The sequence below is a fragment of the Sebastes umbrosus genome, chromosome 3 (assembly GCF_015220745.1).
Source record: "Sebastes umbrosus isolate fSebUmb1 chromosome 3, fSebUmb1.pri, whole genome shotgun sequence".
Classification (NCBI taxonomy): Eukaryota; Metazoa; Chordata; class Actinopteri; order Perciformes; family Sebastidae; genus Sebastes; species Sebastes umbrosus.
The window spans coordinates 15,240,704-15,350,673 of NC_051271.1; the positions used below are offsets into that span (position 1 = coordinate 15,240,704).

At 38.1% G+C, this 109,970-nt stretch overlaps 7 protein-coding genes and 1 long non-coding RNA gene across 18 annotated transcripts; 4 read left to right on the plus strand and 4 right to left on the minus strand.

Annotated features, from left to right (window-relative positions):
* Positions 1-562: 562 nt before the first annotated feature.
* Positions 563-28,656, plus strand: acsl1a (acyl-CoA synthetase long chain family member 1a). 3 transcript variants are annotated; one of them, XM_037765429.1, is made up of 21 exons: positions 563-716; positions 14,261-14,473; positions 16,640-16,754; positions 16,839-16,903; positions 17,018-17,119; positions 18,428-18,527; positions 18,653-18,828; positions 19,073-19,105; positions 19,294-19,345; positions 19,435-19,508; positions 20,945-21,022; positions 22,250-22,384; positions 22,644-22,778; positions 23,371-23,466; positions 23,563-23,635; positions 23,738-23,826; positions 24,310-24,426; positions 25,737-25,880; positions 25,997-26,098; positions 26,178-26,249; positions 27,373-28,656. In XM_037765429.1, exons 2-21 carry the CDS (start codon positions 14,279-14,281, stop codon positions 27,511-27,513), a joined length of 2,094 nt encoding a protein of 697 aa, XP_037621357.1. In that variant the 5' UTR covers positions 563-716; positions 14,261-14,278; the 3' UTR covers positions 27,514-28,656. The 3 variants fall into 3 exon arrangements, with proteins under 3 accessions (XP_037621357.1, XP_037621358.1, XP_037621356.1); XM_037765430.1 differs by lacking the exons at positions 563-716; positions 20,945-21,022 and adding exons at positions 10,851-11,000; positions 20,805-20,882; XM_037765428.1 differs by lacking the exon at positions 563-716 and adding an exon at positions 10,851-11,000.
* A 2,642-nt stretch (positions 28,657-31,298) lies between these two features.
* On the minus strand, positions 31,299-40,020 carry primpol (primase and polymerase (DNA-directed)). Of its 2 annotated transcripts, none has more exons than XM_037765449.1 (14): positions 39,897-40,020; positions 36,832-37,128; positions 36,623-36,717; positions 36,398-36,536; positions 34,522-34,669; positions 34,335-34,431; positions 34,104-34,243; positions 33,736-33,898; positions 33,555-33,652; positions 33,323-33,409; positions 32,094-32,202; positions 31,935-32,011; positions 31,748-31,794; positions 31,299-31,629 (listed from the first exon to the last, which is right to left on the minus strand). In XM_037765449.1, exons 2-14 carry the CDS (start codon positions 37,003-37,005, stop codon positions 31,396-31,398), a joined length of 1,608 nt encoding a protein of 535 aa, XP_037621377.1. In that variant the 5' UTR covers positions 37,006-37,128; positions 39,897-40,020; the 3' UTR covers positions 31,299-31,395. The 2 variants fall into 2 exon arrangements, with proteins under 2 accessions (XP_037621377.1, XP_037621376.1); XM_037765448.1 differs by having other exon boundaries at positions 34,104-34,246.
* Positions 40,021-41,486: 1,466 nt separating this feature from the next.
* On the plus strand, positions 41,487-44,777 carry si:ch211-145b13.6 (ecto-ADP-ribosyltransferase 5). 5 transcript variants are annotated; one of them, XM_037765470.1, is made up of 5 exons: positions 41,487-41,629; positions 42,256-42,386; positions 42,604-42,692; positions 42,804-43,519; positions 44,328-44,777. In XM_037765470.1, the coding sequence occupies exons 3-5, from the start codon at positions 42,642-42,644 to the stop codon at positions 44,401-44,403; spliced, it is 843 nt and encodes a 280-aa protein (XP_037621398.1). In that variant the 5' UTR covers positions 41,487-41,629; positions 42,256-42,386; positions 42,604-42,641; the 3' UTR covers positions 44,404-44,777. The 5 variants fall into 5 exon arrangements, with proteins under 5 accessions (XP_037621398.1, XP_037621396.1, XP_037621399.1 ...); XM_037765468.1 differs by having other exon boundaries at positions 42,607-42,692; XM_037765471.1 differs by lacking the exon at positions 42,256-42,386 and having other exon boundaries at positions 41,611-41,629; positions 42,607-42,692.
* Positions 44,778-46,647: 1,870 nt separating this feature from the next.
* On the minus strand, positions 46,648-55,289 carry tacr3l (tachykinin receptor 3-like). Its single transcript, XM_037765459.1, has 5 exons — positions 54,730-55,289; positions 50,753-50,941; positions 50,385-50,535; positions 47,117-47,313; positions 46,648-47,016 (listed from the first exon to the last, which is right to left on the minus strand). Exons 1-5 carry the CDS (start codon positions 55,095-55,097, stop codon positions 46,794-46,796), a joined length of 1,128 nt encoding a protein of 375 aa, XP_037621387.1. The 5' UTR covers positions 55,098-55,289; the 3' UTR covers positions 46,648-46,793.
* A 6,491-nt stretch (positions 55,290-61,780) lies between these two features.
* On the plus strand, positions 61,781-75,379 carry LOC119486013 (N-acyl-aromatic-L-amino acid amidohydrolase (carboxylate-forming) B-like). Of its 3 annotated transcripts, none has more exons than XM_037765903.1 (7): positions 61,781-61,846; positions 69,811-70,037; positions 70,148-70,340; positions 72,157-72,250; positions 72,339-72,446; positions 73,007-73,119; positions 74,808-75,379. In XM_037765903.1, the coding sequence occupies exons 2-7, from the start codon at positions 69,811-69,813 to the stop codon at positions 75,000-75,002; spliced, it is 930 nt and encodes a 309-aa protein (XP_037621831.1). In that variant the 5' UTR covers positions 61,781-61,846; the 3' UTR covers positions 75,003-75,379. The 3 variants fall into 3 exon arrangements, with proteins under 3 accessions (XP_037621831.1, XP_037621828.1, XP_037621830.1); XM_037765900.1 differs by having other exon boundaries at positions 61,803-61,841; XM_037765902.1 differs by lacking the exon at positions 61,781-61,846 and adding an exon at positions 64,089-64,290.
* A 611-nt stretch (positions 75,380-75,990) lies between these two features.
* cldnd1b (claudin domain containing 1b) lies at positions 75,991-84,196 on the minus strand. 2 transcript variants are annotated; one of them, XM_037764618.1, is made up of 6 exons: positions 84,062-84,195; positions 83,056-83,083; positions 82,397-82,685; positions 80,859-80,966; positions 79,616-79,753; positions 75,991-77,474 (listed from the first exon to the last, which is right to left on the minus strand). In XM_037764618.1, exons 3-6 carry the CDS (start codon positions 82,680-82,682, stop codon positions 77,254-77,256), a joined length of 753 nt encoding a protein of 250 aa, XP_037620546.1. In that variant the 5' UTR covers positions 82,683-82,685; positions 83,056-83,083; positions 84,062-84,195; the 3' UTR covers positions 75,991-77,253. The 2 variants fall into 2 exon arrangements, with proteins under 2 accessions (XP_037620546.1, XP_037620547.1); XM_037764619.1 differs by having other exon boundaries at positions 82,397-83,083; positions 84,062-84,196.
* Positions 84,197-85,039: 843 nt separating this feature from the next.
* Positions 85,040-96,268, minus strand: glb1 (galactosidase, beta 1). Its single transcript, XM_037764616.1, is given in 17 exon segments — positions 85,040-85,827; positions 85,830-86,022; positions 87,900-88,133; positions 88,380-88,511; positions 89,003-89,116; positions 89,243-89,332; positions 89,969-90,043; positions 90,219-90,331; positions 90,473-90,513; positions 90,897-91,018; positions 91,107-91,165; positions 91,943-92,123; positions 92,242-92,336; positions 92,430-92,490; positions 92,988-93,138; positions 94,482-94,651; positions 96,010-96,268. Coding segments are annotated over 17 exon segments (1,938 nt in total). The 5' UTR covers positions 96,070-96,268; the 3' UTR covers positions 85,040-85,780.
* Positions 96,269-97,727: 1,459 nt separating this feature from the next.
* LOC119485227 lies at positions 97,728-100,627 on the plus strand. The gene is made up of 2 exons (XR_005206228.1): positions 97,728-97,802; positions 100,153-100,627. It is a non-coding gene; the product is annotated as an uncharacterized LOC119485227 (long non-coding RNA).
* Positions 100,628-109,970: the final 9,343 nt, after the last annotated feature.

Consider the following 109,970-nt stretch of genomic DNA (forward strand, 5'->3'; position numbering starts at 1 on the left):
TATATATATGTATGTATGTGTATATATACATATATATATATATAAAAAATGTATATGTGTGTGTACAGTATACACATATATATATATCTGTGTGTGTGTATATATATACATGTGTGTGTGTGTGTGTATACATATGTGTATATGTGTGTATATGTGTGTGTATGGCTATATGTGTATATATACTGTATGTGAAGGTGTATATGTGTATGTATGTATATATTTATATGTAATGGACTTACATTTATATAGTGCTTTTCTAGTTTTCTGACCACTCAAAGCGCTTTATACGTGATTATATGTGCTTATATATATATACACACACACATATATGTATATATATACACATATATATATATATATATACATATGTATGCATATATATACACACAGAGGAGTACAGTAATGTAGTATGTATATGTTTATGCATGAGAAGACGTGTACTTCATTGTAGCACTGGAGTACATGTACTTGTAACTTTCTACCTAAAGTAACTTCTCCACTGCTCTAATTACAGGATGACAGTTTTTTTTTTGTCACACCCTACTGACCAATCACAGCGCGCCTCTCAAACTTTGGGCAGCTCAACATGAGAGGCGGCTCCTGATTGGCTGAGAGCTCACCAGCTGAGCGGACCGTTGCCGCTGCTGTTGCTTCCTCAAGAATCAGGATCATCAAGTCTCCGGATCTGCTGCTGCTGCTGCTGCTGCTTCACACAGGTCGGTGCTAACACATTTCACACCTTTCTGCGTCAAATATCCACCCCTTACATTAGCGGCCCACCAGCTCATTATGACCTTCATGTTACTGACAGAGGTTTGTGTTGAAAACGTGATGCTCTCAGGAGCTATCTTCGCTTATTGTTGCTCTAAAATAGACACACAGTCGAGCCACGTTGTGTATCTCTTCTCCTCCATCGTGTCTCTTCATTTCCGTTTATCTCATGACACATGGACAGCATGTTCACTCAGCATGATGTCTGTAATCAGAATAACGTGTTCATCTCTCATATCTGTCTATTATCTCTGAGAAAACTCCACGTCTGAAGCTAATCCTCTGCAATAACAACAGATAATACAGATATATATATATATATATATAGCTTTTCTGATCACACATTGGGTATGAACATTTTATTTTTTGCTTAATCTCTGTGTCACCTACTTTGTGTGTAATTCCCCTGCACACTGATGCCATTGTTAGTTAATAACATAAGATTACAAGGAGAGTAAAGGAGGAACAATGTCACCATTATCATCTGTGTGTGACCTGCTAACCTCAAACACTAGTCCTCATTAGCACACTGAGCAGAGGAGGAGACTGTGGGTGGTTTTTCCAGGTTTTTAGACACACCCAGGCATCTGACATCAGATTATTATTGACAAACTTGTTTGAGTTGTAAAATGAGTCACACAGTGAACATGCAGTTGGGATTAGGCAATGTTGCATTATCATTATGAAGTGTTGTTGTTTAGGGTTCGGCAATATTTTTTAATATTATATTGATATTGTGATATGAGACTATATATATTGTCTTAGAGTTTGGATATGTTAATATTGTCTTTTCCTGGTTTTAAAGCCTGCCTCGCAGTAAAGTGATTTTTAGGGCTGTTCAGTATTTAATCACAAATTAATCATAACATTTTTTTTGTTTGTTCAAAATGTACCTTAAAAAAGTGAGATTTGTCAAGTATTTAATATTCTTATCAACATGGGCGTGGGCAAATATGTTTGCTTGATGCAAATGTATGTATATATTTATTATTTGAAATGAATTGACAACACAAAACAATGACAAATATTATCCAGAAACCCTCACAGGTACTGCATTTAGCATAAATACATATGCTCAAATCAAAAACATTAGTTTGGAGTGTTATTTAACCTCCTTCGCAACAAGCTAGTATGACATGGTTGTTACCAATGGTTTCTTTAGGTTTTTCTAGTTTCATATTATATCAGTATCTTCCCTCTATCTTTAAAACTGAGCCGGCTACAACGATCAATTTCGTTAATGCGTTATAGAAATTAGTGGCGTTATCACGTTAACTTTGACAGCCCTAATTTAAACATAAAGCTCAAAGAAAACGTTTCTTTTCTCATTCAAGGACTTCATTTTCTTGTAGACATTACTACTAGTATTTTCTGCTCTGAATGATTCACATGATTCAATTATCTTTATACATAACACATATCTAATGAAGTTTATAGACCACTGTTAACCCTTAAAGGCTTCCTCACTGTAAAGTGACAGTGTCATTTTTAGGGCTGTTCAATATTTAATCACAAATTAATCACACATTTTTTGTTTGTTCAAAATGTACCTTTTAAAGGGAGATTTGTCAAGTATTTAATACTCGTATAAACATGGGAGTGGGCAAATATGTTTGCTTGATGCACATGTATGTATGTATGTATATATTTATTATTGTAAATCAATTAACTACACAAAACAATGACAAATACTATCCAGAAACCCTCACAGGTACTGCATTTAGCATAAACAAATATGCTCAATCATAACATATTCCATATACCAAGTACTTCCTTTATTATTATACTGTATATTATTTGTAAATACACTATTACTTTTATTTTATTATTATTGTTTGCTACTTAACTTACTGTTTTCTTAATGGAGCTTCCCAGCAAAAAGTGTTTCACACGATTGTACTTGTATAACCGGTGTGACAATAAACGTCTTGAATCTTGAACATGGCACACTCAAGCCCAACAGGCAACAACGGCTGTCAGTGTGCTGACTTGACTATGACTTGCCCCAAAGTGCATGTGATCATCATAAAGTGGGCATGTCTGTAAAGGGGAGACTCGTGGGTACCCATAGAACCCATTTTCATTCACATATCTTGAGGTCAGAGGTCAAGGGACCCCTTTTGAAAATGGCCTCGCCAGTTTTTCCTTGCTTAACTTTAGCGTAAGTTATTTTTTAACCTCCTTCGTGACAAGCTAGTATGACATGGTTGGTACTAATTGATTCCTTAGGTGTTTTAGTTTCATATGATCTAGAATAGTGGCTGGGCCCAGCGGCAGGCTATCGGATTTCTAAGAGGTTAATTAAATTAAATTCTCACACTGGAAGTGACAGATGCAGGTCAGACACGTGTTGCATTGTTTACAGGTTTTGGGAGACCTAACCTGCTGTAAATTGAAGTGTAGGATGTTGAAGCAGATCACAACTGAACAGTTACATCAGGAGGCGTTTTTATGGCAAACATCCTCTAACAGGAATCTGTGGTATGTGGCTGGAGGTGGTGTTATGCTCTTTTTCTGTGCCGTCACATGAGCAGTTACACTACAGACATGGGGTGATCGTAAAGTGACCGTGCAGTCTCCAGCATGTGTTTTTTTGCCCTTGAGCACAGGAGAAGCTTTCATTACAGCAAACAGAGAGGGACACTATGTGTTTTTTGTGGTTCAGGAGCGGATCTGCCGCACTGTCGTCACTCTGCGTTGGTCATTTGAGAATACCAGTATCAGTCTGTTTTGGGGTCGATAGACCATGCATACCTCTAGGTTGACTGATGTTTAGACAACAGTCATTAGCGGCTTGAGGCGTGACGTGAGACCTTCTCTAAAGCAGGGCAGGATTTATAAATGTCACCTCAACTGACTTCATCTGACGTCACTAACTGACAAGAGTGAATTCAAATACGATCATGTGAGAGCAGCAAAGTTGAGGATCTGGTTTAACGAACCAACCGCAAATTATCATGCGTCTTCATGGAGCGTTAGGAGAAGAGAGAATTACTGTGAATGATGTTTCTCTCAGAGGATTTTTCAATGGAACTAATCGGAAAATATCAGTCAGTTAAAAGAAATCATCCCATTCTGGGAAAATAAGATGCAGTCATTCACCCCAGAGGATGATGACGGAAAGCTGGCTTCATATCTCGAACCATTTTGAGCTCATTCAGTCGACAGTGTAGTCCTGCTTTATACTGCTTTAATTGAGCGTAATGTCTGTTCAAGTGCTGATAGTTCACTATAATAACAGCGGGGTCTGCAACTAACCATTATTTTCATTGTCGATTAATCTGTTGATTATTTTCTTGATTAGTCTATTAGTTGTGTGGTCTATAAAATGTCAGAAAATGGTGAAAAATGTTGATTAGTGCGTCATCAAATGTCTTGTTTTGTCCACAACTCAAAGATATTCAGTTTACTGTCATAGAGGAGTAAAGAAACCAGAAACTATTCACATTTAAGAAGCTGGAATCAGAGAGTTTAGACTTTTTTTTCGTTAAAAATACTCAAACCGAATAATTGATAATCAAAATAGTTGGCGTTTCATTTAATAGTTGATAATTAATTGATTAATCATTGAAGCTCTAGACCAAAAGTACCTTCTTTTCATCTAGCATGGCTACTGAAAAACTATTAATCGATTAACAATCAGCAGAATAACAATCTTTTATTTATTATTATTCAAGCAAACATTCCCTCCATTGTGAGGATTTGCTGCTGCTTTTCTTTGTATTTGTTGATAGTAAACTGAATATTTGGAGTTTTGGACGGTTGGTCAGACAAATAAGACGTCATACTTGTTTTAAGCTACTGTGATTCTGACAGTTTATAGACAAAATGACTAAACAATTAATAAAGAAAGCAATCATCAGATTTATCTGTGATGAAAATTATCGTTCCAGTTTAGTTGACATTAGCAGAGGAACTTAAATAAAAGTGAAAAAACTAGCAGTAGGCATTAGTGTGCTCCTTTTTTATTTAAAGTCACTAAAATTGTCATAAGTGGAAGAGCAAATGACTTAACGGGATTTATGCTCGCCGTAGTGTCCCCGGCGCGAGGATGTGCGAGCCAAAAATGGCATCATCAAGTATTGTGCGTAAAGCGTGATGGCTCCGCAAGCTGTCGCAAGGCTTGGTCGTGCACCTCTGAATTTTTGCAACTAGGCGCCCGCTGTGTGCGCGGCGCTTTTCAGACAGGACTGTCACAGTAAGATAAAACAAATCACTTAAATTAAGAAGTAAAATAATGAATTAGAAAGACGGACAATTCGTTTTGAAATGCTTTAAAAGCAGGAGATCTCTATGTTATCAGCTGAATCGAGTTGTTTACAGGATATTAAACCATTCAACGTTTGTGTCATAATAATACCTATATTATAATGGTATAATGTATAAAATGGGATAAATTATGTCCATTAATATGAAATATGAGTTTATAGTTATTAAAAATTTGTTTATGACGTTTTGCAGGTCACACTCATTGACTTCTTGCTTCTTCACAAAATATTTTGTTCGTATGCCCTCTGGTGTTTCGGAGAATCCTGCAAAGAACAACGCGTTGAGCATAAACGCCTTTGAGTGCTCGTAGCTCGCGCACCATCTGTGGAGGCCCGTGCCGTGTTGGTTTTTGACCACTAGCAGCAGCGCTATGGAGCCGTGTTTTGACGAGTAGGTCACTGCTTGTTTGTTCATGCGCATGACAAAGTGATGCATATTCCTGCTGATGGTTTCACGCTGTTGTGCTGATTGACAGTTGGTGGTGGTGACGCGTAAAGAAGTGTAGCAATGTAAATCACGACGGCAGTTCAAAAGAAGACTGCTAGCTAGTAAACATGGATGTAAACGGTGCACAAGTTCTTAAAAATCAGCTTTGCAGATGTTTTATCAGGAAGGAAATGCATCCGACGCTTGCCAACATTGAATCTAAACATAACTTTGGTTTCTAAACAAAAAAATTCCAGCCTTTCAGTTTGATTACTTCCCTAGATTTTACTGAGGCTCGTGCACAATCATTTAAAAACAGCACGTTTTCGTTGACCTTCATACAGTGTAGAGGTCATGTGGCGTGATACAGCATTGGTAGCTGCCGACGGGTGTGTGACCTTTGTTCCACTTCACAAATCCCATCCTCCACCCTCCCTCTCCCCTACATTTCTCCACTGTGAGACCATGTGACTGGCGGTGTGCGATTTCACCAGGGAGGTCGGGACCTGCAGTCTTGAGCGTGGTTGTCTTGTGCAAGGTCAGCCTTTTGTCTTTGTGTCCTAAAACCGGGGTCGAACGTGATTGGGGGGAGGATGGACATGAGTCAGGCAGAGGGGTGAAGCAGATGAAAGATGTCACACCGACTGAAGCCACATGAGCTTCAACAACCATCCATCAGACATGCAGGGACACACATGTGCACTGAGAGGGTACAGGTTGTCTATTCCTGTTCACGCTTTATCAGCTTTCATTTAGAGTGTCACTCATCCACCATACTATTCAAGAAAAAGTGGTTGCCAGGCGCATTTTCCTGCTATGTCCTTGTAAACCTGTGTAAGTGGTTTTACACAGGAATGTATTGACTCATACTTCCCTCAGGAAATGCTTATGGAGCCCCTAAAGTCCCGAAAGGTGATATTTGTTTTATATCTTGTGCGCACAAGATAGAAACATATCACTCCGTATATGCTGTTCTTTTTGTAAAACGGTTGAATTATCGATGAGGTATTGGCAGCTGGACTGAGGCAGATCCAACAACAGGAGATCCAACAAATCAATAACGTGTGAAATTCAACATTTTTTTTATTTTTAGAACAGAATCAATGGTGAAACGCTGTATGTGCTCGTTGCCTGAACACATTTGGTTTAAGGTTTAAAAAATGGTCTTGTCCTTCCTTTTTTTTATAGAGCTACGTATATTAGGCAGAACATCTGTAACTGACAATCATTCACCTACTAGATGTGGAGGAGCCATTGTTTTACAGATGACCATGGCATCAGGGCTGCAACTAATGATTATTTTCGTCATCTATTAATCTGCTACAGCGGAGTATTGTCACCGTAATAAAAAAGTACTCAAGTTTCTCATTAATGAAATCCTTTAGTTATTCTGTGTACAAGACACTTGTCTTGCTATAGCAACATTTCTCTCTCTCTCTGTCTAGTCTGTGCCTAAATTGAAGACACCGTAGTTTACATCTGCGAGAAAAACTCACATTTACTGATTAATTCAGGGCTGTCAATCCATTAAAATATTTAATCTAGATTAATCGCATGATTGTCCACGATTAATCACACTTGATCGCACATTTTTTCATCTGTTCAAAATGTACCTTCTAGGTTTCTCAAGTATTTAATAATTTTATCAACATGGGAGTGGGTAAATATACTTGCTTAAAGCAAATGTATGTATTTATTATTGGAAATCAATTAATAACCCAAAACAATGACAAATATCACCTATCAGCTGTGCGCTCGAGATCAGACTGGAGACGTAACCACTTAAAACATGGATGATACTTGCAATCTTCCTACATTTGTAGCCTACTTTCCAAACAGAAAACACATTTTGTGTAAGGGATAATGTACAGCGAGCCGGTCATTGTTGTGAAAGAATCCCCGACAGGGCGATGCTGCACCCCGATGGTGGTCTCTCATCGCCCTGAAGGGGATTCTTTCACAACAATGACCCGCTAGCTGTACATTATCCCGCTTATTACACAGCTACTTACTTAAGAAATCAATATTTTGACACAAAAACGGTCCGCCAGATTCCGACATCAGAGCTGCGCCCATAGCAACGGTCTGTTATACAGAAATCACAGTCCGCAGAACGCCGTGATTGACCAATCAAAATCGAGTATTCAACTCAGCCGTGTAATAAATTGTGATATTTACTGGAAATAGAAAACTTTCAGCTCCCTCCAGCCAGCTGTCACCTCATTTTGGTTTTTGTAATGACATGAGGAGGAATCGTATAGATAACTCCTCATTTCAACTTCACCAATCAGCCATTCCTCGTCTGTTGCGGCGCTTTCAATGCGAGCGACAAATGTTCACCTCCAAATGGTGCTGCGCAGCGTTGCGCTGATCATGGCCAGTTAGGACATTCCAATAGAAAACAATGCAATCAATGTGACTTTGTCTCTGACGCTAATAGGCTATGGTTCATATTAGACGCCACAGGGTAGTCACAGGGTAGCCTACTGTAGGTAGATCAACTTGCTGTTGGGTTTTGCAGTTTGAAAGAGATATGAAAATGCACCTGCTGGTGCCTTATTATTAATATCCGTCTAAACAAAGCCTCTGTTGTACATATTACATTCCCTCTAGATTGTTTTTGGTGAACCCCCAACCTTAAAGTTCAAACTGCGCCTATGCACTTGATGACTACTTGCATGACATTGTGCTAAATAAAACTTTGGCTATAGCTTAATGTCCTAGGCAGAAGGTCGGTCATGTAGAATACATAGCCTTGGAAGTAACTAGTTTATAATGGAGGTTGTAAGATAGGTAGCCAGACATGCTAATATCATACATTTCTTACATTTGTGTTCTTGTTTTTGGAAGGTCTTAAAAAGGCACCGCCCTCCAAACTCTTTTTAAGTGACAAGTATCTCTCTTGCTAAAACCCCATGTATCGATTAATCCACTAATTATTTCAGCCGTTCATGACATACATACATTTGTGCAGATTCATGTAACAGCTGAGAGAAAGGTGCTTCTGAGGTTCGGAAGTGACCGTCTCGTCAAGATGGGATTACGTAAAGTTTGTTTAAAGGCTCTATGTGTTAATCCTCCAGTGGTGAGGTTGTAATAATGAGCTTAAATCGCTCAACACCCAAGCCGACTAGTCTGTGTCTGCGTCTGTGTCGCAAAAAGGAACTTAAACATTTTTGAGGAACTGACCAACCACATGTTTTTTCTTGTAACTTCCTGGCTGTGGTTTCAAGACTTCAGCTGTAGTCGGCTCTCAAGCTGCACTCTTGATGTTCTGTTATGTGTCAAATGAACCAGCTGCCCTCTCCCCCTCTTTTTTCCAGTGTCTTGTGTGTGCTGGGGTGTGGGGTGACTGGCGAGCTGGCTCTGCCATTGGCTTGTCATCTTCCCAGTCCAAGTATGGAGAGTGGTGGTGGTGGCGGAGGGTGGTGGTGGTTGTGGGGGAGTTGTTGCATTTCCTTTTGCCTTCAACAAACTCTCTGTCAAGCATGAGCATGAGCCTGCTGTTGGTCATCTGACAGAATGACACACACATGAGGGTCATAAACCTTACTTTAATTATTGCTTAATTTGTTTACTACTTTTTATTAATTATTTAGTCTGTCAATGTAAATAAAATACAACTACTAATAAAATCAGAACAAATCAAGAGGCCAAGTCATGTGTTAAAATTGCAAATGTTTTAGTGCTAAAATGATCAATTAATTAATTGTTTGAGTAATTTTCAAGCTAAAAAAAAGTGAGAAAATAAAAATGCTTCAGATTCAGGTCGGGTTCTAGCTTCTCAAATGGCAGGATTTCTCTTATAACAATAAACTGAACACCTTTGTGTTTTAAACTTACTGTATGTTCAGACAAAAGGAGACATTTAAAGTCACCACCTTGGCCTCTGCGAAGTTGTGATTGGCATTTTTTTCAGACGTTTTTTTATTCCGTCGACCGAACGATATATTAAACGAAAATGTTTAATAGAAAATTAAGATAATCGTTATGGTTGCAGCTTTCACATTTTGTTCATATCAAACACAGAAACACAAACAAATTCTGATAAATCTGCGAGTAACCAATTTATAATTTGACAAATCCATTATAAGCAATGTATTTTTTAAATTAATAATCTATATCTGTTGATTCAGTCGGGATGGGCAATATGACGATTTAGCATCAATGTGATGAAATATTGTGATTTGTCACGAAATGAATTTGCTGAATGAATCAAAAACTGACATTATTCTTTGTTATTGTAGCCATAAAATTGTCTATATTGATATCATGACGTAAAATGACACCAGCTGCAACGTTTAATCAATTAGTTGTCAACTATTAAATTAATCGCCAACTATTTTGATAATACATCGGTTTGAGTCATTTTTAAGAAAAAACAGTCAAAATTCTCTGATTCCAGCTTCTTAAATGTGAATATTTTCTGGTTTCTTTACACCTCTATGAGAGTAAACTGAATATTTTTGAGTTGTGGACAAAACAAGACATTCAAGGATGTCATCTTGGGCTTTGGGGAAACACTGATTGACATTTTTCACCATTTTCTGACATTTTCTGAACTAAACATCGAATCGATTAATCGAGAAAATAATCAACAGATTAATCGTCAAAGAAAATAATCGTTAGTTGTGGCACTAATACCATGATTTTATCCATACCCCCCTACCACTGTGTTTCAGCACTGTAATACACGTTTCTGTTACACTCCACTAACATTAATTTTGCTTGTTCCAGTCAGCTGATTACAGTTTTGTTTTAGCAAACAACTTAAACAGGAAATGTATAAATCCATTGTTTTCATTTGACTCAGTTGAAAACGCAAGTAAATATGGTGTAGATCGTCTCAACTGTAGTTAATGAACTGAAAAATTATAAGTTATTATTCATCTTAGATTCCAAGGAATCTGCACATATGCTCATGTCCGTGTCTATGTCGGTTTAGTGCTCACATACTCTGGGATATCAGTGTACAAATAGGGGGATTGTCAACATTTCCATTCTGTAGAATACAAAGACCTTCTTGTAATTGGAGTGTAATTCTTTGTTCGACTAGTTTCACCAGTTTGGACGCTCGGCAACTCAAGAATTGCACACAGTATGCCCAGATAATGTATGATAAGATATTGGTCATTCAGTCTCGAACAAACATGACTGAAAAGTCACTCAGATTGGCAATCAGTTCATTTTGAATTCTGAACTTTAAACTAGTTTTACACACCTGATAACCTCTTAATCCACTTTTATATTTGTTGTGTTTTCACAAGGACACAAAGCTCAAACTTGTGTGGGTATAAATCAACCTGTTCCTTAGCTATCGCTCCAGTGAGTGGGTAGTTTTGCATCACGCGTCTGTGTTTCTGTTTGAGAGGGGCGTGTCTCTGCTATTCATAGTTGTGAGAACCTCAGAGGTCTATTAGAGGTCAGTGAATCCTTCTAATAGCAACTGCTGCAGCAAAGGCCCTGTCAGATAGCTATACCGCTCCGCCTTCGGACACAGTCTGTACCTTTCTTCATATACACACTGTGGGACTGTGAGTAGACACATTTATTTTATCTTCAATTGGCAACAATCAATGGTGATGTTTTTGAAACTCCATTTAGCTGCATCTAAGCTGCTGACATAGAAGTGGTGTCATCTTGACACCACTTCTCTTACAGGTGTTCCTGCTATGAAAGACATCTTGTCTTTCATAGCAGGAACACCTGTAAGACATAGTGTAGTGGAGCATTTGTGAGGTTTAATGTGTGTTTTTGATTATTGTGTTTATTTTATAGAAGTAAACAGCTTTTATGAATCTTGCCTGTTCTTTTTGTTTTGGTATTGAATATATAAATTAAGTAGATTATCATTAATCTCTTTCAGCACATTCAACAATTTACTACATTTAAATTGTCATTAAAGGTCAATTAAAGAAAAGTAGCTTGTCCATACTTTGCCCCAGTTGGCACTGGTCCCAGTTGTCATGGGCTCTGTGGTAATTATAGAAGTAGGTGAGAAGTCGATTGTTACCTACTGTACTGTATGTGGTGTGTGTTTAGTTGTTAGTGTACCTGAAGGGCTGTTACCGTTTAATCTAGAGGTCAAAGGAGTTGAACATAATGTACATAAAGCCACCAGTCCAGTCTGATAACAAATTTAAAAAGCGTTATTAATGTATTTTCATATTCAGATGTATTAATTGAAAACTACCTGCTGGTTAGATATAGGCCTATTAGCCGGTGCGTTTAAATTGGTCGTCTAATCTACATTTTAAAGTAATTTGACTGCTCTATTTAAATTTGAGTGCAACAGAGCCATACATCCAGGGCTTTTAAATTTGTAGTAAATTTGTAAATAGTGAGTTCATTTCTTGAACAGACCAGACAAGAAAGTTTCACTTCCCCTCAGACATACTGGAAGTAGAGTAGAGCTCAGTGTACAGCGTCTGTGGTCGTGTCCTTATACCTCCATGGAGGCTTGTGATGTGAACATGTGTGCAGAGTCATATTTCCTTCCTGTGTCTTTGTTTCCAAAGCTGTTGAAATGGGATCTTCTTTTTTGTATGCATTGTTTGCGGAGGTGTAGAACAAGAACAATGGCGAACGTACAAGTAGTTTCAGCAGCGTATTTCTTTTGGAGGTTTGTCTTTGAAAATAGTCTACGTCTTTTAGTTTTATAGATTTAAACTGGGGCTGTCAATCGATTTCAAAATATTTAATCGCCATTAATCACAAGATTGTCAAGTATCTATTCCGCTTATCAACATGGAAGTGGGCAAATATGCTTGCTTTATACAAATGTATGTATATATTTATTATTGGAAATCAATTAACAACACAAAACAATGACAAATATTGTCCAGAAACCCTCACAGGTACTGCATTTAGCATAAAAAATATGCTCAAATCATAATTATCAGTTTGGAGTCTGTACGACATGGTTGATACCAATGGATTCCTTAGGTTTCCTAGTTTCATATTATATCAGTATCTTCACTCATAGCTTTAAAACTGAGCCTGCTACAATGATCAATTTCGTTAATGCGTTAAAGAAATGGGTTCTCTGGGTACCCACGAGTCTCCTCTTTACAGACATGCCCTCTTTATAATAATCACATGCAGTTTGGGACAAAAAACGTGCTGTTTTATGCATGCAGTATAAATGTGTTATTTTCACCTATTCCCTAAACAGTCTTGAATTACATAAATTGTGTATCACTGTAAAGCTGAGACTCTTGTGGATCCAATGAGCCCAACTGTATTCATGTGTGATGATGTTAGTCCCTATAGTAGCCATTTCATTGTAGTAAAACCATTTTTTTTAAACTTGACGTCACTGTATAAAATGACCTGTGGTGACCTCTAGGATAATCACAGCCTCATGAAACTTTACAGCCACAAACAAATTAAAATCAACTCAAAGTGTTATAAGAGGAGATTTATGACCTGTTTATATTGAAGGACATAGTGTTAAGATCGTTAAAGCTAAGGTCTCTGCAGTTGGGAAGGCCTACTGAAATGAAACTGTTAGATCTGAAGATTTGAGACATTAAACACTTGATATAACTAAAATTTGACAAATAATCAGTAACACTGACATAGTGGATCATCACTGGGTTTAATGCTGCTGCTGCTGCATCGTATGATTCACTGTACATCTATCCTTGAAGCTTTGTTTTGGTTTCATACTGTACTATCTACAGTGACAGGAAGTCAAAAATAAGAAATACTACAAAACAATGTGACTTCAGATCACTTTTTGTGTCTCTAATTGAGGACATTTTCTATAGCTGGGACAGCTGTTGATTTGAAATATGTTTGACACCTGGGTGATAACAATTCAGAAATATGTGGCATCCTGGTGGCCTAATGGTGGAGACACACCATATAGCTTCAACGTCCTCTGTCTGATTCCAGCCAGGGATCCTTATTAAATGTAAGGTCTGAAACTAATTATTTTGCATTTTCATTATTTTCATAATCATTTAAGCAACAGATTATTTTCTCAACTAATGTATTAATCTATATAACATCAGAAAAAAAATCAAAAATAATAATAATAAAAAAAGAAATTAAGTAAAAATACCATCACAATTTCCTAGATCCCAGTGAAATTACATTTTTTAATTCTTTTGTCTGAGCAGCAGTCCAAAACATAAATTCAATTTAAATCACATTTGGTCACATTTTAGAACCTTAAACAGGAGTATGTTTGGATTTTTTAGTCAGAAAAGGACGATCAATAATCGATTATCAAAATAGTTAATATCTGTCAATCGATTAATCGTCTAATAGTTGCAGCTCTAATGCATTTCATTCTCCTGTCTGTACCTGTTTCCTGTCTGTACGTTTGCTTTCAAACTATCCATAAAAAAAAAAAAGTTGAAATCAACTTACATAATGTGTGTTCAGAACAGCATGTCTTTGTGAACACGTTGACACAGATGGTAGTAAATTACCAGTAACTCTGAATGAGAGCAGTATTCTTCTTCAGTGTGAGCGGGTTCTCATGTTGCTGTGTAATGGTCTAAAACAAGAGACCCATTGATAAAAAGATCAAATACTTCCTCCTGCTGGATCACCGCATCCTGAAGGAACTGCATTGTTGACATTTTCCTTCTGAAAAAAGAAATATTTTAAACAGTTTTCTAAACACTTACAGTAAAAGAAAGAAGTCTGTGATTACACTCATAGTTTATGTAATTTTACGTTAAAATAAAACAGATATTTTCTCTCTGGAACAGACACGTACATGCAGAAGAAGTGCAGACTAAAAGTTTCCTAATGTGATAATGTTCCTGTCTCCCTGCAGGGTCAGTGCACAACAGTTATGCAGGCTCAGGAAGTCCTGAGACATCTGCGGATTCCCGATCTGGAGGATGTTCGGCAGTACGTGCGCGGCTTACCCACCAACGCACTCATGGGCATGGGTGCCTTCGCCGCCATCACCACCTACTGGTTTGCCACCCGGCCGAAAGCCCTCAAACCCCCCTGTGACCTCGGCATGCAGTCCGTGGAAATGCCAGTAGGTTGATCTCTTCTCTCTTCTGCTGGTTATATCAAATATCCTAAACAAATCCATGCGATGTGGATCCAGCAACACACAATGGTAACCTGTAGCTGTCCATCCACTGTGTTGTAATCCTGTGTGTTAGAGGAATAACTGAAGCATGACCTAACTACTGGAAGTGAAGTACTCAGCAGACCTCATTCAGCAGGAATGTGAGGATGTGGGATCCTTCCCAGACACTTTAATCACAGCTGAAGTTCTTTAAATTACAAGCTTTGACATCCTCCCTCCTCGTCACACTTAGAGTGCTAAAAAGTTAATCTCAGACTAGTTAAAGTTTATTTATGTTTTTTTTTTTTTTTTATTATTCCAGAACCTCTTTCTAACACGGCACCCTTTATTAATAACTTATTAACATTAAAAGAACAGTTAATGGCTTATTAGAAAGTGAGTGAGGATTTATGACTGGTTCATGAAAATTTATTAATTTGAAGAGGAGTTAAGTGGATTTTTCACAACTTAGCAACCCAGTGGTTATTCTTACAGTACGAATGGCTGATAATTGATCTAGTAAAGTATTAGTAAGTAATGTGTTAACTATTAATAAAGCCATTAGTTGCAGATTAGAAACCTCTCACAAAACGGCTGTTTTGCAGGGCGGCTGTGGCTCAGAGGGTAGAGCGGGTTGTCCACCAATCGGAATGTCGGTGGTTCGATCACCGGCTGCTCCGGGTCACATGTCGATGCAAGACACTTAACCAAATTGCTCCCGAAGGCATAGCCATCGGTGTGTAAATGAGTATTTAAATTAGATCCTGATGGGCAAAGTTGGCCTTAGCAGCCTCTGCCATCAGTGTATGAATGTGTGTGTGAATGGGTGAATGCTGACATGTAGTGTAAAGCGCTTTGGGTCAGAAGACAAGAAAAGCGCTATATAAATGCAAGTCCATTCACCATTTAACATTTAAAACAAAGGATGCCTTATTTGAAAGTCGTACCTTATTCCCAACGTCTGTTGGGCTTTTTGATTAGCGCTTTTGGCCACGCCGAGCGTGCTGATTTGTGTTTCCATCACCAGTTTTAACGCACCGAGTTGTGCTGCACCCGAGATGGACCATCTCCAGAGTTGGGCCTAAGTGCGCCCAACCTGCCTCCAAGCGTGCCGCGGTGACGTCTTGCCGGCCGCATTCAAACCCATGACGACCCCCCTTGTCCCTCTCAAACAAGAGTGTGTTGCGAGACTCAGCTCACGTCTGTGCAGGAGACCGCAGAGAAAGAAAGAAAAATCTCTGTGGTTTGAAGTTTAGTCTCTCTCCTGTACTTTCAGATATCTACTTTATTCTACTGTTTCGCTTTCAGCTGTAGAGGACCGTGTTAAGTTACTGCTGGTGAAAATTCAACCTTTCCTGATTTAGTTGCTTCATAGTAAAAACTTTTTTATTGTGATGAATTTATAGGAAATTAAATATGTTTATCAACAAAGTAACGGAGCTTTGTTAGCGCGATTCTTCAATTTATTTATTTTTCAGTTTATCCACCGTTTTACAGCCGCTCCTTTGACCAGTAGTTACAGTCATGGTTACACACACCTTCAAGCGAGTAGCCCTGTTGTAATGGAGATACAAATCTCCGCCATGCTAGGCTTAGGCGAGTCAAAACAAGCCAATCCAGCACATGTGCATGGAAGAAGGCCATTGGAGTGTAGTGGTATCTGTTTGTTTAAGTCATGATTAAGTCAGTAGACCTAAAACTTCCACATGTACTCCGCAAAGGCTGAAATTGCCACATTATTTTTTTAAAAACAACATAGGAAGGCCGAAATAAAGAACCACGATTTTGGGAACTAGTTGAGTCTTGAATAAAGATAAACAAAATTTCTAACATAGATCTCTATCCGCTGAAGTATACATGGCTTGCTTCCTTTGTCCCACTGTTTTCTGTCATTGCACTTTTCAGCTCAAACTACAACTGCTGCATCCCATCCTCTACAGGATCCATGTTTATATCACAGAGAACCAGGTTCTCCTGAGTGCAGCTGTACCACAAAATAAATTCATGCTCTCCATCTTCTCACTGGTGCTCATGTCTAGAGAGATGTTGTAATGTGTCCTGAGGTAGAGGTGTCGAAGGTTCGGTCACTGCTGCTGGTTCTAACTTTGTGATTTTTTTTTTTTCTCGTAGGGTGGAGAACGTTCAAGGAGGTCGGTACTGAACGACAGCGACGAGCACATGACGCACTACTACAGCGATGCACGCACAATGTATGAGGTGTTCCTACGAGGTCTCCGAGTATCAAGTGAGTTAATCTCTTATATCAGTTACATGTGATGTGATTCTTCCAGCGAATGTTGATAGAAGTGAGCTTTATTTTCTATCGCAGATGGTGGACCTTGTCTAGGATCGAGGAAACCAAACCAGCCGTACGAGTGGCAGTCTTATAAGGAGGTGAGACTTAGACCACAGACATGGAAATCTAACATTCATCTTGTCCACAATACACAACGAGCCGAGTCTCAATGCTTTAAAAAAATCTGACTTTTGTTCTTGTTTTTTTCACAGGTGGTAGACCGAGCGGAGCACATCGGCTCTGCTCTCCTTCACAGAGGACACTCTCATACAGGAGACAAGTATATCGGCATCTTTTCCCAGAACAGGCCAGAGGTACATCAAATAGCATCATCCATGTGCTAATGTTGCGTAGTTCTGACTCAGATTATCCCACAATGCAATGTAAAACGTGTGTGTACAATCAGTAGTCACCAACCAAGAGCTCATTGCCATGATGCATTGCAAAGACAGAAAAAAGGTTAATATAGTGGTGCAGGAATGAGTCGTAAAACACGGAAATGAGTTAGCATTTTAGCACTTTCGGTTCCCTTGTCTGGAAGTCAATGGGCTTTTAGTTAGATGCCTAAAATAAGGTCTGTGGTTAACACAAGCTGAAGAGATTTTAACGTTTTGTTCTACGATATAAAACGTGTCTGTAAATATCATACTAGTGAATTTTGAAACTTCTACGCGTCTTAAAAAAGACAGTCTCTAACAAGTGGCTAACTGAGACTACTAAACGTCATCACGCAGAACACTAGTCTGCCTTTAGCTTCGTGGAGTCGTGTGACCGTGGTGTAATTCGTTTATAGACTAATGTTAGCTTTTTACATCTGGCGATTGCATTCACGCTTCGAAAATCAATTGTGAAGATTTATCTTGCTGAACCAAACGTGTAAGTATCATAAACGTTTGTTTGCCACAGAGTTTATTTTCTGCAATAATCCAAATGCCAATGGAAAAATCCCATTGGCTTTTTGTTGAGGGAACCACGACGATGCTAACTTCCTGGTTTGCCCTTAAAGCTTACTGAAAGAGGCTGGGACACGGGTCTTGAGCTATAGGGTATGACGCAGTGTAACTGGAGCTGCGGTCGTGCGTTTCTATTGGCTCAATTTCGGCGAGTGCAGACCAGATTTTTACTGCGCATGTGTTGTATCCTTAATGATATGACGTGTGACATCTCCTCTTATCACCCTCCTTGGTTGGCCTACAAAAATACGTCATCTCTGCTTCACTCTATTAAAATGACTGCTGAATGAGAGCGATGACCTAAATAGTGTCCAAATTTGTTTTATTGGTTTTGCCATTTGACGCACCACATATAGCTCGGTTACACACCTCTGAAGTGCTGCCCACATCTCAGATTTTTTTTCAGTGAGTCAAACAGATTATCAAATGAATTCAGTCTGATGGCCCAACATACAGAATGCTCGTTTACATGCGCACTAGTATCCTGGTTATGATCAGGATTTTGGAGTATCCTGGTGATGTTTTGCGCGTGTAAACTGCATATCCTGGTTTCAGGAGTATCAGCATTTCTTTTTTATTTTGGTAGAAAACAGATCAAAATTACCAATGAAAAAATGAATTGAATGAAGACAATCACTTCATTACACCTGTGTTTTTTTTGTCTCTCAGTGGACCATTTCAGAGCTGGCCTGTTACACATACTCCATGGTGGCAGTTCCATTGTACGACACACTCGGCACCGAGGCCATCGGCTACATTCTCGACAAAGGTACACTAAAGTTCACCTTCAAGCACTAACCACACGCCACCTGCAGAGCTTTCGCATCACTCAAGATCAAGGACACTGATACTGACACAAACTAAGTGGTTGATTTGGTGCCGTCTGTTTTTCAGCTGGCATCTCATCAGTGATCTGCGACGTACCCGAAAAAGCCAGAATCATTCTGGACTGTGTCAGCGGGCAAGGGCGAACGGTGAAGACGATTGTGATCATGGAAGCGTTTGACAGCGAGCTGGTGACACGTGGAGAGGAGTGTGGAATTGAGATTCTGAGTTTGAAGGAGTTTGAGGTGAGAATAACAAACTAATCTTCTTTCTGTACATTATTACAACATGTATAGACTGAGCATCAACCGTCAGCAGATGTTCAGGCGAATTAGCTGAGCCTCCTGTGGTTGCTGTTAGAGTCTAACTCATCCAGTCGTGTTCTGGTTTGAACTAAATGGAAATTAGGCCCTGAGGCGCTGCATGATTCTTATCAGCACTTCCTGCAGACACGCTATATCTCACTGTACGTTTTGTATTCTCTTCCAGGCCTTGGGTAAAGCCAACCTCCAGAAAGCAGTGGTGAGTGACCTGTTGACGCTCTTACTTCTACTACAATCAGAATCATCTTTTGAGCTTAGATAATTCACTTGTAATCAGCAGGAAGATGAGGTTTTGCACTGTACTAAAATACATAATTTTGCACATTTATAATGCAATAGCAATTCAAGCTTTATATGCATTAGTGTAGATCTGTGATCTGATTACAGCCCCCTAACCCAGAGGACCTCGCACTTATCTGCTTTACATCTGGAACCACAGGTAATTACACAACTTGTTTACAACGCTGACCTGATGGAAATGTTCATTTTGTTCTTCACGTTTAATCACGATCATCATTTTCCTTACAGGAAACCCAAAAGGTGCAATGCTTACTCATGGAAATGTAATCTCCAACACTGCAGCTTTCATTAGAATGACGGAGGTAAACAAACACGCCAGCTAGACTTGGAAGATATCACATTTAAGTATTGAATCTGAAGATGAATGGCATTGTTTTTAAGCTGAATGCTTCTGTTTTTCTGCTTTTCTTAACTCAGAAATATTTCCTTTTTTATTCATTTATGCAAGGTGTAATTTCCACTGGTGTTCCCCTCACTTTTTAAAATCATTGTTTTCATTCTTAACCTGAGAGTAAGACTGCAGATACTACTCAGAGCTGGAAAAAGTTCTTCTACCTCATCTGCATGTATACAAATCCTTTAATATATGGTTTTGCTTACAGTCAAAGGAACAGTGTGTAACATTTCGGGGGATCTATATGCAGAAATGGCATATAATATTCATAACTATGTTTTCATTAGTGTATAATCACCTGAAACTAAGAATCATTGTGCTTTTGTTAGCTTAGAATGAGCCCTTCATATCTACATAGGGAGCGGGTCCTCTTCACGGAGTTCGCCATGTTGCTCAAACCAAACACTAGCTCTAGGGAGAGCCTTTCATGCTTTCAGCTGATTAAAATATTTAATCATGATTAATCGCAAATTAATCACACATTTTCGTATATTTTCAAAATGTACCTTAAAGGGAGATTTGTCAAGTATTTAATACTCTTATCAACAACGGAGTGGACAAATATGCTTGCTTTATGCAAATGTATGTATATATTTATTATTTGAAATCAATTAACAACACAAAACAATAACAAATATTGTCCAGAAACCCTCACAGGTACTGCATTTAGCATGAAAAATATGCTCAAATCATTACATGACAAACTGCAGCCCAACAGGCAACACTAGCTGTCAGTGTGTCAGTGTGCTGACTTGACTGTGACTTGCCCCAAACTGCATGTGATCATCATTAAGTGGGCATGTCTGTAAAGGGGAGACTCGTGGGTACCCATAGAACCCATTTTCATTCACATATCTTGAGGTCAGAGGTCAAAGGGACCTCTTTGAAAATAGCTATGAGCTAAATAGCTATTTCCTTGCCAAGACATGTTTAGGAATGCAGGAAACGGCATCCTCCCCCTTCTTTTACACCATTTGTCTGAATTGTTTCACACCAACTTCTGAAACCAAACCTACATGCTTGCATTCATGAGATACAGATCACATAAAATAGAAACGTTGAGCTGTTCAATGGACCTTGCTTGAAATCGAAAATCCCCGTCTGACTCAGGTTGACCCTCTTTGACCCCTTTATATTTCCCCGTCTGTCTCGCCTCTGTTCCTCCCTCGTCCTCCTCCTCCTCCCCCCGTATGTTGTCGTCCAGGCCACACTGACACCCACCAATAAAGATGTGCACATCTCCTTCCTCCCTTTGGCCCACATGTTTGAGAGGGTGGTGGAGGTACAGTACGCCATGCTTGACCTGCACACATGCATGTGTTTTGCTTTGTGTGTTCTCCACAGGTACACTGCATGCTGACCTTACATGACATTCATGTATCCTATCTCCCCCTAGCTCACATGTTTGAGAGGGTTGTACAGGTATGTGTTGGACTTGTTTACTTTCATACAATGACATTTTAAGTTGGGTTTAAAGAGTAAGAGTCAGAATTATTAGGAATTATTGAAATGATAGTTTTGTCTAGTTTTAAAAAAAAATCTGTGTAGTAATGTGTTTTCAATTTGTATTAGTCATAAATAAAAAATAAAGGTGAATTAATTAATCTAGTTTTATATGATATCAATACCTTCACTCTAGCTCTAAAACTGAACCTGCTACAGCCTCTGAAAGGGATCGCGGGTCTTGGGGGGGTTAATGGCAATATTTAGCCTAAGTGGCATGATGTCCTTCCAACTTAACTTCTTCATCTTTAGGTATCTTTTGGAGTGCTGACCGAAATGTGTCTGTAACACCGAGTATCTAAATCTCTACTGAAAGTTGGCATGACATGATTGGCCAGATTCGTAATATTGTTTATTTATTCTTTGAGTAGATATTTCCAAATTGAAGTCATAACTTTGTTGCTGATGCTTTTGAGAAATTTGGCTTATTTATGTTCAATTAAAAGTGAGGTTTTATAGAAAACACATTTATTATCCTCAAAGTAAGGCATCAAATAACCTGCAGCTTTAAAAGAAAGTGAGAAACTGTGTGGTGACTACCTTAGCTGTTTTGATGAATTTGTGATCCATAAATGTCCAAGCATCCTTGACCTTCAAGGTAACTCCGTAGCACGACTGCTAACACCTCTGAATTTGGATAATACTGCAGTGGGTTTAAATAACAGATACTGGATATGTGAGCAGCGTGTTCCTGCATTAGAGGAAGCTGCAGAATCAGGACCGCAGTCCAATTACCGCATGTCTAGGTTCCTAGTTTTTCACAAAGCCTACTATCTTCAGTGTAAATGCTTGTCATTGTTTGACCATTTTAATTAAGTTTAAATAATTGTGACAATTAAGTTGTGCTCACTGCCTGTTTACCCCCATGATAAATGTTATCAACCAGTCAAATGTCAATAACTAGCCAAACCATAATCTTTTCTTTCTTAAACCTAAGGATTTAGTTTTGGCGGCACGTAATTTAACACTGCGGTCACTAACTACGGTCCTAGAAATGCGGCCCTGAAACTGAAGCCTCTTCTATTGCAGGAACATGACGTTGGGATATGAAGTGAAATGTTCAGAACAACACTGCCCTCTTGTGGTTAAATTGTCACACTGATTTAACATGCAACGAGTAGGAATAACCAGCTCCCTTTTCATCAGGGTGTCATTCTCATCCATGGGGCTCGAATCGGCTATTTCCAAGGGGACATTCGACTATTGATGGATGATTTGAAAACGCTGCAGCCGACAGTCTTCCCTGTGGTCCCACGTCTCCTCAACCGCATGTTTGATAAGGTCAGAGTTTATCTAATGACACTCATGTTAAAGTTTACAAAACTCATAGTTAAGAGAAGAGCCAGCTGATTCACTATTTTCATACATTTTTTCAGAAAAAATTCCCTCTGTGACTTTAATGTATTTTGTGTTTTATTTTTTTACTCAATTAAGTTACTTACTAATTTCCACAAGTCCCATTTCTCTGGTCTGCTGCCTTGTTTAATGTTTGATATTAAATGTGGTGACTTAAACTAAAGCTGGTCTCAATTCTCCACAGGTATTTAGTCAAGCCAACACGCCGCTGAAGAGATGGGTGCTCGATTTTGCTTTCAGTAGGAAGGAGGCAGAGCTTAAAAGTGGTGTGGTCAGAAAGGACAGCCTGTGGGACAAACTCATCTTCAAGAAAGTGCAGGTAAACATGGTATCTTGTGTTTTTGTTCCAACTTGGGCTTACTTCTTCCACTTGCTTTAAAAAAATATGCCTGATATTACTTAGATATTACACATACTTAGCTTAGCTTTGCCCAAAACTGCATGTGATTACCATAAAGTGGGCATGTCTGTAAAGGGGAGACTCGTGGGTACCCATAGAACCCATTTTCATTCACATAACTTGAGGTCAGAGGTCAAAGGACCCCTTTGAATATGGCCATGTCAATTTTTCTTGCCAAAATTTTGCATAAGTTTGGAGCGTTATTTCACGTCCTTCACGTCAAGCTGCTGCTAGAGTGATTGCGTTAATGCGTTACAAAAATTAGTGGTGTTAAAACGATTTTGCGTTAACTTTGACAGCCATGATACCTATATTTATTCATTTTATAATAGATATTCTTTTAAATTGTTAAAGGCCATATTTTTATTTATTTATTTTATTATTAAAGGTCATATAAAAACCGATCACATGACAAGTTCCTTACTCTACTCTTACTCTAATAATTAAATCCCCAGTGGGTTTTATGATGTATAATAAACAATGTTCTTCCTGTTTGTTTCACACTTTGCAGGCGAGTCTGGGCGGACGTGTCAGACTCATCATTACAGGAGCAGCACCGGTGTCCCCAACCATTCTGACGTTTCTACGAGCTGCACTGGGCTGTCAGGTGAGCCACATCCACTCGCCCATCTCATTGATTGGCAGTTCTTTATCGATAACTTTTTTTATGAATGTCTCTAAAAACATGCTCCGTACTCAACAGTTTTATGAAGGCTACGGCCAGACTGAATGTACAGCTGGGTGCTCCATGTCGATGCCCGGGGACTGGACAGCAGGTAAAAACTCTTCGATTCTCATGTATTACAGCCTATGAGGGGAATTTACACACTTCTTTATTTAAACCATGAAACTGAACTGTGACTATTTTGTGTCTGCAGGTCATGTCGGGCCTCCTCTGCCCTGCAACTCTATCAAGCTGGTGGATGTGGCAGAAATGAACTACCTGGCAGCCAATGGAGAGGGAGAGGTGAGGAGTCCTTTTTTTTTAGTAATCAAATACATGCAGTCGGTCAGAAAATGTATTTATTTCTAAAAGAGAAATGGGAAAATTTGTATGATAAATATTTTATTACAGTGTAGTGAGAGTTAGAAAACATACTTGACTGCTGATGGGAATGTCATTGGTTTCTGACCAAACTTCTGCAAGACTAGAGTATTGGACACATACAATTTGAAACTGATGATGGCACCACATGAACAGTCAGCGAATCACCAAAGTGACTACAATTCATCCTGAGGGAGACATGAATGTCCCTCAATGACTTTCATGCCAGTCCATCTAGTAGTTGTTGAGATATTTCAGTCTGGACTAAATCGTCGGAGCGACAGACATTTCCATCCCTAAAGTCGTGCCACTGGTATGGATAAAGATTTGGTATCATCTGCATGTGCGCCGCCAGTTTCAAGATTTGTGGAAATGTGATTTTCATGTTGTCATCTCTCCCTTTAGGTGTGTGTCAAAGGACCAAATGTATTCCAGGGATACCTGAAAGATCCTGAGAGAACTGCGGAGGCAATCGACCAGGATGGATGGCTGCACACAGGAGACATTGGCAAATGGCTTCCTGTGAGTAAAACTATTTATCTTTGATTATAATAACCGGTGAATATGTAGTTAATTAAAGATTATTAATTGTTATTTTACTGTTAACAAACAATGCAATAATTAATAATGATATAATTTGTTATTTTAGAGCAAGGTGTAGAGAGAGAGAGAGAGAGAGAGAGAGAGAGAGAGAGTGGGAGATGTAGAGGAAGAGAGATGTAGAGAGCAGGACAGAAGGGGAGGTAGAGACAAAACAAATTATTTCTGTATTGTTTTCTACCATTTCCATGTTCTTTTTTTAAATATCTATATACTGGAATTTGCTTAATGAATTGTATATATATATATGTTTTTGTTTTTATTTTGTTCTTTTTTTTCTCATTATTGAATTGAAGCTTTGGCAATATTCTTCACCTAACAGTCATGCCAATAAAGCATATTGAATTAGAAAAATTGAATTGAGAGGGAGCAAATTGTCGAGAGAGTGAGAGCTATAGACAGAGAGATGTAGAGAACTGTTGACAGAAAGAGAGAGCAAGTGGGAGGGGTAGAGAGGGAGCTAGAGAGAGCGAGATAGATGGAGAGGAAGAGAGAGACAGATATATGTTTTTGTTTTGTTCTTTTTTTTCTTATTGAATTGACGCTTTGGCAATATTGTTCACCTGAGTCATGCCAATAAAGCATATTGAATTGAAAAATTGATAGATGGGGAGGTCGAGAGAGGGAGGGGTAGAGGTAGAGAGATGGAGAGGTAGAGCGAGGGAGATGTAGAGAGAGAGAGAGCGTGAGCAAGCTGGAGATGGAGAGAGAGAGAGAGAGAGAGCTAGATGGTGCGGGAGATGTAGAAGCTGTAGACAGAGAGAGAACGATACAGATGGAGAGGTAGAGGTGTAGAGCGTGGGAGATGCAGAGAGAGAGGGAGAGCGAGCAAGATAGAGAGAGCTGTAGAGCGAGAGATGTGGTGAGAGCGAGAGCAAGCAGGAGCTTTAGAGAGGGAGGGGTCGAGAGAGAGAGAGAGAGTTTTACAAATAGCATAGCTTACTCACATCATTGTCTTTGTTGCCGTCTCAATGGGAACAATGGTGCTGCCTCCACCAGTCTCATATCGGGGTCTACACTGATCCAGTTGCACAGTGTCGCACAACGGCCGGCTTCATTGCTGAAGTCCGACAACATAGCAAAAAAAATAATTCAATTCATGCACGAGTTGATTAAAGTTGAATTTTAAATTAAAAACATGATATTTTACTAAATCTACTCGCGGATCACTTTGAGATGCATCAATAAATCGATTTTAAATTTCAAGTTGTATCTCTCCTGGTTTGTTGCAGAACGGCACTCTGAAGATCACTGACAGAAAGAAGCACATCTTCAAGCTGGCACAAGGAGAATACATCGCCCCCGAGAAAATAGAAACTGTGTATAGTCTCAGTGATCCAGTGGCCCAGATATTTGTTCACGGCGAAAGCTTACAGGTAAGTAATTACTGTGAAACTGATGTAGCTCTAAATGTCAGATATTCTCACCATAATGCAGTTTGCGCCAGTTTGTGTGGCGCTGATCTTCTTGTTGTCCGTGATGTGGTTTTCAGGCATGTCTGGTGGGGATAGTGGTACCTGATCCAGACTTCTTACCTATTTGGCTCAAGAAAAAAGGGATTGAAGGCTCCTACTCTGAACTGTGCAGTAACCAGGTAAGAGTTATTACCATCAGCAGCTCAAACACACAGCCACGCGTGCTATGCATGCTAATGTTTTTCTGACTGTCTTTAGGATGTGAAGAATGCCATTCTGGAGGACCTCCTGAGGTTGGGCAAAGAGGCAGGACTCAAGTCTTTTGAACAGGTGATTGTTGCCATGTTTGAATATTGTTATACATGTGTTTTTGTTACTGCCGTTATTGAGGATGGTGGATGATATTGTGATGAGTACAGTAAGAAGGATTTTTAAAATGCATGGACCTGTACAGAATGAGTGATCAGTTGGATGGGCATGGATCAGGCTCCAGTGTTTCCCATTAATTATGTCCACCACAGTTTCATAATGAACCAACAATTGCACTTCTCAACGGATGGGATTCAACTCGGCATGTGAGGCATGGCCGCTTGGTGTGGGAGGATCCCCTCGTGGGTCCTCGGACTTGGTGCTCGCTGCACTCTCACTCCTGTTCTCAGTCCGCATCGGTTGACAGTCGTGCAGGAGAAAAAGGTGCAGCGAGCACTAAGTACATGGCCGCTTCGAGGGGTGCTGTAAAGCTCACAGCCGGAGCCGCAAGCCACTATCATCCCGGGCCTTTCCAAGCCGACCTAGAGCCAGTCGCGGGCCAGCCAGCGCCGATTAGAGGACCTACGAGGGGATTTCCCACACCGAATGGCCGTCGCCCCACCCATTGAGAAGTGTACAAATATTTTCAGTTTATTAGGAAACTGTGGCGGGCGTAATTAATGGGGCCTGATCCAGCTGATCACTCATTCTTCCTTCTGTACAGGTCCATGCATTTTAAAATCCTTCTTACTGTATCACAATATCATCCACGGTGCACAATAACAGCAGAATCGCCTGCTTCTACACATTTCCCATCATAGAGAAAACAAACCACTGCTCCTTTGTTTTTCCCGAATCGGTGATTCCATATAATTATTTCTCATCTTCAAATTAGAGCTGATATGATTAGCTGATTAATTGAGCAAAAGAATAAATTGAATATATTTTGATAATCGATTAAAGGCATTTTTCAAGCAGAAATGACAGTTACATCTTATCAAATGTAAGAATGTGCTGCTTTTCTTTGAAACAAGCAATTTGAAGACATCACCTTGTGCTTTAAGAAAGAAAGAAAAAATACTTTGGCTGCTTGATAAACCAAATAATTAATCAGGAAAAAAAATCAGCGGATTAATTGATGTTAAAAATAATTGTAAATTGCACCACTACTTCAAATATGTATTTTCACTTTTTGTCTCTGCAGGTGAGAGATATTGGGTTGCATCCTGAGATGTTTTCTATCCAGAACGGCCTGCTGACACCCACTCTGAAGGCCAAGAGGGCTGAGCTTCGGAGCCGCTTCAGAGAGCACATTGATGAACTCTATGCCAAAATTAAGATGTAAACTGGGGTCGAGGAAAAGAGAGGTAACTCTCATTTAGAGCACACAGTCAGACCCGAATTAAGTGAGAGGGATTTTCCTCAATTAGTCTGTTAGTGACGATCTGAGAATGAAACTCAGTTTGATGTATGTATTGTCTCCGCTTCATCTAGTAACTGTACCACCAAATTTTCCCTGCTATCACTGGCTAATTAGGTCAAAATATGTTACTGGTAAAATGTATCTAGGAGTAACGGTTAAAAAACACAAAGGGGGAATCTGACTTGATCATGCCTTATACTGCCATTAAGTCTGACTGCTTCACAGTCAGAAAGGTTAAAAACATTTCTGACTGTTTTTTATTCTTGGGAGCCGCCGAAAAAAATCTTATGAACATGCTTTTACAACAGTGACTAATATTGACTATTTATATCCTAGACTATTTAATGTTTTGGTCTATCTATTTAAGTTGGTATTTAATGTAATCATTAAATCTGTAAATAGTGTATCTGCTGAAAAGTATATTTGTATGCAGAGTATTGTACCTGATACTCTGTAGTTGTAATTTCCTGCATTCCCATTTTTCTCATTGCTTAAGAACAGATGAACCGGTTTTAGTGCACAATTTAGTTAATGGCCTTTTGGGAATCACATTGCGACACTTTTTTTTTTGCCTTTGTTGGTTGTTTTCATTTTCTTGTTACACTGCATGGGAAATGTTGAATGTTATTATACTCTACATGCAGTGCCTCTTTTTTGATTTTCACATTTCAGTGCCACAGAAACAGGATAAAGCTGCATACCGTCATTTGTATAATGCACTTAAGTTGGGGTAAATATTTAAAACACTGGCATTACGGTTAATTTAAAGTAGCACGTTTTCAAAATTTATTCCATTTCCTTGTTAACATTTCCTTTTAACGAAACGAAGCAGCATCTCAGTTGTTTGATAAAAGATTTAGTTGTGAATTCAGATTTTTTGACTGAATTATGATCATTACACATCTAATCACGTTGAGGCCTCCTTGACATTTCAAGCCATATAGTTATTTTGTTTTTTTAACGACTTATGATTTGAAAAGGGCAAAGGTGCAGTTGTGCTGAAGTTGTAAGTACAGTATATTTATTTCTTAACTGTACCAAATAAATACTTTATTCCAAAACTGATGTTGAGTGTCGTCTTTTATACTTTGATGGATCCCTGAAAAGGCATGCCTGATTTCTAAGTATTTTAGCTAGAAACCTATTATTGTTTTGTTGTGATTGTCAATAACATAGATTAAGCCATGTATCTAGAAGTACCCCTGTTTTCGTTTATAACACGCTCCAATATAGTCATTAGCAGCTATAAGGATATTTAAATTTGTATTATTGTGCAACAGTCATGACTTCTACTTTTTGGCATTCATTATCCATTTACACATCAGCCTCCACTTATGGATGTACAGTAGGAGTTAGGGTTGATGACAAATCCATTAGCATCTGCTTACAACTACATTATAATGTTATAAACCATTACTTTTTCCTACATGCTACACTCTTTAACTTTTTTGACATAGTATACTGCAACTTTTTTCCTTTTTCACATACTATTGTTTTTTTAAACGTATAAAACTTCTTTTCGACATGCCATACCATGACTTTTATTTTTAACACTTACTATATGACTTTTTTCGACACAATGTACTATGACTTTTATTTTGAATACTTACTATATTACGACTTTTTATTTTTTTGACATACTATACTATGACTTTTTATCGACATAATACTATGACTTATTTTAACACTTGGTATATTATGACTTTTTCGACATATGACTTATTTTTCCAACATTCTATATGACTTTTTTTCAACATACTGAACTACGACTTTTTTTGATGTACTATACTATGACTTTTTTTCGACATACTATATTATGACTTTTTTTTAAATTTTCAACATACTATACTATGACTTTTTTTTTCGACATATTATAGTATAACTTTACGATGAGTTTTTAAATGAATTTCTTTTGGCATACTATACTATGACTTATTTCCATAAAAATTTTCGACATACTATACTATCACTTTTTTTCGACAAACTACTATGATTTTTTTTAATGAAATTTTTCGTCATACTTTACTATGATATTTTTCATCAAAATCTTTAGTTATACTTTACTATGACTTTTTTCATGAAATTCTTCGAAATTCCACGCTGACTTTTTTTAATGAAATTTTTCGACATACCATACTATCTTTTTTTTAAATGAAATTTTTCAACATACTATACTATCACTTTTTTCATGAAATTTTTCGACATACTATCATATCACTTTTTTTCATAAAGTTTTTTGACATACCATACTATGACCTATTTTCATAAAATGTTTTGACATACTATACTATCACTTTTTCATGAAATTTTTCGACAAACTATACTGACTTTTTTAATGAAATTGTTCGTCATACTTTATTATATTTTTCATCAAAATATTTGACATACTATACTATGACTTTTTTCATGAAATTTTGACATTCCATACAATGACTTTTTTTCATGAAATTTTTCGACATACTGTACTATGACTTTTTTTCATAACGTTTTTTGACATACTTTACTATGAGTTTTTAAATGAATTTCTTTCGGCATACTATACTATGACTTTTCATACAAATTTTTGACATACTATACTATAATTTTTTTTCATGAAATTCTTTTGACATACTATATTATGACTTATTTTCATAAAATTTTTCGACATACTATACCATCACTTTTTTTCGACAAACTATACTATGATTTTTTTAATGAAATCTTTCGTCTTACTTTACTATGATATTTTTCATCAACATTTTTAGATATGGCATTGTATAGTATATTAAAAAAATAAAAGTCATAGTATAGTATGTCAAATAAAAGTCATATTATAGTTTGTCGAATTTTTTTTTTTTTTAAAGTCATAGTACAGTATGTCAAAAAAGAAAATATACTATGACTTTTTTAATTTAAGTCGAAAAAAAGTCATAGTATAGTATGTTAAACAGCAAAAAAGTAAAAAAGATTTTAAGTACAAGTACTTTTGATATACTATACTATGACTTTTTTAAAACATACTATAATTTTCACTTTTTTAAATCACTTTATCATCACTGCTCCTAATTGGGATTAAATGGGTTAAATGCAGAGGTCAAATTTCATGTATCTGTATAACAAATCTAAAGAAGTTTAAGTTCCCTCCTTCCTCGTGTTTCACATTGTGTGTAGAATATGTCAAATATGTGTAACATGCCAACAGCACCATCCAGGAAAACTTGTAAAGACAATCCAAGCAGCCCATCCTCCCACTGGGGACCATTTATAAATATGCAAAGAGACTTTATATGAAAGCCAAAATGCTGTGATTTTGAACATGTTTTTGTAATTGATGATATATTTTTTGAAATGGACTGATGCTTTTGTGATTGTTCAAATGTTTTATTGCAGGTTATACTGCTTCTAAATGCTACATAAAAGGACATGAAGTAAAAGGTTGCCGGTATCTTTGATGCTATACAGTAGGGCAATGTATCGATATTATATCGATATCGTGATATGAGACTTGATATCGTCTTAGATTTTGGATATCTTAATATCATAATGTAGCACAAGTGTTGTCTTTTCCTGGTTTTAAAGGCTGCATTACAGTAAAGTGATGCAATTTTCTGAACTTACCAGACTGTATAGCTCTTCTATGATTTGCCTTTACAAACGAGTATTTATCAAAAATATCATTGTCTAAATATTTTGTGAAACCACAAATAGTCAAACCAACAATATCGATATTGAGGTATTTCGTAAAAAAATATTGTGATATTTTATTTTCTCCATATTGCCCAGCCCTACTATACAGCCAGTGCAAAATAACATAAAACTCACCATCTACTGGGTGTCAAAATCTGCCATACATTTTAGCAGAGCGTCATCAGAGACATCCCCGCTGTTTTGTTCAAAGTCGTTGAGGCTCTCTAAATAGTCCTGGTCGTCCTGTCCGTCTCCCCACAGGTCAGCTGATTCCTCCTCTGGACACACTCCGCTCTGTGGGGTCTGGTTTGACGCCTGGCTGGGTTCAATGTTGCCAGCATCGTCCATTAAATAAGCCTGGTCTTCCTCATCCTGTAAGTGGACAGAAGACATGATTGTACACTTCGTCTTTGAGCTTTAAAAGACGACAAAATTATTTCCAATTTTAGCTTAGTCGGTCAGGATGCTAGTTAAAGTAAAGCAAACTAACCAGTGCCATGATGTAGCTGACGCAGATCTCCTGGGGCAGTGGGTAACCTGTAACATTAGACGTGTTTATCTCAGACAGGTTGTGTTACCACCATCGTGCACTTCATCCCCCCACAGACAGATCATGTGACCTTGAGTTGTTTTAAATACAAAAAGTCAGCATGGCAGCTCTTAGGGTCATAACTTACTTGAGGACCTGAAGTTCTTGCATTCAGGATCATGACACTTCTGGTACCACACTTCGTCTTTGAGGTCCACAATAATCCTGCAGAGGAGGATGAGACCAAATCAGAAGGGGAGTATAGGGCACACCTAAAGACTGTTAACGAAACATGAAACATACATACATGATGTTGTTGCTTTTATGAAACCTTTCCACGTTTTCACACCAGCGGTACTTTGCGATGTCGTAGACAAGCAGTTGTTCAGCAGCAAAGTAGTTCCATCGTCTGATGCCTGTTGAAGTAAACATAACACACACAGTCCTGACATTAATGATATAAACTGGTTTCTGAAACGTCTGTTGTGAAAAAATAAGAATAAAAATTCATGTCAAAATTTACCACAGTGTCTTAACAAACATTACTGACAAGCTACGGCTGTCAGGGAATATGACCTGAAAAAGCTGGCTTGTGTCTTCACATGACTTGATGACGAAATGTCGTCTAGGGCTGCACAATTAATCAATTTTATCGAAATCGCAATATGGCCTACCTCAATTTTCGAATCGCAGGAGGCGAGATATTTGTTAAAGGCAAAATATGTGTCAAAATACCATTTTAAATTAAATATTGTGGTGTTGCAGAGATGTCCTGTCCTACACGTCATATTCTACAGACTTAAGAAAACATCTTTGTTTGTTGCAGAAACCTGCAAAAATCAAACTACAATCATTTTAATATGTTTTTCAATGAAAATGAGAATAATGATTTAAAAAGGATCACTCCCTGTAATATCTTAAAACATATCGCAGTTGCAATATCAGTCAAAATAATCGCAATTACTGTAGATATTTTGTCAAAATCGTTCAGCCCTAATGTCGTCACAGCTAACCAGAATAGAGATGATATCTAATATCACATCCTGATATCAGTGTTGTATGGATATATTTACCAGCTCTACAAACACACCGTATACAGTATTTTAAGCACTTGTATGATGCTACAAAGCAGCACACATATTTTGTCTGGGGCTGAAACCAATAATCAGTTAGTTAATAAATGAATAATTAATCTGCAACTATTTTGATAATTTAACAAACATTAATTTGTTCCAGTTAATCAAATATGAGGGTTTTCTGCTGTTCTGTTTTATGTCATTGTGAATCTTTGGACTGCTGGTCAAACGAAACAAGACGTCATAAACTTGGGCTTTAGGAAATTGTGACATGAGCCCAAGTTTCACTGTTTCCTGTCAATTTATAGACCAAGCAATTCATCGATTAATCAATAAAATAATCAGCAAATTAATCGATAATGGAAATGATCATTAGTTGCAGCCCTAGGTCCCAAACAAGACGGTTTGAAAGTGGCACATCTTTTGCAAAAGCATATCTTTCGTCAGCCCGAACACTTACTTCCATGTACGCCGTCCTTTCTAACCACAGTTAATATGAAGTTGTCCACTTCTTGATGAGGGGATGACAGGCAGCCAGAAAGTGAGCCTGCCAGTAATGAATGGGGAAAAAGTTAAAACTATTTATGTTGACAAACATCAGGGTAAAATATTGATACACTGAATGATTATATAATACACTATGTGTGTATGTACAATATAGAGAGAAGCCTACATTGTCAGTTCAGTGTTACCTGGATATGTGGCGGATCCCTGCTGGCAATGAGGCTGCGAGGTTTTGGACTCCTTTGTTTCTGGGACGTCAGATGTAAGAATTCTCTGACCTGTGAAACTAATGATACACAGAAATGAGCTCTAATACTGTGGCTTTATGAAGGTAATATTTTCAGCACACAGAGTTAAAAGGTGTTGTACCTCATATTACAGACTAAGGAAGCCAAGAACACACTTTCCTCCACAGAAATCCCCTTCTCAGGTTTGCCAATAAACTCGTTGTCGTCTGCCACCGTGAATGCAGCGTTCTTTCCCACTTTTGATGACTTGTAGAGACGGAAATTTCTGTTTTTGGTATAAACACCTGTTTTTTTGTAAATTAATACAAATATTGATAAAATATATTTTGTTAATTCTAACCATAATTGCTGTATATTTGTATACTGGCAATGTTTACACAGAATTATGCTTAAAGGGGGTGCAGAATATATCAAGAGAATCATTTAATCCAAGTAAGTGTCTGATATAAAGGTGAAAAAGGACAAATAAAAGCTTGTAGTTTCTCTTACCAAGATCAACAAAGAGACTGTTTTGCTCATTCTTGTTTTTCACCTGGAGGAAGCTGAGGTCTCTCTCTTCCGGCTTGCGCCTCTTGGCTTGTGGACTCTCAGCTGTCTCTTCTGCCTTTGCTGGCGTCCCTTCAGAGACGCTGCTGTCAGTACATCATTGAGACAAATTACACAAAGTGATAATAGCAAAGACATTTTAATATTTATTTTTCACAAGTCTGAAAAACAAACCGTGTTTCACTGTTTTCTGCCACTGACTTCATCCCAACATTCAGGCAACTTTTGGCTGTGCTCAGGACTGGGTGAAGTATAGCATGAATAAACCTGCCTAAGAAACAAACAGAATAAATGAACTGAAGTAACATCGGAAAAAAAATAAATAATACATTTTGTTGCCTCCATGCAGCATTGAACATACCCACATGTATGTTGTCTTTGAAAGCTGCATTTTGGAGATTGAAGATGAGATGTCGACTGAACTTCTCTTCTGTGCTGGAGTCAAGATTCAGGACATTTTTTGTGGAGCATTCAATCCCATAAACTTCCATTAGCTTGTCACAAACATACTGTCAACACACAAAACACAGACAGGTAAATATACCGTATATCATACATCGTTATGGCAAGAAAGTAACAAGATAAACTACGACAGATCTAATAATCTAATCCAGTCTAACCATATGTTTCTCCCATGTGACAGAGTCGCCAGTCTCCAGAAGCAACTTAAACTACTATTCCCTCATAAACATATATTAGGGGTGGGCATTTATGTCAATATATATTGTCAAAACAATATAAAAATGTCTTTCGTATATATTTTTCTATATTGTTTCTATCACAATATAGGTTTGGCCTATATTTATCGATTTATTCTCTATACTTTCATTTAAAATAAATGTTAATTTTGCACTTAAGTTATTAATAAAATTAGTAAATACTCTTCATTTGTCAAGTATTTAATTCACAAAGGAGTATACAAAAATAGGCTTTACCATGAGGTTATTTTATATAGACTATTTATTGAATTACTAGAAAACATGCTATATCGTGATATATATATATCATTATCGAGATATGAAATGACCTATATCCTAATAGGAGATTTTGGCCATATCGCCCAGCCACAATATATATCCTCACATAGTGGAAGAAAACTCCGGTCCCAACCATTAAAACGTGGCTGGAACACCTAATCAATACCCTATATTTAGAGAAGATTCAATATGCCTTAAAACAACAAGCTGTCTCAGTTGATAGATTTGGGCACATAATTGCAGCAGTATCTTGAAACTTGAAATTAGAAGAATATGAGTGAAAGATAAACAGAAAAGGGGTGGACTTTTTTTGTTATCCCTGCTCCTATATTTTTACTTACTGAATGAATGTCAGATGAATACTTAAACACATTATTTGGTTTTATAATTGTTAAACTGAACAACATATGAATCATTGTTATCTGTATGTGAAAAAAGCTGCTCGATAAAAACAAAAAAAATATGTTTAAAGGGACTGTTTGTAAGAATCAGAAATGCTTGTTAACAGCGACACCTGTGGCTGTTGAGTCAACGAAAGTCAGCATCGCGCTCGTGCTTGTGCTCGCTCTACATAGACATGAACGAGCATCGCTCAAAACAGTGAGCTAAAACCACAATATCACTCTATATTTCACCTGCTTGGCAGTAATGTTAGCTGACCAGACGAAGGTCTCTCCATGAATCAATGCTTTTCCTGCCTCAGCCTCCCGACCGCGGCCGAGGGAACAGGGGAGACACCGGAGTTTTGGTCGGAGATGTAGCGTTTCTCGTTGCGGCGCCCCGTCACTTCACAAGACATGGGAAACCTCTGTTGGTCTGGAGGAGCTGCAGCATTTATTTCTGCACAAACGTCCCCTGTACATTCACTAGATATTCTCAGAGCTACTACCTCTCCTGCAGTGTGTAGTGTGCGCGCATGCACGTAAGAGTGGAGCAAAATAGCGAGAACGCGCGGTGTGTTAGTGAAGGCAAGCAGGCAGAGGAGCAGGGTACAGCAGAGACTCCGGCCCTGGAGACCAAAGCTACGGTCTCCTCCGCGTCCTCTGACCGCGGACGACACTGTTTAACAGACGGGCTTCACTAGATATAACTTTGCGGTTTTGGTGCTTCCGTGTAGTTTGTGTTGGAGTCTTGTCTGGACAGCGTAGCCAAGCGCGAGCGCGCATGGGACACCGACCCGCAATGATTTATACGTGTAAGAAGTTACAAACAGTCCCTTTAATAAGAACGTAGTGAGATATATTGTCAATGAAGATGCACCTGGATAAGTGATGCCACCATAGTTTTCCCATCAGCTCCTTTGTTTGAGGGCTTGTGGAACTCCAAGTCAAAGTAAAGCTTACAAACAGCGCCCTCTGGTATCACCTCATAGCAGTGCATCAAGGACTGTGTGTAAGTCCTGAAAAAGAAATCAAGAGACAAATCACCATTGATGCATCATCATCGCAACACAAAAGAAGATGCACCTTATTTTGCAATGTTTACCTGTAGTAATGCCACAGCTCACTGTAACTGGTAACCAGGAAGATCCTTTGACCCAGGGATGTCTTTTCTTTCTCAAGTGCAAAAACATGTACAGGCTAGGGAATACAAGGCACAAATGTCAGCTTTTTCCCCTTTACACACAGGACGTAACATCTAAGGTGCAGACTGATGAGATAGTCCCAGCCATCACAAAATGTTTGCGTTACTACCTCTTTGCAGCTCTGAGCGAAGCTGATAGCCATACACTGACGAGGGAAGAGCTTCCAGACGGAGGAAGGCTGGCACGGCCACAGTCGAGGTTTGTAGTGTGCGGCCAGAGGATTCAGCTGGAACGACTGAGCAAGCTGCTCAACCTTCTTCAGTCGGTCTCCCCACTTCCTCATCTTCAAGAGCTTCTCAAACACGTATGTGTGACCCCTTTTTTTCACCCACAGGGCAACTTGTTCATCATATATCCACCTCCAAAGTGAGGTTAGAGGTCAGCTACAGTGCAGCACCACCCAGAGCTGGTAGAAATACAGTATAAGTATCAATACCACAGTGTAATACATACTAAGTCCTGCAAGTAAAAGTACAGAAATATGAGCAGAGCACCCTGTACCAAAATTAAAAGCAGACATTAGAAAGTCCCCTGTCTACGGAGCCCCCCAAGGAGAACAAATCGTTCCCTCGAGTTAGGTATCACGTTCCCTCGAGTTAGGTATCACGTTCCCTCGAGTTAGGTATCACGTTCCCTCGAGTTAGGTATCACGTTCCCTCGAGTTAGGTATCACGTTCCCTCGAGTTAGGTATCACGTTCCCTCGAGTTAGGTATCACATTCCCTCGAGTTAGGTATCACATTCCCTCGAGTTAGGTATCACATTCCCTCGAGTTAGGTATCACATTCCCTCGAGTTAGGTATCACATTCCCTCGAGTTACTTCATAGAGCACTTCTTCCAATCATTCCTGACTGTCCACACATTGCTGATGTACGAAGCCCCCCTAGATGATGTACTTTGGTAAAGTTGGAAAGATATTGACAGATATCGTTGTTAAAACACAAACAACGGCTCTTTCTAACTGTAGTAAGGTAGACAACGAGCTACAACCTCATTTTAATCAACACATAACACATAACACATAACACATAACGTTGGTCTCTCTATGCGCAGCCAGCGGTGGGACGAGTGGTCAGGGACCGTCTACAAAATGCAATGCGGAAAAGAGAAAAATATTCAATAACTTCAGTGACTTGTAAAAATAAATATTTAAATTTCTTTGCTATTATCACTTTGTGTAATTTGTCTCAATGATGTACTGACAGCAGCGTCTCTGAGGGGAGGCGCAAGCCGGAAGAGAGAGACCTCAGCTTCCTCCAGGTGAAAAACAAGGATGGCCAAGACTGTCTCTTTGTTGATCTTGGTAAGAGAAAACACAAGCTTTTATTTGTCCTTTTTTTAACCCTTATATCAGACACTTACTTGGATTAAATGATTCTCTTGATATATTCTGCATCCCTTTTAAGCAATGCCAGTATACAAATATGCAGTAATTATGGTTAGAATTAACAAAATATATTTATCAATATTGTTTTTAATTTAGAAAAAAACTGTTGTTTACACCAAGAACAGAAATATCCGCCTCTACAAGTCATCAAAAGTGACACATCAATGATCTCCTCATAGTTGTACTACAACACTTAGTTTGGAAAAATATTCTTTTGCATAATTTGGTGAATTTTTAATGGGAAAAATATTCAATAACTTCACTTTTAGAAAGTGTAGTGCCATCAAAATGTCTTAATTAGTTTAATAAGTATAATCAGGAAGAGACCATTGATGTGAGAAGTGATTTTGGTGGTACTACACTGCATAATACTGAAGTTATTGAATATGTATCCCATTAAAAAATTCAAAAAAATTATGTAAAATCATATTTTTTCCAAACTAAATGTTGTATTACAACCATGAGGAGATCATTGATGTGTGGAGTAATTTTGATGGTACTACACTGTATAATACTGAAGTTATTGAATATTTTTCCCAAATTATGCAAACTTCTGCATTTTAAAGTCATTTGACTGCTCTATTAAAATGTTAGTGCAACAGAGCCATACATCCAGGGCTTTTAAATTTGAGCTTTCAGCCCAGTGAGTTAATTTGTTGATCAGACCAGACAAGAAAGTCTCACTTCCCCTCAGACATACTGGAAGTAGAGTAGAGCTCAGTGTACAGCGTCTGTGGTTGTGTCCTCATACCTCCATGGAGACTTGTGATCTGAAAATATGTGCTGAGTCACATTTCCTTCCTGTGTCTTTGTTTCCAAAGCTGTTGAAATGGGATCTTCCTTTTGTATGCATCGTTTTTGGAGGTGTAGAACAAGAACAATGGCGAACGTACAAGTAATTTCAGCAGCGTATTTCTGTTAGAGCTTTGTCTTTGAAGTTTGGAAAAATATGCTTTTGCATAATTTTAGTGAATTTTTAATGGGGAAAATATTCAATAACTTCAGTATTATACAGTGTAGTACCATCAAAATCACTTCTCACATCAATGGTCTCTTCCTGATTATACTTGTTAAACTAATTAAGATATTTTGATCGCACTACACTTTCTCAAAGTGAAGTTATTGAATATTTTTTCCATTAAAAATTCACCAAAATTATGCAAAAGTATATTTTTCCAAACTAAATGTTGTAGTACAACTATGAGGAGATCATTGATGCGTGAAGTCATTTTGATGGCACTGCACTGTATAATACTGAAGTTATTGAATATTTTCACATTAAAAATTCACTTAAATTATGCAAAAGCATATTTTTCCAAACTAAGTGTTGTAGTACAACTATGAGGAGAGATCATTGATGTTTGGAGTAATTTTGATGGCACTACACTGTACATTACTGAAGTCATTGTATATTTTTCTTTTCGGTGTTGCACTTTGTAGACGGTCCCTGACCACTGTTTGTGTTTTAACATCGTTTCTATTATGAGTTATTAATCCAGCAAGTTTGAATCTGTCAATATCTTTCCAACTTTACCGAAGTGCTTGAGTAATGAGCTAAATTAACGATTATATTGCGTTTCCAAGTAAATCACATGAATACTTCTTCTGCCACTGTAGATTGAAGACTAGCGTTAACCTGATGAACGTAATGACGTAATGACGTAAGTAACGTAACGTTGACTTTAACTAGGATTAACTTTAACGTTATATCTTTAGTGTCTTTAGGAGTAAACTGGCCATAACTCACTATCAGTTAAAGTTAAACACAGTCGAGTAGGTTACTTTACCGTGTACTGTTTAATGTCCAGGTACTGCAGTCCCGTCACTTTCTAACTCGGTGAAACTGTGGATGTAAACACACAAGGTTCCGCCTCTGACTCGTTTTCGTTTTGGCGCGTCCGGAACCGGAAATAGCGTCATTTCCGGTAATAAAACAGAAGCTGCATCTTTTTCTTATTTTTTATTAAACAAATTTAAATTTACAAACAACAAGGCTCATAGATCATTGCATTCAAGTAAAGGGACAAGGTGCATATAGAAAAAAATTATATATGAAAATAATAATAAATTAAATTAAGGGGAGTCATATGTCGTACCAGACAATAAATATTTGTTTTTACTGCCAATTATCGTCAATTGTTAATTAAACGTGTAGCCTTATGATAAAAGAAAGTGGACGCTTAAATATAGTATATATATAAATATACGCTTACGATGCATGTACTTTAAGCGTCCACTTTCTTTTATCATAAGGCTACACGTCTAATTAATAATTGACAATAATTGGCAGTAAAAACAGATATTTGTTGTCTGGTACGACCATGGCCGCATTAAGGGTACGACATACGACTCTGTTTTATATATATATATTACGATATATATATATGTATGTATTGTGGGGGTATCGTTCCTATGCAGAGGCTAGTTTAGTTTATTTATTGACTACACTGAGGGTGTTTTATGTTTAAATTATTTTTTTATTTTTTTATTGTGTTGAGTTGAGTTGAATGCTACTTATTTTGTACTGCAATTACCTTGTGCCTTTTCTACTTTTTCTTTTCTTAAAGCTGACTTGGTGTAAACTGCTCATGTACTTAGGTGCAAATGGCAAATAACACTCTTGAATCTTGAATCTACTCTACTGTCTGTGTTTATAACCAAACATATGACTTCCCGTTACATTTTTCAAACGAATAAAAGCCTTAAACACAGGAACACGAAATATAAATATAAAACCACTTATAAAATATCTCTCATATAGTGTTGCCATATCAAATGTGTCAACATGACTGTCAGAAAAATATATGAATCTAAGAGATGTTATTTTCTTTGGCTTTACATAAAAAGTGATGATTATTACTGTAAATAGCTTGCTGTGGGGTGTGTGTAATGCTGTTTAAAAGTAATGCATGCTGTTAGATGTGTTTGCATGCTGCTGTTTTATTTATAAGCAATGCTGTTGTGGTAGTGTAGTGGGCAAAACACACACACACACACACACACACTTACACTCTGCTTCCTGATTTTGTTTTGTTTTGTTTTCACGTAGATCTAAGGCATGTATAGCCTAACGCAAATGAAATGCATTTCTAAGAAATTGCATTGCACAATTTAACTTGACCTAGTGTTCGGTTTGTGCCTAGATCCTGGTCAGTAAGGGCCTACCATGGCAAGTTCACACAGGGTCTCGCACCCTTCCCACAACAGCGCTGATACAGTATATCCCTTTATACTACAGGTATAATGTATAATTATTTCAGACATCATACACTGACCCTCTAGGCTTTACAGCCGGCACTGCTTGGATCTAGAGAGGATGGGATGTTGTCAATCTAACACTCTTCCTCCTCCCTGAAAATTTGACCTTCAGCGAGCTACTGTACCAGCAAAGAAGGAAGGAAGCGAGAGGAGGTCAGGAGGTGGAACATAACATTGCAGAAGAGGAAGTAGCTACTCACAAGTCCCATCTCCAGGGAGCACCAACGAAAACACCATGTAGCCTACAGTATTTAGTCATCAGGTAAGCATTTGTGCAGTAACATGTGTTATTTTAATTAATCAACAGAAGAATGGGCGATGGGCATCGGAGGATCTTATCAGTACTTGTTTTACTATGTTTATTTTTATTAAAAGGTTCTGTGCTACCAACATTAAGCAAAGTATATTGTGCATTCCTTTCATACTGAATGCAATATTTGACAGCTTTATTGAGTGTTATCAAAGCTGCAAGCAGCAGCAAAGTAGTGTCTAATCTAGCTATTTAGTTGGACAAAGGGAAATTAAAAGTTTTGATATGGGTGGATTGTCAGGTTTCTAATAAAGGTTTTTGCTCAATTTGACCTATGTGACTGATTTTTAATCATTTATTTTACTTATGGGCATGTGAGTATTGTTTAATGAAAAAATGTGAACCTATCTTTTAAGAAAAAACTAAACAAAAGAAAGAAAGAAAGAAAGAAGAGACAGCATTTGGGTTAAACTGGGAAGTAAAGACAATTTGTTGCTGGGCTGTACCACTTAGGTTTATCTGGTTTATTAAAACATCTCCGACAAAACAGCAAGAACTTACTACAGTAACTCAGTAGCACTAACAGAACAAATAACTCGACATCAGGGCTCCCAAAGGCATACTATTTCCTTCCACAGGAAAGGAAAAGGCGTTGCTGAGAATGATAAGGTTTTACTCCCCCAGAAAGTGTTCTGCCCACAATTATCACTCTCCTGCAGGTTGATATACACAGATTTTTGCTCCAAGAAATTAATTTCCCTTGCTTAAGGTATGTGCCTTTAAATATTTGCTTTCATTCCAGTGTGTAATAATTTAAGCTTATCTGTGGTGGGAAGGTGGGTGCCATGCTCCAAGGGAGGAAAACTCATAACAGTAGATTGAGGGCTTGTCTAAACAAAGTATTCCAGAACATCCCATTTCTGGAATGTGTACAACTTTTTACTCAAGTTTGGTCCTGCAGTGCTTTTCTTGGATTTCTGTTTCAGCAGTCTGTGCAGATAGAAGACAAGAAGAGCCCTTCAAAATGTGCGACAGAAGAAAACTGCTTCTTGCTGCAATTGTGTTCTACTACAAAGTACGTATTGTTTCTCTTACAAATAGCCAATTGAAACCTGTTATGTTAGAATTAAAAAAGCAATATTCTCTCCTCTTGAAACTATCTTTTTAATGCCATACTCAATTAAAGGTGACTGCAGGGAGCCCAAAACTGCTGGACATGGCCCCAGATGCTGTCGATTACGTGTACGATGAATGCCGTAAAGAGGCCATGGAGACATTTATCCATTCAGGCCTCTTACAGAAAGAGCTAAACGCTAGTGAGGGATTCCAGAGAGCATGGAGCGCAAAAACTTCCTGTTCAAAGCTGATCCCTGGAGGAACAAAAGAACACACTGCTGCACTTTTAGCTTATGCTGACGGGGAGGCAGAATTTACAGAGACCTTTGACATTGCAGTAGAGACTACGGGTGGAAATGTTAGCACCTATGAAAACCACTTCCATTTCAAGTCCCTTCACTTCCTGCTCATGGATTCAATGTCGCTGCCGAATCCAAAGGAGAAATGCAAGATTGTGCATTTTCTCACAGACAAATACACGGCACAAAAGGGCTCAAAGATGAGATTTGGAAAGTTCACCAAAGTTCATTCAAGCTACAGTGCGGCTCAGAGTATGACTGACTTGGATGATCAAGTCATCTTTAATATCACTTCTTGCTTCTTTGTCAACCTGGGAGACGACATCTGCAGTGAAGACCAGGGTATGGTCCTCTTATCTCCAGCTGAAGTGTTCACTGTGGAAGCTGTCAATGTAATAACTGACGAGAGAAATGATGCTGAATACACTGAGATCGTTTTGAAACACTCTGAACTGAAGAAATCAGACAACTGCAAAAGTTTGTCACGGTAAGACATTTTCTTAAAAAAAATTAAATATTTTACTAAATCCTGTGATTATTTACAATGATGTTTTAATTATGAGGTCATATTTTATTTCTTTATCAAAACTGTGTGTGTGATCTTTGAATGTTACAGAATTCTAAAAAAATAATGAAGAATTGTTTGGCATCAAATATTTGAAATAGATAGAAAGACCAAATAAATTTACTTGACTTTGAAATAAATTTATCCAAGATAGTCTCTTAAAGTTCCAAGCTTAGCTTGAAGAGTGATATATTTTAAAACCCCTGAAAACCTGGTCTCAGATCTTTAGTATTTCTCTAAAAACTTAAAGGGGAACTACGCTCATTTTCCAAATTCATACATGTTATTCTTATGGTCTAAGACAGTCCAAAAATATAATTACACAAGAACAACTCGCCCCCAAATCCAAAAACTAGAGTGCTAAAACTCAAACTTGTGATGTCATACGGTATAAAGTGTGGAGCTGCTCCAAAGACAATGAATGAGGAAAGATGTTAGACAACACTGAGAGCACTCAGGAAAATGTTCAGGAGCATTTCAATGGAATTGCATTGCTAGGCAACAGCTCTGGTCCATGTTTATTTCCTGTCAGCTGATGTCATTCACATACACAACAGGAAATAAACTGGGACACATTTGGAATGTTTATGTTTACGACTGTGAGAAGGACTGCGTCAGAAGAGTACAAAGAAAAGCTATATCGCTCATAATAAGAAGCTGATTTTTCAGGGTCTTTAAGATATTTTAATATTATAAATATTCCCCTCTCTCTTTGTGTCCATCTCTTTAGGTCCCCAGCTGATGGCTCCACCCAGTGGCTTGTGTTGATGCTCGTGGCTTTATCTCTTTTTTTCTTTAACTATTGAAAACAAATGGAAAGTAATCAGCAGATTGCACTGAGAGTTATTACAACAGAAAACGCTGCTTTGTTTTTTTATAGTTGAACAATAATCTGTTTTGCTGTGATGCTGCCAATTAAGGTGCAGCAAGCTTTTGTAGTCAGCTGCAAAAATGTAGTCATAACACTATTTTTTAATCACTTCAACCACATTTTCTATACGAATATCAGTGGAAATATACTGCTTTAATATATGAGTTGAGCGTTACATAAACAAATAAACAGACTGCACTGCTCTTGTCTTGCCTTATCATTTTTTACACCTGTATGTATATATATTCCAGGGCTGATTTTTGAGCACCTGTTCATGTGACAACTACAATAAAAGCAGTTTGCAAACAGTGAAGTCATCAAATTCTTCCAGAGAGAAATATGACTGCAGTCCAGCACCTGTGGAGCACAGCAGAACTTTTAAAAGTTGTTAAGATATTACAGTGTATTTGTGACTTTACAATACATGCTTTTCAGTCATTAGTCATCATTAGACTGACACTACACTGAAACTGTACATGCAATTTGGTTGATTTGCTGAGTTAATGCCACTTTACTGTAGTCACCAATACACCCAATACACTGTAAAACATCATATAAGAATTCAATGGAATCAACTTGTGTTTTATCAAACTGCTGTTTGTCTTTAATCATGTTAAATGAAGGTGTTTCTTCTCGTGATAATAAAATCAATGAAAACCATGATGAAGGTTGGTATTGAATTCAGTCAATAATTGTACATATTAGGATGCAATGTGGCTGAAATAGGAGTAGTCAGCTATATAACTAAGATCCCATGTCTATGTTCAGCAAAGAATGGATTCTTTAATGTCTAAATGGCGTGCAAACATTTATTAAACTTGTTTCCTCAAATGCAGTGAATTTAACTCAACTGATTTTACATTTTCACAGTTAATCTACATCATAATACATTAATAAGAAATATAAATATATATACAGAATATAATAACACATGCTATACATACACTTATTATATCCCCCCAAAAAAACATACTTACAGTAAACTAGAACAGTCCTAAACAAGTTGATTTTAAAATGGCACATGCTTTCTCTAACTACAAAGAATACAGCAGCAAGCACTTGATAACTTAATATCAGCGTCACTATTATAGATTTAAGGGCATTAATGCTGGAAGAGCAGCGTTAGTACTGATGCTGCAGTTATTCTGAGTAATGGTCTGATGGCATTAAATATACCATAAGAAGAGCATTTAATCAAGTGCATACAGTATACTTCCATGTGATATTACAGCATACGTAATGTAACACTAAAGTGCTAACAACATGTCAAAAGCAGCTGAAAGTGTATAGTTCATGTTGCTGACAAAGTATTTTAATTTTTTTATATATTTTGGCAATATCTAAAAGTATTATCATGATAAAGAGATTTATTTTACATTTTGGCAATTTGGCACCATTAAGATTATGCTGAATTAGCTTTTAGCAGTTCAATGTATCCATGACTTACAGACAACTATCACTGGAGTACTTTGATATTGAATAAAGCTTAAAAACATGATGATTCTCAGGTAAGTTCTGCAGTTATAAGCATCTTATTTCTATGATTGCTAAGCGGGTTTATGAACGTTTATTTGCATTAAACATCTGAGACAATAATATCCTCGGAAATGAAAGTCAAACTGAATCTAAAAATATGTCTGTGTGTTGAGATTGGGTTAAAGTACCTTAAAGGCACAGTTTGAGTGTTTGGAAGTGGTATTGTATGAGGTATTTATCCATAGTAGGTGAATATTTTATATATTTTCACTGTTTTATCTCGCTGTCAGACAGCCCTTTCCATTCCAACGGGGAACTAAGTGAAACTTATCTATGCTCCCTCCAAAGCCAGCAGGCTCAGATGACAAAAACAGTAAAAATATTTTTCACTTTCAGTTTAGTTCGCCGTCGTAAATTACTCTAAATATAGCGTACACTTAAAGGATATCAATTTTTTTTAGGTAAACCTTTCTTTTAGGTGACTAAAATACATTTTTGCCGACCGTCGTCTTCTGTAAGTAATACACCTCCTATGGATAAGTACCTCATACAACCCCACTTCAAAACACCCAAACTATCCCTTTAATTGCCTCCGTGAGCTCGCTGTGTGTCACAGCCACTGCTGCAGCTGTTGATAAACAGGCAAAATCATCGGGGAGGCATGCCTCACAGTTTGAAAACCTCTAGTGTGGTGTAAAAAATCAACACTATGCCCAGATTTCTAAACGTACACCACGACCATCAGACTTAATTAACATTATCAGCTCTTTAAGAACACGAAAAAGTCCAATCAGCTCAAAAAATGTGTCAAATGAGCCTAGTGAGCTGGATTGTGTCCAGTGGAGACAACTAACTGTTCTTATTATTGGGCTCAGAGGTGAGTCGTGACCTGTGTCCACGTGAACAAGTGCTCTTGTCTTTGCTGAGGATGCTGGTGTCGACCCGAGAGAGAGTGCACATGCTGCTCTGGCGACCCGGTCGAAGTCTTGTGTTTCGGAGCTCCAGCTCATCGTAGCTTGAGATCTGGACGAAGGGACACCATCGGAAAACACGCTTGAAGCCGGCCCGGAACCTGCACCCAAACACCCCTGACATGTAATCATGATGCTGTGTACAAAGACAGTACCTTCATGTGTGTTTTTGGTTTATCGGGGAGACTTATTTGTACCTACCTGTTGTTGAGGCAGCAGTAGATGATGGGGTTGTACATGGTTGAGCTCATTGCCAGCCACAGCACCGACAGGTAAACCTGCTGGATGTACTTCCACTTGCTCAGACGCTTGTTGAGACCCGTCACAATGAAGTAGACGTGATAGGGGAGCCAGCAGAGGGCAAAGGTCGACACAACAATGATCATCATCTTCACCACCTGCAAGAGGAAGAAGACAAATACCAACATCAGGACAGCACTACACCTTTCCTCTGCATACATATAACCGCGTTTAACTGGTGACTCTCAGCCAAATGTGTCGTGGTTGCTCGTAGTGACGGCAGCTGTGTCCTCGTAAAAGTCTTCAATTTTACTTTAATCAATTTTAAATACATACTTATCATTTATTATCTACGCCAACCATTTATGTAGGAACAACCACGGACGAGTTAATACTGGTAGCAAACAGTAGAGTCACTACGACTTGCCACCGCAGTAATGGCCGGATTCTGATTATTGCAGCTTTATATAATTCAGCTTTTTTCACACTAACTGAAAACCTTTGAAAAATTCCTCCCCGCACCGTGTCCATACTCTTCAACTGGATAAACACAGAATTAAGGAAGCAAAACTCTCTAAGAATATCTCTCTTGAATATTTGAAGCCATGGCTGCTCTTTAAATGCACATTGTCTCTGAAGTAGCGAGTATGTTGCCTGTTTTCCTTCATTCTGATCACAATGACGTTTTCATTCAAGTCCAGAGAAGGAAAGGTCATTGATGACGCACCAGACCCAGCAGGTTCCAGGTAGGATGGACGCGAGAGCGGCACAGAGCTCATCAGTGTGTTGCAGGCAGCCCGATGCAGAGCTGTGGGGGGTTAAAAGGAGCAGGAGGCTATTATACCATCAGCAGAGGCTCATCTGGTGGACGGAGATGAGAGCGTCCTCCTCTTATCTCAAGCCTAAATGGCATCTTGTCAGCGTGGGCCTTTGAATCAGGCGCGACATTGTCCTGTAATTGTCTTGTACCTTTGTTTCCTGACATTTATAAATCTCTTTTATCTCTCACGGCTCAATTTTGCCAGCACTCTGAGCCTCTGATGATTTTTTTTTCTGTGGGCGCTCGAAAAAATTGTAAATGACAATCCTGCACCTGTCGCTCTCTCTATTTCTGTACACTGAATATGTTTGTGGTGCCAAACAATATTACTAATGTAAGAAATCTATTTTCAAGTTACTGTTAGTTTTGTTTTGTAGTTTATATTACTGCTCACTTTATTACACAATTAGGGCCGCTGACTCACTTGCTGTTTTTAAATCTAATCTTAAAAATCACCTGTTACTCTTTGCTTTCCCCTTGGGTTTTATAATTACTGTGATTTTATAGTATTTTTAGTTGCTTTTAACTTATGTTAGGAAGTCATTTGTCTAATTTTATTTGTCCTATTTTGATGCGTTTAATCACATGTTTCTTGTGTAAATTGTCTTAACGTTGTATTGTGATTGTAAATTCATTACTATTATTACACTCATTTTACAGAACAAATATGAGTTTAATTAAGATGAAATTGATGAGTGTAATTTGGCCATTGTCAAAAAAAAGTTGTTTTATTTACATAATTGTTTTTTAAATTTAATCTAAAATATCATTAATCACTGAATACTTCCACAGCCTAACCCTTACACTGTCTCTTTGAATAATCCAGCATGTTAACCTGCAGTATTTGTGACATTTATCAATAAATTGCTGTACTCTTTAGCTTTAATCCGGAGGCTGTCTTGATAGATGTCCGTCATGACAGCTGTGATGACCTTAATCCCTGTTTAACCCAACCCTTATAGTAAAAGCTGCATATCACACTGTGCAGTCTGGCTGATGATGTCTAACTACAGTGGACTAACTAAGTGTCTCTGGAAGCTTTTCTCTTCTCAGACAGCATTTGCAATTGAACAAGTTATGTTTGCAAAAGTCTATATGAATGCACGGCAACATAAAGTGTGCTTGTGCTAAGGTACGTTTTCTCTGTGTTTTTCAGATATTAAAGCATGAATTAACTTCACAACAGCTCTGCATGACACATCTTACTGATCGAAGCTGTAAGTGGCTCACAGTGTTTTGTCACACGGCAGAGCTTGCTTTAGTTGCCTGTGAAACGTGTTTCGCTTCCTCCCCAACCAGCAGAGGTCTTTTACTAGAGAACAGAGTAAGTTTAAAGTTTTTTTTTTAAAGTTTAAACATGTGTATTGTTAATGCTGTTGGGGACAGGTGTCCCTGCTCCTGGGAGATTATAATGCAACAATAAGAAAAGTTTTTCTTTGTTTCTGTTTTTTTAATTTAAGATGGTAAGTGTGCAGGCTAAGATAAAACGGCAACAGAGCTTGCGGTCATCTGTTTTTTCAGTTGATTCGACTGTTATCGGGCCATTAAATAGGCGTTATCGGTCGCTATAAGCACAATAGATGGTCAGTAGGGGCCTACCACACCCAATAGTAGGTTTTATCATCGATTCACATGGTCGATCACCAGAAGGAGCAGAAGCAGAAGTCAGGTGCTGTAGTATAGACAGCATGAAACTCCACATGGGGTGGAGGTCTTTCTCCCAGGAGGCCGGGGTTTGCCTCCCGTGTGAAACCAACGTGTAGTTGCATTTGTGATCACAAGTATTTTGAAACTTTTGAACTTTAGAAATGTAATTATTTTAGGCAAAACACGATGATTTTCCCGAAATCTAACTGAGTGGTTTTGTTGCCAAAACCTAAAGAAACCGTTTTGTTTGTGTTAAAAACGTGTTACGTGTTAGAAAGTGTTGCTTTTACAACATAGTAGGTGTAGTAGGCCCCTAATGACCCACATCTATGGTGCTTATAGCGACCGATAACGCCTTTTTAATGGCCTGATAACAGTTGAATCGGGTGTTTTTTTAAAGGTTAGGTTTAAGATTTTGTTGATATTTTTCAATTCATTTTCTACACAAAGGGAACCAGCTTTTTTCTTAAAAGCATTTGAAACATTTATCCTACTGAAGTTTGTCTTTTCTGTAACATGTTTGCTTACTTTTCCTTTTCAACTAAAGGCTTTCATGTGTTGATGCTTTCTAACAAAGGGACTTGAACCTCAGTGCTTCATCTCCCTACATCAGACTTATACTAAATCACAGCAGCATATCAGCACAAGATGCCTTTAGACGAGTAAAAACCGTCCCGGTAGACTACCAGGTGAGTAGAAATTTATAATAATATCTGCCAGTTTTATGCCATTTTGTGTAAATTAAATAAATGTGGTATTTACCTTGCGTTTGGCTCTGAGCTGTCCATGATAGTTATCAGCTGAGTCTCCTGGGATCTCCCCTCCCCACAGAGTCACCCCCACGATGGTGTAAGTGATGCCCATCACCACTAACGGCAGCATGTAGACCAGAACTGTCACTATGATATGATACCTTCAAAAGTGGAGAAACACATCACCAGTTTATATTTTAATCTGTGTGACAAAGACAAGCAGGATGAAGAGATTGTGAATATATCTGGAGTTAATGATAGACACAACCAGATGATGCACACAGAAACACACTTACAAGAAACTAGATTGCAGCGCAGCTTTGTCGTGATAATGATGATGAAGCTTGACATACGAAAAGGGTTTATCAGTGTTCTCACATGAAGGGGTCGTCGGCCATGCGGGGCCAGGCCACGTAGCAGACGGTCCTGCGGGGCAGAGTTCGGGTGGTGGAGAAGTAGCCTAGAGGGAAGGCCAGAACCACGGCCAGACTCCAGATACAGACGATGACTCCGGTGGTGGCCTTCGCCGACAGACGAGGCTTCAGGGGATGGATGATGGCCATGTACCTACAAGGTCAGAGGTCACAACATTGGCCTGAGCTTTGACTTTATAGTAAATTCAAACATAACAGTTTCAGTATGTTGCACTTAATGCAAACCTGACCACAGCTGGCATTTTGCAGATTAGGTTACAGTGACTCACTCCTATTCCTCAGATGAATAAAGAAAAGTTCAAGCTGTTCAATAAAATGAGTCAACGATTCAAGAAAATGTCACACCACCTTTTGAAACCACTTGAAATCAATTGAGGCATTACTCATCTCTGTTTTTTTAAGGTTCAGGTTAAGATTTTGTTGATTTTCATGTCGCCATTTCTTTCTTGTCTTTATTTTCTGCAGAAAGGGAACCATCTTTAAAACCTTTTTTCTTAGTAAGCCTTTGTAACATTTAGCCTGAAGCTTCCTGTAACTCTTTTGCTTACATTTCCTTTTCAAATAATGCTCAATTTGCAGATGTTTTCTAACAAAGTCCTTCATCTCCCTACATGTTCTATCAGACTTATACTCAATCACAGCAGCGCATCAGCAAAGGCTGAACTTAGACGAGTGATTACTGTCTTGGTAGACTACCAGCTGGGTAGAAATGTATAATCATATCTGCCAGTTATACGCATATGTTGTGCTTTCATGAAAACTGTTAAAGAACAATCTTAACTTTTACAACCTTATGCACATGTACATAATCTAATTACAAATACCCCTGTTTGCTTCCCCTCCAAAGACACACAAACTAAATGCATAGAAAAGGTGTAAATAAAGTGTAAATGCAGTTAATGCAGTTTAGGCATTCTAGATGATGTCTCTTTTGGTCATCAGTGATTTCCCACTCATGTATTATTTTAGTAAAATGTGCTCAGGCATCTCTGAAGTACAGGAGATGTCACTTTTCATTCAAGTTGTAGTTAATAAAGTCAAACCAGTGACTGACAGTCTTTTTAAAGGATGCATTTGTTAAGTTTTACATTTAACAACTGAGTACTTGACCTGTTTCAAAGTAAAAAAAACAGAAAACAACACTTTTTTCTCTATATGGAATAATTGATTAGGGCCATCTCATTTACCGTATATGTGGAATTGATCCTCTATATATAGACAGATGTCACAACCCCTTTTTCATTCAGAGCACTGCAACAATTAACAGATGGCTTAAATGTAAGCCATCGCTACATGACTGTGTAGCGATGGCTGCTACACGACTGTGTCGTCAGCGTAGGCTCGTCGTCCATGTATCTGGCAAAACATGTGATGCTGTTGCAGATAAGCTAACCAAAAACTTAGAAAAAGTTTCAGCCTGGCTTGATACCTCCTGTTTGACACTAAACACTCAGAAAACAAAGTCCATCTGTTTTTCTATTAAGAAGCTACCTGCAACACAATCCTTGAATGTTAGAATTAAAGGTGAGCACATTGAACAGGTAACAGAGGTAAAGTATTTAGGGATCATTTTAAATTCTCAGTTAAACTTTAAAAGTCATGCTAAAAAGATTTGTAAAACGATAAATGCTAACCTTATCTTGTTTTAGGACGGTAAGAAATTGCTTGACATTTGACTGTGCCTTGCTGTTTCTAAATTCAATGATTTTCTCACATCTGTCCTATGGTTTGGCTGCCTGATCCCAGGCCAACCAGTCTGTAGTAAAAACCCATAGAGTGTCTTTACAATAGGGCCTTGAAAATCTTGGACAAAAAGCAAATAAGGTACCATCATTGCCGCATTCTGAGTAAATACAAGATGTTAAGTTTTGCAAACTTTATTTATTTTCATTATGTAAAGCTTGTGTTTAAATGTTTGAACGGACTTGCTCCTCTGTCTTTCTGCAAATACATCATGAGACTACAGAGCCGTAGCAGATCCACCAGAGCAGCTTCAAGTGGCAATTGTAAAGTTCATTTCTGCAGAACATCTTTTGCTCAGACAGCTTTTTCTGTGAAAGGAGCGAAGTCTTGGACCTCGCTACCTGATCACTGGAAATCTGCTGCAAACTTTACCACCTTTAAGAGAGCAACCAAATCCTGGTTAATTCAGCGACAAACCTCTACTCATGTCTAGTTTTTCATGTAATGTTTTTAAATGTGTGCTTTATTGTATTTATTTATTTTTCCTGTAGCCTACACATTCCTGTTTTAATCTTTTATTTTCACAAAAAGCCCTCCTAGGGACAGATGTTGCAAATTAGCATTCCCTATAAGCACTATGATACTGGCATCAGATAGCTGTTTTTAAGTTGTCTATGTACATTGTATTGGTCCCTATTAAACAAACCATGAATGAATGAATGTAATGCAGGCTATTCTGAAATAAGTACAAGTAAACTGACCCAAATTACTGTGAAATGTGTATTGTAAAATATCTCAAGTTGTAAAATAATCTGGAGGCATGCACACACCACTTTTTATCACTCTCATGCGCACAGTATAGGATATGCTCTTCCTCCTACACTGTAAAAAAAGTGTAAAATACTGTCCGTTAATTAACATAAATAAACTGTAAAAAAAAAAACAGTAATTATCTTTATATAATTAGCCTTTATTACTGTAATATTACAAGAAATATTTTACTTTTAAGATATATTTATTGTTAGAATAGTCATACACCGTAAATCTAAGACCATTTACATATAAATCACAAATGAAACATGTAATTCTACATTGCAAAAGCCCAAATTTACATTAACTCTCAGCAGTTTTGCAAAAAAATCTGTATTTTTACAAGAAATATTTTTAGAATTCCATGAAATCGTTTTCTTTTAACATAAATTAATTGTTAAAATAGATTCATAAACATCTAAAAAACAGAATAATTATCTTTATTAATGATCAGGTAAAGTTTAAATACAGATAATTACGATTGTGATTACAAAAAATACTGTAAATCTAAGACCTTTTACATATAAATCACAAATAAAACATGCAACTTTTTTTCTGTCATTTTGAAATACAGACAAAAAATGTAACATTTCTTGAAAAGAATTGTAAAAAAAAAATGTTTTTTTTTTTTTTTTTTTACAGTGCACTGTTAAGAATTTAACAGTAAAATAACAGTAAAGAACTGGCAGCAGGGTTGCCTTTATGTTACTGTAAAGTAAACATTATTATACTGTCACTGATATTTACAGCTTTGTACTGTTAATGCAAAATACAGTTTGAACTTTATTAATTTCACAGTATTTTACAGTTAATTTACTGTTTAAAGATACATTATATAGCTGTTTTTCACCTTTCTTTTACATTATCTTACTGATTTGTTTTAATGCACTATTAAGGTTGTATTTTTTACATACATTTTAATAAACGTTATTTTTTGCCTAGATGAATAGACTTAGCAGGTTACAGACATAGGAATAGTCACACTAAATACAATTAAAGGCACTTGTTAGGAAAAAGGCTATAATAGACTTGTTGACACTTTTCCCAAAATGTCTGTCTGTAGCTGGCTACAAGCACAGAATGCAAACCAGAACAACATGTGAGTGAAGAACAATAAAGCTAATTCACTGATTTTACAATCATGTACAATGTACAAGCCTCACATGTGCAGATCAGGTCCCAGAATTAAAACAATACTGCATGAAACTGTTACTGATGATACTTTAGACAGCTGATCAGCAGTAAAGTGATGTTTTTTAAGAATGCATTATAGTTCAATTAAAAAACGGCCTATGAGCGTAATTTAACAGGTTTTCTTTTGTATTAACAGTAAAGCACTGTTTTTAGCAATAACAGGTTAATACTGTTGAAATCCTGCTGTAAATTAACAGCAATTGTTTACAGTGTATGGTATGATCTTCCTCCTACCTGTCGATGGCTATGGCTGTCATGGAGTAGATGCTGGCGAACACAGCGGTGACCGGGAAGAAGTTGTGAAACCTGCAGTAAACCTCTCCAAAGTACCACTCTCCGTGAGCCGCGTACACGAAGTTGATGAGCGTGTTGAAGGCAGCCATGGACACGTCGGAGAAAGCCAAGTTCAGCAGGAAATAGTTGGTGACGGTTCTCATCCTCTTGTGCGCCAGAATGATCCAAATCACGATGAGGTTTCCAAACACAGCCACCGCCAGCACCGAGCTGTAGGCGACCGACCAGAGAACGATGCGCCAGGCAGGCTGCACGAACTGGTTGGTCAGATTCCTGGTGGAGTTGGACTCATCGCGTTCAGAGGCCATTCCTCAAGTGTCCTCTCAGTCGGATCTGCTTCAGTCTGTTTCAGTCTGCTGCTGCTTCAGTCTGCTGCTGCTGGAAGGCGACATAAATCACTTTGGCAACTCTGATGCGCAACATACGCGCAGGAGTGTTAACATGTGACCAGAGAGACAGACAGAGAGAGAGAGAGATGCTGATGGTCCTGATGCTGATGGTCCTGATGCTGGTGATGCTGATGGTCCTGATGCTGATGGTCCTGATGCTGCTGGTCCTGATGCTGGTGGTCCTGATGCTGATGGTCCTGATGCTGATGGTCCTGATGGTCCTGATGCTGCTGGTCCTGATGCTGATGGTCCTGATGCTGGTGGTCCTGATGCTGGTGGCCCTGATGCTGGTGGTCCTGATGCTGGTGGTCCTGATGCTGATGGTCCTGATGCTGGTGGTCCTGATGCTGGTGGCCCTGATGCTGGTGGTCCTGATGCTGGTGGTCCTGATGCTGATGGTCCTGATGCTGGTGGTCCTGATGCTGGTGGTCCTGATGCTGATGGTCCTGATGCTGCAGCATCACTCACACTGATTCACTGGAGGATAAATCAGTTCATCATGTTTTCTGTTTTTACACACAATCCCTGATCACATAAATCTATCAAAGGGCTGCTAAGCTGATGTGAGCACGACATGTAGGCTATTTTAAAAACATGAATACTTCATTCATTTATGAGATATAAGCAAATGTATTATTTCAGTTTCAGCTGTTTTCGCTCACACATTTGCATCGGTGGAGGAAATATACAGACCATTTACTTAAAGGGACTATTTGTAACTTTCAGAAATGCTTGTTAACAGCGACACCTGTGGCCGCTAAGTCAACGAATGTAAAAGCAGGATTTTTCTGTTTTAGTAGTTTGAGGTGGAGCTCATTTTGAATTATTTTGTATCTGACTAACGCTAATGGTTATTTTCACCATTAATTAATCTAATAGTAAGAAATGCCATTATAATTACCCAAACTGACACCTCGACAATGTTTGTTTTATCCAACAAACAGTCCAAACCTCACAATTATTACAAATTAATTAAAATTATTAAGAGGAAAAGCAGCTAATTTTCACATTTGAAAAGCCGGAGCCATGAAATGTTTTAGCATGAAAAATGACAAAGATTTATCAAAATAGTTGCCAATTAGTTTGTCAGTTGACTAATCGAATAATCAACAAATCATTACAACTGTTTTTGTATGTACTGTTGGGTAGCTTAATTTATAACAAAGCATCATAATTATTATTGTTATTATTGTTATTATTATTATTATTATTATTATTATTATTATTATTATTAATAATAATAATAATAATAATAATAATAATAATAATAATAATAACAACAATAATAATAATAATATTATTAATAATAATAATAATAATAATAATAATAATAATAATAATAATAATAATAATATTAATAACCTGTTATATAATAATATGTCCTGTATTTGTATGTTTTGTGTGCAAAAATCTGTCAAATAATTGTAGTGAAGTAAAAAAAAAAGTACAATATTTCCCTCTTAAATATGGTGGAGTAGAAGCATAAATAGCAAGAGAAGAACATACTCAAGTAAAGTACAAGTACCTCAAATTCATACTCAAATACAGTACTTGAGTAAATGTAATTAGTAACATTCCACCACTGCAAATTTTAAGTTACATTACCAATTTTGTCCAAATAAGTTACAATAAGCACATTCAACCTGATGCTGATCCAAATCTGTAATATTCTTGCACATGTTGAACTTTACACATCTACATTTCCACATTTGCTACCTCAATTATTTTTTTTTATTAAAGAACAAAACATTAAAACCTGCACACTTTGCTAATATATATTGTGGGTTATTCTAATATAGATAATTTTTTTATGCTAGTTTAGGTAGTCAGGTATATTTTTAGTGTATTCCAATATTCTACATATTTTGTATTCTATGGATATATTTCTCTAGTGTTGACATGTACATTTCATGTGCTGTTCCTGTGCATTGCTTGGATAACCTGCTGCTGTAACACAATTATTTCCCAATTTTCACATCTGTCTGTCTGTCTGTCTGTCTGTCTATCTATCTATCTATCTATCTATCTATCTATCTATCTATCTACAGTGAAGCAGTCGTTGGAAATTAAATTCTTTGTTCTCAGGCTCCCTCCAACAATACTACTACAGATGTGATCAACAGGTGTGTACTGTGGCCCATGAGACTATTAGCTGTTACTCTTCACTAAACTCTGGTAAATGTTCAAACCATTTCTAAGCAAAGGGTCATGTCCTGCATCACAGCTGTCTGAAGCCTCGGATGACTCGGAGTGTGATACGGTTAATCCCTCATAGCTGTGCCATCAAACTCTCAAATTGTATGTAGGTTGGTGTGTATTATGTAACTATAAGCTCAAAACAGATCATGTGTAAAGGCCATTAAGTGTTGGACATAAAGAAAAGGCTTTTGATGATATGACTCTCTCTGTAACGTTTCGATAAAGAACACTTAATTCAAAGACATTTCTTCATGTTTCACCTCCAACGTTATCTATAGATTTCTACAGAACATCCTGTTTTCTCAACGTTCTGTTCGACCGTTTAGTAGAGCACATTCTGAGTCACTATATCTTATTGAAAAATGTGTTTTGAACTCAACTCAACCTGATTGAGCCATCTCTACTACTCTGTATGTTTTGCTAAAAAATCCACTAGATGTGCCGTTAATTAGCGTGCCCTTATAGTTCGCCTTCTTCCAGGAAGACAGCAACAAAAACAATTAGGCTACTTCAAACGTGAGGACTGTTTGGTCTCATTTTAAAAGGTAGGCATATGCTTTCCACATATCATAATTTCAGAGGCCTTACTGAAAAGAATTATGTAACTTGATGTTACAAAAAAAGTCTACAATAAGGGGCAAATAATTTTCTAAAATCATTCTTTACCAAACAATTCAGTTGTCCTTTTATGGTAAAGGTAGTCAAGCTAATGATGTAATTAAAATGTATTATTTTCTCCTAAATAAATAAGTTTTGATCATTCATTGTTATTGTAATATGGTACATTTAACGTTATTCCATTATATATATGCTGAAATAATTTAATAAGTATGATTTTTTTTTTACTGTCTAAAAACATGCTCTACCAAACAGTTACTGGTAAAAGTAGTGATTTTAAGATTATAATTTTTTTTTTTACAAATTTTATGAATTTTTTAAAGGTTATGAACATTCATTGTTGTTAATAATATTTGGAAATATCATGTATTTAATTTTATTCCATTATATAATTGATGAAAAAAATTGTATCAGTATGATTTTTCACCATTTCTGAGATGTTTTCAAAGTAGCCTGTAAATATGGTAAATATCTAGAATAAATACATGGAAATAATACTAGTACTGGTAATACTTCTAATCCTATGGTAACACATTTACATATGTTGGTATACTAACCTATTATTAGCATAATAACAGTACATGGTTTGAATTTTTCTTTTAACATAAAGCGTCATCTCAACCTCTTGGTATGGTCTATATTAAAAAAAACTTTGGGGTCTGTTAAAACAAAAAACATTGATTGTTGTTATAATTTCAAACACTTATTCAAACAACACAAAAAAATAGAATTAATTTGAAACTGAATTCAAATTTAAAGAAAACTTTTGTAACACTGAAATGATTTTCTGAATGTCTGAAAGTGCACTCCCTGTCAAGACACAACCAGAGTTACAATCAGAGTTGTAACTATGACTGGGGGAATTTTTCTGAAAGCTCCATTATAACCGACCCGGCACTCAAGTCGTTGGCAGTGCCTGAAAAGCAAACAACATATGGACACATTACATCTGCCAAAAACTGTCAGCTAATGTAATTAAAACCAACTAGCATCAATACGGGGTTATATTGTCGAGTTTAATCCTCATACGACACATTCTTTAATTATACAACCATCTTGATGATGTGAACGCTCGTAAATCAATAACACGGGAATCTTTCCCAACTGTACCACCCATCCCATAAGATGTAAACATATCATTTCCAGAGATGCCAGATCAGATGCCTATAATGTTGTAATCCAAGTCACTGAGGCCAATTAGCATCTTTTTCTCCTGCTGGGTACAACTTCCAATGAGCTTAAAGTGTTCCTGCTGCGCTTGTTTTTATGAGCTGCATTGTATAATGTGTGGTTTCATTTCCATATTGTCCGCTGAAGGAACTGGCCTTCTACCTCCAAGAGGTCAAGGCCCAGTTACGTGTTGGTTAATCTTGTGTGACAAAGAGAATTTCCAAACAGATGAGTTAAAGCATAATGATTCAATTTATTCCGAACAATCAATGTTGCATAAGTAAAATAAAAGAGTTTACAGATATCTGGATCCAATCAACGTGTCCCTGACAACATACAGTGCATGGGTCAGTTCGTGAAGTCTGAACCCCGAGCTATCCCTGATCCAGTCTATTCATGGTTTACACAATAGTAATATTCATGAGCTTATGGCACGTGATGTTTTTGCTGCATATCTTCTTCTTTGTTTCTCCTTCTGACTCCATCCTCCCTTGACCTTGTAAAAAGAACAGAACGTCCTCCTCCCTGTCCTCGCAAACACTCCATGCACAACAAATCCAACAGTCAGGTTATTTCAGGTCATTGTAAGCACTTTTGTACATAATAAATCCAACACCGCTCTGACCTTTATAGTTTAGCATCCTCCACAGTAAAAAAGTTACTGATAGATTCTGAGTTCACGGGTCAGTCTCTTCAGAGCACACAAACACATATAGGCTGTGCATGCTGGGAAAAGACCACAAGAAGGTCAAAAAGTCTGTTTCCTCTCAGCAAGACCTCATTACCCAGAGGCCACCTCTTTTGGGCCACTCCCTGTCTCAAATGTCACTGTTCAAACCTCTCCCAAACACACCCTGATTTCCCCATACTAAAAAGGTTGCAAGCTATTAGGTAACAGCGGATAATATCATTAGCTGCAGCAAAAATTCCTCTTTCCTCTATGAATAATGCAGGCATCATTTAATCACAAGGGAGGCCGCAGCAGGAGGGATGAGAGTGTTACTTAGTCTGGTGTCTGATCTGTAACAGGAAGAAGTTTGATCTGTGCAAAGCAAATAACAGTGAAATTGACTGACAAGAGGAGTTTGATACAGTCGATACAATCCTGTGGAGAAAAGTAAACTTGTAAAGATGTTTTGCATAATTTTCTGTCCTCAATAACGTCACCAGCTGTGTGTCAATGTGGATGACATTCAATCTGTACTGTCAATGCTTTCTATAGCAACACTTACACCTCCCCCAACAATAGGCAGCCCCTACTATACTATATTGCTCCTGAATAATTGTACTTGCTAAATCTATCAAAACATCAAAAAACGTATCTCACAAGCCGGCCTAACAGACGCAAAAAAGATGCTGGCAAGTAGTCTACATACTCTCACATAATCCCAGTGGTTATCTATTTATCTTCATGTTATGGAACTTTCACTACGATGCATAGTGCCAAAAAGAAAATGAAAAATTAAATCTTATTCTGGACAGGAGCCTTGATTAAAATCCAAGAATTTTGCTATTTATTTATTTATTGGGGGGTATTTATTATTATTATTATTATTATTATTATTATTTTATCAATTAATGTTGTTTTGAATTAAGTATTTTTGTTGTTGTTGTTGTTGTTGTTTATCATTTCCAAAGCATATCTTTAAAACCAATACAATTTGATCACACACACACAAAAAGATTTTGTCCTGTTGCCCATCCATATAATAATAATAATAATAATAATAATAATAATAATAATAATAATAATAATAATAATAATAATAATAATATCTTAATCTGAAAAGTGACTAGTAACTATAGCTCAGATAAATGTAGTGTAGTAAAAAGTACAATATTTCCCTCTGAAATGTAGTGGAGTAGAAGAATAATGTAGCATAAAATGGAAATACTGAAGTATTTAAGGGTAATAAAAAAAAAAAAGTATCTCAAAACTGTACTTCAGTAAATGTACTTAGTTTTTTTCCACCAATGGAGGGCAGTAATTGTAATTCCTCCACTGGGGAAAATTGCACATGTATTGTTGGGCTTGAGAGCTTTTCTGCCGTCTTCTGGCAGCAAACATGAGGGCAAAATATGTGTACATACTTGTGTGTGTACTGTGACTATATATCATAAATACATGTATATGAACGCGCCCTGTGAACGCACTAATTAAAACTTCAAAACATACACAATTTAACCTTTAAACCAGCAGCTCAAAGGGTCCACCAAAATAAAATGCTGGCAAAATGTAACCTCTGTTTTGTATTAAATTGTCATTGTAACAGTATATGGATTTGTTATAAACCATGATAATCAATCAAAGGTCAGATGTCAACAGGTTAAAAGTCAGAAGAGCTGAACAAAGACAGACGTCTCCTCTACCAGCAGCAATTCATTGTTCATTGGCAAAATCATGACTTTCATTCAGTTAAAGCTTGTTGGGTTTAACTGGAATAAATTGAATTGAAGTAAAATTAAATGCAGTGGATTTAACTGAACTGTCAGAGAGAACGAGAGAATGAGAGACTGAGAGAGAGAGAGTGAACGAGTGAGAGGAAGCAGCTTATGATCAAGTGACTGATCCGACAGGATTACACGTCTAAATGGAGCTTAGGACTTCCCTTTAGAGAGAGTGAGAGAGATGGAAGAGATCGGAGGGGTTATATGGAGAGGAAAGATATGAAAGATGTGAGGTAATCAACTTTTTAACATTTACTAGATTAGTGATTCCCCACCTTGTGTTCAGCACCCCTCCAATGAGTCACAAGATGTGTAGTTGTAGTATTGTAGCCCATCTATCCAAAACCACGTCAATTATAACTTTTCTGTGAAAATTAAACTATAAGTAAAGTGCTGCCAACATCTGTGCCAGCAGAACTTTTCAGATCTTTGATCAGGTTTAAAGTTAGCACCTTACCGACTATAGACTAAGACTAGACTAGAACGACTGATCATTATAATGAATAATTCTGTGATAAATCATTTCAGTTTTATAGAAGTTATTGGGAATTGATAGAGAGGTGTTTCATAAAGTCAGATTACCAGTTAAGCCTGGTTTATTTCAGTAATCTCAGGCTTATTTTCAGGAAATTCTGTTTCGTAAAGGAGTTTAAAGGACCAGTGTGTAATATATTTACTGTAATAAATCATAAAACGATCATGATATGTCATAAGACATTAAAGAAACATGCTGAATTTAAATACGAGCTTCTCCTACAATAATGCTACAGCCAGTATGTTCTCCTTTGAAATTTCCATTCCGGTCTGGAGCGTCCGTTTTTGTTTTGGCCGGTGTGATCCCGTCCACTGCCCGTTACGACACCCCGTTGCCACATATGAAACAAACTGGCATACAAACATCCTTCTGCAGCCATGGAAGCAAGCAAATGGACTGGATCAACACAGATAACATAACATTAGAGTCTACCTGACCTGAAAAGCCTCGGCACATCTCTCTATGGTCTGTGTGCAGCCTGGTTATCAAAGCAGCGAGTACTTGAGACACACAGCCGGTGAAGTGATTCCGACTAATGCTGCTTGACATATGGTCGTGTCTAGAAAGTAACCCTCAAATTGCAAAAACGTGCGCTAACTCATATCAGCCACACCGGAGGAACGGACAGTCCACGGCTCCGATGTTTTCAATTTGGACTGCGGTTACCTATTTTAAACGCTAACTGTCAGTGCTACATATTGCTCCTTTAAATAAGACTGACCTAAGTCGCCATGGTAACTGATCCCTCCAGACTAGCCTAGTCTCGGTAAGGTTAGTTTTCAGGCTTTTTCAAGGTCTTAAGAATGCTAATTATCTTATTGTCTTGGTATAAAGTAAATTACATGGCTGAGGTTCTTTTTGATACATCAAAGTTGATTGAAGGGGACATATCGTGCTCATTTTCAGGTTCATACTTGTATTTTAGGTTTTTACTAGAACATGTTTACATGCTTTAATGTTAAAAAACAAAAAACAAAACATTATTTTTTTCATGCTGTCTGTCTGAATATACCTGCATTTTTTTGAATGCTGATGAATGTTGTTTGATACCTTATGATTCTGTAATCATTGGATGTTACGAACACAAACGAAAAGGCTTCTTTAGGTTTAGGCAACAAAACTATAACTTCTTTAGGTTTAGGCAATAAAACTATAACTTCTTTACGTTTAGGCAACAAAACAACAACTTCTTTAGGTTTAGGGTTAACCCTAACCCTTTTTACATTTATTACTTCTCTATACATAATACATCCTGTTTACCCTCAGATTTCCCATCTGAAATACTGTCATCAACTAAATTACAAATTCACATTACTATTTTATATTTGCGTATTTTTATATTTATTTTAACTGCACTAGTTTATGCCTTAGATTATCATTTTGCTTTATTTTATTATTTTCTATCTCTTTATTATTATTTTATTTACTTGTGTGATTTTCCATTTTATACATGTATATACATAATTTATGAGCATTGTTGAAGAAACCTGAGACCAAAGATTTTCATTACCAAAGTCTGCTTTGCTGGAATTGACATATGACAAGTGAAGAACCTTGAACCTTGAGTGTAATGACAAGTAGTAACAGTAGACTATTATATACAGAATAAACAGCTGGAGGCATGAAATTAATACAGTAGATTTGTATTAACATAGCATGTAGTCTTGTTGTTGTTGTTGTTGTTGTTGTTGTTGTTGTTGTTGTTGTTGCTGTTGTTGTTGTTGTAGCACCTCAAAGCTGCACCCAGCCCACAGAGCACCCACAGCGACTCTGGCTGGTTTAGCAGAAATTAACAGAGAGCAAGTTTCGCTTACATCACAAAGTGTCTATCTGCTTGAAATTTGATCTGGAGAACATAAAGAGGAGGGACGCGGGACAGAGTATAAGGAAGAAGGAGGAGGGCCATCTTTGAAACAGGGCGTATAAGTATGTGGTTTGTGCTTGGCTTTGCATTCATTCACGTCTGTGCGTGTGAACGGTTAATGGCTCTGACTGGAAAGTAGCTTGCAGAGTGCTAGTATGCCTATTGCTGTTGTGGCACGTTATGAAATACTGTGTTATTGTCCTCATACGACTTCCGTCTAAGTACAAAGGTTGTTGAAGCACAGTGAATTCTGAGCAGGGCTGCATTTTGAAAGAAAGGTAAGACACATAACTGTGAATGTTGTTTCTTGTATATAGAAAGCATACATCTGCATTTAATACATTATTTATAACACACTAGATGTAGTTGTAAAAAGATATATGGACACTTTAAGTATTTATTATTGTACAGTATTTGTCATGACTTCTCCTATGAAGACATGTTTTATATTATGACGCCAGTCTGTCTCCACTTGGGTGGTGGGTGGTCACAGGAGGAGTAAACACTTATCTGCTTACGACTACATTAGCCTATGTGTATGTATGTAATGTTTATATACTGCCTTTAAATGTTGAATGGGAGGGTTAAAATGAAGTGTGGCTTGGGTTTTAAAATACAGATCCAGATGTTTCTTGGCATCATATCAGAGTACGATGGAGACAACATGACGAGTGTAATGGCAGTCACTCAGATCCCTGCATGTTGTTGGAGTAACTATATATGTGCTAAATGTGAAAGCTGGAGTAGGCAGATTGGAGCAAAACAAATATTTTTACAAGACGGTCACTATTTCCTGACAGTAGTGCATGTACGACAGAGTATTAGGGCCACATTGAGGGAAAAACAAAACTGAGATTTTGAGAATCAAGTCGTAATATTAATAGAAAAAGTCGTAATTTAAAGGGACTGTTTGTAAGAATCAGAAATTGCTTGTTAACAGCGACACCTGTGGCCGTTAAGTCAACGAAAGTCAGCATCCTGTTGCTCACGCTTGTGCTTGCTCTACATAGACATGAACGAGCATCGCTCAAAACAGTGAGGCGAAACACGTCACTTAAAACCACAATATCACTCTATATTTCATCTGCTTGGCAGTAATGTTATAGCTGACCAGACGAAGGTCTCTCCATGAATCATTGCTGATCCTAGTGTTGGCTTTTCCTGCCTCAGCCTCCCGACCGCGGCCGGAGGGAACAGGGGAGACACCGGAGTTTTGGTCGGAGACGATAACGTTACTTGCTGCGGAGCCCCGTCACTTCACAAGACACGGGAAACCTCTGTTGGTCTGGAGGAGCTGCAGCATTTATTTCTGCACAAATGTCCACTGTACATTTATTAGATATTCTCAGAGTTACTAACTCTCCTGCAGTGTGTAGTGTGCGCGCATGCACGTGAGGTGGAGCGAACTGAATGAGCGAGAACGAGCGCAGGCAGGCAGAGGAGCAGAGGAGCAGAGTACAGCAGAGACTCCGGCCCTGGAGACCAAAGCTACAGTCTCCCCCGCGTCCTCCGACCGCGGCCAACACTGTTTAACAGACGGGCTTCACTAGATATAACTTTGCGGTTTTGGTGCTTCCGTGTAGTTTGTGTTGGAGTCTAAGTCTGAATAGCGTAGCCACACGGGAGCGCGCATGGGACACCGACCCGCAATGATTTATACGTGTAAGAAGATACAAACAGTCCCTTTAATGAGCATTTTATTACTCTCATAATATTACTCGTAAACTTATGACTTTATTCTCGAAATCTCAGATTTATTTTTTTCCATCTATGTGGCCCTAATACTCCGTCGTATGCATGAGACAAGTAATCTGAAAAAAAATCATGTGTCTCTTTGTCCTCCGGTGCTCCTAATGGTATGTTGAGATCAGTTCAGGAAATACCAAGCACCGCCCACCAACTTTCTCATTTTACAGCTAAACAGTGCACTACAAGATATTTCTGAAAACATTTGAGGTGAGAAATAGGCATTAACGTAACATAATATTGATTCATATTTGATCAGCGCTGCCTAGTTTGACCATTTGATCAAGGATCAAGATTTTTTAAAGCCTGAAAACAGAGCCATGATGAGGGGTAGAAGTCTAGTTTTCACTCAGAACACTTGAATTACAATATGCTGAAAAGTTATTAAGGAATTGTATTTTAATTCCGCCTAATGCAGGTTTAAATATAATGTTTATCATTTATTGTTGAAATCCTTTAGGCTAATTGAAGTTGAATAAAAGGAGTTTTAGACAAGACTTAAACTAGGACAGTGACCGAGTTCCCTGCATAAGTTGGGGCCCCTAACAGCAGATGTGTGATCCCCTGTGGTTTTTGGCTGGGCCGCAGCGAAAGCGGGGGTCAGCCCTATAAACATGAAAGTCTGTCACTTTTTTTGCAAAACATTGCAAACATGTACTCATAATGATACAGATAAACAAGGATATGAATTTAAAGAAGTAAATAGAAATAATAATAATACGTTTAAAATAGAATTGGGATGAATAAACTCAAAAAATTTAAAATTATAAGCAAAAAAAACAAACTATATTATTCTTCTTTAAAGAACTGACTATACATTTTGACACTTTTATCGCTTTTCTTTGTGTTTGTAAGTGTGCGAGTCTTGATATATTCTTTAAACACATATAAATCCAGTGAAATTGGGGGTAACTTTTGTTACTTCACATTTATGTATGTAAAATTTACCAAATCTAATCATAATCAACCATAAATTCAATGTCGAAAGTCTTTCACTGAATCACTGACTGAGTGAGTCACACCGTTAGTCGGTCGAGTTGGAGCTTCCCACTCGGCCGGGGCTCTTTCAACATGAATGGTCGCGACAGTGTTTCCGCTGGTAAAGTCTTTGCATCTGTGATCAATAAGCTGATCCACTTCCTGAATACATATGTGGTTGCTATTGCTGCACAACACGTTTGCTACTCTACCCGCAAAGCTCAACCCAGGAAATGACACATTTAAGTGCAGTGCCTGTTTGTGGCGTGCCCTTTGGAGCTAAACTCCTGGTAGCCTCCCTGTATTGTTGCTTGCAGCGCTGTCGGGGGCTTTTGCCTGTTCGTAGCGCGTGGCCGTTCGGAGCGGGCTGATTGCTTGGCCCCCAGAAAGTGCTGCTTGCAGCAGTGTCGAGAACCGAGAACTGTAACGTTAATATATCCAGCATCCAGCAGCAAAAGTGAACTACAGTCGATGAGCCGCAGTCTGCCCGCTGCATACGACATGCTCGTCTCAGTCTGCAGATTAATTGCAAATAAATTGCGCATTTGTTATTTGTTCAAACTGTACCTTAAAGGGAGATTTGTCCAGTATTTAATACTCTTATCAACATGGGAGTGGACAAATATGCTTACTTTATGCAATTGTATGTATATATTTATTATTGGAAATCAATTAACTACACAAAACAATGACAAATATTGTCCAGAAACCCTCACAGGTACTGCATTTAGCATAAAAAATATGCTCAAATCATAACATGGCAAACTGCAGCCCAACAGGCAACAACAGCTGTCAGTGTGTCAGTGTGCTGACTTGACTCTGACTTGCCCCAAACTGTATGTGATTATCATAAAGTGGGCATGTCTGTAAAGGGGAGACTCGTGGGTACACATAGAACCCATTTTCATTTACATATGTTGAGGTCAGAGGTCAAGGGACCCCTTTTGAAAATGGCCATGACAGTTTTTCCTCACCAAAATTTAGCGCAAGTTTGGAGCGTTATTTAACCTCCATCCTGACAAGCTAGTAAACAACGTTTTCTAGTTTCATATGATACCAGTATCTTCACTCTAGCTTTAAAACTGAGCCCACTACAACCTCCAAAAGATCGATTGTGTTAATGTGTTAAAGAAATTAGTGCCATTAAAAAAATTCGCGCCAACGCGTTATTATCACGTTAACGTTGACAGCCCTAGTGTTAACATTTTACTATCATAAATATTACATATAAATAATCTTATGTGACACTAAGGTATCCAGTAGTTATCTGTCCAATCACTCTGCCACATTCAGTTATATTCTGAAAATTGCAGAACATCCTGCAAATAAACAAGCCGTTGTATTGTGCCGATTTGTTTGTAAGCACTTCCTTATAGCTGCTGTATTTAAACAGCTTCTTGTGTTCCTATTTGACCTGTTTTGTGGATCCAATGAGCCCAACTGTATGCATGTGTGATGATGTTAGTCCCCACATTTCATTGTAGTGAGATCATTTTTTGAAACCTGACCTGTATAAAATGACCTGTGGTGACCTCTAGGATAATCACAGCCTCATGAAACTTTACAGCCACAAACTAGAGACCTAGAGCATTCAGAGGATGGATGGTTTTCCTAGCTAGATTGACAATAAGGGGGTTTCTGAGCAGTTTCCAGAACAGAAGAGCTCGCTATTCAATCGCCGAAAAATGCAATTCTTGCAGAAATCTCCAAATGTCAAAAGTTTTTGAAACCAAATCTCAGCATGGCTTTTTCTGTGGTGTTCCTCAAGGTCTTGGTGTCTTAATGTGGTATTTTGGAGGGATTATTGATCATTTTTATCAATTCTCAAGTGATAAAAAATGGTTAAATTTAGCACAAAATCTGTGTAACAAATGGTATCAACCCAAAAATTGCTGCAACAATTTATGAGACATAATAGAGCATGGGGATGGACATCACAAACATATATCATCATGTTCTACGGCCTTATAAACTTTCACAATGTATCTTAATGCAGTGCTGTGCTGCAGGAACTCTTATGATACTAACAAGTATCAACAAAAAATAATATTGAAAACAATAAAAAATTTGCATCTTGTTCGCAAGTTAGAATATTTCTTTCAATTTCCTATTTCCCCAAAATCAAACAATTGAGAAATAATTTTGGTATATTTCATATGCAAAAAAGGTTTAATATGATTGAAATTATCATTCAACATATTATTGACTTCAGTTTTTTGTAACTCCCTTCATTTGAATTAGAAATGTCAAATGTGTTTTCCATTTACTGCTTGAATTTAAAGACAATTCAGCTCAAGAACTAAACTGGAACTTGTGTTAAATTCACAACTGAATTATAAATTAAATGCAACCACAGTTTTTGCAAATAATAAAATGTACATATCACCTAAAACAGTAAAAATGAGCTACGTGAATGTAGTGTAGTAACTATAGGAGGAGAGTTGAGTATTAGTCCCTGCAATAATTGAGGAGCAATCAATTAAAGACCTTCATCCCTCACAATGGTTATCTTGTTAATTACACAACCTTAAGAAACACTTTAAGGTTTATGACTTCCACTGGCAAACATACAACAAAAGTCGGGATAGTTGTTATCTTTTATCTCTCTTTGAGTTGCGACACCTAAACCTAAAACAAATTTACAAAGTCAACAACCTGTGCCTCATTTACTTATCTGACCTGCCTATCAACAACAGGAAAAACAGGTCAGTAAATGGACGACCACAGTTTGTTGCGTTCAGGAAGTCGTCTGCAATCATTCACAAAACGTTCAAACAACAGACTGAAAAACTGTGTGTTCAACGTTTAGCTAGAGGTTAACCGATCTACTGGGATCTCCTTTAATGTGATTACGACTACGTCAGTCACTTATTAAATGAAATGACTCACCAGAGGTTGATTTCACCGTCCCATTACAGGTCATTCTCGTCCGTCTGGTTTATGTATAACATGCAGACTCCCTGAGTGTTTACATTCACTTTAAAACTCGTTGGCTTGCTGAGAACACAGACCGAGTTAGAATAAAGAAGACAGGACAACACTTCTCTAACATCTTCTTGTTTTCCTGCCAACAGATGGAGCGCATGTTTTTCTCACCACTGTCCCGTGTTGCCATTAGTGGTGGCACCCACGGAAATGAGATGTCGGGGGTGTACATGGTGAGAGAAATGCAGAAACAGAAGGTAGATCAGGCTGGATCTGTTGCTATAACTACCGTCCTATCAAACCCACGGGCTGTGGATGCTTGCAGAAGATACATCGAAACGGATCTCAATCGCTGTTTCACAGATGCCTTGCTGAGGTCAGTTGAAAAAGAAAAGTTGAACCAAAACTTTACAGTAAATAGTTTAACATTAAACTGAAAAAGAGTATGAATGTATGAGAAAACTCATTACATCTTCTGGCTTCCAGTGCTCCCATAACAGACTCTACACCCTACGAATTGAGGCGAGCCAAAGAGCTGAATGCTCAACTTGGGCCCAAAGGAAGCCCAGAGGCTGTGGATCTGCTCTGCGACATCCACAACACTACTGCCAACATGGGCATGTGCCTCATCTTCTACTCCTTAGACTGGATCACCCTGCACATTTACAAATACATACAGGTGAGAGCTTCTTGGAGTCATCCAGACAAATATTTACAGGGATACAATTTGACTTCATGACATGCAGCTTTCTGACTTTGACTCTAACGATTTCAAAGACTTAGAACAACAAATGTACTGGAACTGCAGGTATCATAATGTTCAACTTAATGAACTTTAATTTTACTGCAACTACTGCATTTTATGTACAAGCAACATAAAATGCAGTTATCAATAAGAAAATGTCATGAAAACATGAGACGAGAAATTATAGTCAGGGTATTTGTACAGTATCTTTGGAGTAAGCAACACCAAAGAAAGATATAAAGGCTTAGACAGGACAATAAGAGTGTCTCCAACTCTCTAATGATATTTAATTATATCAATACTCAATTGAAACAACGTGATATGGAAATATCTGCAGAGTAATTTTTTTTACATAAACACAAACAAACGTTTTTGATAAGGATCCCTTAACCTTTCTTTTTAAGAACTGTGACCAATATATGTTCTTAGCAGGAAACTTTACAGTGCATTTAACAGACACGTTAGCAGACGTGCTTTGAGCTAAATGCCAACATACTGATGTTAAGCAGGTATAATGTTTACCATGCTCACCCTCTTAGGCCGGGTTGCCACCAAAAGTTCCCAGGACTTTTAGCTGTTAGTTAAGGTTCCTTCAGCCTACTTTTGTCTGTGTTTCCACTGCGGTCTAAAGACCTGCAAAGATTAGTCAAATTTGTCCGCTGACGTATGAAAAAGCAACATGACATGTGACGGGGGCTGCTGGTGGTCGCAGTGTTAAACACACCGCAACCTGCAGTTTAGTGTGCCCGCCTGTTTATTTGTTCTTTCGGACGTTAACGCCGTGAAACAATGAGAAAATAACAGTTTTTCTGTTATTCAAGGCACCACCGCGATGTCTCCCTCTTCTAACGTTACCACTTGTCCTCCCAATATCTCTCTTTTTTATCTCTTTCTTTTTTTTAATGAGTCGGGAGGCCGACAGCAAAGCCTGACTTTACTTTCAAGGTTATCAATGTCATCCTAAAATGGTCCTAAATTGATACTTGAGTACTTCCTTGCTAATGAATGAAGTGGTACACGAGTTGAAGCAGCGGTTCTGTGTGTGTGTGTTTTTTATCAATCAGTGACGGTCATCCCTGCAAACTCCACCCCGAAAGTTCCGGTACTTTCATAAAGTACTACCCCCCCGACCAGGGCCTTTTGGAAGGGTAAAAAGTCCCCATAAAATGTACCCGAAACTTAATTTAGACCCTGGTGCCTGCAGTCAAAACGCAATGAGTTCCTCAAAAGGTTCTTAGTTTCGGGAGAGAGTTCCTGCAGTGGAAACGGGACTTTAGTTTAGCGCATTAGCATGTTAACAATTGCTAAGTAGCACAACTTTACTTAGTAGAACAGCTTAAGTTAGTTTTGCAGGTATTTAGTGATAAACCAAAGTATTGGACGGATAGATAGAAAGTTTGACTTGGCGGTAATCCTAGAAGAGAAGTCAGAGGATCACAAAAGTCATTAGGACTCATCCTCTGAGACCACAAATGTCACGGCAATCCACCCAGTTGTTGAGATATTTCATTTTGGACAAACCGCTTTCGTTTTTGCTCAGTTGAAGTAAGCTTTGTGTAGTGTTTTAAAACTGTCTGTTGTGTACCAGTAATTCGTTATTATTGCATTATATATGTCATTTGCACTCCATACCATGTAATTATGGTCTCAGAAATCTGAATCTATGGACAAATTCCAGGATAAAGCTGTATATGTATTGTATGAATTGAAGAATGCAGTCCTGTAAATAGTCAACCTGTCTGGTTTTCAGAGCAAGATGACCTCTGCGCCTGTGAGAGCAATCCAGCTGGATATACCCATTTCTGAGGCTTATTCCCTGGAGTCGGTGGGCAAACATGGCTTCGGTAAGTGTCTGTATCTGTCTGTCTGCATCTGAATAACTGAAGTGATTAAAGTGTAAGATGCTGGAATTGTTTCTCTTGTTCTCTGCAGCGATTGAAGTCGGACCTCAACCTAACGGCGTGCTCAGAGCTGACATCTTCAACGTGGCGAAAGAGGCAGTGGATCTCACAATAGAATGGCTTCAGAAATTTAATTCTGGTGAGAAACAACTTCTAGTATTTAAAGAGTTAGATAACGCAAAAAACAAAAGCACTTCTTTTTTCTCAGTTAAAGTTCAGGACTCGTGGTGACCAAGCTTTTGCTGGTCTGGTGACCTAGATTATCAAACAGTAAGCTCTGTTGAGTGTTTTATATCTTTTTATTCTCAAAGGCATTTTATTGATCCTTCCTTGTCTTGATTTGTTTGTATACTTCTTGTATACTTTGTTTGTATACGTCTTTGATTTAAATATGTATTTTTCTTTGCACTTTGTAACCCTGGTTTTGAGAAGTTTTCTATAAATATAGTGTTACTTATTTAATTACTTATCCTTACTGATATCTAGCCATGTAGTTTTTGGTTTTATTCACCCAGGTTTTGAGATACATGCTTCAGAGATTTACAATAGAGGGTGCAGCACAAATCTAGGATGCAGGTATCTCTGAAATGATTTATAATTGTACTGAAGCATTTAAATGACCTCAGTAACTCTGTAACTGTGAGCCTCCATGAGTACACCAGCATTACTACTTAATCTATTACTGCCCTTTGCCAACAGGAAGTACTTTTGAAGGAGGAGAAGTGGAAGTACACACTACGGTGAATTCTGTAGACTACCCAAGGGATCCTACTACCAAAGAGATCACTGCTGCCATTCACCCCCAGCTGCAGGTAGAGGACACGGACATCTGGGGAAAGATGCATACACACATAAACCATCACTTAAAGCGACTATGATTTATAATTTTGTCACTCGTATGTGGAGCATTACCTCAGAATCTGCAGCTTTATGGAGCTTTATAGTTTGAGCTCATTGTTTTGCTGTTCGGACCACAACTTTACTGTTCAACACTCACAGTGTGGATTTCAGCCGTAGCAGGCAGCTGTTTTCAGCAACAAAGCTCTAAAATCCCACTGTTCACTACCTAAATACACAGTTAGCTGGTGAACACAGTGGAGCATTTAGCAGCAATAGAGCCAGATATTTTCCTTTTGGTACAGACAAAAAAAACAGAGCTAAACTAGAGACTATCATGCGATGAGATCACACCCGATGCAACAGTGCAATAGAGTGCAACAGGAATGAGTCCTGAAACCCGGAAATGAGTTAGCATTTTAGCACTTCTGGTTCCAACGTCTGGAAGTCAATGTTTTTTTTTTAGATACCTTAAATAATGTCTATGGTTAAATCAAGCTGAAGAGATTTTAACGTTTTGTTCTAAAATATTAAATACATCAGTATATGTCCCACTGGTGAATTTTGAAGCCTTTATGTGTCTTAAAAAAAGGCAGTTGCTAACAAGTGGCTAAATGAGACTACTAAACGTCATCAAGCCGATTCGTCCGCCTTTACAGCCTCATTGTGTTTACTCGTGTTCATGCGACCGTGGTGTAGTTTATTTATAGCCTGACGTTAGCTTTCTACTTCTGGCGATTCCATGTGCACCTCAAAAATCATAAAAGTGGTGTTCATTTATGAAGATTATCTTACAGAACAAAATGTGTAAGTATCGTAAACGTTGGTTTGCTACAGAGTTTTTTTCTGTAATAATCCAAAAGCCAATGGAAAAATCCCATTGGCTTTTTTGTCGAGGCAACCAAGATCTCAACTACACACCTGTAACGTTCGTGACGCCAAATCGGGTCGAGGGCGTAAAGTGGGGGGGCCAATGACCTCTTCTCCACTTTCTACCGCCCTACGTCCGGCGCCCTTGCTCGGACCACACCCATCTTCAAACTCAACCTTTTATATTGATCTCAACTACACACCTGTAAAGTTCATGACTGCATCTTGCACAGTTGCAACGCTATCACGGTGACAAAAATCTGTCCACAGACATATAAAAACCTGGCAAAGTACTCAAAGCTTCTGTGGTAGTTTCCGCTACAGTAGGTGTCTCCAGGACGGCACACACACAGACTCACAAGGTGAAAACAATACCAGCCATATGCTGTCGCAGCTGGTAAAGAGAGTTAATGCTAATGTTTCTCCATTTCGGCTGGATGTGTAAATAATCAACTGTTTGATGACAAGTTTGTTCTCTCTATCAACTTAAAAAGGTGATAATATGACAATGTTGTGCTAATAACTAGTTTCAGTTGCCCCCAAGTGGCCACAAAATCAGTTATTACAGGTTCAGCTCTCGGCAAGAAAGTGACCAAGCCTATTTCCCAAAATGTCGAATATTCCTCTAAACAATGCTACATACACTTGTCCCATTTGCACAGATAAATCTACATGCATGAATCCATAAAGCCCTGATTTGTGAAACTATGAGAGTAACAGTAAATGCCATATTTGTATTCAAAAGCTGCCCTGATGCATGTCTAACCTGTGAGCGTTCTCTATCTTTCTCCAGGATAATGACTTCAAGCTTCTCCAATCAGGCGACCCAATATTCCTGTCATTTTCTGGGGAGACGGTGAAGCACGAGGGAGAAGACCTCTACCCTTTATTTGTAAATGAATGTGCCTACTATGAGAAGAAGATTGCTTTCCATTTAGCCAAGCAGCGCACACTGACTATACCGTCTGTAAGTGTGAAGAAGGACTGATAGTAGAACTAAATTATAATCACAGACAAAATGAATGTGTACACTATATGCATAATCATGTTTTTAATCATCTCAAGTGAGCAAATGCACAAACTTATGCAACGATGAATAAATATTCAACAGGTGCCGGACACAATGACACGATTAACTCCTGGCTATCAAATACAGGAGCTCTGCAACAGTACTACCTCTGTGAGGCTTAAAGAGGAGGCTTGTGTAATACCAGTTGTTTTTGTACTGAATGACATTGCACAGGTTCTGAAGTTATAATCCCCCACCCCCTGTTTATTAACTAGACTAAGATATTGAAATTTTTTGCAGTGGCAATGATGCACAACACCATGTTTGAATAAATGGAAACATGGATCACTTTGAACTACTCGATGGTGTGTTTTGATCTTTTTAAAGAGGACATATTATGTTTTCCCCTTTCCTTTAGTGTGTTATATATTTTTTTGTGCATGTAAAAGGTCTGCAAAGTCACAAAGCCCAAAGTCCACGCGAAGAGTTTGGTTCAGTTGACCAGGCACAACAGAGTGGGCCAGCTGACAAATCAGAGCAGACTGGGCTTCTCGGGAGGAGGGTGGGGTCAAGAGGTCAAACAGAGCGTTTCAGACAGAGGGTGAAAAGCGGTGCTGCAGCACAGCTGCTATGAGATAAATGAAGTGGTTTTTTTTAACATTAAAGCATGTAAACATTCTTCTCTTTACTGCCAACATGCTGATGTTTAGCAGCTTTAATATTCACCACGTTCACCAACTTAGTTAACCATGTTAGCATTTGCTAATTAACACTAAACACAAAGTACAGCGGAGGCTGATGGGAATTAGTTTTGTAGGTTTTTGGTCATAAAGCAAAGTATTGCATTGTTATCCCAAGGGCCACGGCTAAAAAACAGCAATAGCAAAGCATCTCTGTATATAATTACACTGTAAGATTTGATGATGGCGTTTTACACCAGATCACACAAATGCAAAAAAGTCAAAAGTCAGCAAATGTCAAATTTATCAATACAGAAACCGTTACATTGCGCTTCAGAATACATAAAAACATTTACAAAAGCCAGAGTGTACACACATCAGACGAATAACAAAACATTGTGACACAAAAACATCACAATTTGTATACTAAGAAATTAGATATTTTGGACACAAAAAAGTAACAAATTCATTAACTTTCCACACAAATGTTAAGTGTAAAGACAGACTCAAGGAGGATTTTCACTTGCAAATGAAGATTTTGCAAGTTCAATTGTTATTCAAAATACCTCTTTGACTCTGGAGTATCACCAGCAAACATTTAAATTGATGCCAAACCGATATCTGGCTGTCAAACCAGTCAGTCGAGCAACAACTGAGCTCTAAAAAGGAACAGAGAACTGACCGCAACCACGATTAGAAAAACGCTTTAAGTAGCTTAACAAATGTAAAGTGGCAGTAGTATAATTTGGGGCTGAAACATTAGAATTTAAATGTTACAAAGAGGTCACAGGTTTGCTCGAGTGGCAAATTTAACATTCAAATTAACCACATTGATAAATATTAGATCTATAAACACAGGTGACAATGAGAGATGAGTGGTTTCATTTTTTAGTGAGTGACGTTAAGTCAACACACACACCACAGACTGAAATCAACGATTACCACAGATTACAGAAATGTCAGCTTAAAGGCATGCACAGCAAAGGCTTGATATTTAAGATTATGCAAAAAAAATAAAACCACAGAAAAAACATAAAAAAATAGGCTTGTGTAATATTTGTTTCATGCACTAACAGAGAAAGCTACCCTGGCTTAGATAACGGCAGGTCGGAAATAAATTGGTGTGCAAGTTTATAATCTATAACTGATTTAAGGGCAATGTGGTGAGCAGCTTTAGAAGCAATGGCAACCGAAAAAGAAGGCATTTCAGTACGACACAGGTAACGCCAGCAATAACAAAATGATCCACGATATCTGGGTGTTAAAATACACTAAAGAACATGCTTTGGGTAAGTTAGACATGCTAAAAAACAAAGGTGAAATAACACAACTCAAAGCTATTAAACCCCTAATTATGAGCACTTATGATGTTTAGCTGCAACCTGGATTAATGTATTCCTGTCTGGATATGTGATGTCATGTTTTTATCTATTTAAAGATTGTTACAGAAGAAGTGAAAGGTTACAACCAGAAAACATTTTTTTTTTTTTTTTTAGAAAGTCCTCAGACCAGCAGGCTGATTGAAGGTAAGTAGTTGAGGTAGTCTCTCTTTAGGCTACCCTGTAAGCAGTCATGCGGGTGTAGTTTCTGCGGTGACTCCTGGCCGCCCACAGGAACAAAGCAGCTGCCATCATCTGCAGAGGGAAGGAGATGAGGGCGAGGTAGAGGGACCAGCCCAACGAGCCCTCCACCCCTTCTGGTGGTCGGGAGTACTGTTCGAGCAAATCCACCCCGGCCAGGAAACAGCAGACGGTGCCCAGAGTGCACAGACCTGATGAGTGGAGGAGAGAGATGATGAACACCACAAAACGGATAATTTGAAGCATCGCGTTGTGTTTGTGGAGGTGTGAAGGCAGTAGGATGAGAGAAACAGAGGCCCTGTTCAGACCTGGTGTTAACATGCGTCCTGAGTGATCACAAGTGGACAGCTCTAAGTACAGGTGTGAACGCACTCAAGACACATTAAGGACGCACTGAGATCCGATCTCTCAGACCACATTCAGAGGTGGTCTGGGCCACATATGGCGACATTCTTTTAGTAGTGTTTACGCGAATGTGTCCTGGGCCACATTAAGGACCGCCTACTCAACTGAGGTCCCGCTGGGATCCGCGGGGTCTCTTTGCTCCTCAGATGAATGGACAGGTAGAGCTTGTCTGCCTCGCAGCATGGAGCTTCTGTGCTCTACTGTATTCTGTCGGTACAACTGTATTTTATTAAAATATATCTTATCTATAAGCTACACATCTACAGACTACCAGGCTAGACACACATAGTGCATTATTATCATATTGTCAATGATGTGTTGGTGTTTTTGCTCCGGTGCTTTGCACGGAGCTGACACCGCTCGCTCTCTCTCATCCCCGGCTCTCTGAAGCTCTGTACCCGCTGTTTCCTGGCAAAGTCAGTGGTGTCCGTGGTATGGAGGTCCCCGGGGACCACCGGTACAATAACCCTATGTTTTTGATGTTGATAAAAATGTGCCTGAATTCCCGAATATGTAGGATTACTATTGACATTCATGTTATATTACGTCACAACGTCTGCTGTATTAGCCATGTGTTTACTACGTGTTTATTTGCATATAGAGCGGGAAAGTGAGATCCGATCACAAGTGGTCACTGGAGACGCATGTGGAGATGCATTCTAATACCAGGTGTGAACGGACATACTTAAAGCTGTCCACTTGTGATCAGATCACTCAAGACACATGTTAATGCCAGGTCTGAACAGGGCCTGAGTGAATTTACATGTTCTGTCAGATGGAACTAAACTGGGGCTGCACTATTCATTGAAATTTTATAGAAATCGTAATATGGCTAGCTGCAATTTTCAAATCACAATATTTGTTAAAATCGCAATATTTGTTGAAGGCGAAATGTGTCAAAATACCATTTTTAATTAAATATTGTGGTGCTGCAGAGACGTCCTGACCTACACATCATATTCTCCAGACTTAAGAAGACATCTTTGTTTGATACAGATCCACGCATAAATCCCACCATGATCATTTCAATATGATTTTCAATTAAAATAATGATGTCAAAATGACCATTCCCTCTAATATCACAAGTCATATCGCAATTTCAACATCAAAGTAATCGCAATTACATATTTTTTCAAAATCGTGCAGCCCTAAACTAAACAACAACCACAGATTAATGCTGCAGCTAATACAATCTAACCTGCAGCAGCTTGATCCTGACTCCTAAGAAACTCCACTAACTGAGAAAATCATCTTCACTGATGATACAAATTTACAGGAGTCAGGATGTGTCTGACTAAGCTCACCAGGTAACGAGGATTGATCACATTAATTAATCAAAGCAAAAGAAGACCTTAAGTGTGGTATAGTAAAAGCTAACGGTTCAATTAGTCACAATCAGGTGGAGATGTGGGAGGAAAAACTCACCTTACAAGAAGAAGGCCACAAGCAGCACCACCAGGCTGATGTTAGTTTACGAATCACCAGCTGGACACGTGTTAGGCACAAAAGGCGCTGGCGGCTTGCGACGTGTACAAATACCCACGAAAAATGTTTCCTATATAAGCTCACACGCCAGCGTCATCACGGCCAGTGAGTCCATTGTAAGTTTAAGCAGCTCTGTAAGCAACAGCAGCTCTGCCTTTGTCTGCTCCTCCAAAACAATACTGTGGCAAAATCACCATGTAAAAGGGATTTTTATACATTTGGGAAGGTGAACGACAGAAGGCTCTTACTGCAGTCCTTGCCACCACCCTGCCCCTTGATTTATGTTTTCTTGTTTACATAATTGCCAAGATGGTGGTGGGCAGCAAACTTAAATCCAAATGTCCCTTCAGAACATAGCAGATACCATTTTTTCTGGGGCGGGGGGGGGTTTCTTCCTGTGGCCCATGGCAGGAATTGGGAAATGTACATGCATTTCTCTCACCTGCGAGTAAATGGAGCACTCCCACGCCCAAGGTGGGGGTGAAGCTGCGGCACAGGCAGGCACAGACCCCGACAAGGCCGCCGAGGAACACCAAAGCCAGAGAGACCAAGGGCAGGAGAAACTGGCACCTCCACAAGTCTGCACAAGAAGAGAACATTAATGAAAAAACACTTATAAACTAATATTATAATATATCTAATGTTCAAAGATGTCAGGCGCATGTTTAGACAATAAAGGGACTGAAACAGAACAACATGGTCACAATTCTAAAAAGAGCCCCGGGGCAAAGTTTTTCAAGACCGTAGTATCGATAAGCTCTGACGTTAATGGTTCCGCTATCGGTATTAAAGAAATTAAGAAAACTGATTTCCTATTCATTTTGGCTACATAAACGTCATCTTGCACATTTGTTCTCACAAACTCTGTTTCCAACTTGTAATGAGACTAAAACATTCGTCAGTGATGCATTTTCCAATCCAGAGGAGAGATCTCTCTCAGCCTGTCGTCTGTGTGCGTCTCTCTCTCTCTCTCAAGAGACCGGAGACCCTGCTCTTAGCGACGATGGAGAGAACAAAACGGTCAAAAGTCGAGTCAATGCAGGCGATGATCGATGCCAAAAGTTCAACAAGTCTTTAGCTTGTAAGGGCGGAAACACGAGCAATCTGTCATCATCACATTATAGTTTATAATAGTGATTTGTTCAAAACATGACCGTTTCTTATACTATAAATAATTATTATACTATATCACATTATCAGTGATTTGTTCAAAACAATGCTGTTGCAGTTGCTACTCTAATGTTAATTTATATATAGTATATATCACAAAATAAAGCAATGTTAATTATGTTATTAATCTAATTTTTTCTCTTAAAAAAACAACCAAAAGAACCGTTAAGAGTACCGTTAAAATGTCGGATCGATAAGCAGTATCAGTAAGAGTAGTAGTACCGTCAAAATCTTAACAATACCCATCCCTTGTCCCATCCCTTGTCCCATCCCTTGTCCCATCCCTTGTCCCATGCAATTGTTACTGCTGGTAAATCAAGATTTTAAATATTCCATATCTAAAATAGTCCACTGTAACCACTAACACAAATAAATGGACACTGTCACAAAAAGTTCACAAGATGTGGTAGTGGCCTTCAAGTCTGGTGAAACTGGGTTCAAATGGAAGCAGGTTAAACAGAAACCTTAAACACAACCTTGTGTGTACAGACAAAGGGGAAACAGGTTAGACTCACATGTTCTCAGCAGATCTTCTTCGCTGTTATTCTTTCCAGAGTTTTTGTACTTTGGACTAAACTGCTGAGGAAGAGTGAAGCTCACACACTGCGTCTCCATCTTCGGATCTAAAAGTCAGAGTCAGAGAGCACAAATTCGACTGAGCGGTCATCATTTACCAACACACAGCGTGTGATGTAGGGTTAGGCAGTTTGAGGGTATATAGTACACCACGACACAATAGAAATTAGTGATTTCTCATCATTAATACTGAGGTAGCTATTAGGACTGCACAAATAATCAAATATTAATCATGATCACAATTTTGGCTTCCCACAATTAAATGAACATGATCGACTGCGATATTGACATTTAAATTTGCTGTACGAGAGACCTGCAGCGACAGCCCGTGACAAACTTTCCTGAATGTTGCGGCTGCTGTCCAGAGCAGAAGAGTAACATACCGTATATTACTTGTTTTAACAGAGAGCAGACAAACAAAATGAAAATGCACTGAATTCAGGTGAAGAAAAGCCTTATTTTAAGTCTTATTTTGATGCAGAAATGTGTTAATTAGCAGGACAAAATGAAAGCACAACGTGAAAGTGAAAGCAGTGCTCTGTTAATTTAATTTTGGGTAAAAAGTATTGGTACAATTTAATGGAATGTAGCACAGCATGGAAGTGAAAGCAGTGCTTTGTTTATTTAAATATGAAAGTGAAAATAAAAATATTTTGCCCCTAAAATCAATGCATAACCGTGATAAATAATCGTGATCTCAATATTGATTATCGTGATTATCATTTTGGTCATAATCGTGCAGCCCTAGTAGCTATCCCTTTTGTCCGTGGTTGCATTGCAGGTAATGCTGCACGAGGACTTTATGACAATATTGGACTCACAGGCTGGGATGCACCAATTCAACTTTTCCTTTTAACTTTCACCCTCAAATAACTTTTAAAGCTTTTATTTAAATGATCATATTCTGTACCTGCTTGATCTGATGTTTCACTGAAGCTCAAGCCACCATTTCTTATTTCTTCCATATATTATTAAATGAAAACATTGACGTCTAATCATATTCACCTGTAATGCAGCCAGACATATTTTAGTTTCAAAGTTTGTGATCTTTACTACAATTTAAATTACATCACTGCAGGCATAAGGGTCAGTGGATCTTTTGGTCATTTGATTTTCCTTTCACAAACGGATACTAAAAAACAAAAAACGAGTGGTTATTTGATATTCATTTTAAAATACAAAAAAATAATATTGAAATACAAGACGTTTTTCTTTATCGGGGTCGAGAAGGGATGAACTAAACTTAAAAAACGGGCTGATTTTCATTTTCTATTTCTAAAAACAAAAAATAAAATCACTAGTAGACAGAAATGAAAAAACGCCCCGTTTTAAATAAAAAATGGGAAAATCAAATGAGGAAAAGATACACTGACCCATAAGCTTGTCTGCATTACATGAATTTATAATAAAAGATCTACCTAATAGTGTGCATTGTGAGAGCTGCAGAGCAGTAATGTTTTGATCAGGAGGTACATACCTGGTTCTTTGAACCAGTGAGACTGGCCGGGCACCAGTATGCACCTCCACCACAGTCCCAGGGTGCCGTTCAGGCGGAACATGGTGTCGCTGTAAGTCTTCACATCAAACTCTCCACTGATGAACTCCTCTCTGAGATCGGAGGTGTTGTTCCCCTCACATTTGACTGGCGGGCAGCTGTACTGGTACCAGTGCTGAGTTCCCACAGCTACAGAGAGGTAGACTGTGGCCAGCAGGCTCAGCACCGAGCCGATGACCAGAGCTGTGGCATAGCGATTGTCTACCATGGTCTAGAGATGAAGATTTAAATAATTATAATTAATATTGTGTGTTTTATATTTTTATGATGTCCTTGTTTTTATGATCATTTTATCTGTGTAAAGTGTCTTTGAGTATCCAGAAAAGCGCTATATAAATAAAATGCATTATTATTATTATTAAGATTTTGAATGTTTAAGAGGAGAAAACTTGCTCTCTGATAAAAAAAAAAAAAAATGCAGTTTGGCTTTCACAGTGTGATAGTTATAAACTATACTTCCGCTTGGTGTTTAGGCACCACGGCATGTCTGGTAACTATTGTCAGGTAGTATGACATATCACAACATGATACTCTTATTTTATCATATTGATAATGTGCTGCATTTTGAGTGTTTGTCCCACCAAAACACTGAGCTGAGGCGTTCACAACCTGCAGAAGAAAGAAGCAAAGATACACACATGTTAATGATCAGCTTAAATCCTGTATTACATCCTGTATTACATCCTGTTTAACGTTATCTAGCAGGTAAACAAGAACAGTAAAGTGAAAGCTTAAACCATAATTATATTCTGGTGCTTCATAAAAAGCCCACTGAGGACAAAATCTATTAACAATGAAAACCTTGTTCACTAAAGCACATTTTGAATACAATACTGGGAAATTAAATTATTATTTTTTTTAATATCAGCATGTTTCTGAAATTGATGTAACTGCAATGTGAATGAATTAAATCCTGTAATACATGATGTTTAATGTTACCTAGCAGGTAAGCAACAACAGTAATCAATCAATCAAAATGTATTTGTATAGCCCTTTACAACAACCAAAAGGTTGAGGTACTTGTACTTCACTTGAATCTTTTCTTTTCATGCCACTTTCTACTTCACTACATCTCAGAGGCAAATTGTACTTTTCACTCCACTACATTTATCTGACAGCTTTAGTTACTTTACAAATTAAGATTTTTTTTTGCAGACAAATATATAAAGAATTTATAAAATGTAATGTTTTCAATCAACCAATCAACCAATCAACATGTATTTGTATAGCCCTTTACAATAACCAAAAGGCTACCCAAAGGGCTTCACATTAACATCAAGAAATAACAGGAATAAAAACACAACATATCATAACATCATAAAAAGGTACATAAAAAGCACAGGAAAAATGTAAACAATGTGCTACAGTAAGGTGTTAGCTTGTTAGGCACGTTACAGCTAATAATAATAATAATAATAATAATAATTAGCTGGGAGCTTCCTCAGCTGTGTAACTGAGTTAGCATCTTACACGCTAGATAAAGCAGATTATAGTGAGCCACAGCTGTCTGCAGACGTATAGAGACATTTAACTGACTGCTAAACGTTAAGGATTAAACTCAAGGTTGTTGTTGTTGTTGTTTTTTACCTCATTGTTGAAAAAAAACGTCCAAATCTTCGCGTTATTTCTTCAGCTGGTTGGATTTCAAGCCAGCAGGCCTCCACCCTCTTCTTCCTCTTCTTCTTCCTCTTTGGCAAACCAGTTTAGAGGTGCATTACCGCCACCATCTGGACTGGAGTGTGGAGCAGGAGATTGGCAGGAAAAAATAAATTAAATAAATAAAATAAATTAAATAAATTAAATAAATTAAAATAAATTAAAATAACAATAACAATAAATAATTATTATTAATAATAATAACAACAATAATAATAATAATAATACTAAAAAATGATTTCTGTGCATTACTGCCACCTACTAGACTGGAGTGTGGAGCAGTAGATTGGCAGGAAAAAATAAATAAAAATAACAATAACAATAACAATAAAATGAATAATTATTATTATTAATGATAATAATAATAACAATAATAATAATAATACTAAAAATATAATTCTGTGCATTACCGCCACCATCTGGACTGGAGTGTGGAGCAGTAGATTGGCAGGAAAAAAAATAAAAAAATAAAATAAATAAAATAAATAAAATAAATAAAATAAATAAAATAAATAAAATAACAATACCAATTAATAATAATTATTATTAATAATAACAATAATAATAATAATACTAAAACATAATTACTGTGCATTACCGCCACCATCTGGACTGGAGTGTGGAGCAGTAGATTGGCAGGAAAAAATAAATAAAATAAAATATCAATAACAATAAAAATTAATAATTATTATTAATAATAATAACAATAATGATACTACTACAAAAAATTTAATTCTGTCCATTACCACCACCTACTGGACTGGAGTGTGGAGCAGTAAAAACAAGAGTACCGTTAAAGTCTAAGGAAAAAGAAATAAAATAAAATTCTGCCTTCTGCCTCATCTTCTCTGTTTTCTATCAAAATTAATAGGAGCATTTTGTCCTCACACTGCAAAACGAATTCCCCACTTGCATAATGATGTTTATCAAATCACATCAAGAACAATCAATGACATGTTTGTCCTCCAGTAAAGGTACTAATAGACTACCACTATCCCATTCAAGAAAAATCACTGAAATTTATTATGATTAATCTTACCCCCCATTCATTTTATTTCCCAAGTTGCCCCAAGACACAGTTTAGGCAGAGAACGTATCTTATATGTTCTCCATCTTTACTACAATATAAATATGACTGTCTTATGGTGATACATATTTCCGACTAGCATTTAGTCACACAATAAGAAAGGAGATCATTGGAGTATTATCAAATCATATTTTTTATTTTTTGCTTTAAAAGGTAAATGCTTTCCAAGCATTAAATCAAGCAGGTTCAGAGTAAATGCAAAGTAATTTCAAAGCTACATGTCAGCAGTCCCACAATGTATCTGTAGTTGTGTGATAATACATAGAGTATTTCCCTGATGTGTTTTTTTCACATAAGAAAATAAAACATTCTCTAAAATACATACTGCAGTTATGCAAAACCAGAGAGGTAGAGACGCCCACGGTTGATGTGATGGTGCAATTTCATAAAGACACATTCAATCACTGATGTCGTGTCGCAAATTAATTGTCTTTCACATATTGCAATTTTTTAAAATCAGACATACACCGAGCTCACACAACAAGTGCTGATTTGAGTTTGTTCATTAGCAATCAAAGTAGTGCAAATGGATTCCTTTTGTGTGGCAGCGAGATCCCTTATTATCACAACAAGTCGACTTTAGTGAAGAGCCTCCTTTGTTGTCTGTAGGCCCATTCAGGATGGGGGTGTCAGTGAACTCAACACTGCAAGACCCCGAGCTGCATGGAGCCTCCTCCAGCTCCAGGACAGTCACATTGTTGAGTGCAGCTGTGCTGAGGATGCTGGCAGGGACAAAAAGTGTCACCTGAGGGCCTCGACTTGGCCAGTACCGTCCCAAGTTGAAGCCATTGATCCAAACTTGCCCCTGAAAAGAAAAAGACTGATTAGTCGACTGTATTTGTATTTTAGGAGTATGTCTTTCATGAAATCACAAAACGCTTTATAAGCTCCACAGAGATCATTTGCTAAGGAATATGTTGATAGGATACACTCAAACTGAATGTATTTTATTAGTACTTTTATCAGTTTTTCCACATTTAGATTAGTGTTGCAGCTGAAGACTCATTTTTATTTATTTATTCTTATTTGTTATTATTTACAAAATAGGAGTATATCAGGCTGATATTTTCAGTTATGTTCCTTTGAGTTTTTCATCTAGCCAAACTCTTCAATATGTATACAACTGTAATTTATATGGTCTAAAACAGTGGTTCCCTTTTTCCTCAAGGGACCCCTTTTCCATCATTGACTAAACTGACAACCCCTGAATAAGTAATATATTTTATAAATATTTCATATTATATTCAATGCATAACAATAACGGTACAGAACGACTGATAAACTGTACAATTAACTCAAATAGTGAACGCAATAACTGCAGGAAGTTTGTGTAAAACGAGCCTTTTGGATGAATTTTGAGCAGATTATTTCCTGTGATTATTGAATTAGAGATGAGTTTTCCTGTTATTTTTAGCAACATAGATTCATTTTTAACAATCATACATACTTAATAGGCTTTCCTTTTTGACAAATTCAGTCTTTTCTTCTCCCTGATGTGCATCTCTTTCAGTTATTAGCTCCTTGGTTGTTTTAACTGCGTACTTTTCTAATGCAGGACGAGGTTGTTTAGCAGAGAGGGGAGGCTCTATGTGAATACAACTTGTGTTCAGGTCTTCACTGTGCCCTTATCCTGTTTATATCTTAAATAATAATCCAAACTTTAAAAAAATATCAATATATATTTAATTTAGTCTTCTTCACATAAATATTTTAAATGCTGAGATATAGGCCAACTGTATATTATTTTAAAATGTTGTCTTACACTCCTTAAAATCAAGACCCCTAGCGGGGGTCGGGACCCCCAGGTTGGGAACCAGTGGTCTAAAATACAGATTAGAAAAAACCTGACACATGAGATTACTTTATAGGGCTGTTGTTTGAGATATTTGTTGATCATATTTTTAAAAAGTTGATTAATCGTTTAGTCTGTAAAATGTCAAGAAATAGTGAAAAATGTCCTGACTCCAAGATGTTTGGAAATTGTTTGTTTTTTCCAACCATCCCAAAGAAAATGTACAAGATTATACAGCAGCGAAAAGCAAATCTCCATATTTGAGAAGCTGGAACCAGCACCTATTGTTACTTGATATATGACTTAAGAGCTGCTACGATTAATTGACAACTGTCAACTATTAAATTAATCACCAACTACTTTGATAATCGATTAATCAGTTTGAGTAATTTTTAAAGAAAAAAAGTCAAAATTCTCTGGTTCCAGCTTCTTAAATGTGAATATTTTCTGGTTTCTTTACTCCTCTATGACAGTAAACTGAATATCTTTGAGTTGTGGACAAAACAAGACATTTGAGTACGTCATCTTGAGCTTTGGGAAACACCGATAGACATTTTTTCATAATTTTCTGACCTTTTATAAACCAAACAACTAATCGGTTTATCGAGAAAATAATCGCCAGATTAATCAACAATGAAAATAATCATTAGTTGCAGCCCAATACAAGTTAAACAATTGAACCATTATCAGAATTGTAGGCAATGGATTTTCTTTCAATGGTCTTATCAACTAATTACCTAATTATTTCAAAACTAATTTAGAGTGCATATGACCCTGGGGTCATGAAAAATGTTACTACGAACAATCAGGTTTTCTCTGATGCTCCATTCACACTGTGCTGATTTTCTTTAAAGGGCTTCAGTTCTAAATGTCCTGTATGGGAGACTTGCCTTCCTCCACTTGGGCAGCTTGATGTAGGTGTCCTGGGGGAGGTCTGGGATGCCGTCAGGAATGATGAAGCTTCCCTCGTAGAAGGCTGGAAGGGAGAGAGCAGCAGGCTTAGGCGGGTCTGTTGGTTTCGTTTCACCGAGAAGACCCTGACTGACCGCTTCATCGATGCTGAGGCTGAACATCGTCCAGCCGCTGAGCGTATCTTTCCCCAGAGTCAGGTTGGACACCAGGCCCTGTGTAGTACGGACACCAGACAGGAAGAGCAGAGAAGTCACACGGACATCCCAGCTTGTTAGAAACTGTAAAGAAGTTTTACTTCACAAAAAAATGTGATGTTCAAATATAAAATATGATTTGGTTGCTGTTAAATCTAATCTTACTGTTTTTAGGCGTGTACAACCTGAAACTGAAATCAAGTAATTGTGGCACATATATATTAAAGCACATACGGTAACTTTAAAATGTAGCTGGGAATAAACCTTAAGGTCGTTAATATGTTTTCCGTAGTTGATTCGGCCCATATTCTCCACCAGTAAGTCCACCTGACTGCCAGCTTTCCCAGTCACGTTGACAGTTAGGGCTTTGTTCCTTTCAAGAATTCCCACAGCCACCTTGAGAAGAAATCAGCATGGTTATATTAGAAATAATCAGAGTTATATAGTAAATATATACTGTATATATATATGTATATATATGTGTATATATATATATACACATATATATACATATATATACATATATGTATATATATGTATGCATATATATATATATATATATATATATATATATATATATAGTCAGAATAATCAGAGTTTGCTACATTTTAACTAGATTACATTTTTCTACACTAGCGTTGATACAAGACTCCAATACTGACATCAAAACAATACTTTTTTTCTATACCTGACTATGAAAAACACTAATCTTTTCCCATTTATACAAAAGAAACTAAAGTTCTCAAATGTCCAATGTTGTCTAAACACATGCGACCGTACAACAACTGCGTTCTAATCTAAATTTTGTAAAATAATGATGGTGCGACAGACATATTTCAGATGGCACCAATGAAGTATAACATCTGATAAGAAACAATCAGACTCACCCCGTCCACTGACACGTACGCTCTATCGTGGACGCCGTTGAGTGGGGATGACAGTGGAGTTGGTGTGCTGCATTCAACAGGCAGAGTGGTCCTGTAGAGCACGTAACCAAAGGCCTACAGGACAAACAGGAAAAAGGTAAACAAATCAACAGCTAAAAAAGTTTAAAATCATATAAAAAAATATTGTTGGTGAGAAAAATGTTTTTCACTACATAAAACAGAAAAACATTAAAAGGATACCTGGTTCAGTTCAATGAAAGTCTGAGGATACATGCTTTTGACGGGGCCGGAGAAAGACAGTGTTTCTAAGGCATCTGATATCGTCTGGAGCTGTGTGAAGAACAGGGTTGCGTTTTAGTATTTATTCCTCATGTTTTAAATCATGTGACAAAAAGTAGGGATGCACCAATCCGACTTTTTCAGTCCAGATACTGATACCGATGTCGGCTGATACCGAGACCGATCCGATAACAGTGTTTAATCAATAAGCTGTATGCCTCCCTGTGTGGAAATGACTGGGATCATTCTTTTATGTGTAAGGCAACATCGGGGGCTTGACTTTAACATTGCTTTCCTAACTTTGTAAAACAAAATGTGACCAATAATTACATAGATAAAATGTATTTAATTGTTCTTTATTACTGAAATAATAAATCGTACACCAACAACTTGGTAAAGAAATCTTCAAAGGAATTACAATTCAAGTGTAAACATCTTCCATGCTGTAACAAATTGGTCAAAACTTAAACAGGAATTTAAATATCCAGTATATAATGTAGATAGTATATAAAATATAAAATATAGAATTGAATTGAATAGATCGGCCCCATTGTCACTGATACCCGATCCAGCTATTTGAGTCAGTATCGGCCCGGTATCTGATCCGGTATCGGTATCGGTGCATCCTTAACAAAAAGTCTTTCAATAGTGAGTTCATAGAAAACACAGTGTCCACTACCTACCTACCTTTCTCATCCCAACAGTCCCATATGCATACTTTGGAGTTGTGGGTGGTATTGGTCCCTGTGGTATCTTGTGGTGCTGTTGTGTGAAAAGATACATAAGTTTTTCCAGATGACAAAAACTCTACTGTACATACTGTATGTTAAAAAATACAAATTTAATGGATGTTGCACATTAGTAATGCCCCTAAATGTTACACAAAACAGCTGAAGTGATATTTAAAGCCAAATCAGGCCTGCACTAATGTTCTTACCATTTTGATCACATCTCGAATAGCAAAGTACTTCTCTGTGAGGTCTCCTGCTTCCGAAAGCGGGGCGTCGTAGTCGTAGCTCGTGGGCTGCGCGGCGTATGGTTCGTTGGCACCTGAGATATCAAAAGGCAATCACAGGGAGAGTTTCTTGGTATGGTAATCATTTTGGCAACACAAAAGACCAAAGTGTCTTTGCTGTGAATCACTTAAAATGATTGTCATCTCATCAAACAGGTCTGTGGAGGTGCACTCACCATTCCAGTATCCAAAATTTGTTCCTCCTATGAACATGTACCTATGAGGAAATAAATTAAACTGAAATGAATAATTTTAGAATAACTGTAAACTACAAGATCAAGCCATGAGCTCCTTGCCTCTTAGTCATTCTCTTTCTTTAAAGGAACAGTATGTAACATTTCGGGGGATCTATAAGTAGAAATGGAATATAATATTCATAAATATGTTTTCATTAGTGTATAATCACCTGAAACTAAGAATCATTGTTATGCCACTAAATCCTACACACTGTCCCTTTAAGAAAATGTTTTTGGAGATGTACATTATGTAACTAGTAAACAGTTATTTTGTTGGCTGGAGAGTCACCATCATGATGACAACTTTTGTGCAACTTTATATGCCTTCAGTGTGTCTAAACCATCATGAAATCTGTTGACTCACAGGTTGACGTTTGCTCTCATGGCCAGCATCTCGTTGAGCGACTTGGCCACTACGGCAGACGACACGACAGAGTGACCTGACCCCCAGTGGTCCAGCCAGCCGGTGTAGAATTCAGAGTTCACCTGTTGATACGGGAGGAAACCCTCTGAGTGTCTGAGAGAAAATGCGGTGTGGTTTTAAAATCACAAACCTTGCCAAATAAATACTTGCCAAAGGTCCACGAGGTTCAGCGTGTCTCTGTGCATCAAAGGCAGCGGTTATATTTGCACCTAACAGGATCAAAACACAAAGATAAGATCACGTGAATTTGTGAGACTTCCTCATGACTGCTGACTAATCTAACACATGACATTGAGTCAATGTGGAGAAAAACAAGATTTAAATACTGTAAGTCATTATGTAACACCCAGTGGGCAACTCGCAGGTCTGAGAAGTGAAGCCAAAGAGGAAGTACCTTAAACTTTCATATTTTCTAATAGCCAACAGGTGGCGACTCCTCTGGTTGCTGAAAGAAGTCTGATTGTATAGAAGTCTATGCGAAAATGAGCCTACTTCTCACTTGATTTATTACCTCAGTAAACATTGTAAACATGAGTTTATGGTCTCAATCACTAGTTTCAAGTCTTCTTCAATACAGCATGATGTTCATTTAGTAAATTATGGTCCCATTTAGAGTCAAATAGACCATAAAGCAGAGTGTGCTTTAGGGTGCGGCTACCTTGTGATAGACCACATTGCTACCACGGCGTTGTCCGGTCTGGGAGTTGTCCATGTTTTCGTCTTACAACTTTAACCCTTTCACAGTGTGTTTTCAGTTCATGAAAGTTAATATTAACATTTTGGTCACCTAAAAATATCTTTTGTTCTGTTGTGCTTAGCTCCTCCCTCTCCTGTCACCTCTGGTTGCAAAAAAACAAGATTGCGACAGCCAAAATGCCAAACTGGAGGCTTGAAAACGGCAGTCCATAAACCAGTTGGTGACATCAAGGTGACTATGTCCACTTCGTACATACAGTCTATGGTAACAATCAATATTTGACACCTACCTGGCCCAAAGTCAACAGTGGCGTAGAGACCTTGTATTGAGCCACACTTGAGGTATTTGAGCCCAGCTCCATCTGTGGTGAAGAGCACCACCTCCTCGCCCAGGTGAGACTGGAACAGCTTGGTCAGGTGGCGCATGTAGTTGTAGTCACAGGCGAAATAACTGCCATATTCATTCTCCACCTACCAAACACAGGCACAGCAGGAGGGGGGTGTTATTGTCCTTGTTGAATCGAGTACTGTAATGATACGTAATGCTCAACAACAGACACCAACCTGCAGAAATCAGTCCAGGACTCACCTGTACAGTGATGATAGGACCGCCGTTCTGGTAGAGAAAAGGCTTCATCATTGGCAGTAACTTCCCCATCCACTTATCTACTGCTGTGATGTAATCTGAAATACACAAATTATTATAGTGTTGTATGTACTGCAGCATGCGACCGTGACTACATGTCATCATTCATCCTGTTTTACTTTGATTCTCACCTGGATCTGAGGACCGCAGCACCATGTCTTTCTTGTTGAGGAGCCAAGCAGGCAGCCCACCCTGGTTGACAGATTAACGCAAACAATGGCAGCAGGGTTTTGGTGCGACTTCAATTAAAAAATAACCACATGAAGCTCAAGGTCAATTGAATTTTAAGTGACACTGCACCACAAACCTATGTTTTGAGTATATCAAACACCATCTGTACACTTAAGGTGGCTTTAAAAAGTTTACAGTTCTGTCCTTCATGAAGAACGATGACTGTGGTCGTCTTGAATTTATGTTTGTGCACTAGATGTCTGATAGTGCTGTAGCTAAATTTAAGGAAGTGATTACATCAGCATTAAATTCAACCCCATGTCTCAATATAACAGGACTCCAATGCAAACTTTAGTCCCACCCAAATTGATCATCTTGTAGATTGTGCTACAGGCTCACTGCGAGTCACACTTGATTCTGTTGCCCCTCTAAAAAAGAAGTTAATAAAACAAAGGAAGTCAGCTCCCAAGACCATTCAAAACTCAAAATGTGTACATTTACTAAAAACCCACACTTACCATGTCCCACTCTCCACACACGTAGGGTCCAGGTCGAAGGATGACCACTAAACCAATGTCTTGGGCCAGCTGAAGGAAATGTTCCACATCCCGGTCTCCACTAAAACTGTAACGGCCCGGAGACTCCTCGTGGTAGTTCCAGGGAATGTACCTTCAACGTGAATGAAGTGTCAGTATTATCCAAACACACACTCGGGTTTTATGGTTTTGCTTCATCATAGCTGCAACAAAGGATTATTTTCATTATTGATCAAACTGTCGCTTATTTTCTCAATTAAACAATGAGTCGTTTTGTTCTATAAAATTTCAGAAAATTATGAAACATGTCCACCACAACTTCTAAAAGCCCAAGGTGACATCTTCAAATGTCTTTCCTTGTCCGACCAGCAGTCCAAAACCCACAGATATTTAGTTTATAATCATAGAAGACTAAGAATCAGAAAATATTCACATTTGAGAAGCTGAGAATTATAGTGAAATAAATAATTGATTAAAGCTGCAGTGGGTAGAAATGGAGCAAATATTGATTTGAAAAAAAGTTATTTTTATAAAACGGTCACTATATCCTGACAGTAGTTCATGAGACAGGTAATCTGAAAAAAGTCATGTGTCTCTGTGTCCTCCGGTGCTCCTAATGGCATCTGCAAGATTTCACAGACCGGAGGAAAACAACCAATCAGAGACGAGCTGGAGTCTGCCGTCTCTGGGCAGCTGTCAATCACTCACGAACTCCGATCAAACAGTCAAACTAGGCAGCACTGATCAAATATGAATCACTATTCTGTTACTGTAATGCTTATTTCTCTCCTCAAATGTTTTCAGAAACATCTTGTAGTGTACTGTTTAGCTGTAAAATGAAAAAGTGTGCTCCGGCTGGTGGGCGGTGCTTGGTATTTCCTCAACTGATCTCAACATGGCTGCCAGGTCACAAACTTTCTCATTCTACAGCTAAATTCAGATTCATATTTGATCAGTGCTGCCTAGTTTGACCGTTTGATTGGAGTTTGCGAGTGATTGACAGCTGCCTCCGTTGAATGAACAGCCAATAGGAACTCTCTGAAATGACCTGTGATTGGCCAAAGTCTCTCGTCACGGGCTAGATTTTTTTAAAACCTGAAAACAGAGCACTTGAATTACAATATGCTGAAAGGTTATTATGGAATTTTTACCCTAATACTTTCTGCCTACTGCAGGTTTATCGACAATCAAAATTGTTGCAGATTAATTTTCTGTTGCTTATTTCTAAACATCACTACACTGCAGCACATGTGACTGCTGATCTGGAGAGGCAACAACAATGTGAACAGGTTTATATCCGGTAACAAATCCTCTAAACCAAGTTTAAAACTCTGCTCCTTAATTTTTGTATTGAAGCCAGTCGAAACATGGCACAGACGCAACAATAATACATTTTTATTTCAACTGCCAGCGATTGAAACATCAAACCAAAATCAGAGTAGAGCACAAAGAGAGCGAGACCTGAGGTAGACCTACGTCTGGATGGCATTCAGTCCTGCCATGTACATCTTGAGCAGTCGATCCTTCCAGTAGACTCTGGGGATCCGGCTGTAATGGATGCTTCCTGATATGTAACGAAACTCTTCCCCATCTTTCCGAAAGCAGTCCTTCTTGTAATCCACGCTGAATGAACGAGGTGCCCCGAGCTGTAGGTCAACAACGTGATAATTTAACTCACAACTCATCATCATAAATCAGTTTATATTGTGTTCCATTATGAGGTTAAAGTTTAATGTCTTTATGGTGTAGGGCTGACATGTCAGCTGACTTTAGAGATGTGTCATTCAGACATGACTGTCTGAATTTTCAGATTTTCTGACAGATTTTCATGTATTAGACCAAATATATATTACAGGTATAGGCTGCACATATTGAAGAATTTGACTTCTAGATGAAAACAAGCATGTATTTATTTTACTGAACTGACAACTGAAAATATGAGCCTGATTTATATGAGGTGGGGGAAAGAAAGAATAATGAACTGATAAAAATGGAGGTGATGATACAAAATAGAGTGATCAATTATCATGTGATTTGCCAATTTGACAAAAAAAAAGTTGTGATATGATGAAAACAGAGCCACATTTCATCATTTTCACCATCTTACATTCGTCATTCACTACACCCAACTGACATTTAACATTTACAAGACGCATTCTTTGTTACTTCTGTCCAGAATAAGTATTTTCATCTATTATTTTTTTGACTTCCACCCTTGAAGCCACTTTCCGTAGAATTATAAATATCAATTTTGTGTTGTGAATGATGAATGTCAGATGGTGAAAATGATAAAACATGGCTCTGTTTTCATCATATCACGATATTTAAATTAATCAAATCACTTAATAATTTATCAATCCATTTTTCATTGTACATCCATTTTTACGGCTTCGTTTTTCAAATCACCTATATTTTTATTAATTATTTTTTGTTACTTCCACCCTTCATAGATTTAACCCAAATTTACTGATGTTAACATGCCTTTGGTATAGGGCTGGGCGATACTCAAATATCACGATATTTTTGATCCAATACCTCTATCCATATTGTGATGATATTGTAGGGTTGACTATTGGTGCTTTCACAAAATATTTGCACAATGAGATTTTTGATAAATAATCATCAGTAATGTGGATATAATGACTAAGTGGGTAGAACAGTCTGGTAAATTCAGAACATGACATAACTTTACAGTAATGCAGCCTTTAAAACCAGGAAAAGACAACACTTCTGTTATATTATGATATCCAAAATCAAAGACGATATCTAGCCTCATATCACGGTATTGATATAATATCGATATATTGCCCAGCACCACTTTAGCACTATTAATAATAGTATTATTATGTTGTGTTTGTCTGTCTGTGTATTTAAAGGAAATGGCAATCAGTTCACTTTTGTTTTGAAGTTCGGTGGCTTTTATAAACGCGGATATAATCATCTGATTTTATTGGATTGAAGGTGCATGTATTTTAAAAACCTTTAAAAACTCAGAGATACTCACTGAATGTCCAAACAGCAGCAGAAGCAGCAGCAGCATGTTCCCAACCCTGAGCAGAGACATGATGAGTTCTCAAACGAGGCTTTCTGTCCGGTTAAAGTAGGTACAATTAAATAAATGCAGCTTTATTCATGCAGTATTATTAACAGGAACACACTCAGCTACTGTTCTCACTTCCCTGAGTACACTGGGATGTTTTGAATGAGTGTGGCAGCATTAGTTGCGGAAGTCAAATCATGTGACGTTGTATTGTTGTGGTGTAAAAACGCGTTTCAGTCACTAGGTGGGAGTGTCGAGCTTTTTATTTATGAGTGAGGGCATCAGCTTTAGCAGAATATGGAACAGATGAACATGCAAAAAAAACACACTTTAAATTAAAACACACAACGTTAAAAAATAACAAAAAGTCTACAAACCTGGTATGAATAAATAAATAAATGAATGAATGAATGAATGAATGAATAAATAAATAAATAAACAAACAGAAGCAGCAGGAAAGATGGATCAGAGAGAGAGAGAGAGAAATGGTTTAAAATTTCAAGGAAAAGAGGAGGAAAAGTTCTGGTAAGATTGTCTCATTGGCTACACAATCACATGTTTTAAGGGGAAATATGCAGAGGGGAACAAAATATATAAAAATGACAACTTCATGAATAGATTTGCAGGTAACACTTTTTAATAACCATCATGGATAAATTAAACTTTAGTTAATAGTTATTTTACCTTTAACAAACAACAAAATAATAATTAACTAGAATGGCACTCGGAGAGCGCAGACCTCCGCCAAGGTGCGTGACTTTAAAAACAGATCACAGTTCAGATCTGGCGGTACCGTGACGTGGTTGGTTTGTTATTAACATAATAAAATGAAAATAACAAATAGCCTACAAATCTGGTATGAATAAATAAATGAATAGATTAATGAATAAATAAATAAATAAACAAACAGTAGCAGCAGGAAAGATGGATCAGAGAGAGAAATGGTTTAACATTTCAAGGAAAAGAGGAGGAAAAGTTCTGGTAAGATTGTTTCATTGGCTACACAATCACATGTTTTAAGGGGAAATATGCAGATGGGAACATGTGTAATATATAAAAATGACAACTTCATAAATAGATTTGCAGGCAACACTTAATTAGTAAACATTATTAATTATCATTTTGTTGTTTGTTAACAGTAAAATAACTATTAACTGAAGTTTAATTTATTAATGATGGTTATTATAATTAGTAATGTTTTAAGTTATTGCAACGATGTGATTGGCTCATGGAGAGCGTGGTAGAGTCTGTTTGGTTATCTAAGAGTGAAACACCCACAGTCAGCTGATAGAGTAGGAGCCATTAGAGAGAGAGACAGAAAGGGTGTGAATGAGAGAGAGTAGGTGTAGCGGAGTTAATGATTACACTTGCCATTACTAACTCTGTCTTAATATGTTTAAATGTATGTACTCTGAATTTAATGTATTATTTGTCATCTGTTTCAATATCATGTTATTTACTTTATTATTTACTTTATTATTTAATTATTATTATTCATTTTATATATTATCTACTTTATTATTTAATTATTATTATTCATTTTATATATTATTTACTTTATTATTTAATTATTATTATTCATTTTATATATTATTTACTCTGATATCTGATTATAATGGAGGTTGCCATGGAGACTGTTGTGTGTACGTAGCATGAGCGCCCTCTACTGCGCCCCTGCAGACTTGACAGGTGCGCCCCTGCAGACTTAACAGGTGCACCCCGCATCTCGTCAACAGTCTGCATGTGCCATCTCTGTGGTAGGTTGACTTTCAATTAGCTCTGTAAATATAGAGATCATAAGCCTTGTTTTCATGGGTAAAAGTGTGTTTTCTGTAAATTGTATGTCGAGCTAAGCTTCCAAGTACTAGAGAAAATGCTGAATGTTGATATTAGTTGCCTCTTTGATTGTGTGGAGCACTTTGTTGAACACGCCACGTTGTTGGTGACTTTGCTGGCTTAGTTAAACCTAGCTGGCTAATCAACAGCAATTTCAACTGATTTCATTTTGTTTTAGCATCTTTGAGAAGCTCTGTCGCTGTGAGACTGACTGTGGGAGATCTAACATCATCTCTGTATTACCAGAATAAATGGCGAGTTGGAGCCAAAAGTGACGGTGTGTGAACATCATTAATAACACAACGCAAGAGAGAGTACACAACTGCTACATAGGCTCTTTGGAGATGAACTGCTCCTCGCCTGGAAAGTAGACGAGATCAGGCGGCAGCAGCAGCAGGGGCTGGTGCAGGCGGCAGCAGCAGGGGGTGGTGACTAAAAACTGCTGCAGAACCAGGTGGTGGTGACTAAAAACTGCTGCGGCAGCGGGGTGGTGACTAAAAGCTGCAGTCAAGTCAGACAGTTTCCAGACGTTTCCAGCAGCCTTCCTGTTAGATCCGATCTGTAGGCCACTTGTAGTTTTCAGACCACGTTGGGATTCATTTATATTTGTTTGTAAATCTATGTGTAAATGTGCGTGTTTCTGGCATTGGATTCTATCCTTTATTATTTTTATGTCCACCTTGTAAAGCACTTTTTGTAATGAGCACTCGATTTGATAAGTGTTATATATAGATAACCTTCATTATTATAACAATTATTATCATCAACCACACAAGATGTGTTTGTTAACAGATGAAACCTTCATTGCACACAACATGAGACTAATACAATCTAGCGTTAAAGGGACTGTTTGCAAGAATCAGAAATTGGTTGTAACAGCGACACCTGTGGTCGTTAAGTCAACAAGAGTCAGTGTCCTGTTGCTCGCGCTCGCCCGTGTGCACGCGCTACCTGAATGTGAGCGAGCATCCGTCAAAACAGTGAGGCGACACACGTCAGCTAAAACCACAATATCACTCTATATTTCACTTGCTTGGCAGTAATGTTAGCTGACCAGACGAAGGTCTCTCCATGAATCAATGCTGATCCTAGTGTTGGCTTTTCCTGTATCAGCGACCCGACCGCGGCCGGAGGGAAGAGGGGATCTCCGAGTTTTGGTTGGAGACGATAACGTCACTCGCTGCGGAGCCCTGTCACTTCACAAGTTTTAAATGTCTTGGTTGTGATTTTCAGCTGACAACAATAACCAGACTAAGTAATTCTCTCATGAAAAACAAAACAAATATACCATGTAAAAGAGGAAACTTTTACATGTCTCTCAGACTGCAGGATGTGTTGGGGAAGCCTGGGTGGATATGATGAGCCTAACTGAATGTTGCACAATCTGGCAGCACATACGTGAAGTAGATCATCCACCCTGAATGTGGTCAATGTAATTTACTTGTCTGTAACTGGTGTAAATGACTCCTAAATGTGCATTAAGGTCTGTTTATAAGGTAATTACTTTCTGCAAGCTTTTATTTTGAAAGTCGCCTTTTTATATTACGTGACTTTTATTTTGACGCCACCTCCTGAAAAAGGAGGTTTTTCCTAGAGAGAGACAGAAGTAATTTGCGAACGCGGTAGGATGGAAAGATTTGCTGGCGGATTAGCATAAACTGTACTTTGACTGTAACATCATGTCACATAGTTCTGATGGAAATAATGGAAGTGAAATGGAATGGATGTTACCTAAATCTGTGATCATTTGCTGGAGTACATAGTGGGGAGCACCTTGATAATATACACAGGCAGCAAAAAGAGCGTGTGCTCAGTGAGAATGAAAACGTGAGAGAGAAGAGAGAGGATGATATGTCAACACTGGATGTGGAATTTACAATGGCAGAGCTCAAAATAGCCTTGACAAATACTGGATATACAGCACCAGGACAAGACCAGTTATGTTATGCCATGTTTAGACAACTACCAGTGGAATCATTTAAGTTAGTGTTGAGACTATTTAATAAAATCTGGACGGAGGGAGTCATACCAAGTTGTTGGAAAATGGCAGTAATATTACCATTCAACAAGCCAGGGAAAGATCCTGCTAATCCTGGTAGTTATAGGCCCATAGCGTTGACATCTCACTTATGCAAATGGATGGAGAAGATAATAGTACGTAGATTAATGTATGTATTGGAACAGAGAGGGTTAGTGAGTAATGTTCAGTGTGGTTTGTAATGTTTACATTTTTAGTAAGAGCTCATTTTATTTTATTTGTCTGTCCTTTAGCTCTTACGGTGTTTAAAGAAGAAAGGTGTTTAAGGAAGAAAGGTGTTTTCTGAAGGAAGGATATTACAGAAAGCAAAGTGAATTTGTGTTCAAAATATGGCTGACGGCTGAACATAAATAAAAGGCTTCTGAACGCTTCACCATTGTCTGGGTGGGGTTCGCTACAACTGGCGATACTCCATATCTCAGTTATGTGAACAGAATGTGTGTTGTTTTCCCACTGTTCTTCAAACAAGTTCCTGAGTCAAGTCAAGTCAATTTTATTTGTATAGCCCAAAATCACAAATCACAAATTTGCCTCGGGGGGCTTCACAATCTGTACAGGATACGTCATCCTCTGTCCTTGACATTGCAACCCTCACATTGGATAGGGAAAAACTTAACCAAAAAAAAAAAAAACCTCTGAAATGGAATGATTAGTGAAATATGTCAGACATTAATTATGATTATGCTTTTATAAATGGAAATAAAACATGGCGGACACAGTAACATGTAATGCAAGCCAGAACTTTACAACACTCTACGACATATTTCAGTAATAAATCTTCCACGAATGGTTGGTGGCATTGATCCATGGCCACATCTATCTGCACCCCACCTCTTCATGAGAAAACTTTCAGACAGGAGTGCACTTTGTTGAAATGTCACTCTCATCACAGGCCACAGACACACACATACAACAACACACAACACTAATTGTATGACTGGAGAGAAGAAATCCAGAAAATATGAAGTTTAATTTGGATCTAGTTTGCTTTGCCCATTACTCATTATTAGGACTGTGGATTATGTCCTCCATCCCTTTACATTGGAATATCTCTCCCACTCGCTGAGGGCGCCGGCGCTCTCGGCCGACTTTCTGTCTTTCAGAGGCCTTAGCAGGCTTAGTAAGGGAGCTAGAGTATATGGAGTGACTCTTGTTTCTTTACTATGCAACCAATCAGAATAGGTTTGAGAGCAAAACTTTCCACACTGCAATCAAAAGATGTTTTATAGACAGTAAAATAAATGTGTGTTTAATAATGTATTAATGTGAATCAAACACTTTTGTTTGCAAATCCAAAAGCTGAATCTCGTGGACGGGACCTACACCGAAAGATGTAAGACACGTCCCTATTGGCCAGTCTCGATCGGAGGATGTGAAGCAAATTTCCGTAGTGGCCAAACGGCGGTACTACAACTTCTGTGTCCGTCACTTGAGGCCATTGGGCCCAAAAAGACTTTTTCCCATAGACTTACATGGGGAAAGAGACGTCTGTAACTCGGCGGATATTTTTTTTTTAGGTAAATCAACATCCCAGTACGAACACTCTAATAGCCCTTATTTAAATCAGTAGGTCCTAAAAGTTGTAAAATGCACTAATAGCTGAATCCAGAATCTGGGAGGCGGGGTTAAAGGAAACGCTACTGCGCCTGCTCTATGGACCCAATGGATGCGGAAGATCACCGGATGATCCGGGTACTTTATCACTTGGCAATTGAGCCATTTTGGCTTCATGCGCCACTGAGCAACTCTCAGGAATGAACGGGAGCCCGCCTCCAACGCTGTATCCAGTTCTCTTTATACATCCATGACCAATATGCAGGTACACACAACTTCCCTCTTAATAGCATGAACGTTATGTTTGAGCTGGTGCATGTAGATTGTATTTGTTTAACGATCTGTGATGTTGTAATGGGTTAAAAATACAGTGTGTAGGATTAAGTGGCATCCAGAAGTGTGGTTGCAGATTGCAACCAACTGAATACCCCTCTGCTCACCCTTCCCTTTTCCAAGTGTGCCGGAGAACTACGGTGGCTTTCAGGTAACATAAAAATGTGAAAGGCTCTCTCTGGAGCCAGTGTTTGGTTTGTCCGTTCTGGGCTACTGTAGAAACATGGCGGAGTAACATGGTAGACTCCATGAAGAGGACCCCCTCCCTATGTAGATATGAAGGACTCACTCTAAGCTAACGAAAACACAACGATTTTTAGTTTCAGGTGATTATACACTAAAGAAAACATAGTTATGAATGTTCTGCTAATAGATCCCCCTAAATCCTAAACACTGGACCCTTAATGAACCCATTTGGCAGCGCACATGGAAACTGGAAAAGGACCCAGTTCTGTCACTGCTGCTGGTCGTCTGTGGCTCAACCTCTGAGTTGTCGGTGATCCGGCCCACCAAAAGGACCAAAGCTGGCAAGCCCAAAACTGTTGCTGTTGACATTTGCAGCGTAGTGGATTATCCTTACCATTTCTGTGCCAAGAAGTCAACAATTATCCAAATTATTATTAAATGTTTCTCAGGAACTTGTTTGTACAACCGTGGGAAAACAACAAACGTTCTGTTCACATAACTGAGATATGCAGTAGCTGCCCCACCACATCCTGCAGTCTGAGAGACATGTAAAAGTTTCCTCTTTCACATGGTATATTTGTTTCGTTTTTCATGAGAGAATTCCTTAGTCTGGTTATTGTTGTCAGCTGAAAATCACAACCAACACATTTAAAAAAAAAAAAAAAATGTTTATTAGCTTTGCATGAACATACAATTGTGTCAGAGCATTTATAAAGTGAAAAGGCATATATTCCCTTTATACAAGGACATATATATATATATAAGAGTGGCAATTGACATATTGCTAAACACCAAAACAACTTACACAACTAAGAAAACTAAATTAAGGCAACCACTACCCACGCCACAGCAAACACAATATTGATTGAATATTGCGTTGACTGCCTCATGTTTATATTAGACCTGTCCAGGGTGTACCCTGCCTTCGCCCAATGTCAGCTGGGAGCTGTCGGTGACCCGGCCCACCAAAAGGACCAAAGCCGGCAAGCCCAAAACTGTTGCTGTTGACATCTGCAGCGTAGTGGATTATCCTTACCATTTCTGTGCCAAGTATCCCTATTATTGTTCAATATTTCTCAGGAACTTGTTTGATCAACCGTTGGAAAACAACAAACGTTCTGTTCACATAACTGAGATATGGAGTATCGTCAGTCACAGGTAATTAAATAACATTGAGCAGATTCAGGGTGGATGATCACTTATGTGCTGCCAGATTGTGCAACATTCAGTTAGGCTCATCATATCCACCCAGGCTGCCCCACCACATCCTGCAGTCTGAGAGACATGTAAAAGTTTCCTCTTTTACATGGTACATTTGTTTTGTTTTTCATGAGAGAATTCCTTAGTCTGGTTATTAGGCTAGTGGGAAGACACCCAAAATTTTGAGATACCCCTACCGGAGGTAGAACAAAGCACAACAATGTATTTTATATTCTCTTAGGTCTCCCATATATGAAATGGATTCTTGTATAAAAATATTTTACTGCAAAAGTGGTTAAATTGACAGATATTGTGACATAACCCAAAAATAAAAGAAACACAAAATAAAGCCAGGCCGAATGGGAGATGGTAAACCAAAGCTCATGTAATTTCATAATGCTAGCTCTGATTGATCCCAAATTTGATGTGATAGTGGACAGGGGGTTCCTCTACGCGTGTTAAGAAACAGAATGTGACTATATTGATGCGTAGATGAAATACAGTACTACAAACACATAAGTACAATAAGCGGAAGTATCAAATTTGAAGGTCTATGATGAATGTATTCATTTACTTTTAGTTAGCTTTGGCTGGAATTGTCCTAGAAACACCAATCAGGATTTTCTGGAATGGTATGACTGTGCTGAATCCAGCAATATATGATATGTAACTGTAGCAGGTTTGGTCAATGGTCTACATTAAGAAATGTATCACATGTTCCAAGCATGAAATGGGGTAAATGGCATATCTGCAGTCAATAGATACTTATTAATACACTTCAATCAGGTAGACACACCAGTTATTAAAAGTTTTGTATCAACTTAAATTTAAGGAGTAAATAAATGTTCTTGATGCAACTGCAAGTAATAATTTGCACTTAAACCTTTAAGTAAGGGATAATGTACAGCGAGCCGGTCATTGTTGTGGAATAAACCCTGACAGGGTGATGCGGCACCCCGATGCAAAGCATCGCCCTGAAGGGGTTTATTTCAGAACAATGACCCACTAGCTGTACATTATCCCGCTTATTACATGGCTAATTACTTCAGAAATCAATAATTTGACACAAAAACAATCCTCCAGAGTCCGAGATCAGAACTGCGCGCATAGCAACGGTCTGTTATACATAGCAACGGTCTGTTATACATAGCAACTGTCTGTTATACATATCAATGGTCTGTTATAAAGAAATAACAAAGAGTAGAACGCCATGATTGACCGATCAGAATCGAGTATTCAACAAAGTCATGTAATAAGTAAGGAATGTATAACACCCATATGAACATAAAACGTTCCCTGGTCTATTTGTTTCTTGCTTTTTCCATCTTTTGAATGCAGCATGTCCATCCACATTATCTTCGGTCACAAAATGTGTCATGTTTGGACCGTCAGGAAAGGTGCACAAGCAAAACTCAGTTCACACTGAGAAATACATTTGAATTTCATCACTGCAGTATGGGTGTGGGATGTTTCTGAGCTTTTGTGGAGCCGCTGGTCTCTGGAAGAACGTGGCCTCATGGATCTGTCTTCTGACTGTCTATTCTTTTCCAATGGGATTCCAGAGAAGTGCCTTTGGAAGATGGCTATGACACCACATTGCTGGCTGATAGAGTATGGTCTAGACCTGCTCTATATGAAGTGTCTTTAGATAACTTCTGTTATGATTTGATGCTATATAAATACCTTGAATTGAACACATTGCTCTCAGAACATGTTGGTTGAAAGCATCTTCAGTCAGGGGATGTTGTGCCGCTTATTCATTGATTGTGGATGCCAAACTGCATCTCAGCTCATCAATGCTAGTGCATGGACTCCTGTTCTCTTTTGTCCTCACAGATGGAGTAGGGCTGCACGATTATCAAAATTGCATCGATATGGCCTACTGCAATTTTCAAATCGCAGTATTTGTTAAAATCGCAATATTTGTTTGAGGAAACTACTTGTTAAAGGTAACTACACCAGTGAGGTTGCGTACCACTGGTGGTACGCAACCTCGCCTAGTGTGAGAGGCTGCCCCTTGCGTAGTATGAGAGTTGTGTGGAAGAGTTTAAGTACCAGTTCTAGTGCTACCCCTTTGACAAAAGTCAGCAATAAGTAATATTCTTATTAGGAATAAATTTGCCTCCTGCGTGAACTGTGCATTGCTAAATAGGGTAGGCCTACGCTACTGTATTTTAACATCGGTCATAATGGTGGTACTTGGAGAGCCAAATATTTTCTGAGGTGGTACTTGGTGAAAAACGTTTGAGAACCACTGTTCTAGGTCATTGAATGTCTGAAAGTCTGAGTTGTGGAGACCCTGCAGAAGAACCATGCCATCACTGATGTACGCAGATTCATGTAGTTCCTCTGAATTCAGTAGTTGCTGTATTTCCTCAACTACAGTCTCAATTTTCTTAGCAAAGTCAGCCTTTGTTGTTTTCCTGAGGCTTCCATCATCATTACACAGAGACAGAGGGACAGCAGCAAGTTCATGAGACACCTCCCTCTGCTTGGAAACAGCAAGATGTCTTTGGAAGAGCACATTTGAATCCATGCAATCTTGTTTGCTGGTCACAAATTACTTTTTCATGTCTATGAAAGCTTCACAGTGTTTTCATTTTCTGGGTCCCCCTCACAAGATGGCTGATGTCAGTAACCACAGCATAGTGGATACCATGAAATACCTTTCTGACACTGATGAGAAGAGTTCAGAAGCCCATCAGGAACCATGAAAGCTCTTTTGCAACCTTCTCAGAAACAACAAACTCTGAATACCGAATTCAGAGGAACCATCTGCGTACGTCATTGATGGCATTGCTCTTCTGCAGGGTCTCCAGAACTCACACTTTCAGACATTCAGCGACCTAGGTGAGAGCATCTGGAGGAAGATTGCAGCCTTTTTTTGCGGGGATCTTTACTAAACAAAGATGCAGCCTTAAGGCCCAGATACACCAAGCTGACATCAAAGAACTAGCGGCGATGAGGCAGATTGTTGCGTTGCCTCATGTTGTTTTCGTCTTGGCCGACAAGTTGCATTTGAACACACTGCAAAAACTACAGTTAGCGCGTACGTTCTGCGCCTGTGTGAGAGGAATTAACCCTCCACAACAGCAGATGGCGGTAGTCTGTATTCATTATTCAAAAAGAGAAATAGGAGAACCGAGGACGGTGGATATACAAGCCGTTATGATACGCACATGAAACTAAGCAGCATCTGCCGACCATTTTTACACCACTCTCACTCACCACTTAGCTTCATTCTAGATGTTCATGTTGCTGTGAAAATATCCGTATATTGGAATGATCAGATGAGATGAAGATGAAAAATTAGAAGAGTCTTCAGTGTTTGTCCTCTTGACTTTACTCGTTGGCTTGCTTTCCTCACTTCTGTTTCTGTTCTCGTGCACTGATTCGTTTAAGCTGAACAGCCAATCAGAGTGATTTCTCTTACCGATGAGCACCACCACTGATTCAACACGCTGAATTGGCTGAAAAACCTCCGACACGGGCAGACTAGAGGGTGCTGGACACACCGAAAAAAAAACTACAGAAAGTGCAGCGGGAGCAAAGATGATACAGGACCACAGAGAATCTCTGCCTCTTTGGCAGGAGGCTTTGGAAATGGTTAGAGGTCAAGATGGTCAGCCAGTCACAGGTAGAAAAAGCTTTGTAGACCTATACAGTAACCAGGAGGAGGCTGACACTAGATAAGTGTTGAGCCAATACACCTTGCACAGTCACATTCTTGCCTTATCATCAAATGCAATGAAATATATGTACCCAATCTGTGCTATTTCACAGAAACTTGGAGTTCAATTCTATGATTGTCTATCTGCATGCCACCTCCCCACAGGCTGTGACACCACAAGTAGCTTGTATAGAAAAGGGAAAATGACAGCTTTTACAAAGCTGAAGACCCACCTCACTGATTTACAATAAATGTCAAATTTTGGATTATCTTGGAAGCTTGGAAGAGAAATTGCCTGTGGCAAGAAAATATGCCCTCCATTAATGGTTAATGGACTTGCATTTATATAGCATTTTCTAGTCTTCTGACCACTCAAAGCGCTTTACACTATATGTCAGCATTCACCCATTCGCACACACATTACAGTACACTGATGGCAGAGGCTGCTAAGTTGCCAACTTTGCCCATCAGGGTGTAATCTAAATACTCATTCACACACCGATTGCTCAGCCTTCAGAAGCAGTTCGGGGTTAAGCGTCTTGCTCAAGGACACATTGGCATGTGATCGGATGAGCTAGGGATCAAACCACCGACCTTCCGATTAGTGGACGACCTGCTCTACCCTCTGAGCCACAGCCCAAACCCCGATCAATAAGGCCAAAAGAAAACGGAAGTCCATGCACTACCCTTGATGAGCTGATGAGGAAGTTTGGCATCCACAACCGATATATCAGTAGCCCACAGCCCGTTGTCATTCCAAGAGCATCAAATATCAATACTTTTTCACGTCCGTCGGCGTTCGATATTATCGCACAAGGCACCCTTTAGCGCCGATATGAGACACACTGGGTTTTCCATTATCTACAATGTAAACTCATCCGCGGCAACAGTAAACACTCAGAAAAAGTGCTTTGGTGACGTAGTTTAAAGAGTGAGAGAGACACACAGAGCGGGCAAGAAAATGGATGGGTCCAACAAACACAAGGCTTTCATCCAGGAGACCGCTGTTCCGTGTGTTAAGTGTCACTTTCACGTTACAATCAGCTCTTCGTTCGCGTCCCGTGTTCACAACGGCATGCCAGTTTTCACTGTACAAAAATAGTAATTTTAAGCCCAACCATGATGTTCTTTCTTAAACCTAAGCAAGGGTTTTGTTTAATTCCCAACGTCAAAAACGTGTTCATTGCAACCAAAAAGTGACGCAGAGGGGTCTGACAAAACCTCCGTATGACGAGTGACGAGTTGGGATGAGAACAACTACCCGACTGAAGATGCTTTCAACCAACATGTTCTGAGAGCAATGTATTCAATTCAAGGTATTTATATAGCATCAAATCAAAACAGAAGTTATCTAAAGACACTTTTCATATAGAGCAGGTCTAGACTATACTCTATCAGCCAGCAATGTGGCATCATAGCCATCTTCCAAAGGCACTTCTCTGGAATCCCATTGGAAAAGAATAGACAGTCAGAAGACAGATCCATGAGGCCACGTTCTTCCAGAGACCAGCGGCTCCACAAAAGCTCAGAAACATCCCACACCCATACTGCAGTGATGAAATTCAAATGTATTTCTCAGTATGAACTGAGTTTTGCTTGTGCACCTTTCCTGACGGTCCAAATATGACACATTTTGTGACCGAAGATAATGTGGATGGACATGCTGCATTCAAAAGATGGAAAAAGCAAGAAACAAATAGACCAGGGAACGTTTTATGTTCATATGGGTGTTATACATTCATACTTATTACATGACTTTGTTGAATACTCGATTCTGATGGGTCAATCATGGCGTTCTACTCTTTGTTATTTCTTTATAACAGACCATTGATATGTATAACAGACAGTTGCTATGTATAACAGACCGTTGCTATGCGCGCAGTTCTGATCTCGGACTCTGGAGGATCGTTTTTGTGTCAAATTATTGATTTCTGAAGTAATTAGCCATGTAATAAGCGGGATAATGTACAGCTAGTGGGTCATTGTTCTGAAATAAACCCCTTCAGGGCGATGCTTTGCATCGGGGTGCCGCATCACCCTGTCAGGGTTTATTCCACAACAATGACCGGCTCGCTGTACATTATCCCTTACTTAAAGGTTTAAGTGCAAATTATTACTTGCAGTTGCATCAAGAACATTTATTTACTCCTTAAATTTAAGTTGATACAAAACTTTTAATAACTGGTGTGTCTACCTGATTGAAGTGTATTAATAAGTATCTATTGACTGCAGATATGCCATTTACCCCATTTCATGCTTGGAACACATGATACATTTCTTAATGTAGACCATTGACCAAACCTGCTACAGTTACATATCATATATTGCTGGATTCAGCACAGTCATACCATTCCAGAAAATCCTGATTGGTGTTTCTAGGACAATCCCAGCCAAAGCTAACTAAAAGTAAATGAATACATTCATCATAGACCTTCAAATTTGATACTTCCGCTTATTGTACTTATGTGTTTGTAGTACTGTATTTCATCTACGCATCAATATATTCACATTCTGTTTCTTAACACGCGTAGAGGAACCCCCTGTCCACTATCACATCAAATTTGGGATCAATCAGAGCTAGCATTATGAAATTACATGAGCTTTGGTTTACCATCTCCCATTTGGCCTGGCTTCATTTTGCGCTTTTTCTATCTATGGGTTATGTCACAATATCTGTCAATTTAACCATTTTTGCAGTAAAATATTTTTATACAAGAACCATTTCATATATGGGAGACCTAGGAGAATATGAAAATCATTGTTGTGCTTTGTTCTACCTCCGGTAGGGGTATCTCGAAAACTAAAGCACTTTTGGGGGTCTTCCCATTAGCCTATATTGTTGTCAGCTGAAAATCACAACCAACACATTTAAAAAAAAAAAAAAAAAAAAATGTTTATTAGCTTTGCATGAACAAACAATTGTGTCAGAGCATTTATAAAGTGAAAAGGCATATATTCCCTTTATACAAAGACATTATAAGAGTGGCAATTGACATATTGCTAAACATCAAAACAACTTACACAACTAAGAAAACTAAATTAAGGCAACCATTACCCACGCCACAGCAAACACAATATTGATTGAATATTGAGTTGATTGTCTCATGT

Excerpts from the sequence above, each read along its gene's own strand:
- acsl1a (XM_037765429.1), top strand. The coding sequence starts at position 14,279 with ATGCAGGCTCAGGAAGTCCTGAGACATCTGCGGATTCCCGATCTGGAG. Across the intron at positions 17,120-18,427 it reads TTTCCCAGAACAGGCCAGAG|TGGACCATTTCAGAGCTGGC; the intron begins GTACATCAAATA and ends TTTGTCTCTCAG. Across the intron at positions 19,346-19,434 it reads CTTTACATCTGGAACCACAG|GAAACCCAAAAGGTGCAATG; the intron begins GTAATTACACAA and ends TTTTCCTTACAG.
- primpol (XM_037765448.1), bottom strand. The coding sequence starts at position 37,005 with ATGAGGAAGTGGGGAGACCGACTGAAGAAGGTTGAGCAGCTTGCTCAG. Across the intron at positions 34,670-36,397 it reads TGGTGGCATCACTTATCCAG|TATGTTTGTGACAAGCTAAT; the intron begins GTGCATCTTCAT and ends GTGTGTTGACAG. Across the intron at positions 31,630-31,747 it reads TCAGCTACATCATGGCACTG|GATGAGGAAGACCAGGCTTA; the intron begins GTTAGTTTGCTT and ends GTCCACTTACAG.
- si:ch211-145b13.6 (XM_037765467.1), top strand. The coding sequence starts at position 42,543 with ATGTGTACAACTTTTTACTCAAGTTTGGTCCTGCAGTGCTTTTCTTGG. Across the intron at positions 42,693-42,803 it reads CAATTGTGTTCTACTACAAA|GTGACTGCAGGGAGCCCAAA; the intron begins GTACGTATTGTT and ends ACTCAATTAAAG. Across the intron at positions 43,520-44,327 it reads AACTGCAAAAGTTTGTCACG|GTCCCCAGCTGATGGCTCCA; the intron begins GTAAGACATTTT and ends CCATCTCTTTAG.
- cldnd1b (XM_037764619.1), bottom strand. The coding sequence starts at position 82,682 with ATGGTAGACAATCGCTATGCCACAGCTCTGGTCATCGGCTCGGTGCTG. Across the intron at positions 80,967-82,396 it reads TCACTGGTTCAAAGAACCAG|ATCCGAAGATGGAGACGCAG; the intron begins GTATGTACCTCC and ends TCTGACTTTTAG. Across the intron at positions 79,754-80,858 it reads AGAAGATCTGCTGAGAACAT|ACTTGTGGAGGTGCCAGTTT; the intron begins GTGAGTCTAACC and ends CTTCTTGTGCAG.
- tacr3l (XM_037765459.1), bottom strand. The coding sequence starts at position 55,097 with ATGGCCTCTGAACGCGATGAGTCCAACTCCACCAGGAATCTGACCAAC. Across the intron at positions 50,942-54,729 it reads ACAGCCATAGCCATCGACAG|GTACATGGCCATCATCCATC; the intron begins GTAGGAGGAAGA and ends CTGACCTTGTAG. Across the intron at positions 47,314-50,384 it reads AGCTCAGAGCCAAACGCAAG|GTGGTGAAGATGATGATCAT; the intron begins GTAAATACCACA and ends TTCCTCTTGCAG.
- LOC119486013 (XM_037765900.1), top strand. The coding sequence starts at position 61,818 with ATGGAGAGGAAAGATATGAAAGAT. Across the intron at positions 70,038-70,147 it reads TTCACAGATGCCTTGCTGAG|TGCTCCCATAACAGACTCTA; the intron begins GTCAGTTGAAAA and ends TCTGGCTTCCAG. Across the intron at positions 70,341-72,156 it reads ACATTTACAAATACATACAG|AGCAAGATGACCTCTGCGCC; the intron begins GTGAGAGCTTCT and ends TCTGGTTTTCAG.